Source organism: Corythoichthys intestinalis, chromosome 11, assembly GCF_030265065.1.
Source record: "Corythoichthys intestinalis isolate RoL2023-P3 chromosome 11, ASM3026506v1, whole genome shotgun sequence".
Lineage (NCBI taxonomy): Eukaryota > Metazoa > Chordata > Actinopteri > Syngnathiformes > Syngnathidae > Corythoichthys > Corythoichthys intestinalis.
The window spans coordinates 12,160,860-12,294,623 of record NC_080405.1 but is presented as its reverse complement, the minus strand read 5'-3'; the positions used below and the strand labels follow the sequence as shown (position 1 = coordinate 12,294,623).

The 133,764-nt window shown below is 40.3% G+C and overlaps 4 protein-coding genes across 7 annotated transcripts; all 4 read left to right on the top strand.

The window, feature by feature from the left end:
• Window positions 1-3,001: 3,001 nt before the first annotated feature.
• LOC130923571 (uncharacterized) lies at window positions 3,002-9,961 on the top strand. Its single transcript, XM_057849322.1, has 2 exons — window positions 3,002-3,075; window positions 3,329-9,961. Exon 2 carries the CDS (start codon window positions 4,153-4,155, stop codon window positions 9,427-9,429), a length of 5,277 nt encoding a protein of 1,758 aa, XP_057705305.1. The 5' UTR covers window positions 3,002-3,075; window positions 3,329-4,152; the 3' UTR covers window positions 9,430-9,961.
• A 21,192-nt stretch (window positions 9,962-31,153) lies between these two features.
• On the top strand, window positions 31,154-38,643 carry LOC130924405 (MAGE-like protein 2). Its single transcript, XM_057850952.1, has 4 exons — window positions 31,154-31,403; window positions 32,675-32,730; window positions 32,806-34,779; window positions 38,629-38,643. Exons 1-4 carry the CDS (start codon window positions 31,283-31,285, stop codon window positions 38,641-38,643), a joined length of 2,166 nt encoding a protein of 721 aa, XP_057706935.1. The 5' UTR covers window positions 31,154-31,282.
• Window positions 38,644-39,188: 545 nt separating this feature from the next.
• Window positions 39,189-66,664, top strand: kdm3b (lysine (K)-specific demethylase 3B). 3 transcript variants are annotated; one of them, XM_057850037.1, is made up of 25 exons: window positions 39,189-39,691; window positions 43,571-43,726; window positions 47,058-47,171; window positions 47,401-47,506; window positions 47,710-47,834; window positions 47,917-47,976; window positions 49,424-50,122; window positions 50,566-51,787; window positions 51,855-52,071; window positions 52,162-52,376; window positions 52,478-52,630; window positions 52,779-52,886; window positions 52,966-53,093; window positions 53,177-53,474; window positions 53,564-53,784; window positions 54,041-54,313; window positions 54,437-54,608; window positions 54,733-54,823; window positions 54,950-55,080; window positions 55,194-55,313; window positions 58,676-58,699; window positions 60,842-60,981; window positions 61,074-61,250; window positions 64,084-64,218; window positions 65,400-66,664. In XM_057850037.1, exons 1-25 carry the CDS (start codon window positions 39,485-39,487, stop codon window positions 65,478-65,480), a joined length of 5,373 nt encoding a protein of 1,790 aa, XP_057706020.1. In that variant the 5' UTR covers window positions 39,189-39,484; the 3' UTR covers window positions 65,481-66,664. The 3 variants fall into 3 exon arrangements, with proteins under 3 accessions (XP_057706020.1, XP_057706018.1, XP_057706019.1); XM_057850035.1 differs by having other exon boundaries at window positions 53,564-53,817; XM_057850036.1 differs by lacking the exon at window positions 58,676-58,699 and having other exon boundaries at window positions 53,564-53,817.
• An 853-nt stretch (window positions 66,665-67,517) lies between these two features.
• On the top strand, window positions 67,518-93,254 carry reep2 (receptor accessory protein 2). 2 transcript variants are annotated; one of them, XM_057850038.1, is made up of 8 exons: window positions 67,518-67,765; window positions 75,828-75,900; window positions 81,084-81,160; window positions 81,369-81,489; window positions 81,597-81,710; window positions 83,185-83,365; window positions 90,759-90,934; window positions 91,695-93,254. In XM_057850038.1, the coding sequence occupies exons 1-8, from the start codon at window positions 67,734-67,736 to the stop codon at window positions 91,761-91,763; spliced, it is 843 nt and encodes a 280-aa protein (XP_057706021.1). In that variant the 5' UTR covers window positions 67,518-67,733; the 3' UTR covers window positions 91,764-93,254. The 2 variants fall into 2 exon arrangements, with proteins under 2 accessions (XP_057706021.1, XP_057706022.1); XM_057850039.1 differs by lacking the exon at window positions 67,518-67,765 and adding an exon at window positions 68,509-68,587.
• The last annotated feature ends 40,510 nt before the right edge of the window (window positions 93,255-133,764 follow it).

Here is a 133,764-nt window from a genome sequence, read left to right as displayed (position 1 = left end):
GATCATATAAGCACAACATTATCAGCCCGAGACGTCGTGCAGCCATAATGAACTGGAAAGAAAACAAACCATGTAGCAAAGCGACCACAAGAGTTCGCTGTTGGACAGCACAAAATGTCTTGCTGTAAAACTTACCAAAAGGCAGAATATTTTCTGAGCGGGACATGTGCGTTAATTGCGTCAAATATTTTAACGTGATTAATTAAAAAAATTAATTACCGCGCGTTAACGCGATAATTTTGACAGCCCTAGTTAAAATATTTGACGCAATTAAAGCACATGCCCCGCTCAATGAGATTAAAATGACAGTACAGTGTAATGTCCGCTTGTTACTTGTTTTTTTGGTGTTTGGTGCCCTCTGCTGGCGCTTGGGTCCAACTGATTTTATGGGTTAGTACCATGAGTGAGCATGGTGTAATGATTGACATCAACAATGGCGAGCTACTAGTTTATTTTTTGTTTGAAAATTTTACAAATTTTAATAAAATGAAAACATTAAGAGGGGTTTTAATATAAAATTTCTATAGCTTGTACTAACATTTATCTTTTAAGAACTACAAGTCTTTCTATCCATGGATCGCTTTAAGAGAGTGTTAATAATGTTAATGCCATCTTGTTGATTTATTGTTATAATAAACAAATACAGTACTTATGTACCATATGTTGAATGTATATATCCGTCTTGTGTCTTATCTTTCCATTCCAATATTAATTTACAGAAAAATATAGCATATTATATAGATGGTTATAGATAGTTTGAATTGCGATTAATTACGATCAATTAATTTTTAAGCTGTAATTAACTCGATTAAAATTTGTAATGTTTGACTTCCCTAGTGATAACATAACAAAGTCCTGTTTTGAATACAGCTTAGGTTTTTTTTTGTGGTATTAAGAAACTATGATGACTTTCCAGATGGCAAGCTACCTGTGGCCTATACTACGAACCGAGTTCAACCTCCCCAGAAGTAATCCAGTTTACCATCGGGTAACCGGAGTTGACAAAACCTGGTTGTCTAGTTTGTGGTCAATCGGTGCTACGACGCTGATTATGAGGTTGATTAGTCGAACCTGTGTCAACCCAGTAAGAGTTACTGCGCGTTCACATAAAAGGGGGCGGTGACCAGAGTCAAACACTACTTGTGACGACGGCACGGGCACCTTACTTCACGGAGGAGGAATGCGCGATGATCATGCGGAATTATGAGAAATTAAAATCCACCTTCACCGCGAAATCCAACACCGCTTCGGCGAGTAGAGCGCAACGGGTCTGTTGACAGCGAATTTACAGATCGTGTGATTTGTGAATGCGTCAATATGCCAGTTTACTTATGTCCATGAAAAGAAATAAAGCCTGCTGTCAGGACAATAAAATAAGATTTGGGACATTAACAGTAATAAATAATTGTCACGCATCACCACACGAAACAGGATGATTGTATGTTTAGTCCCCTTGACTGTACGAATACGTATGTTCTTTTTTTTAGTTTGGGCCTAAAAAATCCAGCCCGACCCGAGCCGAGTCCGATCAATAAACTTGATTTGCAGGCCCGAGCCCGACAATCCCCCCCCCCCAAAAAAAATTATGTCATATTTGTGAGGACTCAGGAGAAGAAGGAAATGCGGGGATGCCATGCGTTGTTGCGTAAATAAAAGCCCGTCTTTTGTAACGATTTTTCACAGTTAAACAAGACTGTAAGATGCATATTCAATAAACATTTATATCTTTTATATTTGTGCGTCTGTCCTATCAGTGGATTTGACATTTAATTTAATCTCCTCGAGTTGGCAGAAAAAAACGCAAGTTTTCTCAATGTTTAAATAGTCTACATATTTCTATGATTATTATAAATGCATCAATTTGATGCGTTTCCATACCCCACTCCGAATCGCACGGCATACAGTGTTCTTACGCAGATATTCAGCGTCACCGATGGAATACATATATTGTCCCTGGCGAAAGAGCGCACGGACAGGCACACACAATCTGCGCGGTTGTGAGGGCCTGACTCGGCGGGTTACATTAGTGACGTCTGCCTAGATCAGTTGGCACAGGTAAAGAATTCCCTCAGCTGAAAATCTATATCTTTCATGGAGAACATCTTCCGGGTACGCCAGCGGATTCTGGCGGTCCCGAAATACCCGTGCCCTCCGGAGAGAGCCCCTCACAATCCGCGCGCCAATGTCGTATGGGTCGTCCAAGTACGCTGTCATTGTCAGGAGGACACGTCCGCGGAGGAGTGCTGTTTAAATAGAGCGTGGTTAATTGGAATCATGATGTTAAGCAAGATCTAACTCTGACACGACCAGGTTTGGCGTGTGGCGTGTGTTGCCATGGCAACACTTCTCGGTTCCAACATATCCACCTTTCGTAGTCTCGCATAGCCGCGAACTTACGTCGCACGTGATAAAGTTACTCTCGAAGTTACCCTGCTAAGCCAGAAAACCGGTTTCGTAGTATAGGCCACTGCCCAGTTAGATTCAAGGACTGAGATCTATACCGACTTTTTTCCCCAGAAGAAAAGATGTGCAGTCTGTTATGATCTGGTGCCCAAACTTCTGTGATGATAATGGACGTGCAGACAGCGACTGGGTAGAATCTGAGAATGACGATTGAGAGTTGCGGTAAATTTGAAAATGAGGCTTGCGATGTTATAATCAATGAGAATGACTGTGTGTCAGGCTTCGGCATCAATCAATCAATCAATCAATAATCAATCTATACACTTATAATGTTCAACACCTTAGAGTGCGTACGACACGAGGAAAAAAAAGTCTTAGATAGGATTATTATGTGAATTAGAATCATATTTTGAGACGATTCGACTATATACAACTGTTCTGTTATGCATAAAAGATTGATGGTTGTGTGATTGAGTGCCTGACTGTTATTGCTTTCGCGTCTTGTTGGCACCACCTTGTGGACACCTTGATTTGCTGCATCTGATGCGCATTTTGTTTGAGGGAAACTATAATACGGAAGTGACGTCAAATGGACAATCAGACGACGACGGCAGCGGTCGGTTCGTGCCGTCTCCGCGACGACTTTCCCTTGAAGTTGAGGTTGCATCGCCGGTACGTGTTATTTAAATTCGTTTGAAAACGTTAATATGTTTATTGTATATACTTTAGTGCATAAAAAGGAGAGATTCACATGGCATGAAACTTTGTGTTATGCTGGTTGCCCACGAGTTGGAGGGTCGGCAAAATGGCGTCTCGGGCGTTCTGCTAGTTTTTATTTGTATAGGTTTGCTACAGACATGGCAGTGTATATGCAATTTCTTGCATTGTGCATATTTTGACTGTGTGTTTTGTGTGTTTTCTTTAGTTTCACCCTTTTTAGTGTTAATAAACCTGCTTAGACAAAGCCACGTCTGCAGAGTCATTAATACGAGGAAGGCGTTCATAGCCACGTCCATCGTGACGGCACAGTGAAACGGCGGCATCCTCGTTGGGCGACATCCTCGTCGGGCGACATCCTCGTCGGAAGTAAAAAGGCGACATCCACGTCGGAAGACTTTAAGGTCATTTCATCCACCAGAGTGAATCTACGCTGACTACTACTACGCCTGAAGCAGTACGGCATACAGCAGTGTCCCAGCATTCGTCACCTGGTCAACGCAGCTATGACTGACAAAGCACCGTCCACCATGGCATCGTTCATCAAGAAGCCTACTTCCATCAAATCAAGTACCTACAGGACCCGATCAGAGTCGAGTTCTGTAGATTCTGCCGCAGCGAAAGCAAGAGCAAAAGCGGAAGCAGCAAAGGCTCGTTTAAGCTTTGCAGAGAAAGAAATGAGCTTAAAATTGGAGAAAGCTAAACTTGAAGCATCCATCGAGCTGCTACAACAAGAAAAGGATGTAGCATCAGCTATAGCAGAAGCAGAGGTCTACGAGGCAGCAGTTGCCTCACAGCAAGATGCACGAAGCAACGTCCCTCCTTCTGAAACTGCCGAGCGCACAAAACAGTATGTTTTAACTCAGGCCACATCAGCAACAAGGTCCTCTGAGTCATCACTAAACATTGAAAGTCAAAGACCATGTGAACGAGAACACACAAGCATGCAAGTCAACAAAGAAAATAAAAACGCACATTTTGCAACAAATATTTCTGTCCCCAATCCAAATTGTGAACAGCACAATCCAGCAAATGCCTATCAGCCTGGCAGTACCAGTTGGTCCCAGAAGAGGTCACCATCTACTAATTATAATGCAATACTTTTTCAACAAGAACCAAGAGACAATGAACACAGTAATGTACCCAGTAAATGACTTTAATAGGTATTTTGCTCGCAGAGAAATTGTTGCAACTGGGTTTGTTCAATTTAATGACAAACCTAAAAATTTTAGAGCATGGAAACGCTCATTCAGCAACGCAATCAGAGGACTTGACTTAACAACAAGTGAAGAAATGGACTTGTTGTTAAAGTGGCTTGGTAAGGAATCTTCTGAGCATGCTGAGCAAATTAGAGCCATACACATTAATAATCCTGTTGCTGGACTCGAGATGATCTGGGACAGGCTTGAACAATGCTATGTCTCAGCTGAAGTGATTGAGGATGCTCTATTTAAAAGATTAGACTCATTCTCAAAAATCACAACTAAAGACTATGTTAAACTGAGAAAGTTTAGCGACTTATTACTGGAAATGCAGTGTGCTAAGGCTGAAGGAGACCTTCCTGGACTCGCATTCCTGGACACGGCCAGGGGAGTAAATCCCATTGTCCAAAAGCTCCCATTCAATTTACAGGAAAAGTGGATATCAGTTGGAGCCAACTACAAGACCAAGCATCGTGTCTCGTATACACCATTTAGCGTGTTTGTCAAATTTGTAACACAAGAGGCAAATGCCAGGAATGACCCCAGTTTCCAGTTCTCTTCACATCCGGATGCTCCTCCCAAAGCAGAAAAGGTGCCCTGGAGAGCAAACAGGCAAAAAGAAATTTCGGTGCACAAAACTGAAGTAGTCGCAAGCTTTAACTCAGACTCTCAAACAAGCACTAGTAGAAAAGTGGACTTTGACAAACTGTGTCCTATTCACAAAAAGGACCATCCTTTAGCCAAATGTAGAACGTTTCGCTATAAGCCTCTTGAAGAGCGAAAAGCCTTTCTAAAAGAGAACAACATCTGCTACAAATGTTGTGCTTCCTCCAAGCACATAGCCAAAGACTGTAAGGTAAAGATACAATGTTCTGAGTGTAACAGTGATAAACATTGTGCTGCTCTTCACCCCAGTCCAGGCTCACAGCAAAAAGACACTGAACCAGCAGCAGAGCATGGCGGGGAGCCATCTGCCGACGATTCAGGTTCCACAGATCCAGACGAGATTAACTCCAAATGCACTCTGGTTTGTGGCGAAAGCGAAGCAGGTAGATCTTGTTCCAAAATCTGCCTTGTACAGGTGTATCCTGCTGGTTCTCCTAGTAAAGCAGTACGACTCTATGCTATTCATGATGAACAGAGTAACAGGTCATTAGTTCGTCCAGAGTTTTTTGAGTTGTTTAATGACTCTGGCCCTAGCGCTCCCTACTCGCTTAGAACATGCTCAGGTGTTAAAGAGACTATGGGTAGGAGAGCCACTGGGTATGTAGTGGAGGCTTTAGATGGTTCAGTCCACATCCCACTCCCTAGCCTCATCGAATGCCCAGATATCCCAAACGATAGGGATGAAATACCGACGCCTGATGCAGCTAGACATCACGGTCACCTAAAGTCCGTGGCTCATCTCATTCCTGATTTGGACTCTCACGCTCAAATACTAATGCTCCTGGGACGGGACGTAGTAAGAGCACACAAAGTCCGCAAGCAGATAAGTGGCCCTCACAACGCACCATACGTACAAAAATTGGACCTCGGGTGGGTCATAGTAGGAAACGTGTGTTTAGGAGATGTCCACAGAAATTTGGCCGTAAAAACTCTCTTCACAAATGCAACAGAGAAGGGCCGCCCAACAATTTTTGAGCCATGTCCAAATGTGTACAGTGTAAAAGAAAAATACTGTGAAATTCAAGTTCCTTTCAACCTCAGCACGCAGCTCATTGACAGCACCACTTGTGAATCTGACCACTTGGGATGTAATGTGTTCAAGCAAACCAAATTCGACAATTGCATCTCACCGTCAGTTCAGGACATCGCCTTTCTGAAGATTATGGAGGAAGGTCTAACAAAGGACAAAGACAATAACTGGACAGCGCCACTACCTTTCAAATCGCCTCGTCCAAAACTACCAAATAACAAGTCTCAAGCACTCAAACGCCTTATGTCACTTGTCCGCAACTTCGAAAGAAAAGCAGAGCTGAAGCAGAACTTCGTTAGTTTCATGGACAAAATATTCCAAAATGAGCATGCAGAAATTGCTCCCCCTCTAAAAGATGAAGAGGAATGTTGGTATTTGCCGCTGTTTGGCGTATACCACCCAAGAAAACCCAAGCAGATCAGAGTAGTTTTTGACAGCAGCGCCAAGCATGAAGGTGTGTCACTAAACGACGTGTTGTTAACTGGACCAGACCTTAACAACTCACTGCTTGGAGTCCTAATGCGCTTCAGAAAGGAAGATGTCGCATTCACAGCAGACATTGAACAAATGTTTTACTGTTTTAGTGTTCGAGAGAAAGACAGGAACTACTTACGCTTTTTGTGGTTTCGTGACAATGACCTTTCAAAAGACATCGTAGAATATAGAATGACTGTTCATGTCTTCGGGAATTCCCCATCTCCCGCAGTCGCCATCCACGGTTTGCATCAGTCAGTTTTGCAATGTGAGCCAGAGTGTGATCCAGATGTAATGCAGTTTGTCACACGCGACTTCTACGTGGATGACGGGCTCAAATCCCTGCCCACTGTTGAAAACGCAGTGTCACTTTTGCAAAGAACCCGTGACACACTTGCAAAATCAAATTTAAGATTACATAAAATCGCAACAAACAGAAAAGAAGTTCTGGAAGCTTTTCCAGCTCAAGACCACGCCAAAGATCTAAAAGACTTAGACTTTGAAGCGGACTCCATCCCAATGCAGCGGAGTCTTGGCATCCTTTGGGACATCAAAAGAGACTGTTTCACCTTCAAGACATCAGGTGAGACCAAACCTTTTACAAGAAGAGGCGTTTTATCAACAATAAATAGCCTTTACGACCCATTAGGCTTTGTGGCACCAGTCACTATTCAGGGAAAACATATTCTCCGAGAGCTCACTGTTGAGAATGGAGACTGGGACGTTCCATTGCCCCCAGAAATGGAAGAAACCTGGACAGTTTGGAAAGACTCTCTTGAAAAACTATCCGAGCTGTCAATCCCCAGAGCATACACGAGCATTTCTCCTTCTCACGCTCCAAAGAAAGAACTGTGCGTTTTCTCTGACGCTTCTACCAAGGCGATAGCAGCAGTAGTTTATCTAAAAGTTTCAGATGCTGAAGGAGATTGTCAGGTTGGCTTTGTTATGGGAAAAGCAAAGTTAGCGCCACGCCCAGATCAAACCATACCAAGGTTAGAACTCAGCGCTGCCGTGTTAGCAGTAGAGCTGGCAGATCTGATCTCAAGTGAACTAGATCTTGAGCTAGACAACATTACATTCTATACAGACAGTAAGGTTGTCTTAGGCTATATTTACAACGAAACACGAAGATTTTATGTCTACGTTAGCAATCGTGTCAACAGAATCCGCAAGTCATCCCAGCCGAGCCAGTGGCGGTACATAGCCAGCAGCCAGAACCCCGCAGATCACGCCACACGTTCTGTTTCTGTGTACCAGCTGCCCCTGACTAACTGGTTCACGGGCCCTGACATTCTGTTTCAGAACCATAACTCTGTTAATGACACCTTCAACCTTCTCGAGCCCAACACTGATGCAGAAGTAAGACCGCAGGTATGCACACTTAAAACAACTGCCTGCTCCAAACAACTTGGCTCTGACAGATTTTCAAAATTTTCTACCTGGAAATCTCTCACTCGCGCACTTGCTCGCCTTTTGCACATTTGTCGCAACTTCAGTGTACTTCCAAGCAAGTCAAACCAGTGTCATGGCTGGCACTACTGCAAAACAGGACTCACTGTAGCTGAACTCAACCAAGCCCAAAACGTTGTTATTCGAACAGTGCAACAAGATGTGTATGTTGAGGAAATGAAGTGTCTACAAAAGCAAGACGAACTTCACAAAGCAAGTTCTTTGAAAAACTTGGACCCGTTCTTGGATGAAAACGGACTTTTGCGAGTAGGTGGTCGCATCACCAACTCTAACGTAAATGCCAATGAAAAGAATCCAATCATTCTACCTGGCCACCATCACGTCGCAGCACTTCTGATCAAACACTACCATGAGCAAACTTCTCACCAAGGTCGCTTGTTCACTGAAGGAGCTGTCCGTGCAGCAGGATGGTGGATTGTAGGAGGCAAGAGAAAAGTCAGCACAATTATCTATCATTGCACAACATGCAAACGCCTTCGTACTCCTGTAAGCACACAGAAAATGTCTGACCTGCCTTCAGACCGTCTTTCAACAGACCCTCCATTCACAAACGTGGGCATAGATGTATTCGGCCCATGGTTTGTGTCATCAAAAAGAACAAGAAGTCATAGCATTCAAAGCAAAAGATGGGCTGTCATTTTCGCATGTTTAAGTGTAAGAGCGGTCCACATAGAAGTGATAGAATCACTTGACACATCTAGCTTAATTAATGCACTGAGGCGGTTCCTAGCAATTAGAGGACCAGTGAAGACCATTCGCTCTGATAGAGGCACAAACTTTATCAGTGCATGCAAAGAACTTAAGATCCCTTCAAACATGGACAATACAGCAGTACAAGCCTACTTGAGAGAACAAGGATGTACATGGACTTTTAATCGGCCACATGCTTCTCACTTTGGTGGATCGTGGGAAAGGATGATCGGTCTCGCACGGAGAATATTGGACACTATGTTCTTCCAGCTCAAAAACACCAAGCTCACCCATGAGGTTCTTGTCACCTTCATGGCGGAGGTTTCAGCAATCATAAATGCTCGACCCATCGTTCCCGTCTCAACTGACCCAGGTGACCCGCAGATTCTGACTCCAGCTACCCTGCTCACACAAAAGGGAACCCCACTTCAAGCACCAGCAGGCGACTTCACAGTGTCGGATCTTTACAGACATCAATGGCGCCAGGTCCAGCATCTGGCAAATACATTCTGGAACAAGTGGAAGAAAGACTTTTTGCCTACGCTGCAGCCACGCCGCAAGTGGCAATCCAACCAGCCGAACATTGTTCCAGGGAGTACAGTTGTACTCAAGGACAGTCAATTACCCAGAAACCAGTGGCCTCTTGGACTCATAACACAAGTGTATCCTTCTAAAGATGGTAAAGTTCGTACAGTAGAGGTTAAAATCGCTAAATCGGAGGGCATTAAAACCTTTACTAGGCCCATTTCTGATGTCGTTGTATTAGTTCCCACATAAGTATGTTTAAAGTTAGCTTATAGTGGCGTTAGATCACGCCAGACGGGGAGTGTTCTGTTCTGCATAAAAGATTGATGGTTGTGTGATTGAGTGCCTGACTGTTATTGCTTTTGCGTCTTGTTGGCACCACCTTGTGGACACCTTGATTTGCTGCATCTGATGCGCATTTTGTTTTAGGGAAACTATAATACGGAAGTGACGTCAAATGGACAATCAGACGACGACGGCAGCGGTCGGTTCGTGCCGTCTCCGCGACGACTTTCCCTTGAAGTTGAGGTTGCATCGCCGGTACGTGTTATTTAAATTCGTTTGAAAACGTTAATATGTATGTACTTTAGTGCATAAAAAGGAGAGATTCACATGGCATGAAACTTTGTGTTATGCTGGTTGCCCACGAGTTGGAGGGTCGGCAAAATGGCGTCTCGGGCGTTCTGCTAGTTTTTATTTGTATATGTTTGCTACAGACATGGCAGTGTATATGCAATTTCTTGCATTGTGCATATTTTGACTGTGTGTTTTGTGTGTTTTCTTTAGTTTCACCCTTTTTAGTGTTAATAAACCTGCTTAGACAATGCCACGTCTGCAGTCATTAATACGAGGAAGGCGTTCATAGCCACGTCCATCGTGACGGCAAAACAACAATGTAGCAAGGCGCAGATGACGAGAAATTACTCTTTTAATCTGCTGGTTGGCCACGCCTACCATTATAGGGCTCTAGCGTCCCCAACAGGTGGAGGACGTCAGCGGAGTCACAATTTCATCTGATTTAGTATGCAGCCCATTGAGGAGGAATTATTCACAACGAGGAAAACACTACGAAGAGAGCCGCAAAATGTCATTGTTTCAGTCTCTCTACTCCAATATTTTTACAGGATATTCTTTTTATCCAAGTATTTTCCCCACTAGCTAAATAAATGACGAGAAGGACCGGTCAGCCCGTTGAGGGGGAATTATTCAGAACAAGGAAAACTTGACGAAGAGAGACGCAAAATGTCATTGTTTCAGTCTCTCTACTCCAATATTTTTCACAGAATATTATTTTTATCCAAGTATTTTCCCCAATAGCTAAATAAATGGCTTGAGAAGGACCAGTCATCCCATTGAGGGGGAATTATTCAGAACGAGGAAAACGTGACGAAGAGAGTCGCAAAATGTCACTGTTTCAGTGTCTCTACTCCAATATTTTTACAGGATATTATTTTTTATCCATGTATTTTTCCCCAATAGCTAAATAAATGGCATGGTCATGACCAGTGTTGTTAATCTTACTGAAAAAAAGTAATTAATTATAGTTACAAATTACTTCTCCCAAAAAGTAATTGCATTAGTAACTCAATTACCTGAATGTAAGAGTAATTAGTTACTTGGCAAAGTAATTGGTGATAATTACTTTTTTTTTTCCTCAAAAAAAAACAAAAACAAAAAAAAAAACATTGGCCACACTATGTGTTAATGCTAAGTTTTTTTGTGAAGGTTTTTGGTACAATTGGCCCTAGCCCAATTCTTTACCCTAATTTACCCTTCACCCTGAATCAACTGTTAGAAGTTGTTAAAATTGCTCCCATTATTGCATTAGTTCCCTTCTCTCTACTTTTGACAAATGACAATTGAAGATAGATTCAAGTCAAGATTTTGCCGATTTAGAAGTATTTTAGATAAAAAGTTACTTAGGTTCGTTAGGAAGGTTCTCTACAACAGAGCCGTAATAAAAGGTCTACTGCTTTAAGATGGCGGCTGTTTACTAATGCATCTAGTGCCGTGTCTGTCATTTTGCATCTAGTTATATCTATATACAGTATATGCAGTGTTGTTAATTTTACTTTAAAATAGTAATTAATTACAGTTACAAATTACTTCTCCCAAAAAGTAATTGCGTTAGTAACTCAGTTACCTGAATGTAAGAGTAATTAGTTACTTGGCAAAGTAACTAGTGATATTTTTTTTTTCTCAAAAAAAACAAACAAAAACAAAAAAAACAAACAAACAAAAAAAAAAAACAGGTCACACAATGTGAAGTTTAAAGGATTTGGGGGACAAATGGCCCTAGCCCAATTCTTTACCCTCCACTTAACTAGACACAAGGGTATTGCGATAACTAGCTAGTAACCTTTGCTATGTGTGGAAGTCATTTAAAGTTGTGAATCAACCGTTAAAGTTGTTAAAATTGCTCCCGTTATTGCATTAGTTCCCTGTCATTAGTTCTGTCTACTTTAAACATGTGTAAATTTTAAAACTGTTTCATCATTTAAAGATAGATTTAAGTTAAGATTTTGCCGATTTAGAAGCATTTTAGATTTAACAAAACAAAAAACAAAAAAATACTTAGGTTCGCTAGGAAGGATCTCTACATCAGGGCCTTCCTGAGAGGTCTACTGCTTTAAGATGGCGGCTGTTTACTAACGCATGTAGTCCTTAAAACATGTTGACAATGCAGCTGTGTCAGTTTTTGCATCTAGTTCTATAATATGATATCTACCGTGTCATGTGGGCGTAGGCGTCAGGTATTATTGGAGCCACCTAGCATCGCGGTTGCAACGGCGTCTTCCCCACTGCTGCTCTGCTCTCGACCCCGTGAGTCCGTTTCTCTCTGACTTTTTTTATTCAACCAACTTAGTAACGCATAGTAACGCACGCCTTTCCCGCCTCTGTAACGGTAACGGCGTTGCCAAGATGAGAAAAGTAACTAATTAGATTACTCATTGCTGAAAAAAATAACGCCGTTAGTAACGCCGTTATATTGTAACGCCGTTATTAACAACACTGGTCATGACAGATAACAATCTTGTGCTAAATGGAATATGAAATAATAAAAATCCATTTATTCAAGACGACATGGCAAAATTATTCCATAATGGTCAAAACTGTCGACTTCACCTTTACTGTCGCACCTCCCGAACGATATTTTATGGGTTATATTTTAATCGGGTTTATGTCATTTCGTTTCCCCGGCATCGGAGAATGTAAACAATCCAAGAGGCGTGACAGCTAGCCGACATGCTAACCCGAACCGAGTGATGTTTCAAAGTCTTCAATGCGGAAAATCGCACATAACTAGCCCAGATAATTTCACATGATGACAGGGTTGTCGATTGTCTTCGCCGATTGGCAAACCGTCCGACAGAGAGCAATTTACAGCTAGTTCCTAGCTACTACGGACAGGGGAGCTCGCCGGGGAAGCAGCTGGACAATGACCGCTGCCAATCAATGACAATGACATGCCAATCCATGATCAAACGTAAGTAGTCCTTTATTTCAAGAAAGTTTGTACTGTTTACTTTGTAATCTCTGTATTCGCTGCTATTTTTAACTCAAAGTTGCAATTTCTGATCGGTCAGAAAATTTGACAGTAAGCCGAGTACACTAGTAGTGCTCTCCCGGCAGGGGGATGTGCGACAAGCCGCCGGTCGTCGGCCGAGGGGACAAGGAGCATGTCACAAAATGCAAGCCACCTACATATTAAAATAATCTCAGTATTTGACATAATTCAAAACACGATGTTAACTCACTTCCTCGTAAGTCCCATGGTCCCACAGTAGTAGGGCTTGTTTTGGCCAATATCCACAGCTGAATGGGAACCTTTTGAAACCCCAAAAAGGCGAACACGCCTCTCCCTCCAACAGCAAGATTTTTCTGCAGTCGTTTGGCTGGCGTGATGCGAATAATAAACGTATTAATCCGCAAAATCAGCTGAATCCTTGGTCCTTCTCATACAACAGTACGGCTGTATAGTGAAGAGGACTCCTTCCTCAGTACACGTCACAGCGCCCTCTTTCTGAACTCGAGACTGTTGCCGGAAGTCACTCATTTTCATGCCGCGAGATTAAAAAAACTAAATAAAAATAGCGATTGCTTTCACACACATCCAAGCGGTCCATTTCATTCAGCAGCATAAAATACCGCGTGTATTATGAAATAAACATGCTTTTTCGTGTCACAGCCTCTTTAAACTGCTAGAAATAGTCGTACTAGTTTCTGAAATATTTAGTTTTTAAACAACTTTTTATAGGGAAACCCTTTATTTTGCTATACCTGAGTGGTGCAAGATGATGGCCACTCTTCACGTCATAGCATTTTGTGTTTTGTGCGATTACACTGATATTTATAATGAGGTAAATAAACAAATACATATTGGAAAATACTATTACAACAGAAATTGCGAGGTCACTTTCAGTCACTTGCTATTAATTTTGGAGCATTTTGAGTTACTTACTTCCTAACTCACTGGTAGCCATTGACGGCACTAGATGTCCAATCCATTTAGACTGGAAGGGGTGAATGAAAAAATGGTTATTCACTGCTCCCTGTTTAAATGAATTTAACGTCTATCGTTGAAAATGGCAGGTAATTAATTAATTAGGGGTCAGTTCCTTGTTAATTTTAGGGTACTTACACTATCTGTTGACCTTGGGTCACTTTCTTCACATTTAGGGGTATTTCAGGGTCACTTCCTAAACATGTTGGATCATTTCCTTTTGATTTTGGGGAATTCAAATGTCATTTTCTGTAGATTCTGGTGATTTTTTTAAGGGGACTTCCTGTTGATATCAGGTATTTTTTTTTGCCAGACTGTTCTCCCTGTATTTTTCAAACACTGAGAGAAAAGTCTGGGAACCAGCCCATTAACGGCCTCTCGAGCAGGTACAAAATCAATCGACAAATCAGATTCGTTTATTTGCGTGACGTGTTCTTAACGAGCAACGTCACTCTTGCGCGTCGGAAGTCATCTCCACAACAACACAGATGGTGAACAGGAGAGCCGAGAATATGTTCCAATACACGGTAAAATCAGTTTTAAATTCCCAAAAACACATCGACACGAGTCACTGACAACAGTCTGTCTCGCGCTAGCCATGTTGAATAAACTCCGCTCTCCTCGTATGTTTACTTCTGCGCGCAAGTCCCTCGTCCTGCCCTCGTCGTTTTACTAACGTCGCGTCTGCCCGTCGCTGATTGGTCCACTCCGCTGTCTGTTTGCTGTGGCTTGTTCCGCCCCGGAAATTGTATCCGCTGAATGGTGGCCAGACTCTATCGACCCTACTCACCAACGTCACAGAATGACGTGTCGTTTTATCCGGCCGCCATATTGTCCGTCATTGTTTATCCGTATTCTCAATGGTTTCAATTTGTCGTGCAATTTATAGTGAAATTCATGGAAGCCCCGGTGCTTTCAGACGCTGTAAACTCATTGGATGCGTTGCATAAAAGGCGTTATGTGGAAAAGCTTCAGTCTATCCATTCGCCAGATCCATATTTGATGCCTAAATCGATATTTTTCGACATGCTGTCTTCGCCCTCTTTGCCTGACATCTGCTACCCTGATATCTACAACTATCTTGTCCACACAAAATCAGCCTATTCTCACGAAAGTTTGAAAAACTTTAAGAGCAGCACTCTAAGCAACATTACCCCGTGTGACCCTTTACTTCCAATTTTCTAAAATGGCGACAATCAATTAAAAAAAAAGTTGACTGCGATGGCCGACGCTTCAAGGATAGGTGGATATTGGACTATTTCTTCAATAAAACATGCAACAACTGTGTCTGCCTCATTTGCAAAGAGACAGTCGCTGTTTTCAAAGAGTTCGATGTGACGCGATCATGATATTACCGAACAAAACACGCTGACATGTACGACAACATTACAGGGAAGATGCGCAGCGAGAAATTATAGCAACTTGAAGCTAGTTTAATTTCACAGCAGCAGTATTTCGCAAGAGCCCGAGTGTCGAAAGAGAACGCCACAAAGACGAGACTGTTGAAATTATGAATTAAAAAATAATAATAAAGCAAATGTGACACACAGAAGGGCTTGCTAAAATTTGTTTAAATATATTGTTCTATGTAAATCAGCCAAGGTAGCCCGCCGCATTTTTACGACACCAAATCTGGCCCCCTTTGCAAAAGGTTTGGACACACCTGTTTAACTGATGATCCGTAGACGAGGCCAGCTTCTTTCACTTGGTACCAGGTAACTATTATTCAAAATGTAATGATGGTGGAAGAAATAAGCATCTTGAATTTGAAACTGTATGTTGTCGGCGATTAGCCTCGCAATGATCTTAATTGTGGTTGTCAGCCCAAAACCCTCTAAATATATATTAAATGCATCTTACCAGATATAAAATGACTACTACATAATCCGTGGTAATCGTTTGGAGCCCATTTTTCTCGTCGAATTGCAGCAGTCCACTCGCTCTCCTCTCCGGGTCTCTCGGAATACGATAGAACTTCAAGTCTCTCCGTCTATCTTCTCTGTTATTGCAACCAACCGCCACACACGCCTTCACCATTTTGATTATTAATGTTAACGAGCAGAAAAACACGCCATAATAGGAGGAATTTACGTAGCGGTAATGCGTCAACACGACGAGTTGACGGACAATATGGCGCGGAGGCGTGGTTGTGACATCATGTGAGTAGGGTCTATAGACCCTACTCACCTACGTCACAAAATGACGTGTCGCTGTATCCGGCAGCCATATTGTCCGTCATTTTTTAGCCCTATTCTCAATGGTTTCAATTAGTCGTGCAATTCATAGAGCAATTCATGGAAGCCCCGGTGTTATCTGACGCTGTAAACTCATTGGATGCGTTGCATAAAAGGCGTTATGTGGAAAAGCTTCAGTTTATCCATTCGCCAGATCCATATTTGATGCCTAAATCGATGTTTTTCGACCCGCTGTCTTCGCCGTCTCTGCCTGACATCTGCTACCCTGATATTTACAACTATCTTGTCCACACAAAATCATCCTATTCTCATGAACGTTTGAAAAACTTTAAGAGTTTGGAGGCTTATTAATACTTCGTTGCTGGTTGGGTGAAACAGGTCCTCGTCCACGAAAATTCGGCAGGAATCTATCTTGTGCTCGGGAAGGTGAGTTACGAAATTTTCAATTCAAAATCTTTTGTTCTTGCTAACATCCACTGTCAAGTCTAATGTATTTCATGTCATTTGTCAATGGAGCTAGGGCTTTTAATGTTTATATTGTTTAGCGATAGCACTCTCACTACATACATATATAATATGTAATGGGTGCGATAGAACTACTCCAGATTGTCCCTAGTTGAATTTATTTTTTGGCTTTTGACCTCAATAGTGAAATTGTAAATTAATTGTATGACAACTGTCTTATTATCCCCTTATAATTATATATTTTCAGGTAGTTCATTCACAACGTCTGAGTGTATGTTGTCGGCGATTAGCCTAGCAATGATCTTAATTGTGGTTGTCAGCCCAAAACCCTCTAAATATATATTAAATGCATCTTACCACATATAAAATGACTACTACATAATCTGTGGTAATCGTTTGGAGCCCAGTTTTCTCGTCGAATTGCAGCAGCCCATCTTGCTCTCCTCTCCGGGTCTCTCGGAATCCGGTAGAACTTCAAGTCTCTCCGTCTATCTTCTCTGTTATTGCAACCGAACCGCCACACACGCCTTCACCATTTTGATTATTAATGTTAAAGAGCAGAAAAACACGCCATAATAGGAGGAATTTACGTAGTGGTAATGCATCACAGTGACGAGTTGATGGACAATATGGCGCGGGGGCGTGGTTGTGACGTCATGTGAGTAGGGTCTATAGCTGGAACAGCAGTGAGTCTAGTGTACCAGGCAAGTATTTTTTCCCTTTGGAAATTAACACTAACAGGGCAATTAGAAATAAATGGGGATATTTTTCCCAAATTTTGATGAAATCGTACTTTTTTCGTTTTTGTGCAATTTGCATCTTGATTTCCTCAATTGTTTGATGTGCAAAGCATGTGAATTGAAAAAAAAAATAGGATGAGATACATTTTGAAATGTGGAAATTTCAACGTTTCTTTCCATTGGAAATCAATTAATGGGGCGTTTTTTTTGTTTTGTTTTTTTGCTGAGCAAAGCATCCCCATACGATAGAGGATTAGGGCCAAACCAAGGAGAGAGAAAAAAAAAAAAAAAAAAAAAAAAAAGGACGACGAGATTAAAACCGGACTGGTACTACAAGACTAAATTTATTACATAGCGTAACCGCTACGCACATTACGTATATGTACCGTAGCTGAGCGCTACGACGAAGCATCAATATAAAGCAATCTATTGATTATAATTTTTTGTAGATGAGCCAGAAGATAGTGTGTTTCTTTACTTATGAAGCAAATTATAAAATATAGGCTGAGGAGAAGCACAATATCACGCCAAATCGCTATGACGTCAGTTACGTCGTATGTAACGTAACATTGAATTGGAACAACAGCTCGCATCTCGAGAGCGGTGGTAATTCTGTACTTCTGGATTCTGTTTCATAAAGACGTTTTGGTGCATTGGCATCAAATTGCAGTCAATATCAAGAGTCATACACGTCGTGGCTCCCAGCCAAGGTAGGGTCACTTGTTATTTTAAGTACTTGATGTAATATCCGTCACACACAAAGCTTTCACTTCATTAAGTTTTCACCGTCAATGGCAGCCAATGAGAAAATACTGTGAGAGGGCCAAACGTACGTTTTGCTCTATGTATTTATATTCAAAGGTAATAGTCAAACGTACGCTTTGCTCGGTGTAATTATATTAAAAGGTAATAATTTATGTATCGTGAATCTTCACAATTCTTACACATGGTGTGTATGTATATCCATTTCTCATAGTTCTTCCCGAGCGCTTACATGTTTTGCATCTTCTCATTTTTGTCTCCCGAGTTCACTGAAATCATTTTCTTGTTTATTCAATTCCACCGATCCAAGATGGCAAAGAACTTGTTGGAAATTGTGACTTTCCTGAGACGTCGAGGTGTATCAGAGGAAACAATCAATTGGATTGAACAGCAAAATGTATTTCTTTTTTTTTTTTTTACCTTTTCATCAGTCAGTTCATGTCATTTGAAAATAACAATGTTTCAATATGCCTTTGTTTCGACTATTTCTCAGTCTCTTGTTACTTTTCTCATCCGCCTCTCCTCCTATAGACCCTACCCACGTGACGTCACAACTCCTTCCTCCTGACTGGTGCCGCCCAATTGTCCGTCAACACATCATGTTTACCTGTTACGGCTACGTACATTCCTCCTATTTACGACGTGTTTTTCTGCTGTTAACATTAATAATCAAAATGGTGAAGGCGTGTGTGGCGGTCGGTTGCAATAACAGAGAAGATAGACGGAGAAGACGGAGAGACTTGAAGTTCTACCGGATTCCGAGAGACCCGGAGAGAAGAGAGCGAGATGGGCTGCTGCAATTCGACGAGAAAACTGGGCTCCAAACGATAAACACAGATTATGTACACTGTAAAATATTATAAATGGACTTTACTAAAAAAAAAATATGCAAACTTGCTGCCTTAAAAATTTTAATTTATGTTGACTTAGATGAATTAGATTTGATTAACTTAATTATTGTGAGTTGGGAGTACTCAAATTAACTTAAAAAATGAATTATAGTCACTTGTTTATTGTGAGTTGGCAGTACTCAAATTAACTTAAAAATGTTGGATTATAGTCAATTGTTTATTTTGAGTTGGCAGTACTCAAACTAACTTAAATAACTGGATTACAGTAACTTGTTTATTTTGAGTGTACAGTACTCAAATTAACTCAAATAATTGGATTGTAGTAACTTGTTTATTTTGATTTTGCAGTATTCAAGCGATAATTGTGTATTAATTATCTTTGGTTTTCCATTTCATCCATCATATTCAGGTCAACTTAATTTTCTTGACCTAAAAGAATTCCACAATAGAAATTACAACTGCACATACTAATTTCATTAAAAACACATTATCTAACAGTAATGACCCCCAAAACACAATAAATGGAGAACACTCATTGGATTAATTCAGTGGAATTAAAATTTACTTTAAAATGCTCAAAAGTGCATTTACTGGGAGACACTTGCCACGTTTACATGGAGCCAAATATTCCAATTACAATCGGAATATTTGTTCAAACCGAATAACTGTGTTCCATATAAACACCTCATTCGGAATGAACAGGCCCAAACCGAATGGAATTTCATTCCGATTCACAGGGGTGGAATATTCCTTTTCCCAAACCGATTAGAAGTAAAATTATATCATGTAAACAGGGAAGCGGAATGGTGTCTGGTTGCGTTCTTTCTGCGCATGCTCCGTACTGACATGGTGACGTCACTTGGTGACGTAAGTAACGTCACTTGCAACATGGCTTCCAAGCACACGCACAGCGCACCCACACTACTTTTTAAATGAACGGCGTATCATTCTGAAGTTTTGTTTCCACTCGAAAAGTTAAAACAGCAGCTGATCTGACGATCGATCTCCATGTTTTGCAACGTGACGCTTTGTTTTGATTAATCTGCGCATGTCAGACGGCAGTTGTCAAACGTCCTTTCGGAATAAAGGCAGTCACATGTAAACGCTCGATCGGAATAGATGAAGTGACATGTAAACAGCTGATGTGAAATTTCCATTCGGAATGATTTGAATCGGTATGAATAAAAGTCAGCATGTAAACGTGGCTAAGTGGCTCCTGGCAGGCTGAACAGTGTTTGGTTAATGCTCAGTATCAATGAACAATCAGTGGATTAATTATAAACCCACTTTTGCAAACATTTTGCACCTCATACAAAGTATAAGTACCTAAAATAACCTTTTGCTACAGAAATAACTGAATAATACCTGAACTGCATCAATGTCCACTCCTATCCTGTGATTTCCAAAGACTAACAGGCGAGATCCTATTCTCATAATTTCAGGACATTAACTCGAGCATTGAAGACATAGCGTCAAACTAGTTTCCCATTACAACATGAGCTTGAGCTCTGGTAAAGCTAACAGTTCTGATTTCTCCAACAATATTAGTGATCAAAACTGGAACTACAATCAACATTGTGCCATGGTTTAAACTGCGCAGCAGTGATAAAATAAACATAAAAATACAGAACTCTTTTTAAAACACCCAACTCAGTTCAAATTCAAATTTCACTTTAACACCTGATACAGTAAACAAGATACCTTGTTTTTTTCACATCACTAAGAGAGTAAATGCAAAACGTGTACTGGAGTTATACACCTGAGAAACCTAAACTCTTACCAAGAATATGTGTCTTATTTTTATTCAAATTCTAATTTCATATTAAGCTTTTTCCTCTAAAAAAAAGTCTAATTTCTAGTCAAAAATGTCATTAGTATATATATATATTTTTTTTTTCAATCAAAGAAAAAGTCATGTCAATCAAAAAAATTTGTTTGAATGCAAAAATAAATTTGTAAGTCAAAAAAATATTTGAAAACTATTTTTCTTTGATTGAAATTTTTTTTAAATTTAAGTCTTTTTTTTTTAATTGAAAAAACTTTTTTGATTGATGTAATTCTGCGTTTGGACCACATTTTGGCTAGGACATTTGTGTCTTTATTATTCAATCAAAAAATAAGTTGCTTCAAACAAACAAAAAATGTATATTTTCAAAAGAAAATCACTTCAAAAAAAAAAAACAACAACAACAACAATTGGAGAAAAAAAGGGTTTGAATGTGAAAAAATATTTGAGACTCAGAAATTTACTTTATTTTTCATTGAAACTGTTTTCTTTTATCGAAGCAATCCTTTTTGTTTTTGAGCCATATTATGGGTAGGACATTTGTGTCCAAATCATTCAATCCCAATAAAAGTTGCTTCAATCAAAAAAACTATTTTTAATCAAAGACAAAAAAAACTTGCAAAAATATTTTTTTGAAAATATTTTTATTTTAAATATTTTTTTTAATTGACGTGTCACTTTTTTTTTTGAAAAGCAAAAAGTTTTAAACTTTTTTTTTTTTTTATTAAGGTGGAAAAAGTTTTGAAGGCACTTTTTTTTTTTAAGTGGAAAAAGTTTTGAAGGCACTTTTTTTTGGTTGAATCATTTAGACACGAAGATCCAACTTCAACGCTACTTCCGACATGTTTGAGTGTCCGGTGATTACGCCAATGGCATAAAAGCAGGAATCAAGAATAATGGCCACCAGGGCTCCATCCAACCATCGGACTCTGCTCGAGTCCAAGCCAAAAATAGGGCACCGGTACGGGGGTGTGACATCGGCATCTCACCGGAGTGCCGGCGATGGTACGGTGCCCTGTCGCGGCACACTGGCGGACCCCGGTATCACCCCCACCGGCGCGGAGGCCGGCTGTTGAGTGGACGGCCCGCGAGTGACACGACACTCATTCAAAGCTGAAGCGACGGGGCTCCCGACGGGGCTCCCGGCGCGGACTCGCTTACTGGGCAGGCTAGTGTCGGGCCACTCGTCGGCCACTCCCATACCGGCGCGTCGCGACACTGCGTTTGGACGGCGATTGCCAACCGTCACGTCAGGGCAGTGGGTGAAGTTCCCCTCTTGAATCACATTAAGCAGCAGCGCACCATAACATCGCGGGCACTCCGGTGAGATACCGATGTCACCCCCCCGTACCGGTGCCCTATTTTCGGCTTGGACTCAAGCAGAGTCCGATGGCTGGATGGAGCCCTGGTGGCCATTAGTCATTCTTTTATGCCATTGGTGTAGTCACCTGCCACTCAAACATGTCGGAAGTAGCGTTGAAGTCGTATCTTTGTGTCAAAATGATTCAATCGAAAAAAAGTGCCTTCAAAACTTTTTCCTTTAAAAAAAGTGACACGTCAATAAAAAATATATATATTTAAAAATATATATATTTTCAAAAAAAGATTTTTGCAAAAGGTTCTTTTTCTTTGATTAAAAATAAGTTTTTTTGATTAAAGCAACTTTTATTGGGATTGAATGATTTAGACACAAATGTCCTACCCATACTATGGCTCAAACACATTTCACATTTCTTTGCTTTTGTGTGCAGTGAAGGTAGAATAAACACTGCTATGAAAGTTAGTCTTGATATGGGCAAGTAACCATTTGCCTCAGCTAAAGATGTCTTCGCAAATGGGTAAAGAAGTCTGCTTCTGAGCAAGGCTCCACAAAGTTGCACAACTGACGGTCAAATGCAGTTTCTCCACTTTTGCCTGCATCTCTTTGAGAGTGCCATGTCGATAGGTGTACTTTGAGTGCATTAAAAGATTTAAATGTGCAGAGGCAGTCCTTATGAAGACATGTAAGTAGGGATGTCCGAGTGTGGTATCCATGTTTTAAGCGGTAATGCTTAAGCAAGTAGCCTCTTTTCAGCAGAAAATGTGCAGTACTTGCAAGTCCACTGCAGTAGAGAATACTGCTCTGGTTGACCTGAAAAGACACGATAATTTCAGCATTGAGAACTTGTTAGAAAAAAAAAAAAGTTCCATTTTTTTCTTAACAGTCACAAATTAAAATGTCCAATTATTTTTAATCACAAATTAAAATCTGCAATGAATTATTTTAATATTCACAAACTAAAATGTGTAATAATGAGTTATTTTTAAATTAACGTAATTGATTATTTTTGAACATTCAAATTGAGATGTACAATTAATTTCTTAATCCATCTGTAAATACATTAATGCATGTTTGTTATCCCAACCCATGAAACAAATACAAATATTAAATGATTCATTGATCAGTGTATGAAACATACCTGTAATTGCTGAGACTGAGGTATGTGTGGACTTTTGACCATTTGCTTCAGCCTGATTGGGGGATGGTGAAAAAGAACACAAAATTAAGGCAACAATTTCAAAATATAGGCACATAAATGACCAACCTTCAACACACCAGGTTGTTATAGCATCGAGTGTGATCTCTGCACTCTTTCTATCTGTATTCCTATATTAGATTAGAACAGTACTTCTCAAATAGTGGGGCGCGCCCCCCTGGGGGGGCGCAGAGCGATGCCAGGGGGGGCGCATGTGTCCTCGGGGAACATGCTTTTTTCTTTTTCTTTTTTTGCCGGACTGGAATAAAGTGTACTTGCACATCCACTCAGTGGGTGGCAGTGGCGCTGTCATTTTCAGAGTGCGTGCAGTATTTTTTAACTAAGGAAGAGCACTCATCACACAGAAAACAGATATGAAGAGCAGTGCACCGCCGCCGTTTTCGAAAGCCGTTTTCCGACCGGACTCATTCACGCAGCGACCCACTGTCTTGTCCTGTTCTCATGTCGCCGCCCGAGAAGTGCCATTTTCGGCTTGGGATCGTCACGACGACCGCCCTCACCTACGGTTCTACCTCGGCCGCCGAGAACGCGCTTTTTTCGTGCCGTTTGCCTTTTAGCTTTGACTTTTAATACAGTGGGGTGATGAGGAAAGACTACTGTTTACTGTGTCTGAAAATAATTATCGCGGACTGCCAGAAGCCAAATCAATTAAGACATTCGACCCCAATCTCATTGATAAGCCGCTTTATTGTTTTTCAGCGAAAACGTGCCGAATATTGCCAACAATAGTCCTGCTTTGTCAGTGTTATATCAGTAAACCAGTGAGCATTGTTAGCATGCTCATTGCAAAATGACTCCACACCATTGCAAAGGCGGTACAGTGCCTTGCAAAAGTATTCGGCCCCCTTGAACCTTGCAACCTTTCACCACATTTCAGGCTTCAAACATAAAGATATAAAATTTGAATTTTTTGTCAAGAATCAACAACAAGTGGGACACAATCGTGAAGTGGAACGAAATTTATTGGATAATTTAAACTTTTTTAACAAATAAAAAACTGAAAAGTGGGGCGTGCAATATTATTCGGCCCCCTTGCGTTAATACTTTGTAGCGCCACCTTTTGCTCCAATTACAGCTGCAAGTCGCTTGGGGTATGTTTCTATCGGTTTTGCACATCGAGAGACTGACATTCTTGCCCATTCTTCCTTGCAAAACAGCTCGAGCTCAGTGAGTTTGGATGGAGAGTGTTTGTGAAGAGCAGTCTTCAGCTCTTTCCACAGATTCTCGATTGGATTCAGGTCTGGACTTTGACCTGGCCATTCTAACACCTGGATACGTTTATTTTTGAACCATTCCATTGTAGATTTGGCTTTATGTTTTGGATCATTGTCCTGTTGGAAGATAAATCTCCGTCCCAGTCTCAGGTCTTGTGCAGATACTGAAGGAATTTAGTCCTCCCAGCCCAAACCGCACGGGGAGGCCGGCAACAGAACGGAAATGTGCTCCGCCACTCGACGCCCCCGAGCGGAGCCAGGCCAGGAGGAAGCTAAACTCCGCGCGTTCCTGTGTTAACCCTTTGCACACTGACTCCATGTTTCAAAAGCTTGAAGAACACTCGCCGAAAACAGGTTGACAATTTATTCGTCGACAATGGTAAAAAACAAGGCAAAAACAGACGACAGAGGGACAATTCTGGATCCAAAACAAGGCTACATGTTTCCGAGCAGAAGAAATCTGTCTTATCTCAGTGTCCAGTCTTTTTGAAGTCTTTGCTGACGCGGGTCTTGTCGAAGGCGTTTCTGGGCGTTGCTTTTTTATCTTCCCCTTGTTGGCCGGTTTGAGGCGGCTTAGGTTCGTGCGCGGATTGGGACGCCCGCTATCAACTTTGCTGTCCGGGCTGGTTGTGCTTGTTTTAGGACAAAGCGCTTTGTCCTTGGAGTTTGCTGGGAGAGCAGATTTGCCAGAGTTGGTGCGTCACTCCTGTGATAAGACGGCATTGTGTATCTCTTCTATTTCTTCTCATTAAACTATGGTGTGCTGTTTATTTTATATTAGTAGTGTAGTCCTACCGTAAATATGAAAATGATACTATTTCCTGATTAATTATATTACGTGTGTCAGACTAATGCAAACAGTTAGACGGTGCCTACGAAAACCTGTACCATATGTATGTGTTAGACTATATATGTGTTAGACTAATTCAGACAATTATATGGTGTGTGCGATGACGATATCGTTTCCCCTTCAATACCAACAGGTTTTCTTCCAGAACGTTCCTGTATTTGGCGGCATCCATCTTCCCGTCAATTTTAACCATCTTCCCTGTCCCTACTGAAGAAAAGCAGGCCCAAACCATGATGCTGCCACCACCATGTTTGACAGTGAGGATGGTGTGTTCAGGGTGATGAGCTTTGTTGCTTTTACGCCAAACATATCGTTTTGCATTGTGGCCAAAAAGTTCAATTTTGGTTTCATCTGACCAGAGCACCTTCTTCCACATGTTTGGTGTGTCTCCCAGGTGGCTTGTGGCAAACTTTAAACGAGACTTTTTATGGATATCTTTGAGAAATGGCTTTCTTCTTGCCACTCTTCCATAAAGGCCAGATTTGTGCAGTGTACGACTGATTGTTGTCCTATGGACAGACTCTCCCACCTCAGCTGTAGATCTCTGCAGTTCATCCAGAGTGATCATGGGCCTCTTGGCTGCATCTCTGATCAGTTTCCTCCTTGTTTGAGAAGAAAGTTTGGAAGGACGGCCGGGTCTTGGTAGATTTGCAGTGGTCTGATGCTCCTTCCATTTCGATATGATGGCTTGCACAGTGCTCCTTGAGATGTTTAAAGCTTGGGAAATCTTTTTGTATCCAAATCCGGCTTTAAACTTCTCCACAACAGTATCTCGGACCTGCCTGGTGTGTTCCTTGGTTTTCATAATGCTCTCTGCACTTTAAACAGAACCCTGAGACTATCACAGAGCAGGTGCATTTATACGGAGACTTGATTACACACAGTTGGATTCTATTTATCATCATCGGTCATTTAGGACAACATTGGATCATTCAGAGATCCTCACTGAACGTTTGAAGCCTGAAATGTGGCGAAGGTTTGCAAGATTCAAGGGGGCCGAATACTTTTGCAAGGCACTGTAATACTGAGTGTGAGCAGCAAAAATAAAAACTGTCCTTCTGTCCAAAGGCACTCTTTTTTTTCCTTTATTCATTTTTGTTTTTTCGGACAAATTTTTTGGCATATTGTCCTCATGAGTAAATGTTTCTAATCAATTTGAATTTGTTATTATTTACGGATTTTATTGCATTTTATTTTTCTGTATCATGGTCAAAAATGTACCTTGAGTGTATATTTACAGTTTGAATGTGACTTTTTTTTTTTTTTAAATTCAGGCAAATTTAGCACGTCAAGTCTTCTCTGTTACAAACAAAACAATGCTAATAAAGTTATACTTTATTATAAGTTGATCTGTTACTTTTTTTCTTTATTAGAAAAAAAGGACACAATGTTAGGCAGATGCGTATTTATAATAGTAATCTTATAGACAATACTATTTACAGTGGCAGCAGTGAGTTTGGGGGGGGCGCGAAACATTTACGTCTTGCTTGGGGGGGGCGTAACAGAAAATAATTGAGAAGCACTGGATTAGACCAATGTTAAAGTGGTGAAATAACAGGGGGAAATGTGATCTAGTCCTCTGATTTTTGCGATTAATACATTTTAAAACAATTTCAAATTATCAGTGCAGTTTGATCAAACATGGAGGGGGAGCACTGCACATGAAGAAAAGCAAATGGAAGGGCAGATGACAAACACTCTAAAGCAGGGGTCCCCAAACCTTTTTCTGTGAAGGCCACATAACTTTTCCCTTCTCTGATGAGGGGCCGGGTCAGTTTGTAACAGAAAAAGTGTGACGATTGCAGCAGTGCCTAAATGTAAAAATGTATTGTTTTTCAGAAAGCCACAATTAAATAACCCTTTCTGGATTCTTCACGGAACAAAATAAAATAAAATAAATAATAACATAATATAATATCATATAATATCAGTCCGGCCGTAGTTTGGGGACCCCTGCTCTAGCCTGGCTCTGCCAGACTATTCTCCCTGTATTTTTCAAACACTGAGAGAAATAGTCTGGGAACCATCCCATTAACGGCCTTTTCGAGCAGATACAAAATCAATCGACAAATCAGATTCGTTTATTTGCGTGACATGTTCTTCACGAGCAACGTCACTCTTGCGCGTCGAAAGTCGTCTCTTCAGCAACACAGATGGTGAACGGCAGAGCCAAGAATATGTTCCAATTCACGGTAAAATCAGTTTTAAATGACCAAAAACACATCGACACGAGTCATTGACAACAGTCTGTCTCGCGCTAGCCATGTCGAATAAACTCCGCTCTCTTCGTATGTTTACTTCCGCGCGCAAGTCCCTCGTCCTGCCGTCGCCATTTAATAACGTCACGTCTGCCCGTCGCTGATTGGTCCACTCCGCTGTCTGTTTGCTGTGGCTTGCTCCGCCCTGGAAATTGTTTCCGTGGGAATGGTGGCCAGACTCAATAGCTGGAACAGCGTTGAGTCTGGTGTACCAGGCTACCCCTGCTCCAACGCAAGAACCGATTATGTTGGCGCACATAAAGTCTGACTGTGCATTTAGCTCTTACCTGAGTCGAAATAGACAGGTTGAAGCTGACTCAATTCTAGCACTAACTCTGTAAATAAATCACTTTAACGACATTTCTAACATTTTTACGTGAGAAAGTAGCCGTTTAGATCCACAACGTGCAAATTCGGCGCTACTCAAGCTAGCCGTAGTGACTAAGGCACTTCCTGTTAGTTTCACAAAATAAAACACCCGCTAACGATAGAATTAGTGTTTTTATTTTTAAAACAGGAAGCGAACCTCCCCTCGGTCTAGCTAACTTAAAACCGCTCGGTAACACAGGAAGCGAACCTCCCCTCGGTCTAGCTAACTTAAAACCGCTCGGTAACTGTTTTAAATCGGTTTTAAAAACCTCTCCCATCGCCTAAAAACGTTACGAGCCCCGTCTGTCAACTTAATTATCAAGAATTCAAAACGCCGGCATAAAATGGTAGTCTACCATAAACTGTAGTCTACATTTGTTTCTGAAAATGATGAGGTGACTGTCACGGTCATATAGCATGCTTGCTAGCGGTGATATTTGATGTAATTGACACTTCTCCTCCCTGGCAGCACACAGGCTACTACACTACAACAAGACAAATTGACGGTTTACAAAAGAGTAAAATATTTACTTACCAAATCAGTGTGCTGAAGACAAGTAAACCCACAATGGCGAAAATAACTGAGAAAGGTGTTGGAAAGAGCGCGAAAGTGGGCAGGGCAGATCTGCGCATGTCTGATAGAACGCCCAAAGGACACTGGGTACAATAAATTATTTTTTCTAATTTGACTTAACCCTTTAACACCTAAGCCTATTTTGGCCGAATTTGTATGCATTTGATGTTGCCTTTATATTTCAAAGAAAAAAATGTTTACAATGGCCAAGTTGGGTCCCTTTTTTTTAGGACACCTTGAACTTCATGTCCAAACTGTTGTTTTCTTCACTGACCAATTATAATCCACATTTTGGACCCAAAAAGACAAAAAATTACTACTAATTAGTACTTTAAAAAATACTGACAAGTAGTTCAGTTCAATTACAATTTTTCAGGCATGCGAACCAATATTTTTTTTTTTTTTTTTTTTCCCGCACTCAATAAAGCTCCTGCTTGAACAGGTCACGGAGCTGCGTCACACGCAATGTCACACAGCCTACTCTTTTGCCGCTTGCGCGCTGCTGCTGTCACTTCTACTCGCTGAGACGGCGACTCATCCAAAGAAAACAACGACAAAAACAGCTCATCTTCTTCCTTGAGTTAATGAAATAATGCATTATCTTGCGCTAAATGTGGTTTTAGATTCATTCTGCACGTTTCAAAGGCGCTCGCTCAAACCAACCGGGCGTTGCTTGCTTCGAATGCCTCGCTTTCATTAGTTGGCACCTCGCTCGGAAATTGATTAAAAATGATCACATTCGGTTCGTCCTTCGTGACATCACAACGGCTTTCGGGATATGTAGTCTTTTGTGCTGCTTGCGATTTTGAAAAAGGACAAGAAATGATGTAAATATGGAGATAGATACATGGTCCATGCAGCGTTTTAATGCATATTTATGAGTGCAATAAAAATATAAAATTCAAATGACAATATCTCCCGTTTTTCTTGGTCGATTGACTTCAAATAAAAACTGGTGTGGATATCAACTTCCGCACTTTCAAAGGAGACCAACCAGCGGCACGTGGGTGACGTACTTACAGCGTGACGAAGCTTCAAAGACGACATGGGTAAGCCGACACGTTCGGTGTTAAAGGGTTAACTGGGATATATCAAGTTAAGCAAGTTCTCCAACCCCAAATTACTACTTACTTATTTAAAAGTAGTGTTCACAACAGGTTGATGAAAATTGAGTTTAGTTCACTTATCACATTTAATTAATTTGAAAGTTAGCATTTACAGTGTAGGCTAATCGCCGACAATATACACGTATGTATGTAGTGAGAGTGCTATCGCTAAACCATATAAACATTAAAAGCCCTAACTCCATTGACAAACGATATGAAATACATTAGACTTGACAGTGGATGTTAGCAATAACAAAAGATTTTGAATTGAAAATTTCGTAACTCACCTTTCCAAGCACAAGATAGATTCCTGCCGAATTTTCGTGGACGAGGACCTGTTTCACCCAACCAGCAACGAAGTATTTATAAGCCTCCAAGCTCTTAAAGTTTTTCAAACTTTCGTGAGAATAGGCTGATTTTGTGTGGACAAGATAGTTGTACATATCAGGCTAGCTAGCAGATGTCAGGCAAATACGGCGGAGACAGCAGGTCGAAAAACATCGATTTAGGCATCAAATATGGATCTGGCGAATGGATAAACTGAAGCTTTTCCACATAACGCCTTTTATGCAACGCATCAAGTGAGTTTACGGCATCCGAAAGCACCGGGTCTTCCATGAAATGCATTATAAATTGCTCGATCAATTGAGACCATTGATAATACAGACACAAAATGACGGACAAGGGGGCGGAACCATACACGTGATTTTGTGACGTCGGTGGGTAGGGTCTATACACTTTCCTCTTACCACCCACATCTTCTCACCTGCTCACAGGCGGTTTTTGCTATGGGCAATGTGGGCGACCGCCCAGGGCGCAATCTATTTGGGGGCGCACAAGCGCCCTCTCGGGGAGAAAAAAAAAAAAAAAATCGTGCCGTGCCGGACTAATAAATTATATATTAAAAAAAATAATAATGGAGAGCAGGCTCTCTGTATTGCGCTTCTGACAACTGTGAATTCGTTACGAAAGACACTTATTTATGCACACAAAGGCAACAGAAATGTGATCCATTTGAATCTTCTCCTGTGTGTCTGCAAAACCGCATTTTTTTTTTTAAATATTAAACTTTCCCAGCGTTATTTCGTTGTGTAAATGTTTTAATAATGATATAAAAATATGTAGACTATTTAAACATTAAGAAAACTTGCGTTTTTTTCTGCCAACTCGAAGAAATGAAAATAAATTGATGCGTTTTTTTTTCGAGTCACTCCAACAAATTAAAAAAAAAAAAAAAATCGGGGTTTTTCGGGCTCGGGCCTGCAAATCTAGTTATTTGATCGTTTCGGGCCGGGTCGGGCCTCAATACCAGCAGGCCGTGTCGGCTCGGGCTGGATTTTTTAGGCCCGAACTAAGAAAAGGCAAGGGGAGACGGGAGGGGGATCAGCTGCTCGCAATTGCAGAGTGAGTGAGCAGGACGAGTCTCACTCACTCTCAGAGGAAAAGCAAGGAGGGGGGCGGGGGATAGACTATTTTTATAAAATAACGTAAAAAACGTAACACATTCTTGTGTTTGATGTCGGCGGGGGGCGGGGGGGTGGGGTGGGCGCTGATGGGGTGCTTCGCCCAGGGCGCGAAAGTAGCCAGGACCGCCACTGCACCTGCTTCTCTACTTCACTTCTCACACAGTATCTCACAAAAGTGAGTGCACCCCTCGCATTTCTGCAGTATTTAATCTCGTCGTCCTTTTTCTTTTCTTTTTTTTTCTCTGCTTGATTTGGCCCTAATCCTCCGTCGTATCCCCACAATTAGCATAAGGGAGGGCAAAGTAATATTACCTTTTACCGCCCAACTGAAATCGATTTCAAAGAGCATGACGTCAGAACGTTCTCTTTGGTCTTTCATCTCAACTCCGCATATAAGCGGTTAACGCCGCGGATGAGAAAACTTTCAGATGCAGCACTGGAACGCACACGACTCCGCTAAAGACAGTCCACTCATCTGGACAAGAGAGTTTTCAGCCATGGAGCACCTTGCATCATCTCATATAGTTGCAAATATTGAAAAACTGGGAGGTAAGTTTGATTAACATGCATTATTTTCTCGCAACGTTTAGTCATCGTGTGATAGAGGCACGCTGCCTGTTGCCGCGTCTACAAATGCTTGTGATGAGACTCATAAATATTAAATATCATTTGTGATTATTTTATTTGCGGAGTTTCCCAAACTGTTTTTGTCCATTTTGCGTTGCGCGAAGTTTTTGTGATCTATTTGCACTTGGCTTCGGTCGGGACACTGACGGAGAATGTTGACACTTGCAACCGTCGTTCAGCATCTTTGTTAGAATGTTGTCTTTAGCTAGCTTGACAAATGTGCAGCAAAAACAACAATTAGGAAATGCTAAACCGTTTGCACTCCTCCTGGACACTTTCAACCCGCGTTCAGCATCTTTGTGAGACTTGTCTTTAACTAGCTTGACTGATGTGCAGCAAAAACAACAATTAGGAAATGCTAAACCGTTTGCACTCCTTCTGCCTTTCAAACGTTAAATTCAATTCAATTTTATTTGTATAGCCCTATATCACAACAGGGTTGTCTCAAAGGGCTAAGTGAGGCTACATTTACTGTATATTTTCTTCTTTATGTCGTCGCCAAAAGTGACACGATTGTTGTAATAATTAAATCTCACATGCACGCAGCCAGGCTTCTTCCGAGCAAGTGGAACAAGAAGTTACGAATGAATCAATAATTTAAAAGCTGTTCATTGTTGATGAAAATGAACGTGAATTCTCAAGTACTTAGCTCCACTTCGCACTTATAAATGCAAACGATTTCAGTTAGACTAATGGCAGTGATTAGTGAGATAAGTCTTGTCTAAGCAAGCCTAAACAATATTAAAAAGCTATAAATGCCAAATTTGGACAATAATACTAACAGCCCCACAGCATTGCTCGAAGCCACACCATTTAAAAACTCGCAGCAAATTCCATCCCCACTAACCCCACTTAAACACAATCTTGTTGACTGGAATTTGAATTCAACTTGAATTTGAGATGCTTGACTTGACTGGTTAAAAACTGAACCTGAATAATGTACTTTAAATTGGATTGCTTGATTTAAATTACCGGATTTAAAAGTGAATACAATTAGTATAATTTGAAAATGAATATATTAGTTTGGAACTGTACTCCAACAAACTTGAAACAAATAATTGCAATTATTCTGACATTCAATTTGGCTTCTAAGAAAATGTATTTCACCCTTGCAAAAAAAAAAAAAAATCTTTATTTTTTTCAGATTGAAATACAAAATAGTTTTCATTTTTTTCTAAATTTTGTTTTCACAGAAATTCTTGATCACCTGTTGGAGCAGTATTTGGCGTTGAAACGGCATGCAAAACAGGTAACCAAAAAAGCAAAAGATGAAACTAGCCTTGTTTGACTTTAACAAAAATATAACAAGTTTGTTTGTCTTTAGGTCATGGAAAGGATGCCTGAAGTCCCTACACCCCGGCTGCAACGGGCCCCAGTCCCTACACCCCGGCTGCGACGGGCCCCAGTCGCTGCCCCTCGGCTGTGTCAGTTCCCCGTCCCTGCACCTTTGTGGAACAAGGCTCCTGTCCCTACTCCCCAACTGCAAAAGGATCCATTCCCGATGCCCCACCTGTCTGAGGCCCCAGTTCCTCTGCCCCGCCTGCGTCAGGCCCCAGTTCCTCTGACCCGCCTGCGTCAGGCCCCAGTTCCTCTGCCCCGCCTGCGTCAGGCCCCAGTTCCTCTGCCCCGCCTGCGTCAGGCCCCAGTTCCTCTGCCCCGCCTGCGTCAGGGCCCAGTAATTCTGCCCCGCCTGCGTCAGGCCCCAGTTCCTCTGCCCCGGCTGCGTCAGGCCCTAGTTTCTGTGTCCTGGCTGCAGCAGGCCCCTGTACCTGCGCCACGGGTGCGTCAGGCCCCCGTTCCTCTGCCCAGGCTCCGTCAGGCCCCCGTTCCTCTGCCCCGGCTGCGTCAGGCCCCCGTTCCTCTGCCCAGGCTGCGTCAGGCCCTAGTTCCTCTGCCCAGGCTGCGTCAGGCCCCAGTTCCTCTGCCCCGGCTGCGTCAGGCCCTAGTTTCTGTGTCCTGGCTGCAGCAGGCCCCTGTACCTGCGCCACGGGTGCGTCAGGCCCCCGTTCCTCTGCCCAGGCTGCGTCAGGCCCCCGTTCCTCTGCCCCGGCTGCGTCAGGCCCCCGTTCCTCTGCCCAGGCTGCGTCAGGCCCCAGTTCCTCTGCCCAGGCTGCGTCAGGCCCCAGTTCCTCTGCCCAGGCTGTGCCAGACCCCAGTTCCTGCACCACGGCTGCAGCAGGCCCCTGTACCCGCGCCGCGGCTGCGCCAGGCCCCAGTTCCTCTGCCTAGGCTGCGCCAGGCCCCAGTTCCTCTGCCCAGGCTGTGCCAGGCCCCAGTTCCCCTGCCCAGGCTGCGCCAGGCCCCAGTTCCCCTGCCCAGGCTGCGTCAGGCCCCAGTTCCCCTGCCCAGGCTGCGCCAGGCCCCAGTTCCCCTGCCCAGGCTGCGCCAGGCCCCAGTTCCCCTGCCCAGGCTGCGCCAGGCCCCAGTTCCTCTGCCCAGGCTGCACCAGGCCCCAGTTCCTCTGCCCAGGCTGCGCCAGGCCCCAGTTCCTCTGCCCAGGCTGCGCCAGGCCCCAGTTCCTCTGCTCAGGCTGCGTCAGGCCCCAGTTCCTCTGCTAAGGCTGCGTCAGGCCCCAGTTCCTCTGCCCAGGCTGTGCCAGACCCCAGTTCCTGCACCACGGCTGCAGCAGGCCCCTGTACCCGCGCCGCGGCTGCGCCAGGCCCCAGTTCCTCTGCCCAGGCTGCGCCAGGCCCCAGTTCCTCTGCCCAGGCTGCGCCAGGCCCCAGTTCCTCTGCCCAGGCTGCGCCAGGCCCCAGTTTCTCTGCCCAGGCTGCGCCAGGCCCCAGTTCCCCTGCCCAGGCTGCGCCAGGCCCCAGTTCCTTTGCCCAGGCTGCGCCAGGCCCCAGTTCCTCTGCCCAGGCTGCGCCAGGCCCCAGTTCCTCTGCCCAGGCTGCGCCAGGCCCCAGTTCCTCTGCTCAGGCTGCGTCAGGCCCCAGTTCCTCTGCCCAGGCTGCGTCAGGCCCCGGTTCCTCTGCCCAGACTGTGTCAGGCCCCGGCCCCACTGCTGTGTCATGCCCTGGTTCCTGTGTCTTGGCTGCAACAGGCCCTTGTCTCTGCTCCCCGACTGCCTGAGGCCCCTGTCGTTGTGCCCTGGCTGCGACAGGCCCCCGTACCTGCGTCCCGACTGCGGCAAGCCTCTTTTACTGTGCCACAGCAGGCCTCAGTCCCTGAACCCCAGGTGTGGCAGCCCTCCGTCCAAGCGCCCAAGCTAATGCAGGCCCCCATCTCTGTGCCCCAACTGCCCATGGCCCCTGTTCCTGTACCCCGGCTTCCCAGGGTCCCTATCTCTGCACCCACTGTGTGTCAAACACATCAAAAAAGCTTTGTATTTTGTATTGTTTGAGATATATTGGAAATTATTGTGTTCAATGTGTATATAATGTATTAAATGAACTGCGACTTGTTTACGTTTTGTTTATTCTTCTTTTTCTGCATGCACCTTGATATTTACAATTCAGTAGACAGTAGGTGCCCGAGAACCGATGGAAATGGAGCGCAAGCTAACGTTTCAGTGTTGGAATCATCACTTCACGCCATGTGATGGTGGTTCTGCCTCCGGTTCGAACATGATTGGTAGAATCTCTCCAGTCATGTTCTTTTCGATTTACTTTTAAATCCTCATCTAAATCACTTTCAAATTTGTATTCCAACTCGACACATGATAAAGTCAGCAAGTCTCAACTACTGTTTTCCACTGACTCATATACCTCCTGCTGGAATCAATAGTTACAGTGGGACAAATAAGTATTTAGTCAACCACTAATTGTGCAATTTCTCCCACTTGAAAATATCAGGTCTGTAATTGTCAACATGGTTAAACCTCAACTATGAGAGACAGAATGTGGGGGGAAAAAAACAGGAAATCACATTGTTTGATTTTTAAATAATTTATATGCAAATCATGGTGGAAAATAAGTATTTGATCAATACCTAAAGTTCATCTCAATACTTTGTTATGTACCCTTTGTTGGCAATAATGGAGGCAAAACATTTTCTGTAACTCTTCACAAGCTTTTCACACACTTGCTGGTATTTTGCTTCATTCCTCCATGCAGATCTCCTCTAGAGCAGTGATGTTTTGGGGCTGTCATTGGGCAACACGGACTTTCAACTGCCTCTGCAGATTTTCTATGGGGTTGAGACCTGGAGACTGGCTAGGCCACTCCAGGACCTTGAAATGCTTCTTACGAAGCCACTCCTTTGTTGCCCTGGCTGTGTGTTTGGGATCATTGCCATGCTGAAAGACCCAGCCACGTCACATCTTCAATGCCCTTGCTGATGGAAGGAGATTTTCACTCAAAATCTCTCGATACATGGGCCCATTCATTTTTTCCTTTACACAGATCAGTCGTCCTGGTCCCTTTGCAGAAAAAAACTGCCCCAAAGCATGATGTTTCCACCCACATGCTTCACAGTAGGTATGGTGCAATTCAGTATTATTTTTCCTCCAAACAAGAGAACCTGTGTTTCTACCCCAAAAAAATCTATTTTGGTTTCATCTGACCATAACACATTCTCCCAGTCCTTTTCTGGATCATCCAAATGCTTTCTAGCAAACCACAGACGGGCAAGGACATGTACTTTCTTCAGCAGGGGTCTGGCAAGTGCAGGATTTGAGTTCCTGGCAGCGCATTGTGTTACTGATAGTAACCTTTGTTACTGTGGTCCCAGCTCTCTGTAGGTCATTCACTAGGTCCCCCCAAGTGGTTCTGGGATTTCTGCTCCCCGTTCTTGTTATCATTTTGACGCCACGGGGTGAGGAGGGAGTTGAAAGTCTGTGTTGGCCAACGACAGCCCCAAAACATCACTGCTGAGATCTGCATGGAGGAATGGGCCAAAATACCAGCAACAGTGTGTGAAAAATTTGTGAAGAGTTACAGAAAACGTTTGGCCTCCGTTATTGCCAACAAAGGGTACATAACAAAATATTGAGATGAACTTTTGGTATAGACCAAATACTTATTTTCCACCATGATTTGCAAATAAATTATTTAAAAATCAAACAATGTGATTTTCTGTTTTTTCCACATTCTGTCTCTCATGGTTGAGGTTTACCCATGTTGACAATTACAGGCCTCTTTAATATTTTCAAGTGGGAGAACTTGCACAATTAGCGGTTGACTAAATAATGATTTGCCCCACCGTATAGATCTTTCTATTGTATTTTTGAATACATTTTGACCAGTTTCAAATTTAATTTATTCATTCATTCATCTTCCATGCCGCTTATCCTCACAAGGGTATGGAAAAATAGTTACAGTTGGACTTTAAACTTCAATAATCCAAACCCATAATGAGAGTCAATTGCAAAAGCAAGATTTGGAATCTGCCATATCAGTGAGATTTGGTACATACAGTATTTCATGGATGCAATTCACTTCTTCAGCTCTGTCACTCATCCTGCAAAGGCATGTTCCTTCCAAACTTGGCACATATTTAAAGGATAATCATCTTTCCTCAGTCTGAAGATTAATTGTGAATTGATTCATGAAGCTCTATGTAGTTTTTTGTTCTCATTCGTGGATTTTGCATCTCTGACGACCAGCCAGGCTCTGCACAATCGAGATGACCGTTACAGTGAACAATTCCATGTCCATCTCTTAATCATACTTGACATGTAATTATACTTGTACATCACACCCAAATACTAAGGTGGTCACATTTCAGAATTTAAGTGCACTTGTCACTCTCCTTTTATGTACTGTATGCAGGGGCGCTGCCAGGGATTTTGGGCCCCATGAAAAAATATCACTTTGGGCCACACCACCAGTGCCGGGACACACACACACACGTTTAGAGTATCAACTACGTAATTTCCTGCATTCTGGTGAATCTTTACATACGGTGCATTTTCTGCATTAAATTAAGATGAAAATATATTCATGTAAACATACAGCGTATAGAGCAATAATGAATAGTAGGAAGTCCTACTGGCAGTAGCACTGTCTTTGTGGCTCTCTCCACTTCTCCCTGACAAAACTGAAGATGGTCCTGGCTCTGTAGTGTACATACAATGACACATATAACAATATATTCTATATTATTCTATATATTCTATGATATATTATTCTTAATATACATATTCTCTCACAGCTGTGTAGAAAAGGGGTTTACCCTTAACCACTGATATTTTATGTGTGGTGTGGCAGTGTTCGAATTAATTCCTCACCTCCTTCAGTTGGGAGTAAAGATGAGGCTGGCTCATTAGAGGGGGTCAGGAGACTGGGCTGCTGAGCCAGACACAGCAAGAGGAGTTGTGCCTGTTACAACGGGCAAGGGCAGAGACATCTGTTTTAGTATGAAGAGCTTGCTAAGGGTTTGCCTATTGTACTGATTAAATGTAAGCTAAAGGTGAAGCAAACCCTAGCTAGCAAACAATTACAGTATTTCATTATGGAGTAGGCTTAGTCCGATCTGGAAACTCGTGATCTCCACTATAGGCTACAGCTCTGAAGCGAGGTCCCTTGACAGCAAACTAAATTCAAATGATGACAAACTAAATTCAATGAATTCTTGACAAACTGGATTCAAGCCGAAATTTCCACATCAACTTTCAAAATCTGTAGGATACCAAAAAAATGTCGTCAATATTTGGAATTCATGCTTTTGAATGGGTGAATGTCGCTCATCGAGGCCGGGCAAATCCCGTATTTCTTATGGAGTGAGCTGGGACCTCGCTTCGGAGCTTTGTAATAGACATCGCGAGGCTCCAGATGGGGCTGGAGTGGGCTAAGATAACAGGTTAATTTTCAGCACTACACAAGACACCAACCTTCCATTGTGAAGTACTTTGTCACATCCTGTTGGCCTTTTCTACCACTCTCCTGTTTTGATTTCTTTTCTTTCCTCTTTTGATGACCCGATTTTTGTTTTGAAAACATTTCTGCAATACCACGCAGTCATTGACATTGGCCGCTGCTCCCAGTCTGATCGAAGGAAGGGCGGACCAAACCATTTATTGAAAATACGGGGGTTGGGCGGTGGCTGGCAATACATACAGTATATGCTCTTTGGGTGTTTACTTTTTGGCAAAAACAAAACAAGAAAAATAAACCCTTCGTTTTATTCTTATTAAAATTATAATGATTAATATTCAAATTTGCAAACGATTACCTAATGTTCTAATTTTCTTTGTGGGCCCCATCAGGCAATGGGCCCTTAGACTCAATAACACTTTTAATCCCTATACGGCGCCCCCGACTGTATGAATGTACTAAAACGTGGCCCTCAGGCAGAACAATCTGGCAGACCTGATTGGACCCCATGACGGGCCGTTTTCAGTCGGCAGGCCGTACATTTGACACCACTGACTTATGCTGTCAAAGGAAATACAAGTACTATTGACGTAAATAAATACAGAAATAAAATAAAATGCAAGCAGTGCAGCTAAGAGAAACGCTCTTAAATGAAGTGTACAAAGATTATGCGTTGATTGCATTATTCATCACGATTTTAAGTATTTTGCTTAAACGAAGATCAGTGAAGAGCGTATGTTGAGCGTTCCATTACCTTTGTATAGTGTGTATGACGATTATCTCTGACATAATGAGGAAGAAGAAGCACTTCTGAGGTAGGGCGGGTTCGTTCCCTGTGCAATAAACCAAAACCCCTCATTTTTAACGTTCGTCCGCAGTGGTTCTGTATGTAATTTTGGCTATACGTCGCTAGAGATCGCCACTCGCCTACATATGAGCGGTGTCTCCGCAGTGCTGTCTGCCTACGAGGAGTGCGTTCGATTGTTGCAGGGCTCAATGGCGGACGTAGCAGGGTAGTCGCGTACATCACCGAGGACAATAACAGCTCCGCAGTGGCAATTCCTCGTCGCCGTTGGCGGCGCCGCACGATTTCCGTTTTGCGGTCAATCTAGCTATACATTTAGCGGCAGCCATAGGTTAACCCCCCTCCCTTGCTCGTCTTTTTTCACTTTCGAGTTCGCATTCGAGCGAGGAAGTTAAAGCCGTTCATGCTGGCTCGATAAGAGGCAGCTAGCTTGCGGGCAAAATATGGGAGAGTCTCTTGAATTGATCGGGAAGCGTTTACTCTTGCTTCTGGGCGACGGCGAGACTGCCAACGGATCCGAGTGTAAGCAGACCCCGCGATCCCGAGACTGGCTGCGGGGGACAGTGCGAGCAGTGAGCGTCATTGGCCTGGCCGCTGCGGACGCTAGCAGTGGAGAAGCGACAACAACAACTCCTGCCGCGGGACTGACGGTCGGTGTTTACATATGGTGTACGATCGTATAGTCTAACATAATAACAGCCACATATGCCCAAATAACGCACAATAGTTGTTTTTCCCTCACCACATTTGAGCTGGTGTTAATGCGGGTGCGTTTGTTGACATCCAGTACTAGCTTTGCCATGCTATACCAGCGTCGCTGCTAGCCTCACTGGCGGCCGGCTGAAGCTAAACTCGAGCCCGAGGACTCTTTGGCCTGTGCGTCGTTTGCGTTCTGTCCAAAATAAGTGTCATCCATCCACCTTTTGGAACCTAAATACTTGGCCACCACACTTCAACAAGTACTGTTGCATGAATTAATTTTGGACAAAAAAAAGACCATTCGATAGTTTTTGCTCTCCTTCTGCAAAGACGAGTAGCATTAGCTTTTCGCTTGCTCGCTGTCTTAGTCCACTAAGCAGCCTTTTAATTCGCTAAACCATTGCCATAACCTGCATTTTGCGACTTGCTAAACTGCTTGAAATGACCATTTCGAGCAGTCGAACGGTTTTGGCAGAAATGGTCCATTTACGCTGTGTTAGGTTGCCAAGTAAAGACATTGATGTGGATGAAGGTGGGTGACCTACATAAATGAAACCAATTAGGCAGTTGAAGAAAGCCTGACAAGAGATAATATATTTTTAAAAGTACTGCTTTGTCTTCGTTCTTATCGACGAAACTGTAATTCTATAGTTTTATCCCATAGCGCAGTTCTTGTGACGTTAAGCAAAAACAGCGTCTAATCGAGAATACAATTTTTATAGATGTTCACAGATACATCTCAAAATGTTAGAATATCGTAGAAAAGTGTAAGTCATTTCAAAAAGTTCAGAAAAAGAAACTTGCTTTATTTAAAAAAGAAAAATGTTTTGTTTAATTTTACTGCCTATGGCTGAAGTAACAGGTATCAAAGAGCCTAGAGGTCAATGTCCCATATTATTAAAACATACAAACAAACAAATAAAACCCCAATCAAATAAGACCAGACGCTCGAAAATTATATGTTATATGTACAAGTGTCAGGCTTCTTAAAGCATGTTTACTTCAATGCCCACAGTACTTGTTTGGGCCTTCATTTGTATGAATTACAGTATTTTTCCGACTATAAGTCGCACCTGAGTATGTTGCACTAGTCCAAAAATGTGCAATGAAGAGTAAAAAAAACATATAAGTTGCACCGGAGTATAAGCTGATTCTTGGGGGAAATATACTTGATAAAATCCAACACATAGAACAGATATGTCATCTTGAAAGGCAATTTAAAATAAAAATACAATAAATAACAACATGCTGAATAAGTGTAAAGTATGATAATGTTACATGATGCATGAACAACGAAATGCGAACGTGGCCGGTATGTTAAAGTAACATAGCTATTAAGAGTTATTCAGATAACTATAGCATAAAGAACATGCTAACAAGTTTACCAAACTATCAGTACCACTCCAAAACACCAAAATAACATGTGAAATGATGTAATAATGTGTTAATAATTTTACACAGAAGTCGTTCCAGAGTGTAAGTCGCACCCCCAGACAAACTATGAAAAAAAAATTGTGACTTACAGTCCGAAAATTTCGGTATTTGATCAATACGGCTCTGCATGGAGGTAATTAACCTACATATGTAGGTGTAATAGAAGTCTAGGTTGCTGTGATAGCTTCCTTCAAATCACATGCATTTGTGGCTAAAGTGTCTTTCATCTACTTCGAGATAACACCCCATATAATTTCTATAGTGTTCAAGTCAGGGGAGTTTGCTGATAATTCCAGCACAGTAACGCCATGGCCATGAAACCAGCTTTTGATAACTTTGGCAGTGTAGGCAGGTGACAAGGTCTGCTTGAAACAACAATTAGCATCTACATAGAGCTTGTCAGTTGAGGGAAGAATGAGGTGCTTTTGAATTTTCTAATGGATGGCTGTATTGACTGTGGACTTTTTGCTAACACCAGCACATGACCTGCCTCCCAATCGTAGGAATTTAAAAATGGACTTTAAACAATGTGGATTCTGGAAACTTAATTTCCAAATGTAATACAGTATTTATTCATTGGAAAAGTATTTTATTTCTAACAAAGGTTAACTTTGGTATCAGCCCGCGGACCTCATTTTGACGCTCGTCTGGAATAGTTGCCAAATTGTAACATCAGACAGTAAGCAGCAAACAGTTGGCTGCAAAGTGTGTTTCAGGGCTGTCTGTAATAAAGGTGTCAGATTAAGTTTGTCCGGGAAGTTAAACTTGCTCTGCAGTAGGTTAGCTGCTGTGAATGAGTCACCATGGTTACTTGTCCAAAGACGTTTATGGAAACACGTTGGTTCTGTGCAACCAATTTGGGGTTTGGATCATCCGGTATGACCAATATTTATGGACTTAATCCCTTATTTCGGTTTTGTGCAATAACCCTTTGAAAAAAGACAACTGATTTTGAAATTAGCTGATAAGTGGAGGGTGGGACATCCGTTGTAAACGCAGAAACAAAACAATAACAAGTAACTCGTGCTGATTATCGACTTTAAAATGTCTGCTTAATCATTGAAAACTGTTAAAAGTACAAAGTACACGTGTTTCTTTAATGTCGATTGAAGTAATAGGGACTCTCAATGAATAATTGAAGTGCAAATCTTAAATATGGCTCATTTAAGTTTCCAATATTGAACTTTGTCACAATATTCAATTGTTTTGAGACACTGAAATTGGGGTTTAATATTGATCTGTAAACCATGATAATAATAAAAAAAGTCTTTGTGAAATGTTTCTATATAAGTTTCACTTTCCGAACCTTCTCTCAAAAAATATTTTTTTCACTGCATTCTTATTTTCTGAGATGCAACAGTATACTCTGCTCACTTTTCTTTTTTTTTTTTTTTTTTATTCGAAGTTTAGCGAACTTTTGTGTTGATGGGCTTAGAGATCTCAGTACTCTCATCAAATGAAGTCCTCTTATAAAACCAATTTGTTCAGCATTAAACTATTAATATATGCATCACAAACTTATGCTATTCTAGTTGTAATACTAGTAAATCTAATGGTTTAAAGTAAATATTTGTATGAAATGGGCTTGTCAAAAGTATTGAAGCATCAATAGTACTGAAATGTATCCAGATATACAGTATTTGATTGCAAAAGTAGCAATCTTCAGCCTTTTAATGTGTATTGCACATGTCAACTGATTGGTAACTTAGGTTATTGTCTTGTAGTTTCTACACTTCGCAACATCCCTCTCACTCTTCAAATCCTGACTTAAAACGCATATTTTCTATCTATCTTATCCCTTTTGATCCTTATCCTCTTAATTTTCTACTACTTTGATCCTGTTTTTATTCTTAATTAATTTTTAATATCTTTTATAAGGTGTTCTTGACTTTTTGAAAAGGCGATTAAAATAAAATATTGTTTTTACACTGAGACAAAAAAGGAACTGTTTTGTTAATTAAAAAAATGCAGCTAACATTTGAGTGTGTTGCCAAGTATTACAAATTATACAAGTGCTATACAAATACAGTTGATTGAAGTATTACCTCGAAATATTGTTGTAATTGTTGACATTTGTTTCATACGTTTATTTTTCCTTGCTAATAGTAAGAAAAATATTTGTTTTTTTGCCTGTGGTAGTTTTGCAAATGTAATGGAGTATCTTTTTTTGAGTATCAATATCGAGTATTTTTTAAGACAATACTAGTATGAAATAAACTTGTCAATCTTGCTAAGGCAATAGATATTTATACTGAGGTCATGCTAAGTTTGTGTTTTGAAATCAAGGCATTTAAGTTTTTAAAATTAATGCTCATCTTTTACAGAATGCAATACAAGCTGAAAGTAGTGATGTATTTGCATGGAATTGTGGGTAACTGGTAGGTTTTCCATTACAGGTGTTTGTAGAGTTTGAGAATGCGTCGCAGCGGTGTTCGTGGGTGCAGGTGTATGATGATACCGTTAAAGCTCTGTTGGTCGAGGATTCCATAGTTTGGGCCAATAGGAGCGCTACTACTGCGACTGCCGGGTCAACCACAGCCTGGCCTGCTCTGGTGAGTGTTCATTCGGTTGTGTTCAAGCTTCTTGTTTGGTACATGGTTTTGGAACCAAAGAAGGGAAAAAAAGATGCACAGTACACATACAGCATGTGTTACAGTAAGCTTAGTGTTTATCATCAGACCACAAATTGCTTATGATTAAAACAAACAAACAAACAAAAAAAGACTCCAACTAATGGCTCTGAAATTAAATACCCATTGCCATTACAATTGTTCCCATTGGGGAAGCAACATTACACTCCTTTTGGACGGCGTACAAGCACTTACGCCAGTTTTACACGAGGCGCGTCGGCGACATGCAGTAAGACATGGGCAAGTCAAGCAGCGAGTGCACACCAGTTGCAAAGCTGCTTCGTTTGAGACGCGTCCTAGAAACGGTAAAATGCAACGCACCTGAAAATAACAGCAGAGTTTTATTATTTGTTGCGAGACGCACCCCTCCTACGTCAATCTAACTATGTAGGATCGGGCTGACCGAAGTCACTCATGTAAAAATGTTGTGGATCTGGTCAATTTTCAAAATAGTATTGAATTAATTTTATTCATTTCTGCTTGGTGCTTCAACTTGAGAAAAATCATCAATAATGATTTTTAAAACCTTTTCATGAGGAAAAAAAGGTTTCATTGAGGCAATTGATTTTGAAAATACTTTTGCGTGATATTGCAATCCTCATGTGAACCAATCAAGCTGTTCCATAGACGCTCTGCTCGTAAAACACATCTTGTGTGATGGGGGTGGGGGGGGACTGTCAACTGTGCGTTGACATGTCTGCATCCTGGTGTAAAACATGTTAGATTTGATTACACATGACAGGCAGTATCAAATCTTGATCTTTATTTCTTACAATTGTTACGATAATGTGTTTAAATTTAACCAAATAGTGTTCATAAATACAAACTTGAACATGGTAGAAGCACCAGTTGTACAGGAACAATTTCTCATTACCATAGGTAATAACGCGTCACATATGGGGGCCATTTACATGGTGACTCCAAGAATATGACAAATTTCATGTTTGCATTTACATGGTTCCGTGGTTCTGTCGCCATTCAAACGGTGTCGCAATTCCGTGTGAAAACAATGTAGTATTAATGCCGGGCCCTAGTGGGCAGTGCAGTTTTACAAGGGGACAGCTAATGACGCACTTCCTTGACAACAACGTCCTCAGACCGGAAGACAACATACCTGCCCACTCAAAGCCATGGCATCCACGTGTCTTTTTTGGTTGGTCAGATGATGAAGTTGAACTTTTACTGCACGCCACACTGGACTACAAAGCTGCAAAAAGCACAGAAAATATCGACAGGGAGTCCTGCCAGTCAAAATAAAAGGACATTCGAGAATGTTTTGCCAGACAATATCCTATTGGAAAGGACGAACACAGCACTGAGAACATAACCAAGGGACCAATCACCTCCAACTTCGAAAAGAAGTGGCCACTTTTGAGTCGTGTTTTTCGAACTTAACCAGGAAATATGGGGAGGCTAACCCAACGTAAATTTTATATAGAAACTCGATGCTACCTCTGTTGTAAGAAGCAATACAATACTACCTCTATTTTAAAGTGTGCTAAAAAGCCAACACTGCCTCTGTTAAAGTATGTAAACAATAAAAGAAATTGAGTGCACATTTTTCATTTTCTTTAATACATCACACACACAATCATAAACAAAAGCACCAGCAAAATTGATGGGTCAAGGTATTGTGTCACGACGACATACAGCTTGAATGTTAATTGAGTATTTGCCTTTTCTGTTAAGGTAGTCCGAGAAATTATTGGATAGCCTTTTATTGCTACGTGGGTCCCATCTACAACTCCCAAACACTGGGGTATCATATGTGCCTGTTGAAATCCTGACACAAGTATTTGCCCTGGGTGCGGTGAAGGGCAACTTGATGTATTTTTTTTGCTAAGGTTTTCTGTTATTGCTGTACACGTCCGCCGCACCATCAACGACACAGTCCCCCCGAGCCAAACCAAATGCATTGGCGGTCTTCTGCGGTCTCCCTTCCTCGCTGAGGTAGTAGAGCGTGCACGCTACCTTTTTAAGGACCTCCACCGGGGCTCTTATATTTGTGACGTTGCCCTCCAAGTACGGACGAAGTTCATCCGAAAGGGCCACTAAAGAATCCCGAGACTTCATTACAAAATCGTCCCACCAGCGGCTACTTCTTCCCGGTCGAATTCACATGTGTCTGATGATCGTCTGGCGCCGTCGGGGTAAAGGTCGCAATATTTACTGCAAGTATTGATTGTGCCTTTGCTGGCGTGAAAAATGCTGCAATATCAGAAGTTTTTGCCGCAAAAGGCACAAAAACGCAAGCATTTGGCGCATCACACCAAGGACAAGCCAAAGTTCCACCATGTTTGTTGTTGTGAATGTTTAAGAGCTGAGACTGTGCATGCCCAAAGTGACGTGTGCGAGTGCTGACGTCATCGAAGCGAGGGGGTTCTCATTTATATGATTGCGCTGCGACCCCCGTAACTGAATCTTTGCACTTTGGAGGCTGGATTCGAAGGTTTGCGTCTTAGCCTTCCGTTTTCGCCCACACCATATAAAGGCGAGGCCATTCCACAACACAATCATTGCGTCAAATTCATCCGAAAGGGCCACCAAAGTTGAGCATCGACTAGCATGAGGCTTTTGAGTGATGTGTGTCAGTATGAACCATGCAAATGAAGTACACTGCAAATTCCCTTGTTTTTAGTGTGAGTCTACTAGAAATTTGTGAAATTATCTTCCAGTGATTCAAGTAAATTTTACTCAGATTTCTTGAAAGTAAAATGGCTAGTTGAAAATAATATTAACAGGTTTATTTTAAGCAATAGATTAGTATATGTAATCTTAAAGAAGCTTGTTTCTAAGAAATGTTCTTAATTCAAGAATATATATTGTTCAAAACATTATTTGAATGCAAATTTTTCTTGATTTAGGTGAAAAATGGCCAACTTTTAGATCTCTGGGGTTAAGGACAAATAGTAATATTTACTTTAAGTAAGCGGAATAATGTGACGTATTTATCTGTTAAGTATTCTTTAACACTCAAAACAAGATGGAGAAAATTATTTGACTAGATTTAATGAAAATAACCTGATAAAGATGTTATAAATTTGCAGTTGAAGGGACAAGATTCTAGTGGACAAATACATGACATGCTAAAATAGTTTGTTGACCACAAAATACAGTGGGTAAAAAGAAATACAAGACTGCTTCTTAAGAATATTACAAGTTATAAACTAAAACTATGACTGGAAATGAGTGATACTGTATCCCACCATTGCTTGCCTCTCATGGAATATAATTTTTTCCTCTTCTCGCTTAGGCTTTCCATTCCATTGTGGACAGAGTAGGTCTAGGACCTGTGCTTCCGGTGCAGTATTTTGGAAGCAACAACCTTGAGTTCCTACCTGACAAAAAATCTATCCACAGTTTTGAGGTGTGAATCTTTCTTCTTTTCAGTTTTTCTCTAAAGTATTTGCCTGTAACGTCACGCAACATTTTAGGCCTATACAACAATGTTGTATTAACTAAATGGACACAAGAATTAAAATGGTATAATTATAATCAAAACTATTTTTTGGTATAATTATAATCAAAACTATTTTTTGGATAAGTATCTATTGACTTCATTACAGCATTGAGGACCTTGTTTTGTTGTATTACAGTTTGAAAAAGACATAAGACATCCTCTGCTATTGGAGCAGCCCTCTGTGCAGACTGCCATCTCCAGCTGGCGAAGTGATTTTGAACTGCAGGAGATTCTCAGGAAGGGTAAAAATCAGTCAAACCTCTTTACCAATCCTTAACTCTTTTGCTCCCCTCTATGGCTTGTGAAAATAGTGTGTATGTAAATGCATTTTTAAATTGCATTTAATTCATCATAGGAATGTGAATTCTTTTGGCACTTATTGTCCAGATCCTATTTTACTCACAAAGCTCAGGTCGCTTGTGAACCCTCAATTTTGTATACGCAGGTTCATACACAATTCAAGGACGGAAGGTATGTGTGTACCAACCAGAGCTTGAGGATTGCTGGGCGCTAGGACTTGTGTCACAACATGACGTGATGTCACACATAATGGAGATTATGTTGGATAAGGTGATGATTTTAATTGACTTTAAAATAACTGAGAGATTTAGGGGCAATCATAGTTTATTAACACTACACGCTTGTGCTATAGAATAAAGAAAAGCAGCTGGTGGACCCACGTGTTATACATGTCATGCTGGGGGATGAAGAGGTAAGGCTTCTAAATCAATGCATAGCCTTTTCTATCCGTATAATATATCATTTTTCTCTACTTGCTCTTACTTGGAGATAAACTGTGTAGAATGCGGAAACACTAAAGAGGTGGGATTCATTGACATGGAAGGTTGCGTGAAAAACCTGGCACATGTACTTTTTCCCTTGTACTCGTAAATGTCATTTCCATTTATGAAGACAATAAAGCACATTTTAAATATGAAAATCCTAGGGGTATACTGAAAGCAAAATTCTTGGCCGAAACCGGACAAAGGAAACACTTTGCCGAAAGGCCGAAAAATACAGATACATGTAATTATTTTTTATATTTCATTTTTTAAAAATGTAGTTTATTTCATTAATTTCCGATTACTAATAAAATGGTAAACGGGGCACTTCAGGGGCCATTCAGATTAGATAAGGGTGCCGCCAACTTAAAACCGCCACTGCTGCAGTGAGCGCTGGCATCATAATAGCAATCCGTTCGGTGGACGTAGACACACACGTTGCGGCAAATGTGGGACACTCGAAAAATAGGTCTCACAGCTGCAATTGCTAATCTAAATGAGATGTACATGTACGTTTGTGTGGAACTGTAGTTCACAATAACAACAAAATACTATCCCAATTTCGCCGAAACTAATAAAGCTCTTTACAAGGCTAATATAATCTCTCCTACTCTTTAAAATTAGACTTGGTGTTTTATTGTGCAACAAGTGAAATCGATCTAGAGCCAAGCGAGTGGGGCGAGTCGTATTGGCGACTAAGCCGAGCGAAGTCGTTCCCGGCCGTATTCAATGGCGACTGGCAGAGTGGGTGTGTAAATCGTGAGGAAAAATAGGAAGTTGTCGTGCTATAAACGTATTGTAGTAAACCACAGCAAATGTACATATATGCATTTAAATACTACTTTAATCAAGCGAACATTATACAAATAAACTACAAAATTCTCACGCACGGGCTCAAATGCACTGTACTTGGTGTGACATCAATGGAAAGCAACTTCAGAAGCGTGTAGAAGCGATAATTTTTTTGGGCAAATTGATTTTCCTTCATTTGATAATTTCTATATTTCTTTTGATACCTCAAAATAGTTCCATGTTGGCTGTGAGCCCGTTGTGTTAACGTTGTGTTAAGTTTTGATGATGTCATCACAAAAGGAGGAAAGTTCTTCACAGTTTTTGGTTGTAAACTTTCGGCTTTTTAACCGAAAACGCAATTTTAGCCGAATTTTAGATCAGATCTCTAGAAAATATCTTATGAAGCAAGCACGGGGGAAAAAACACCTACAACCCCCCCAGTCAAAATTATTTAGACATCTATCATCAGTGAGTTAATGCTGTGGCCAGGTACATGTTTCAAGTGCAATTGCTCCTTGTAGATAAATCTGATCTTTTGCTACTGTTTGATACTTAAAGTACCTTCCTATGATTGTTTCTTTTCAGCTGGGTAAGAATGGCCGGCAAAAGATGGACAGTGAAACATTGAAGGGTGATAATAGTCGCAGACGCAGGACAGCCTCCGAGGAGGAAGACATGAACTTGAAGCGTTTTAAAGGAGCAGCAGAATTGGTAGCCAATGAGCAGAGATGTGATGATTCCAATAAAAACTTGACAGAGGGGGCTGATGTGTGGGGAGGAGACGCTGGTGAAAAAGTCAGCAGCACAACCAAAAATGGCAGCGCCTCAGAGGGAAGCTTTCTTCAGACCCAGGTGTCATCATCCGAAACAAATTGCTCCATCCAGATGGATCAGTCAAATGCTACCCCAATGCGATATTACGCCCATGTGAAAGAAAATGGTCGGATGCTCTCCACACAAGGGGCAGCGGACTCGACCACTTCAGTTTCTCATACTCCCACCCCTCCACCTCTCAAACCAGCCCCCTCTGCCTTTTCTGCCACATCTTTCCCCTCACTAGGCCAGATGCCAAGCCTGGTCCCTGGGGCCCCAGTCCACAAAGCTTCCCCATCTCCCCTGCCAGTCAGAGAAGAGGCCTCCAAATCATTTTCCAAAACTTCCGCTCTTGTGTCCCCTGGGCCCGTCACTATTTCTTGGTCTTCGGCTGATAGCAGTCCCAGTGTGGCATTGTCAGCCTCTGGAGGCTTTACTCCTAAGCCTTCCACTTGGGGAAGCCAGACAGAGGTAAGACAAATTTTGTACCTTCTGTATTGTTTGTGTCAACTTTTGTTGTGACCTATAAAGGGACATCAGTTCTATTTTGCTTAAAGTAGCTTTTTTCCCTGTTTCTGTATTGTGCTCAATAGTAGTAGCAGCGCAGAATTCAAATTAATTATGAAAATGTGCTGTCGGTACTGTTGGCCTACCTTACGTGTTTTTTTCTGAGATGTTTCTAAAATTATCATATTGCACAGTGTCCCCAGGGAAATGTTTGCAAGATGTCTTATGATTGCTTTATTGATGTGGATTTTTTTCCCTATCGATCTTATCGAAAGCAAATGATGTCATCTCAACCTAGTTGAGCATGCTTTCACATGTTAACGACTGTGCAGAACTAACGGTTGAGAAAAATTCTCTTGGCAAATATTTCTGGACCTAACTACACAATTGCTTTTTCTATGTCGCAGGGATCTACTAAGACTGCATTGGGTTATCGGCTACCATCAGCTGTGCCTTCTGCTCCTGTATTTGGAGAGGTTACCTCACAGACCAATGGATCTATGACTGGTTCTGCAACATCCAAGGACACTTCCAGACCCTTTGGATTTGGCTTTGGTAGAGATAAGAGTGAGACTCAATCCCAGCCCGACAAAAACTTGTTTTTCCAGTGCATGACACAGAATTCAGACTCCAACCAAGTCCAAACTGGTGCTCAAAGCCAATCCAAGGACACGAATTACTTTGCTGCTGTGTCTGAAACCCTGAATAAGGATCCCACAAGCCTTTTCAAATCTGTTACAGAAGTGCAGAAAAAGCCAGAGCAGACCAAAATGCCTGACATTCACCCAACAGGGAATGGTGTGCTTAGTAACTCTTCACCAGCCTTCCCAGGCATGGCTTCTTCCTCTGTTGCTAGAAAGGCCTCTGCTATTGTGGGTCCCGCAACCGCATCGGGACTACAAAATCTTTTAAAAAGTTGTAATAATGGTACATTGACAGGGGCTGTGGTGATGCCATCGAATTTTAATCCCTCAGAAAGCCATCAGAACCTTTTTCTCCAGAGCTCTAAAGAGCCAGTGAATCCAGCGAATCCATTTTTGGCCTATGGGGACAAAAATATGCCCACGTTATTTGCTGGACTCTCCAAAGTTGAGTCTGAGTCTGACAACAAGCCTAATCTTTTTATTATGTCAGAGCCACCAAAGGCCATTCTATCTTCTCCTTTCTCAGCACTCTCATCTTCTGCTTCACCCAGCTCTTCAACCTCTCCTGCACCAACCTTGTCTCAAAGGGCTCAGAATGAAGGCGCTTCTATTAAAGAAGAAAAGTTAGTTGGGGAAACGCCATCATTCAAGTCGGGTAGCTCTGTTTTTACTACAGTTGACCCTGCCAGAGCAGGCAGCTCTGTCTTTGGAACAACCGCCCCCTCTAGAATGGATCAACTGCCTCTGTCTTTTGACCACAGCCTGACTCAGAAGTTTGCCTTGGAGGAAAGAGCACAGTCAACCAAACGTGATTCCGACCTAAGCAGTAACAGTGACCTGTCAGACCTGAGTGAGAATGAGGAGGGTCCAGACAAAGGTCAACCTCATGGTGAGTCGTCACAGTCTGGAAAGGATGGAGCCATGATGCCGAAAGCTAAAATCCAAGGCGCTGCTAAAAGCCGTCCTCGTACTAAGCCTTTCAAAGGTAACCTTTTATTTAACAAAGCCCGTATTTTAGTTGATATACTTGACGTTACTTTGTTTTTTTCAAGTGGGCCAGTCTGTACTGAAAGACCTTAGTAAAGTGCGCCGTCTCAAGCAGTCTGGCGAGTCTTTCCTCCAGGATGGCTCGTGTATCAACGTTGCTCCACACTTACACAAGTGCCGAGAGTGTCGCCTGGAGCGCTATCGTAAATCTCGCAATGCAGATGACGATAGTGAGGATGACGATGATCCAAATGTGGCTTGCCGTTTCTTCCACTTCCGAAGGTACACTTCTGTAGCAAGATTTTACTATGTCCTTTGATGATGTTTAAAAACAACATGCTAATCATTTTTTATCCTTTTGACTTTGAACAGGTTGGCTTTCACTCGTAAGGGTATGTTGCGCGTTGAAGGTTTCCTAAGCCCTCAGCAGAGTGACTCAATGGCTATGGGTCTGTGGCTACCTGCACCTACTGTGCAAGAGGGGCTCGACCTTGATACATCCAAGTACATCCTGGCCAATGTAGGTGACCAGTTCTGCCAGCTGGTCATGTCCGAGAAGGAGGCTATGATGATGGTGGAACCACACCGTATGTACTAGGATGATTTAAATTCATCCTGAAGACATACAGTATTCAAAATCGCCTAAATGTATCCTGTATTAACTTGACATTTCTGTCTGCTTCATCAGAGAAAGTTGCATGGAAACGTGCCGTCCGAGGGGTGAGGGAAATGTGTGACGTGTGTGAGACCACTTTGTTCAACATCCACTGGGTGTGTCGCAAGTGTGGCTTTGGCGTGTGTCTAGACTGTTATCGGCTTCGTAGGAACAGGCCAAGAGATGGTAAGTCTTATTATTTATATTAGTGGTTCTAAAAACCCCTTTTTTAATTTAGGTTCCTTATTGTATGAGCTCTGACAGTATATGTACAATAATATTCAAACTGACCAGTTTTGGCTATAGTGTATTCTAAACAAACTACATATTTTAGATTTAGATGAAGGTCCAGTGGATGAGGTTTTCTCTTGGCTGAAGTGTGCAAAAGGCCAGCCTCATGATCCAGAGAACCTCATGCCGACACAGATTATCCCTGGGACAGGTGACAATTTTTGTTCAGTTAAATGGAACTGAAGCTTGATGTCAGGATGTTTGTTGTTAATGCTAATTGTTTCTTGTAGCTCTGTACAACATAGGTGACATGGTGCACCTAGCAAGAGGAAAATGGGGTATTAAAGCCAATTGCCCCTGTGCCAGTCGACATGCTAAATCCCTAGTCCGCCATAGTGCCCCCAATGGGATTTCACAGGTGGATTATGTTTTCGTGATTCTCGCATAGTAATTTGAATGTTTGTTCAATGTGTTCTTACTGTGGCTTGCATGTCTCACCAGGCACCGCCGAACAGTGGTGGGATCCCCGGAGCTACAGCTTCTGCTTTTGGTGCAACTCCAAAGTCAGAAAGTGAAACATCAACCATTAAAACTGAAACTACACAAACAGCTGTATCGTCTAGTAGTGGGGCAGGGGAAATTGTGAGCAGTACTAGCAACTCCACTAGCGGGACATTGCCCGTCAGTAACTTTGCACAGTTCTCTGCTAAGGAGTCGCGCGCATCAGAAGGCAACAACAGTTCTGCTCTGCACTGGCTGGCAGACTTGGCCACACAGAAATCGAAGGATGACACAAAAGGTATGGTGAACGGCAAACCACTAGAACCTGTATTAATTGGTGTTTCTGTTTCAAAGTGTTACATCAGCCACTGTCTTCTTGAAATCCAGAATCAGGTTCACTTCGTGCCATGATGAATCGGGAAATTCGGCCTCCTTTTGGCCTGGACTCATTGACTGCCCTGTCAAGGCCTTCGGCCTCCAGCCCTAAACTTTTTAACAGTCTTTTACTTGGCTCCAACGCGGCACAGTCTAAACCTGAAGGTTCCAGTCTTCGGGATCTGCTCAACTCTGGACCTGGCAAGCTTCCCCAAGGCCATGGCGAGAGTGGGGTACCATTTCCATCAGTCTTTACCTCTGGAGGCGTATGTTTAATTTTTTTAATTTTTTTTTGTCTATGTGTCTATTTGCATGCGTGTGGGAGAAAGAACTCTTGCAATTTAGTTGCCACCAACTTGTTCAGTAATGAGCCTTAAAATAATTTCTTTTGAAATTCTTAATATCCGAACAACTTAAAACGTGCCTTAATGATTAAAGTATTTTTTTGTTAATGGATGTGTTGTGAACCATATCATCCTCTTTACTCAGAATGACAAGCTGAAGAGCAGCCTTCCCAATTTCTTGGACCACATCATTGCCTCGGTTGTGGAGACTAAAAAAGCTGAAGGCCGACGCACCGGAACTTCTGAGGGAAGTGAGCTTGGTGTGTTGGGAGCCCGGAAAGATGGAATCATGGGCCTAAGTGTTCTTGAACCACACACCTCGCACTCTTGGCTCTGTGATGGGCGACTTCTTTGTCTCCAGGATCCCAGCAATAGCAACAACTGGAAGATCTTTCGAGAATGCTGGAAGCAGGGACAAGTAAGAACAACCATTCATATTCCATGTGATGTTTTGGTTTTCCATACAAATGGATCAAGAAATACATTTCAAATGGGGTATTTAACTTGTTTGACATATTTGCAATTCCTTCTTTTTGCCAAGCCTGTCTTGGTGTCCGGTATACATAAACGACTGAAATCTGAGTTGTGGCGTCCGGAGGCCTTTAGTGAGGAGTTTGGTGATCAGGATGTTGACCTGGTCAACTGCAGGAACTGTGCCATCATTTCTGATGTGAAAGTCCGAGACTTTTGGGACGGCTTCCAAATCATCTCAAGTGAGTTCCCTAATACTATTTATTCATAATTTTTTTTTTTTTTTTTTTTTTTTTGTCGAGTAGGGCAGAACTCCGTTTCATGCCTCCACTCAACATTGATATGTTTTATTTTTATCAACTGTAGAGAGACTGAAAGACAGTGAAGGCAACCCAATGGTATTGAAATTAAAGGACTGGCCTCCTGGGGAGGACTTCAGGGATATGATGCCCACCCGGTGAGTAAAGAGAAAATCATATTAAAAAAAAAAGTCTGCAACTATGATCTTTCTAAACAGGCTTGCGTTTAGATTTAGGAATCCAACAGTCATAGTTGTGGTTTTTTCCCCTCATGTTTGTCACAGATTCGACGATTTGATGGAAAACCTTCCTTTGCCTGAGTACACTAAAAGAGATGGCCGGCTAAACCTTGCTGCTCGTCTGCCTAACTTTTTTGTACGACCAGATCTCGGACCCAAGATGTACAATGCTTATGGTGAGAAGACACGACCATGTTTTTTGAATCCGCTCTTTATTTTTCCTGCACCACTCCATTGTATCGTCCTCCCTGATTCTTAAACTTTTTCCCATGGTCGTTATTTTCCTCAGGACTGATCTCAACAGAAGACAGGAAAGTTGGCACCACCAACCTTCATCTTGATGTGTCGGATGCTGTCAATGTCATGGTTTATGTTGGAATCCCTTTGGGAGAAGGAGACATGGAGAAAGGTTAGTGGAAATACACCAGTGGACTTGAACACCAAAACATTACCCACTCTCCCACATACAGTATTATAGTTCAGAAATTACACATGTTGACCCCAGTAAAACACCACTTGGAGTTTCATGCTATTAGATGTTGATACGGTCATTATTTTGGCAGAATTTAGGAGTCACACTATTTTCACATCATAAGATATACCACAAAATACACTACATTGCCAAAAGTATTTTCTCGCCTATATCCCATTCCTATTCTATAGGTTTTAGTATGACGTCAGCCCATCCTTTGTAATTATAATGACTTCAGCTATTCTGGGAAGGCTTTCGAGAGGTTTTCCTGGAGTTTTTATGAGGAACGTTTGACCAATTTTTTTAAGCAAACATTTGTTAGGTGGCACACTAATGTTGCTCTCGGTTTCTGCTGTAATTTATACCAAAGGTGCCATGTTTGGTTGAGATCAGGTTTTTGTATGCCAATTACCATAATTTCCACAATACAGAGAGCATCTTGGTATAAGCTGCATCTGTCCATTCCTCAATATGGGATATTTCTAGAGAATGATGTTACATAGAAACATTTGATTCATCAGGAATATATTTATGAACCAAATTAAAGTCAACGCACCAAGTGCTTCCTTGTTCTCCCCATGCAGCGGCCTGCAGGGGGAGCCACACACCACAAGCCCCACTCCTATTTCTATCTGAAACTATAAACACTTTAAAAAATGAAAACAAGTCCCTACATTTACAAAGACGAAAAAAAAAATATTCACTTTACCTGAATCTCTACAGTTGCAGCAGGTGAAAACCTCTTAAAAATTAGGTTATTTTTCTTGGCAAAGTTTAATTTTAGTATGTATTTTTATCAATGAGATTATCACAAAGAACAAAAAGATCTACAAAGATAAAGAAAATGTGCCATCTAGTGGGAACCCCTCCAAAAAATTGCACGTTAAGCATACCGTTTTGCACATATAGCCCGTGGTAGGCTATTTTGATTACCTTGAGGTCTATGTGTTTAACTCAGGGCTAACGGCTATCACTGCGAGCATAACAACTTAATTTTAGCACAATTTGGCTATCAGTCTTCTTTAAATCTGTCAAAACACCCACAGCTAGCCTTGAACTGTTCTTCTGTAATGGCATCAAGAATCGTGCGGAGCCTTCGTCAACAACAAAAAAGTCCTTAGTATTGGTTGAAAACCGCTAATCAATGCTAGCATAGCCTCTTCTCTTCATAGCAAACAGTGGATACCTTTCCTTTTAAAATTGTTCTTTTGTAGTGGTAAATAGCATTGGATGGAGCCCTCATTGCAATATCCTTAGTTTTTGATGTTAGTCAAATGAGAAGTAGAGCTGAAAGGATTACTCGAATAATTAGAGTAACTCGATTTAAAAAATTGATCGAGGCATTTTCTCCGTCTTGAAGAATCGTTTAATTTTGCCAGCTCTATGCATGACATTTTGCCCGGACTACTTTTAATGCGGCACAAAGCGCTGACGTCACGTGCGTACAGGAAGAAGCAATAATACATGACTGCAGCCGACAACAGTTACAAATTACGCCAATGTTGCTACAAACTACGCCCACATGATGCTACGGTGTGTAGCGTCTGAAGCGTCTCAAAGATATCCCATGTTTATAGAACTAGATGCGAAATGACACTCGGCGGTATTAGCACATGTATATAGAACTAGGTGCGAATTGACACTCGCCGGTGTTAGTAAACAGCCGCCATCTTAAAGCAGTAGACTTCTCACCGCTAATAAATACGATTAATGTTACTGTACTTTTCTAATGTAACGTTAGCCCTGCTAGGTTTCTGTTAATTATGACTACTGTCAATGTGTGGCTAACGTGTATTACATACAGGCTTTATTTAAGCTGTAAAAACACAGCGCTGTCGAGTGACGAGGGTGTAAAATAAAAACATAATAAAGCTAACTGTCAATTTTAGCTCTGTCGTCATTGCTGGATAAAACGCCAAGTAGCACTGGTGGCTAATGTGCTCCAATAGAGCGTATATCATACATTTATTTTGAACACTGCAAAAACTCAAAATCCTATTAGGACTTATAATTTAGACTAACTTAAAACTTAAGTAGAACTTACAAATAGCTTGACACAAATGGAAATTCAATTGAAACACGTGGTTAAAACACCTAACTTTTAAGTGATGTGTGTTATCAAGTGTAATGACATTTTTAGGTAAGAGATAAGATTGTTTTTATATAAGATCTTAAGTTTTCTGAGTGAAAGCAGTTAATTCGTTTTATTTTTCTAGTCACATTTGAGATGCAATTGTTAGCGGTTTTCAACAATGTACTTCTTAAGACATTAATTGTCTAAAAATGGTACAATATTAGGTGAGTTGTCTTGTTTTCTAATGTATATTTATTATTACTCTTTAGCTAAAAAAATGTTTTATCCGATTAATCGATGAAATTTTCAGTAGAATACACAATTGCACTTGTAAGACACCAGATTGGTGAAGTGTCTTCATGATGGGTTTGAACAAAACATTGCGCCCACTGTGGCCCTTTGTGGAATAGTTTGCCCACTCATGTTTTAGATGAATATTCTAATATCTTTACAAAGTCCATACCTCAATCAACTGTAACACCTTTTGAGATTAATTAGAACAAAAAAAGGAAACTCTATCCATTTCAAATTAGTGATTGACCTCACAAATATTCTTCCGAAAGAACGGTCAAACGTGCTTATAAACTAATCTTTGTAAAAAGCCTTTCCAAAAGAGTTTAAGCTGTATAAATGGGATACCACTTATACTCAATAATGCTTCCAGTGAGCGAATACTCAATGCAATTTGCTATATGTAAACTTTAGTATGAATTGCATTGTAAAATATTTACCGGTTACAGCTGAACCTATTAGTTTCCTCCTTTTCATTTCTCTAAGACGTTGTTGATGTAATAAGTTATTAGAAGTAGTTTTGGCAAGGCTGATTTCCATTTTAGTATGACTGTTCCAGCATTCAAAGCAACGACTTCAACTCTGTCAAATGCCTTTGGAGTTAATTCAAGTCAATGAAATCTGACCTCACAAATGTAAGCAGTGATGGATCAACAAACAGTTCCCTTAAGACTGTTCTTTTTAGTGCAAATTACAAAAGATCCAGGAGATGCTAATTCAAATGTTTGAATATGTTGAGATGGAGAACATTAGTTGTGATGGTAGACAACAAGAAAAGGTAATATTCAGAAGTTGTCAAAGCATCCGTGATTCTTTGACATTTTTATTCAATGCCAGTAAAGCTAATCGTCCCCATATACAGGAGCCGTAAAAGTCAATTCAGTTGGGTACTTGTATATGTCATTTTCATTATAGCAACGTTTCTCCTTCACAGAGGCAGATATCAATGGACGCCAAGGTTTGTAGAATTTCAGTTGTATCACTTGAGTAGCATGCATTTCTTCCTGACTAACTCCCCCTCTTGAGTGCACCACTCTACACTCTGCAATAGGGCTGGGTGCTATGGCCTTAAGAAAAAAAAAATCTGATTTTCAGTGCTAAGTCATAAAGGATTGAGGGTGGCCTCCATCCTTTGTGATGGATAAAAACATGGTTTTAAGCAAAGATTTCCCTGTAAAATTTGCATTATCTCATTCAGATTTCTCCCCCAAAATTGTTTAAACAGCATTCTCTCTCACCACCTTTGGTTATTATAGATGCATACATTATAGATAACATGAAACAAGGTTATTCCTCTTGGAATAGTCGTGTCTATAAATACATGTCAGAAAAAAACATTGGTTCCATCTCGACCATTAGATGGTACGGGAATAAGTCTGTCCCTATTTATTGACACAATTTCTTGGAAGTCACCAATTTAGCTGGCAACATTATTTTATAAATTAGCTCCACTGTGTTTGCAACCATTTTAGTAGAAAAAGTGTGTGCCATGAGACACCCTTTTACAGAACAACTAAAATCAAGCAAGCGGTTACCCTTATAGAATCTAGTCCAGCTTACATAAAAGCGTGCATCCAAAAATGGCCTCAAATTTAAATTACATGAACAGAAATTTGATTAACACCCTAAATTAACAATTTGTGAAAACCGCCGCTTCTTTCTCAATGCCAGGTCCTCCTTAAGCCTATACACTCCGCACCCATCCATTCACCGGCAAAAAAAGTTTTTTACACTTCTTTGCAGCTGCATTATGTCCAGATTCTAAGTCCTTGATGGTATGCTCACTGCAGAAAAAAATGAATGAAAGGCATCTACACCCTTTGTCAAAGGGTTTGAGACAATTCAGGTCACCATTTAGTCGGATGAGAAAGCGTCTCAAAACCTTTGACCGTAGTAGTAGACTTGGCCTCCTTCTCCTCTTTTGAAAGCTTCTCCTGTGTCCTCTTTCCCATCTTTAGCTGACCTACCGAGACTTTTCCCCCCTTTTCCGTTCTGCATTGAATCAAGGGGGTTAAAAAAATACATTCACTCAAAAGCAAAAAGAAATGTCCTTTGTCTGACTGAAAACTATGTATGATCGATAAACTATCACAGATTTTAAAAGTTATGGTCCTCACATAAGAGAAGTAGAGTAAAGCGCCTATACGCAAAAATCCCCTTGGTTTATTGCCGAATACGGCTCAGGCTGTCGTAGATCCTCTGTTTATTCATTCTGAGGCTAGTGATGTAAACTGTGCTAGAAAATGTAATTGTGTAGTGTAAGCCATTCATGTCTGTGCAATAGTCCTGTCATGGCTACAGTTTTACCCGTTTAATGCCTCTTGATGGAACAAAATCCGAGGTTTAGACTCTGAAAGTGCCCAAAGTGGCAACATCACCATGACGCTCCAGGTCACTAAGCAAAATGGGATGAATGAACGCGTTCACTTTGCAACAAAACATTACCTATTTCACTTGTAAAAATACATGAGTAAATTGCTTCAATAATTAAGTCACAGGTTTCAAATACCAAAAAATGAAGTAGATATGTACATACAGGGGAGTGAAATAGTAGGAATACAATGGTAGTGCAGGTGTTGTACAAAAAGGGTTATCTTTGAATTTTCATAACTGTATACTTGCATATCTAAATCTCGTGGCTCCATATCGTCACACGACTCAGTACTGAGCTTTCCTGTTCAAAAAATGCCATGCTCTCTGTGTGGCTGTTGTCAACATCATACCTCACTTGAGATAGTGTTGTTGTTATTGTCATAAAGAAACAAAATTCAGCCAGAAATAAGTCTTTACCTATTTGAAAATACCTAACATTTTACATAATTTGGTTGTGATTAATGTCTGTCGGATTAGTTCTTTTCCAGATCGAATAGTATTGCTTATAAATTGAATTGAATCATAATAAAACCGTTGTCTTCAAAGACATTTTTATTGAATAAAAACCCATATTATAAGGTATGTATCGAATCGGCCTCATGGGAAGGATTCCCAACCCAAGTTATCACACCTGAGCAATTTGTGTGTATGAAACAAAACAGAAAAGTACCCATTTATGAAGCTGTGTTAACATAATCTTTGTTTGGTGTTTTGCTTGAACACCCAGAGGTCATGACCACTATTGAGGAGGGAGATGTGGATGAAATGACAAAGAGGAGGGTGTACAAAGGAAATGAGAAACCTGGAGCTCTCTGGCACATTTATGCAGCCAAGGATGCAGAGAAGATCAGAGAACTTCTCCGCAAGGTTAGCATTGAGTGGATCCTCTCCCAGATGACCCCTTACTGGATAAATCTACCTCCGCAACCTATTTATTTGATGTGTGTTTTTCCTTTAAGGTGGGGGAGGAACAGGGTCAGGAGAACCCTCTCGACCACGACCCTATTCATGACCAGAGCTGGTACTTAGACCAGGTTCTCCGCCGTAGACTCTATGAAGAATACGGTGTGCAGGGCTGGGCTATTGTGCAGTTCTTGGGTGATGCTGTTTTTATCCCTGCTGGAGCGCCGCACCAGGTAATGATATTTCATATGGAGAGACATGGCGACACATGTGGACTTGAGTCATATGCTATGTAAATATGCATTTCTCGTACATTTTTATGCTACTAATTTAAGTTGCACTTTATCAAATTTGTTTATTCTGTGAATAGTTAAATGGAAGAATGATCTTACAGATTATGAGTTAAATGGTGCTGTTTAAAAGTGTAGTATACAGTGAGGAGCAGAAGTAATCGCACTCCTTGTGATTTTGCAAGTTAACCCACTTAGAAAAATAGGTAGAGGTCTGAAATTTCAATCATAGATGCATTTCCACATAATCTAAAAAAATCCGGAACTCACATTATATGATTTTTCAATAATTTATTTAATTTACTGGGGTTCATAACTATTTGTACCCTGAGAAAATCAGTGCTAATATTTAGTGCTGAAGCCGTTGTTTACTGTAACAGAGGTTAGATGCGTTCTGTCGTTCTTCACCAGGTTTTCACATATGGAAACCGGGATTTTTGCCCATTCCTCCACAAAAATCTTGTCTAGATCTGTCAGGTTTCGTGGCTGTCTTTGAGAAACAAGAAGTTTCAGCTCCATACAAAGATTTTCAATTGGATTGAGGTCTGGAGACTCGGTAGGCCACTCCAGAACCTTGATATGCTTTTTACGCATTTTTCGGTCAGCTTGGCTGTGTGCTTCTAATCACTTGCCACGTTTACATGGAGCCAAATATTCCAATTACAATCGGAATATTTGTTCAAACCGAATAAATGTGTTCCATATAAACACCTCATTCGGAATGAACAGGCCCAAACCGAATGGAATTTCATTCCGATTCACAGGGGTGGAATATTCCTTTTCCCAAACTGATTAGAAGTAAAATTATATCATGTAAACAGGGAAGCGGAATGGTGTCTGGTTGCGTTCTTTCTGCGCATGCTCCGTACTGACGTGGTGACGTCACTTGGTGACGTAAGTAACGTCACTTGCAACATGGCTTCCAAGCACACGCACAGCACACCCACACTACTTTTTAAATGAACGGCGTATCATTCTGAAGTTTTGTTTCCACTCGAAAAGTTAAAACAGCAGCTGATCTGACGATCGATCTCCATGTTTTGCAACGTGACGCTTTGTTTTGATTAATCTGCGCATGTCAGACGGCAGTTGTCAAACGTCCTTTCGGAATAAAGGCAGACACATGTAAACGCTGGATCGGAATAGATGAAGTGACATGTAAACAGCTGATGTGAAATTTCCATTCGGAATGATTTGAATCGGTATGAATAAAAGTCGGCATGTAAACGTGGCTATTGTCATCTTGGAAGATCCAGCCATGACTCATCTTCAAGTCTCCGAGTGGGGAAGGAGGTTGTGGCTCAAAATCTGACGATACATTTCACCATTCATCCTCTGCTTTATACAGTACAGTCGTCCTGTCCCCTTTGCCAAAAAGCAGCCCCAAAGCATAAGGTTTTCACCCCAATACTTCAAAGTGGGGAATGGTGTTCTTGGGATTGTACTCATCCTTCTTTTTCCTTCACACACGATGAGTAAAGTTTGCACCAAAAAATTATTTTTGGGTCTCATGAGTACATGGCTTTCTCCCATTACCCCTCTGCATCATGCAGATGGTCTCTGGCAAACTTCAGATGGGCCTTCACATGTACTGGCTTCAACAGGGGAACCTTATGAGCAATGCATGATTTTAAACCATTGCACCGTAGTGTTTTATTGACAGTACCCATTGAAACTGTGCAACCAGCTCTCTTCAGGTCATTGACCAGCTCCTGTCGTGTAGTTCATGGCTGACCCTCACTTTTCTCATCATGAGTGATGCCCCACAAGGAGAGATTTTACATGGAGCCCCAGTCCGAAGTAGATTATCAGTCATGTTTAGCCTTTTCCATTTTATAACAATTACTGCAACTGTTCATTTATTCTCACCAAGCTGCTTTCCAATTGTCCCACCGCCTTTTCCAGCTTTGTTGAGCTCAACAATTTTTTTCTCTGCTTTCGAATGCTCTCTGCCCATTGTAGCAATTGGATTATGACTGACTGTGGGGTGCACAGGTGACAATATTGAGCTTAAACAGGTGGTGTGTAGGTGGTTACTCATGAGGTAAAGGTGGACTTTTTTAAGGTAGACTGACAACTCTTTGAGTGTCATAATTATTGCTGATTCTCAGGGTGGCAAAAACTTATGAACCCCAGTAAATTACAAATAAATTAGAAATGGATCTATGAGTGAAATTTCAGACCTCTACCTATTTTCTGTGGGCAAACTTGCAAAATCACAAGGGGTGCAAATACTTCTGCTTCTCACTGTAAGTGCAATGTTGGCACTAGTTTTCTTGTAAATTGCACTTATTTTATCAATTTATAAATAAATGGTGTATACTTGTACAGCGCTTTTCCACCAATCAAGGTGCTCAAAGCGCTTTACAGTACATTGCCATCTACCTACTGGTGACGCAGCACCAGAGGCAATGTGGGGTTTAGTATCTTGCTCAAAGACACTTAGGCGAGTTCATCAGGGCAGAGAATCGATCCCCCAAACTCTGGGTTGGGGGACAACTACTCTACAACTGAGCCACGCCAATACAGATTGTGGACTGTTTAAATTTAATTTATTGCTACTCTTTTGTTGAAAGGACTCCAAAGAACTAGATAATCAAAGTGTAACAAGACTTTTGAAATGACTTGAGACTTAGCAGTCTTGACTTGGTACTTGACTCAGGACTTGAGGGCAGACTTGCAACACAATTACTTCTTCCCACCTCTGCCACATGAATCTCTGCCTATCTACCGTACCTTTCAATCAATAAAACATTGTTTGATCTTCTGCTCTCAGGTGCACAACTTGTACAGTTGTATAAAGGCAGCTGAGGACTTTGTGTCTCCAGAGCATGTGAGACACTGTTTCAGACTGACACAGGAGTTCAGACACCTGTCTACCACGCATACAAACCATGAAGACAAATTACAGGTAGGCGTGCCAAATATAGGAGCCTTTGTTCTACATGTGTGTTACCGCTACCAAAGGAATGTGTGCATTAGCAGTTTTATGCAATAACTACTCAATGTCCACAAAACCATGAGGTTTTTTTTTCGTCGTCTGCAAAACTTGTCAAAATATGTTTGGTACTCTGTGCCATTCCAATAGCACAAACACAGTAACAGACAAAAAGCTTTGAATTTACAAAGACTGGTCTGAATGCATACTGTGCAATATGTGTGGTAGAGGTTACAAACTTGGTCTGCGGAATGGCTATGAACTCTGCTGATGAGATACTGTATGTTAATGCTAGTTAAAGATGTCACTGTTGAGCCACAATAATGTGCACCTCCTCTAATTTACTAATACTTGACTATATGACGGCAAATAAATCTTACAAGTATTTCAATATTGAGGAGGACTTAATCATGTGAACTTAGTAGCGAAAAGACTGAACAGGAGAAAGCATACTAAAGTGTAGTGCAGAAACATAAGAACAAGTGCTTATTATGTAACAGGAGCAAAATAACAACTGTATGATATACAATGACAATAACACCATAAATGGCACTCTATTCTTTTTTGAATTAGTACAGTAAATACAATTGCAATTATGTCGACGTCTCACTGAATTGGGCTTTTGTTAGTTGGCCACTTCTTTCCCATTTCAAGTTGTGTCAGTTGTCCATCGCAGTAGATGTGCACTGTTTACATTACAGTGTAATTGTATGAAACAAGGACGTCTTGGATCTTGTGTTTAATACAAATGCTTTTAATCTTAAACAGAAATGACAGATTTTTCATTTTTATTCCCATATCGTCAAAATGATAATCGTTGCAAATTCCTTGAAATATCTTGATATAATTTTTTGGCTATATCGCCTACTTTATATATGTTCACATGCACTTTGAAATCTTGAAAAACTGTCAACGGCATTGGCCATCTTTGTGAATTAAATGATACAATGAATGGAAAATGTTGTTGTTGTCTGTGACTTTTCACTTGTCCATCGGGTCACTCTCATGATATGTTTGACAAATAATTGTATACCAGATGGCCATGCATAGCAACTGCTCATTATCTTTTGAGGCTTGGTCAGGAGTGGTATTAAAGTGCTGGCTGCATGAAAGTAAATGAGTGATTTCATAACTGTCACATTTCTTTTTTATAGGTGAAAAACATCATTTATCATGCGGTGAAGGACGCAGTTGGCACACTGAAGGCTCACGACCCCAAACTAGCCCGCCCGTAGTTGCTGCCCACGTGCTGTGACAACTAGCTTCCCAAGACCACTTCACTCCAACACACATGTGTATCCACATAACACACACACATGCACCCACACACCAGGGTTTCAGACTGCCTCTAAATGTGGACATTTTGCCCCTAAAATCTTTGAACTTGTGATTGTGTGACCAGTAAATTTGCAAAAGTTTTTTGTTTTCATCATTCAAACTTGCTCTACAATTAAGTCCATTTGTTGGCAAACATGCACAAACCCGTTAAATGTATTTATCAATAATGCATTGAAAATTGGTGAAAATGTGAATATTTACTCCAACAGTCGATTTCCAGTGTGAAGCCCCAAACAATTTACTTAAAATTTCAGGTTAGGTAAAAAAAAAAAAAAAAAAAAAAGGTTAGTCTGGAGCCCTCAAAACACACAGAGTATACAACATCAAGTGTTGTTTACCAGCTGCAGTGACAGTTTGGATATGGCAGAATATATAAAGTTAAATTTGGGGATAGGGGTTCAACCTTGTTTTGTGCTTGTCAGAGGGAGTGTCAATGAAGGAAGTCCTTTGTCACTGTCACACAGTACGCGCAAATTTGTCTAGTTCATTCTTTTCCCCCCAATTTGTTTTGATTAACTGTATTTAAGGTCAATGTGTTTGTTTTGTTGTTTCCATTGTATATGTACAATGTTCGAGTAAGGGAGGTAAAAGCTGACGTGCCTTTGGAGCAGATGTTCAGCAACCATATAAGAAACTGATGTGTGTGTTCCAGACTTATGTTTCTATTTTAATGACGTCAGTGTATTTCAATAGATGCAAGGTTAACCTGTTTTTGTAGATTTTTGTTGGTGACTTTCTTGCAGTTTTCAAACTGGGTGCTTCTACCCACAGTGGCTGAAAATGTATTTGTGAAGCAGCCAGTGAAGGAAGCAGACCAAAGTTTTGTATTTTTAGTTTTCACTTAAAGGAGTCTTTTCTTTTATACACCCCTTTATCATTGCAGAAGTAATGATCTGGAGGACTTCATAGAAGAGGTTTTTTGGTTACTTTGACAGGCTGCAAAAGTGCAGATTTCCAACAACATTGTTCTAAAATCATATTTGCAGCTGAACAGAACTACTGGCCATTGACATTGTATCAAAAATATATTGATCTTAGCAGTCTGTTTGATTTTTCACAATAAAGTTAAGAAAAATGGCAATGTGTGTGTATTTTTTTTTTTTTTTTTTATAAAGCAACTATGTGATTGACTTACACCTTGTTTAGTTGATTATCAAATTCGTTGAAATACTATATTTCTGTTACAAGCAGCATTTTATAACTTTCCATCTTAACCATTAAATACCTGCAACATGAAGCAATTATCAGAGAATCCCAAAATTTGGAAAAATAAGGTCCTAATGAAACCTTTTGTTCAAATTTGTAAAAAGAAAAGTCAAAATGAATATGTGTAATACGCACTCATATCTATAACCCTTGCTCAATCCTGTTTGTTTTTCTCATGGAACCTACAAATGCATGTGTTGACTTGCATCCATCATTTTTTTTCAAAAATTGTTAAAATTCTGAATTAGTCTCAGAATCATGAAATTTTAGGTATCAAATGTAATACGTTTGGCAATATAGGGTTAAGTTACAAACTTGAAGAGTGGAATTGCCATTAAGACTACTAAATCATTTCATATAACATCCAAAATGAGTATAATCACAAATTATTTTTTTCCTTTTATGACATTTTCAGACCCCACAGTTTATATCCACATCCAGTTGAAGATTGATCAACGGACTAATTACATACTTTATGCCTGACCTCATTTCCAGTGATTGCATCCTGAAAATAAGATCTGAAAGTGGGGCATGCTACTGAGCAGTCCCTCTCAAATTCCTACAAGTACCATGAGTATGTGAAATCACTGGATTAGATTGATGCATAAAGTGAATTTAGAAAGTTTGCGTTGTACCTAGTGATTTACGTCAAACTGATGAACAATATGGCGCCCTCTACTGTCACTGTCCACACCTCGTTTTCAGTTACTGGCCCCTTTAAGAAACACGCATTTACAACAAGCAGCCTCACGGGGCGACGCAAAGCAGCTTTTATCTTAGCCAGAGACTGCAGCACATCCTCGGCAACTGCTTCCCCGCACCTGACAGTTGGCCCACTCTCGACTAACCGCGTCCACTAGCAGTATGGGGCGCCCCTAGCCCGCTAGCTATTCAGCGGTTCAATCTCGAGGAGGAGAAGGCAACCGAGCGGAGGTCCCATCAAGATGGTGTCGTGGATGATCTCGAGGATGGTCGTGTGAGTAGCGGGGCTGTTTTTGTTATGGTGCCAGCTATGTGGCGATTCCATTCATCAGTCGTCCGCCTGATGCTGGACGTCGCCCCGCCAAATGACGAAGCCGTCTCCTCTGACAACTCTTTCTCGGCTCCTTATTCATCCCACGTAGAATGAAACACGCAAAGTTGCCATTCGGCTCACATCCACTAAAATTACATCGCATAATTTAACCGTTAATTTATCAAAATGACGCGTTGCAAACTAACATTTGCTGGTAGCTAACAGCTAGCAGCTGGCAGCGTTGACAAGTTAGCTCCTGAGCTGCTTTAAACAATTTTACATAAGATATATCGCCAGTAGATACCTTGTAGAGTTATTAAGGGTGTCTTTTTTTCCCCCAGTGAAACTCTCATCACCATGTTGTCACATTAACTGCTCAAATGTCACTCAAGGCTAAACGCAATGCACCCCCCCATCATGACTGCTGCAGCACATTTTTAATAACATTGTGAAGGATGGAAGGACATTACAGGAAGATTCCAGCGTTTTGGCCTCTACTTAGGGAATGACTCGACTAAAGTAAGCCAGATAAGGTGTATCGCAAGGTATTTGAATACCACTATTTCATTTGCCTACAATCTTCATCTGATTCCATGAGCAGAGCTTGCAAATGGTTACCATCTAATGGCAGTCATCTGGCTATGCCACATTGCTGCATCTTTCATTAGGAGCACGTTGTAAAGAAAGGTGGGGAATTCCAGGGTGGGTGAGTTCAGACGGACACGAACATTAGACTAACATCAATTTCAAGCAATAGATGGAAAAGAATGGAAAGGAATAATGGTGAGTTTTGAGAGAACTTGGTAATTTTACGTATGGGCCATTCACGACTGAAATTTGTGAGACCTGACTCACAATATCCGCATCTGGTCTGGTCTCGCTTTTAAGTTTTGAATTGTTCAGAACGTCTTTGTAACAGAACACAGGGAGAAATTCAGAGTACGCTCTTTTAAATATTGTCATTCATAAGCACCAGAAAGAAAAACCAGTTGAAATTTTATCTTAGGGCGTTTTTTTTTTTTTTTTTTTTTTTTAACATATTTCCTTTTAAATTCTTAGCAAATTATGAATATATCTTCAGTAACTTCAGAGTGTGCATGTTTTCCTTGCATGTTTGTTTAATAATGTCCATGCCTATTTTTTTCTGATTTTGCATGCCTTTTTAATGTTGGCTTGGTATTTCAAAGGCAAAAATTGTTTACAATGTCCTGGTTGGGTCCCTTTTTTTAGGACACCATAGCTTTCATGTCCAAAATTGTTTTTTTCCCACTGATTAATTATAATCAACGTTTTGGACCCAAAAAGACAAAATACAAACATTTTTTGTAAAAATTTGTAGTATTGATGTCCAGTCAACAACCAAACACACGACACAAACAGTTTTGATGCTTGATAATAATTATTGAACTTGTTAGGATAAGCATTCAACAAAAGAATAAAATAATAGTTTTTTTTTTTGTTATATTTGACGATTCAACAGAAACAACAGGTATGGTAATAGGCGTTTTTGGCCTTGATACTTATTATGGTCAAAACAGGTTATATAAAGGAGACCAACCGAAAAAATAGTCAATATATATATATATATATATGTACATACACTAGTATATACCATCTAACACAGGGTTTGGAGGATATCTCTTTGGTTAGGTATTGCACCCATCACTTTATCCAAGCTATATACCTACAATCAAGTTTCTCGAACACACACATTTATTTTCTAATTGAAAAGATTGATCGTGGGAAAAAAAATTACATTGAAATAAATAATTAGAAATACTTAAAAAAAAAAAAAAAAAAAAAATATATATATATATATATATACATATATATATATATATATATATAATTAACCAGTCAGTTCAATTTCTTCAGGCATGTCACTCAGTTTCATCCTGGAACAAGACACAGGTCTACGTCACACAGCCCACAGTTCCAGGGGGTTTCGGTCCTCCTTCCGCACTTTGCGCACTGCTGTCACTCTACTCACTCGCAGACTCATCCAAAGAAAACGATGACAAATCTGGCAAACATCTTCCTCAAGTTGATGAAATAACGCTTGCGCTAAATCTAGTTTCCGATTCATTCCTCCCTCTTCACAAAGTCGCTCGCCCAATGTAACCGTCTCTCGCTACCTCGCCTCCCTCTCGTTAGGTGGCGCCTCGCTCAGCAATATATTACAATTTTTTGCACTACGTCCTTCCTTTGTGACCTCACAATAGCTCCTGGGATATGTAGTTTTTCGTGGTAGTCTCAGTTTTGAAAAAGGACAAGAAATAATGGCAATATGGACTTAAACACCCGGTCCATACAGCGTTTTAATATTTATTTATGAGGGCTATAAAACTCAGGTGACAAATGACTCCCGTTTTACTTGGTCAATTGACTACAAATACAAATGAACATTGACCTCAAATTCCACACTTTTAAATAAGACCAACCAGGGGCACGCGGGTGACGCAGAGCCATGTAGAAAGAGAGTTGCGACACTCCCACTCGGAGGTAAGTTCATTAAAGACACGACCTCTTTTGAATTTTCAATTCTCTGTATTTTATCAGAGATGCTTTATGATGAATATGTTGAGCTTTATTTGTATGTGCATGGCGTAATTATATGTCAAACGATTAAAATTTTTAATGAAGTTAAACACAGCATAAAAATTAATTCATCGTAATTAATCGCAATTCAAGCCATCTATAAAATATGCCATATTTTTCTGTAAATTATTGTTGGAATGGAAAAATAAGACACAAGACTGATATATACATTCAACATACTGTACATAGGTACAGTATTTGTTTAAATCAATAAGATGGCATTAACATTCTGTTAAAGCGATCCATGGATAGAAAGACTTGTAGTTCTTAAAAGATAAATGTTAGTACAAGTTATAGAAATTTTATATTAAAACCCCTCTTAATGTTTTCGTTTTAATAAAATTGGTAAAATTTTCAATCAAAAAATAAACTAGTAGCTCGCCATTGAAGTCAATAATTACACAGTGCTCATGGGGCTGAAACCTATAAAATCAGTTGCATCCAAGCGCCAGCAGAGGGCGACAAAACACAAAATGACACAAGTAACAAGTCGACATGACAATGTGCTGTCATTTTAATCTGTGAGTGGGGCATGTGCGTTAAATGCGTCAAATATTTTAACGTGATTAATTTAAAAAATTAATTACCGCCTGTTTACGCGATAATTTTGACAGCCCTAATAATTATATTTTTATCTTGGTTGATGAGCGATGTTCTCCTACTTTTTAAGATGACTGCTTATTGGCAAGGGTTTAAATGGATTAATTACTTTTTTTAAATTGTCAACTCTTTCAGAAGCTCATTGATGCATACACGTATCTGTATTTGTGAGTATTGGTAGACAACCGGCTTTCACGTGCTTGTTAGTTCGATTATGTAAGCTTGGAAGGCATCGCCCTCATCCTAAAGTACTAAGTTAATGCACAACAACCTGCATTATTTACATCAAAATGTTTGACATTATTATATTTTAGAGATGTGTATAGATTGAAAAGTGATGTCAACAAATAATAGACAAAAAATTATAATAGAAAACTAATTTAATGTATGTTATTTTTCATTTAGGTCAGACGTTACATTTTCATGATGAACATCATGCTGCTGTTTGTGATGGGGAAAGCTGATGGTGGCTGTTGATGGTGACCGCTGGCTGCGAACGCTGGCTGTGGCCACTGAGCCCCCTTTTAAACAGCAAAAAGCAAAAAAAAAAACTTTCAACTTTGTTTTGATGTCTGACCATTGCCATCCGGAAACGTACGTACGACCGATGGGTGCATCCAAATGCTGTACAACCAACCATCACAGCCCAATAAAATGTTATAAAATGTTAGCTGTAAACAATGAACCATGACACATAATTTCATAATTTTTCCAATAAAAAAATGATTTTTTTCTTATCAAAGTGTACTGAGTTGTTATTGTTATACATGATCTTTAATATACTATTATAATGCAATGAAACAATCAAACAAATACAGTTGTGGTCAAAAGTTTACATACACTTGTGAAGAACATAATGTCATGGCTCTCTTGAGTTTCCAGTTATTTCTACAACTCTGATTTTTCTCTGATAGAGTGATTGGAACAGATACTTCTTTGTCACAAAAAACATTCATGAAGTTTGGTTCTTTTATGACTTTATTATGGGTTAACTGTAGAACTGTCCCGACTAGTCGACATAGTCGACGTCATCGATGACGTAAATCCGTCGACGAGCACAACATCCCGTCGACGGTTAATGAAGGGTTAAAAAAATATATGCGCGGAAAGTTCAGAATGTCGGATGCTCTGTATGCAATCGGGGAAAGCGGCACAAAGCCAAAAAAGCGCACCAGAGTGTCCAAAACATTGACTTATTTCAAAGAAACAAAGGAGGGTACACTCTTCTGTCCTGTCTCTTCAATGCCAAGCTTGGCTGCACGTCGGCCGTGAATAAACACCTCAAGCGCCGTCACCGTATGTAATTTTTTTTTTTTTTTGTACACCAGAGGGTGCTGTCGCCTTACTAAATAATAATGTTTCATTGACATTGGGCCTACAAGTGAAGTGCTATTAGTATTGTTCTTAATGCTAACTGAAAGGTTTATTTCATGTTATGGTATAGAAAATTATATAAGGTTAAAAGGTCATAAATATAAACAGTATATACAGTGATTGCACTCAAGGGAGAGATTGTCAATGATAAGGTAATAAATTAAGGTAAAGGCAATTCATATAGGCAATTCATTGATATATAAATAAGGTTTAAAAGGAAAAAGGTGAAAAGTTTTCGTTAATTTCTAATTGTGTTGTTTTATTTGTGTGCACCGTAGCTCTTACAGTGTGATTATATCAAGGATGGAATAAAAGTTGTAAACCATCAGTTTAAGAGACCATCTTTTCAATCGGGATGCTACACTAGTTAATTCTATCAGCATTTGAACTCATTGTTTATTTGTGATTTATTATTGTTATTTACGTGTTTATTTATACTTTAATAAATAATTTAAGTGTTCCAGTATGTTTTTTTGTGAATTGATAAGCGTCAACAAAAATTTCATTGCTAAATTAGTAAACAAACAAAAAAACAAAAAAACAAACAAACAAAACAAAAACAAAACAAAACAAAACAAAAATATATATATATATATTTTTTTTAATTATTAGATTAGTCGACTATTCGTAAAAATAGTCGGCTGACTAATCGGGAGAAAATTAGTCGTTTGGGACAGCCCCAGTTAACTGAAAAAGTGATCAAATCTGCTGGGTCAAAAATATACATACTTGGATCTGAAAAAGCGAATCATTGACTTGAACAAGTCAGGAAAGTCACTTGGAGCCATTTCAAAGCAGCTGCAGGTCCCAAGAGCAACAGTGCAAACAATTGTTTGTAAGTATAAAGTGCATGGCACTGTTTTGTCACTGCCACGATCAGGAGGAAAACGCAAGCTATCACCTGCTGCTGAGAGAAAATTGGACAGGAGGGTGAAGATTCAACCGAGAATCACCAAAACGCAGATCTGCCAAGAATTAGAAGCTGCTGGAACACAGGTGTCAGTGTCCACAGTCAAGCGTGTTTTGCATCTCCATGGACTGAGAGGCTGCCATGCAAGAAGGAAGCCCTTGCTCCAAAAGCGGCACATTAAGGCTCGACTGAAGTTTGCTGCTGATCACATGGACAAAGATAAGACCTTCTGGAGGAAAGTTATGCGGTCACACGAAACAAAAATCGAGCTGTTTGGCCACAATGCCCAGCAATATGTTTGGAGGAGAAAAGGTGAGGCCTTTAACCCCAAGTACACCATGCCTACTGTCAAGCACGGTGGTGGTAGTATTATGCTGTGGAGCTGTTTTGCTGCCAGTGGAACTGGTGCTTTACAAAGAGTAAATGGGATAATGAAGAAGGATTACCTTCAAATTCTTCAAGATAACCTAACGTCATCAGCCCGAAGTTTGGGTCTTGGGCGCAGTTGGGTGTTCCAACAGGACAATGACCCCAAACATACATCAAAAGTGGTAATGGAATGGCTAAATCAGGCTAGAATTAAGGTTTTCGAATGGCCTTCCCAAAGTCCTGACTTAAACCCCATTGAGAACTTGTGGACAATGCTGAAGAAACAAGTCCATGTCAGAAAGCCATCAAATTTAACTGAACTGCACCAATTCTGTCAAGAGGAGTGGTCAAAGATTCAACCAGAAGCTTGCCAGAAGCTTGTGGATGGCTACCAAAAGCGCCTAATTGAAGTGAAAATGGCCAAGGGACATGTTACCAAATATTAACGCTGCTGTATGTATATTTTTGACCCAGTAGATTTGATCACTTTTTTTCTGTTCACCCATAATAAAGTCATAAAAGAACCAAACTTCATGAATGTTTTTTGTGACAAAGAAGTATCTGTTTCAATCACTCTATCAGAGAAAAATCAGAGTTGTAGAAATAACTGGAAACTCAAGAGAGCCATGACATTATGTTCTTCACAAGTGAATGTGAACTTATGACCACAACTGTACCTAGATACGTGATTTTATCTATTTTCCCCATAAATGTCGCAATCACTGCTGTCAGTTCGATATAGAAACCATTACAGCACTGGTTGTGCTTGGAACTATTCATGCCTAAATGAACAACGTGACCACTGGCGGCGAGATCACTGTCGCAACTCTTTCTACGTGGCTCTGGGGTGACGTGCTTACAACCTGACGAGGCTTCAAAGATGTTATGCGCAGGACCTGGCAATATCGACTTAAAAGTCCCATCAATGGGAGGGTAAATATTTTGTTGTTTTTGCGTCTTTATTCCCCATTACAAAAAAAAAGTCCCCATTACTAGCGCGGAACCAGTCCAGAGCAAACTCCACCCATCAGAGAAATCATCTGCGATACGTTGCAGCTCACTTGTGTCTCTACAGACCAACTGTAGAGAATAGGTATGGGACCTGGTGGTGGTCTTTTTGTCCCTTACGAATATTACTAAAGAAAACTGTACTGTATTGAATGCATCGGTGTTCTGCCAAAATATGATACACGGTGTAACATCCTTGTGCGCTTGCGCAAACATGCACACATCAGTTAAAAGAAACGAGTTCTGTTTTCGATTTTGTTGAGTCTATTTATTTATTTATTCGTTATTATTATTTTTTACACCTTTCCATTACCTTAAAATGCTTTTGGTGTGTTTTCCTCTGGTAGCTTTAAGTATTGTGTTTTCTTGTGGTAGCTTTAAAGCAGAGCGTTTATCTGTTGACCACATTACTCATGTAGTGTATTTAAACCACCCTTATTTGATATTATAAGTATTTTTTTAAAGGCATTTTTAGTACGTTCCCTCTGTATGCATCTAAACAAAACAAGTTGAAAGTGCACGGTAGTACTTGGGGGGTCAAATTCGCCATTGGTTGGACGTTTTGCCGGAACACTGGTTCGAACGAGCCTCATGATATCATACAATAGAAAGGAACAAGGTTCTGTTAATAAAGAAGTGACTCAGAGTAATATGTTACAATACAGTTCAATAGAGCTGTGACCGCCGGCCTTTTTGGGAAAATCTACTGATTTTCTACAAAAACACACGATTCAAACGATACACAGGAGTACTTGGTTGTTCATTTATAAAAGCATAATGAGTGCAATACCGTAATTAAGCTTTTGGTTTCACTGGTCACTCTTTGCTGTAATATTACGGTTTTTGTTCAGTCAACATCAATCAGCATTCAGTAAGATCTTTGACAGCATACTAAGGAAAAAAAAACTCCCAATCACACTATAACCTTCCCGTGATAGACTTATCTTATTTCCTGACTCCGTGTATCTGTTTTTTGTGTTTTGACAAACCACTGCCCATCACATCAACACAAAGGGGCTGATAACATAGAATGCTTTGAGATAAAATGTCCGCCTTCTAAGCAGGAAGGCATTTCTTCAGGTTTTTGAGTCGACACCAAGATTTTGTGTTCACTTATTTATCTGCTTCAAACTCAAGCTATTGTTTTTTCCCCTCTTGTTTCAGCCTCGCCTTCGGCACGTTGTACCCAGCATACGCGTCATACAAGGCTGTCAAAACGAAAAATGTAAAAGAATATGTGAGTATCACCTCTGGTTACAAAATACAAGCACATCATTTTTGACCCCTCTTTGGCATTCTAATTTTGAAATGTTTAGCCTCAGGATGCTGTCAACTTTATTTACTTTTACTGATGACTTGTTTCTAGCTTGTGTAGGTCCTTCTGTCACCCGGATTCTGAACAAAAGTACAGGGATGATTTATTTTGAGTGTGCCTCTGCTTGATGACTGAGGGGCCGTCTACATGGTGACGTTCGGAGAATACGACACATTTCATGTTAGCATTTACATGGTTCCCGTCTTGGTTCCATCTCCATTCGAACGATGTCGCAATCCCATGTGAAAATGAGTAGTATTCATGCCAGACCCTAGGGGAAGTGCAGTGTAAGGCGACAGCCAATCGTGCACTTCCTTGACAACAACCTCCACAGCCCGGAAGACTACATACCCACCCACTCGAAACAATAGCGTCCACAAAGTTTTTTCTTTTGCTTCAAAAGGCACAAAAACGTGAACCCAATATATATTTAAATTAAAAACATAAAAACGGTAAATTAAAGCCAACGTTCTGCCATGTTTGCTGTTTTGAATGTTGAGTAGCAGCGAGTGCGCATGCCCAAAGTGACGTGTGCGAGTGCTGACGTCATTGGAGCGAGAGCGTTCCATTCAAATGGTTGTGGAGCAATCTCCGCAATTGAATCGTTCCGCCTTGGAGGCCGGAATCAAAAGTTTGCGTCTTTGCCTTCCGTTTTTGGAATCATGTGGCGAAGCCATTCCGCAATACAAGTTTTGCGTTTTGGTGTCGCAGCGTCACCATGTAAACGGCCCCTGATTATGATTTTTTTTACAATGCATTGATACAGTATTGTTTCTGGCTGCCATTTTAGTTTTCATCTTAATGTTAGTCTTTTAGACGAAAATACTTATCAGTCATATTTTAGTCTTTTCAAAATGTGTTCGTCTTTATCTTGTTTTCGTCAACGAAAACGCAGACAAATTTCATCTAATTTTAGCCGACAATTACTCAAAATGTCTTCGTCTGTAAACTTCCAAACGTTTTAGTCCATGAATAAAAAGTTTTCCAACAATTTCGAATGAACATTGACAGACGAGCACATAACTTTGGATTATTTTCAATTAATTAAACTCGCATGGACACAACGAACTGTATGTAAAACGTTTTCCAAGAGTTTAAGACGACACTCACCATGCTAATGCTAACGCGAACGCTATGCTAATGCTACAAGTTACATTTAGTGTGTGATGCTCACTCAGCACAGACCTTTAAGGGCTAAAGCAACATGTCATATCTAGCCAAGATAAGAAAACAAAACTTGCCAAGCAGCACCTGACACAGAAGGAGCCTGAAGTGGACACATGCTTACTCACCGGCCCGTGAATAAGCGTGTGGGGCGGGGGAGCGGCGCAGTATGTCACATGAGTGACACGGCCAAAACACTGCTACGATACATGCTAACTACACATACCATAAGAAAATGTCACACATTATAAACGTATGACGGAAGCTATGGTGAATTTTCCATCTCGTTCTCGTCAGACGAAAACTGGCATCCACATTGTTATGTTTTAGTCTCCCACGACACGTTTTTAGTTTGTCATCATCATTAAAAAATCGCTCGTTGAAGAAATATTTTCATTATCGTCATCGTTGATGAAAACAACCCTGCACTGATACCACAGAGGCTTAAGCTTTTACTAAGTATTGTGAAATAGCCTCAATGTTGCATTTGCAAACATGGTGCAATTTTAACAAAGTGCTTTTTGTTGGGGCTCTAGTTGCGTCATACTAACAGCTGTTTTTGTATTTTGCCTCAAGCTAACCAATGTTTTTGAATTTTATCTGATTAGGTGTGCAGTGTGTGCATAGTACAAAAGTATGTTTACTAATAGCAAGTACATGTTACTTATTTATTACCGTAGACAAACTCCTGTGACCGTAATAAGGACGAGCAGTGCATAGTTGTATGGTTTATTTTACATTTTTGCTTTCACTGATTTTTGAATTATATTGTTGAAGTTATATATTTGGAAACATATTACATACATTGTAAGATGTGTTTTAACCCTTTCAAGCATGACGGTCACTGCAGTAACAGCAATTAAAACGTCATTTTCAAGTATTCAAGTACAATAGGTTTTGATGGCAGTGTTGCTTATAAGCCTCTAAAGTGGACGCCTGAGAATACACCCAACACTGCTTTGTGTGTTCAACCTTTGTAACTGCAGAATAATTGTGCCAACATTCAAATTGGCTGCCGGATATGAAAACATGCCTAGCACCTCTGGGATTTCTGCTCAATCTTTCTCCAGTAGGAGACTCCTGCAGGTAAAAAAAAAATATTTTTACATCAAGTAACACCTAATAATTACCACAGTTGTGAAAATTTCCAAGTACTGATTTTAGATTGGGAGGAAATTGCAATTTTTCAGATGTCCACCAAAGTGGACTGCATGCAATTACTGAACAGTATATCACTCTTGACAATGCTTTATCTGAAGTAGTTTTCTTTTGTATAAATCAACATTTTATGCTATTTGATTGTAAGCTGCATTGTATATATCAATATGTATGTTTTGTGCATTATTCATTATGAGTAACAGGCACAATTCACATTTTACAGGCTAGTCTTGGGCATGCCAGGCCTACAGAATTGTGGAGAACCTGCCTTCTGATTCGGCAAATTCACAGTACAGTGACAGCAGTGATGACGAGTGGTTGCCAAGTAAAAAAACTCTAGATCAATATGAAAGTGCATCTGAGGAGGAAGGACTGGATTTAGAGGATGTTGAGGACGAAAGCCCTGATGAGATAGCAACAGAACCTGATTTGAAAGCAGAGAGACCTGTTGACACACCAACACCACTTGCCACAGCAAAGAAAACACAGCAAAAATGATACATCTGGAAAGTAAAGGACAATTCATATGAGGGTGTGTTACCTGACTTCTTGGGAAAGTGGAGTCTAAATGTTAACGCAACTGAGCCCCTGGAATTCTTCTTGCATCTCTTCCCAGAAGAACTCATAGATGATATGACATACCACACCAACCTCTATGCACTCCAAAAGGGAAGGGAGAACCTGAATGCGATAGCAGAAGAAATGAAGATGCTCCTCGGGATAAACTTAGTCATGTCCTACATCTGCTACCCACGGAGATAGACGTATTGGTCATCTGAACAGGGACTCTATGGCACTGGCACATGCCGCGTCAACAGGCTTCAGGGGGCACAAACGAAACGCAGGAGTGCAACAGAACTCAAAGAAGAAGGAAGAGGAGCTCTATCTGTTGTCACCAATGGTGAAGATGTCACTGTCACATGTTGGCTTGACACTTCACTTATTCACATGGCCTTGTCCTGTCTTGGCAAGCACCCGACAGATGTTGTACAGAGATGGTCCAAGAAAGATAAGAAGATCATCACCATTGACAGGCCATTTGCAGTGAAGGTCTACAACGATTATATGGGAGGGGTTGACCTGATGGACCAAATGGTGGCAATGTATCCCCACAGACGCAAGAACAAACGCTAGTACATCAGAATGTTCTTCCACTTCCTCGATGTAACCGTTGTGAATGCTTGGCATCTCCTCAGATTCTCTGGATTGGAGGAGGGTGGTCTTCTGCCTTTCAAGGCATCAGTGGCTCATTCATTGATAAATTCAGGCACTGTCCGCAAAAGGGGGCGACCAAGTGACACTTCCCCACCTCCTCTTCCTGTGAAGCGCAAACCTGCATCCAAAGTACCCTGGGAGGTCAGGGTTGGTCCTGGAAACCACTGGCCCCAGCTGAACAACATAAAAAATGGCCAAAGATGCCAAGACCCTGCATGCACACAAAAAACAAAGTACAGCTGCATGTGTTGCAATGTGGCTGTGTGCCCTGGGTGCATGGCAGATTTTCACACAAGATGGTGAACTGATTTAGTACTGGAAGTACATAAGCATGCAGCGTTGTAGCAGGGTTGTAGCACCTCACCTGTGGCCTAGCCCTAACCTTTTGAGGTTGTCAGTTGATGTACTACATACAGTTTGTGTAGTTTGTCAGTTGAAGCACTGCTGTTTGTCTCATTTTGTCAATCGAAGCACTGAAGGTTGCCTAGTTTTGCAATTAAAACACTGTGGTTCATTTTTCTGTGAAAAAGAAAAGCCCAGAATGGTGTATTGAAGGGAGCAAAATATTTTGAAAATTATTTCCAGTTTTTACATAATTCAATAAACATTGAAAGTTATATCACTTGATCTTTGTTGAATTTTTTAATATTTTAGTTAAAATCCACAAACGCATGCTGTCCAACTACGTGGACATGTTCATAACTCCTTGAAAATTTGGTGTATAAAAACAGAACCAAATCAGTTCTTATTTTTATGTCTAAAAACACAGAAAAACACTTAGTAACATTTTTTAAACTCAATATATCATGGGTCATGCATGAAAGGGTTAAGTTTTTAAATTTCCATTTCAAACTTTTAAAAAAGCATCCTACATTTTTCTATAGCAATTATATTTTTAATGTTATACGTATTTTAAAAGTTGGCTGTTGCTGTTAGATGACAGCTCTTAAGCAACAACCCTCAGTTCATGGCTGTGAGTCTTAAATGGGGTCCTCCCTGCTTACCTCATCACTGCAAAGGATGAGAGCAAGGAAGTCCGTGAGGGGGAGGAGCAGGAGCAGCAGTACGCTGGCCTGTCGCCTGGATTCACAGTCGAGAACAATCTCCTCCTTCCTGATAGGTTACCATAGCAATCCCCCCCTTTCTCTCTGTCTCTAGTAGAGCAGACGGCAACAGAAGGAGGAATCTGTGTGGGGCACCATTTTTAGAACTGTTTTGATTTGTGTTTGTTCCTGTTTGGTGTCTCTAGATAGAATATTTTCTGTCATATTCCTCTTCATGAGACTTAATTTCTCACAGATTTTTGTCAGTTGCCATTTTAAACAAATTTTGTGGTAAAGTAATCGTTGTAAAGAATACTCTATATTCCCTTTACTGGTATGTCTCTTGGGAGATGAAATCATGCATACTGATGTGAGATGGCATGACTCACATATGTTGGATCTAGCTAGCATGAGCACATCTTGTTTACCTCATGCGCATTGACACGTGATGCACTAAATACAGTGTGCTCTCAGGTGCTATTCTAATGCTTCCCCCAACCCGTGCGTGTTGTTCTACTCATTCAGGTTAAGTGGATGATGTACTGGATAGTATTCGCCTTATTCTCCACAGCAGAGACAGCCACAGACTTGTTCCTATCATGGTGAGTCTCGAGCTGCTCATATTGGTCGGATCATCATTCTTGACATGCTTTAAATAAATAAGCCCTTATATAATATCAATTGAGGCATTCAGGTGTTTCCAGTGCCTGGATATTTTTAACACTATCAAAGGACAGTTTCTTATTTAAATGAGCTCGTAGTGACTGATGCTTCTGCCCCCATTTCTCTTTATTGTGTTTAATTGGGCAGGTTTCCTTTTTACTTCGAGTTGAAGATCGCATTTGTGATCTGGCTTTTGTCCCCATACACCAAGGGCTCCAGTGTTCTTTATCGCAAGTTTGTCCACCCAACCTTGTCCAACAAGGAGAAGGTAGGACTCTGATGGTTTCATAATTCATCTATTCTACAGGATGCACTTTTATTGGCTTTTGGTTTATATTTTTACTTTTCTCTACTCTTCTTTTATGTATGCTGCAGGAGATAGACGATTACATTGCACAGGCCAAAGACAGAAGTTATGAGACGATGATGAGGTTTGGCAAGAGGGGTCTCAACTTAGCTGCTAATGCTGCAGTTACTGCAGCCACCAAGGTGAGAAAGTTTGGCTGTGTTTTGTGCCTTATGCAGATAATGTTTCAATCTACGTTTAGACTATTCATTTATTTACATTGGTATATTTGATTTTACAATTGGCATTCACTGGCTAAACTTGCAAAATCTTATGCTGTTTTATACAAGAATTTCAATAGTGTTTGGAGTTGCAGCATTGGGCTGAAACTAATTTGGTCAATGTCATATAATTTCACAAATATATACTGTTGGTAAATCCCCATGTGGATCTATTATTTTTGGGGGGTTCTTGGAAAGTTGTGCTTTTGTAGACATGATGATTCCCCCAGATTTAAAAAAAAATAAACAAAAAAGATTCCCCCAGATGCTAGCCCTATACTTAATATGTGTATACTGTAAACTACTGTATAAAGTGCGTTGGAAAAAAGTTAAGTATTTGCCTCTTTGCTTATTTTATTTTATTTTGTTTTTCACATATTTAACACACTTAAATGTTTATGATCATCAAGCCATTTAATGTCTCACAAAGATAACTCGGGTTAATTTAATCATTCTTAAATATTGATTTAAGGGAGAAAAATCCTAACCTCTCTGGAATCGTGTGAAGAAGTAATTGCCCCCAGTAACTACTGGTTAGTGTAGTTTTGCTACTCTTGGTAGCAGTAACTTAAGAGAACAGAGGGAAACCTTTAGCTAAATTTCATGATTTTATACCTACACAGTCTGTTAGGAACCTGAGCGTCACCTTTACTCTGAGCTTAGTTTTATTCGCAAAAAAACATTGCGAAGATAGGTTTCTATCGTCTGAAGAACATCGCCAGAGTCTGCCCATTTTTTTCTTAAGCCAACACAAGATACTGATTTTTGCTTTTATCTCATGTTGTATAGATTATTTGAATGCCCTGTTCTCTGGTCTTAACGAAACCTATTACTAATCTGCAGTTATTGCAAAACTGTACTGCATGCGTGTTGATGGACAGGAGCAAATTACACCAGTTTTATAATCCTGTGCATTTTAAGATTGATTTCAAAGTTCTTTTATTAGTTTTTAAGTAATGGCCTTGGTCCATCTTATTTATCCGGTGTTCTTTCATCATATCGGCCCTCATGTATCCTAAGGTCCCCTGGCCTCCGTCATTTTAACCATTCCTAGGATTAGAATGAAAACTCATGGAGAGGCTGCTATGGTCTGCGGTCTGGAACAACCTGCCAGAGGGCATCAGGAAATCAGAGACTTCTTCATACACTCTGCATGAGTGTTGGACCTGTCTACTAGGCTTAGTGTAGTTTCTGGGCTGGCACTCCCTGTGGCACCTCTAAAGTGTGTTGAATCATGCCAAAAAAGAAAAAAATAGGGAGGCGGCACAACAACTTATTTTTCATAATAATAATCATTCTATCTGTTTGATAGATGTGATTTATCCCCAAGATTTAAATAATCAAACATTGTGTTGCTGCCACATATCTGACCTGTTTTTGGTTGAATGCTGTGCAGGGACAGGGTGTGCTGTCAGACAAGCTGCGGAGTTTTAGCATGCAAGACCTAACACTCATCAATGCGGAGGATGAGCTGTCTCTGCACTCTTCAGATGGCCGTGCAAGGCGGGACTCTGTTGATGACATGAGCTCAGGAGCCAGCACGTTGCCACGGGCCAGGAGCACCGCTGCACGACAGAGTAAGACAACTTCCCTCATTGTGCAATTATCTGTGTAATAGTGATGATTCATCTTAAGCACATCACGATTAGATTATTATGAGCGCACCTTTAGTACAAAACTACTAACCCGTGCAGGACTTCTCATTGTATTGGAAGTCAGAAGCTTAGCTATAAGACGAGAGCCCGTTGGTCTTGGTGTCATGTGAGCTGTAGAATACCAATTACAATTAGGCAATGAGGGTTGGCATTGAGTTGCTAACTTCACAAACTTCACAAGCTGTGGACTGAATGCAGGGAAAAGCAGACAAACGGCAAAGAACCATCACTATTGGCCATGTCCTCCCATTAATGGCATCGTTTTTTGTTTTTTTTTTCCCCATTCACGTGGCTTGAGCATCTGTCCGGCAGTGCGGAACCATGATATGTATGCGCATACCAAGGCTTGACTCATTGGATTCTGAAGCTTACTATAAATCACGAAGCATTCAGGGTTTCCTGAGGCTTATTTATGAATGCTATAAAAATCTGTTTGGAAAATATAGCACACTTCAAATGACAGTAAAATAACCGTAGTAAATGTGTCGTGGCCACTGAGGAATTGCTCCATCAAACACACTGTACTTTGAAACTAGCATATATATTTTTTGTTTCATATAATAATTCCAATAATTAAAGTATTGTAGTTAATGTATAATTTTTGTATGTAAATTACAGACATGAATTAAAGGGAGATATGGTACAGCCATACGCGCACGCAGCTGTGTGCCTTTTCTTAGTTGGGCACACAACATGATGGGGACCTTTTCACAGGGTTAGGGCTGCACTATATTTGGAGAAAAAATACATTGCGCTTTTTAAACTCTTAGATATAAAGGATTTTTTTCCCTTTATGCAATGTTTGCTCAGATTCTAATAGCTACAAAAGAAAGAAAAAATGCTCAGTGGAGATTTACTGAGATATTTGTGGACTGGAAAGTCTCCCTGTATTGACAAACCACATTCTTCCTCCAAAAGTTGGGACAGGTAGTGATAGGAGGCTGCAATACTGAATTGCTCAAATAATGAACAGCTGAAAGAGCAATTGCCACTAACATGGTCAATTGGCAACATGATTGAGTGTAAAAGGGGCTCTGAATGGCACTGACTCTGAAGGTAAGATGGAAAGAATATCACCAACACCCCCCCCCACCCCGCCCCCAATGTTGCACCGAAATATGGTGGAGCAATATCAGAAAGGTGTTTCCCAGCAAAATATTGCTGAGTGTTTGTTGTCATCATCTACAGTGCATAAAATCATGCAAAGATTCAGAGAATTCAAAGGATTTGGATAATCTCTGTATGTAAGGGTCAAGCCCCCCCCCCCCCCCAAAAAAAACAAAAACAAAAAAACAAAACAAAAAAAAACAATTGAAGCCGATTGAAGATTCTGCTTGGGACACAACATAAAACAAGGCAGGGACACGTTTACAATTCCATACAGTTTATTTACAAAGACAACTATATATACGGTAGAAAGTAGCCTTCAGGGTAAGCCTAGGCCAAAGTAACAAAACAGATACTGTACTTAAACCCCTTCGCTAACAAAACCCTGAACATAAGAAGGAAACGACAAAAAGACGGCCACTAACCTGACTTCCTATAATAAGCAAAAACAAGAAAACGAGATTAACAGAAACTTCAGCTTACCCCTACTGCTTCGTGCTCTATATACAGTGTGTAACAAAAATTAGCAAAGCGACAAAACACAAAGAACTCACCAAAAATGGGAGTATCACAAGGTCTCCAGGACAGAATGCTAGCGTGTGTGATGAGCAAATATGCGAGCAAGGAGGAATGCTACAACTATCAAAGCAAACCTTGCCTATTGTTGACAGCCGCCGAAATTTGAAGCGCGCGTCCTCCTGGGTCGCCAATCAGCGGCGGTGTCGTAGTCTTGAAAAGAACAATCCCTGCGGTGTTGATCATCTGATGAACAGCGCACGTCACGGTGGGAGGGGAATCAATTTGGGATGCTCACCTGATGGGCGAAAGCAAGAGTTAACGGCCAGGGCTGTCACAAACGGTCAATATAAAAAGTTATATTCAGGTTCTAGAACAACATATGCTCCCATACATACATATATCGTCTGTTTCAGAGAAGACCTTACATTTTTCAACATGATTATGCCAAAACCATGCGCTGCATTGATTACAACATCATGGCTGAGTATGAAAAGGATCCGCGTATTGAATTGGCCAGCCTGCAGGCCACATCTTTCACCTCGAGAGAACAATTAGTGCATCACATAGAGGAAGGTGCGACAAAGAAGATCCAAGACAGTTGAACAATTAAGTTAGACAAGTATAGGACAACATTCCAATTTCTAAACTTGAGAACCTTGTCTCCTCGGTACCTAGTATTTTCAGACTGGTGTGAGAGAGGATGCCTCACATTGGTGAAAATGGCCTTGTCCCAATCTTTTTTTTTTTTTTTTTTTTAAAAGTCAAGGCCCCATTATTGCATTCAGTTAATTTCCCATCTTATATAGTTTCACAATTTTTTTGGAATCTGGTTTGTATAGTGGAGCAAATAAGTATTTAGTCAACCACTAATTGTGCAAGTTCTCCCACTTGAAAATATTAGAGAGGGCTTTAATTGTCAACATGGCTAAACCTCAGCCGTGAGAGAATGTGGGGGAAAAAAAACAGAAAATCACATTGTTTGATTTTTAAAGAATTCATTTGCAAATCACGGTGGAAAAAAGTATTTGGTCAAAACCAAAAGTTCATCTCAATACTTTGTTATGTACCCTTTGTTGGCAATAACAGAGGCCAAACGTTTTCTGTAACTCTTCACAAGCTTTTCACACACTGTTGCTGGTATTTTGACCCATTCCTCCATGCAGATCTCCTCTAGAGCAGTGATGTTTTGGGGCTGTCGTTGGGCAACACGGACTTTCAACTCCCTCCACAGATTTTCTATGGGGTTGAGACCTGGAGACTGGCTAGGCCACTCCAAGACCTTGAAATGCTTCTTACAAAGCCACTCCTTTGTTGCCGTGGCTGTGTGTTTGGGATCATTTTCATGCTGAAAGACCCAGACACGTCTCATCTTCAATGCCCTTGCTGATGGAAGGAGATTTTCACGCAAAATCTCTTTTCTCTCTTTTTTTCCCACATTCTGTCTCTCATGGTTGAGGTTTACCCATGTTGACAATTACAGGCCTCTCTAATCTTTTCAAGTGTGAGAACTTGCACAATTGGTGGTTGACTAAATACTTATTTGCCCCACTGTACATGCACTGTAATAATAGCATGTTTGCTTCATTCACACATCCTTAGCCTATTTAGCTTCAAATGGTTTGCAATCCAAAGTGCCACAAGAGGGTAGCAATTAGCTACTGATTTGAAAATGCTAAACCATGTTTTCACAAGACTCAATTTACATAACGATACTTTAGGACACCAGTATTCCATCAGATGTTGCCAAAGCAATACTGGCGTGAATGTTCACTCATGAATATAAGGGGTTCACTTCATATTATCTTTCCTGAAGGGTTCAAATATGCTTACCACATTAACAAAAGGTTTAACTTGTGAATCCATTTTTATGTTTAGTCTCATTCTATTGATATAAAGCACTGATACTTCCGACTGACGACCACGGTCTTGGATTTGGATGTGCTGATCTTCATCCCCACTGCTTCACACACTGCTGCGAATCGCTCCAGTGAGAGTTGGAGATCACAGCTCGATGAAGCTATCATCACAACATCATCTGCAAAAGCAGAGATGCAATGCTGAGGCCACCAAACAGGCCCCCTTCAACGCTTCCGCTGCGCCTAAAAATTCTCTCCATAAAGGTTATGAACAGAATCTGTGATAAAGGGCAACCTTAGTCTAACCCTCACTGGGAACGAATCTGACTTACTGCCGGCAATGCAGACTAGTTTGTGTATAATTTGTATCATAAAGTCACACAGCTTTAAAACTAGCAAAAACTAAATCAATTGATTTTATCCATTCGTATGTGTTGGTAGAAGTAATTATACACTGAAAAAAATTGCACTTTTATTAAGTTTACTGCTTAAAATATTAAGTTCTGTTCACAAGCAGTAAAATTTACCGTCGTTTTCAGACTATAAGCTCCTACTTTTTTCCTTCATTTTGAATCCTGCGTCTTATGCTCCAATGCGGCTTATTTGTTGATATATTTGGGTTAATAGGTGACACTTTATTTGACAGCAACATCATAAGACTGTCATTATTGTGACATGACACTATCATGGGCATTACTGAATGCTTATGACAGATGTCATTAGGTGTCATCTGGCAAATGATGTCACTAACTTAATTTGTGTCCAGCTCGGATCTTTTACATCCATTCAAAAGTGAGCTAATTTGCCGGATAACACTAAATGACATCCATTATAAGCATTTATTAATGCTCATGGTAGTGTCATGTCATAATTATGATGTTCTTATGAAAGTCATATGGCACTACTGTCTAATAAAGTGTTACTAAATACCATAACTAGCTAATAATGAAACAACTGGAACAGTGACTGAAGAAATAATTAGCACAGGACATGAATTTTGATTGTTACTTACATCTGTATGGTGAATATTGTTGACAAGCTTAGATCTTTTACATCCAATCAAAACAAAGATAATTTGCCGGATAACACTAAATGATATCTATTATAAGCATTCATTAATGCTCGGGACAGTTTCATGTCATAATTATAACAGTCTTATGGCGCCACTGTTAAATAAAATGTTACCATATTCCATAACTAGCAATTAATGAAACTACTCGAACAGTAACTGAAGAAATAATCAGCACATAACATGAATTTTGATTGTTATTTACATCTGTAGCGCTGCCGTGCATGCTAGGAGGCATGTTGGACAACATCAGTGTTGACAGCAGGTGGCAGCGGAGGTTGACTGTCTCCCCCAACGGAGCAGTGATGGCCAAATGAAGCTTCTTGAACCAATGAAGCTTTGCAGCCAATTGGTTCAAAACTTTACGTTGGTTCATTTGGTCTTATGACAGTCGTATGATGCCGCTGTCAAAGAAAGTCTTACCGGTTAATATATTTGGGTGTAAATATTAGAGGTGTGCATCGGCACTGCCCTCACGATTCGATTCGATTACGATTCGGAGGGCCACGATTTGATTCGATTTGATTCGATTCAGAGGGTCACGATTCGATTCGGTTCGATTCGGCAATGCATTGCGATGCATTAAAGCCTGGGATGCATTAAAATTCTAAAGCAAAGCATATTTTTCGTGAATCATGAGCCAACACAAGCGGACAGACATTAAACAACTTTTTATTGGCTCTTGTGTCACTCCTGGTTGAAGTCAAATGAAAATAGTATACTTTCATATATATTAAAAAAAAAAAATCAGATCACAGCATTTAATTAGTGCTTTGAATGAGACCAGGGCTTTCTCTTTTTTTTTTTTTTTTTTTTTTTTTTTACACACAGTAGCAGCCTTTCACACAGTGCAACATCTGAACTCCTGTGCAAAATCAGTAATAACAGTCACTGTGTTTTAGTCACAACGACCCATCAATAAAAATATTCAAGTAAATATTAAAGAGAACGACAAAGAAAATATTGTAGTGCAGCAGCATCTTTATCGCAATATCAATCCAGGGATCAGTTCAGTTGCAAACAAAACATCAACTAAATTGCAATGTAGAACAAAAGTAAAATGTAGGCCTAGCCTATCTTATATCTATAATATTTCTCGCTATAATATTTCTTCTTTCTCCGTTTCAGCCATTGTTATGTTATGTCCTATCTCTCTGCTCTCTCGATTACAACTGCGCTTGTCTGTGACGTTACTCCGGTGAGGAAGCGGATTTGGGTTCCTCGTACCCCCTTAATAGAGGTTAGATCTTGTGCCCGAACCCGACCCGACCCGAAATGTTAAGCATTCACGTTTCGGTGGGTCGGGTTGGGCCGCCACGCCGGACTAATAAATTATTAAAAAAAAAAAAAAAATGCGCAGAGGGCTGTGGCGCAGCCCTCTTTTTCTTCTTCTCCTCCCGTTATTTCGTTGTGTGAATGCTTTTATAATTCTCATAAAAATATGTAGACTATGTAAATATTGAGTAAACTTGCGTTTTTTGTCTGCCAACTGAGAATTTGTTAGGAAAGACACTTTTATTTATGCACACAAAGGCAAATGTGATCCTTTTGAATCTTCTCCTCTGTGTGTCTGTAAAACCGTGTTTTTTTTTTTTTTTAATTAAACTTTCCCAGCATTATTTCGTTGTGTAAATGCTTTTATAAATCTCATAAAAATATGTAGACTATTTAAATATTGAGTAAACTTGCGTTTTGTTTTTTTTCTGCCAACTGAGAATTCGTTACGAAAGACACTTTTATTTATGCACACAAAGGCAAATGTGATCCTTTTGAATCTTCTCTGTGTGTCGGTAAAACTGTTTTTTTTTTTTTTTTTATTAAACTTTCCCAGCGTTATTTCGTTGTGTAAATGCTTTTATAAATCTCATAAAAATATGTAGACTATTTAAATATTGAGTAAACTTGCGTTTTTTTTTTTTCTGCCAACTGAGAATTCGTTACGAAAGACACTTTTATTTATGCACACAAAGGCAAATGTGATCCTTTCGAATCTTCTCCCCTGTGTGTCTGTAAAACAGTTTTTTTTTTTTTAAATATTAATCTTTCCCAGCGTTATTTTGTTGTGTAAATGCTTTTATAACTCTTATAAAAATATGTAGACTATTTAAACAGTAAGAAAACTTGAAGAAATGAAAATAAATTGCTGCTGCGTTTTTTTTTTCCGCATCACTCGGCTCGGCATGCAAATCTAGTTAATTGATCTGGCCGGTCGGGCTTCAATACCAGCGGGCCGTGTCGGTTGGGCTGGAATTTTTTAGGGCCGATCTAACCTCTACGGGCTTGCTTTGAATGTAAAGTAGCTCTCTCTACAGGTAAACATGAGAATAACAATACAAATGGGGAAACCAAATCCATTGCATCACCGGAATTGCACAGGTAAGATTTTTGAACGTACTTATATATTTTAAAATGCGCTGAATCGATTCAGCGTGTTGCCCGAATCGAATCGAATCGTCCCTGCCCCGCATCGGGATGCATCGCCACATCGATTATTGTTGACACCCTTGGTAAATATCCCATAATACTGCGAGGACAGCTGCGGCTTGTAGTCCAGTGCGGCTTATCTATGAACAAATGTCGTTTTCGTCTCAAATTTGGTGGGTGGCGGGTTATAGTAAGGTATGGCTTATAGTGCAAAAACTATGGTACTTAATAGAAGTAAGTGAAAATTGTTACAATGGTTTTATCAAATAAATCCACCACTATTTTTTTTCAGTGAAAGAAAAGATCTCTGCCTCATTAGTTTTTCTATCCAAATCCACAGCTCGCTCCATGGCTGCTTCATCCCTTGCAGATGAGATATCATCTCAACACAGCTCAGACCAATCAGATACAAGAACTGAACACTCTGATGAATGGATGGATTCGGGAGAAAAGGCCCTCAAGCGGACCACCACCACCGCTGCCAAGACAACTAAGAAACCGGCTGTAAAGACAGAGGTACGCACTCACATTGCCTCTCATGCATACACAAAGTTCAGCTAACCATGTGCTGTCATAGCATTTTCAATGACCATACACTTGCATCTCGTAACGAAACATTCGACACTTGAAACATGGCTTCCATGCGATATTTGTGAACTGAACTCGAGTGTGTATACACGATGTATAAGGGGTGTTCAATATTGACAAATGAATATTCAATTTTATGTTGATAATCTGAAGGTACTCCACAAAAATGTATTCCAAATAACTGATGAAACAGTGCTTCTTTTGGAAATGAGCTCAGATTTCGCAGCCATGTCTTCAGTGTTAATGGTGGCAAACCAGCTCTTTTATGCAATGTGGCCAACAATTAGTCTGAAATATGATTTGGAGGTTTGTCAGAAAATGCTAATAGTTGATATTAATAGTTTTAAAATGTCCTTGCATTGTTTCAAAAGTAGCAGTCTTGGTTCCTGGCTCCATGTGAAACCAAGGTGTTTTCATGCTACTGATGTGCAATGGAGAATGAGGACTTTCATGCACATCCTCCTCATTTGCCATCCCTGCAACTATTCGGTTCTTTTTGTTTCGAGACTTTAAGAATACGCCATAATGTGAATCAACAATGCAATGTTCTCCATAATTTCGTAGACAATATGTATATGTTAAACATCCTGACAATGTATGTATATACTGTCTTACAACTTTGTCAAATGTTCTTTCAACTTTATTGTCTTTGTTCTCTTGTTTCCTGTACTGCTCCTCCCTTGAGAAGGCTCAAAGCAAGACGGTGAAGAAGGCACCAAAGAAAAAGACCACATCCAGTGCAGAGACACCTCCATGAGAGCCTTTATCTACCAACATACTTTCTCCACCCACAGCCTGAAAGCACCTCCTCATTCAGCTGGTCTCCACATGAAGACATACACAACATAAAGCACCAAATGCTGTCTGTATTTAATTTGAGCTTTTGGTAGTTCCCACTTTTTTTTGTTTGTGGGTCTCTTAATTTTTCTTACAGTGTAGAGTGATTTTTCCATGTTTCTTATAAACTTTTAATGCAAAGCTGTATTTGTGTTCCTTTGTTTTGGACGACATGAAAAAGTAACAATTATTCAAAGTGACATGCATTCAGAACGTGGCACAAATTAAAAAGATGATTCCTATTTTTTTTTTTTTTTAAATTATTATTATTTTATTTTAAATATTAGACATAATTTGTAGCCTGCTCAGCCATGGAAATGTCAGCTGTGGTTCTTCATCGGCAAGCTAAGGTTTACTCTGTTGCGCGCACATCCTACCTTAACAAAGTTCAATTTGTGTACTTAATTGAGGTTGCGGTCTTTTGTTGATTTTGATTCCTAATGTTGGAATAATTGTGATCATTTGTCTGCTAGACATATTTTCATGTAATACTTCAAACCTTTATATTGTACGTTCTCCTTGTGCTCGCTTGGGTTTTTCCAGGTACTATAAATTACTGGCGATTTCAAATTACCCATATGTGGCAATGTGACCACGAATGGGTGTTGTATGCACGAGTGATTGGCTGGGGACTAATCCAGTGGGTGCCCCGCTTTTTGCCAGTTCACCTGGGATAGACTCAAGTTCACACTTCACCGTAACAAGGAAATGTGCTATAGAAGGAGACATCTTAACACTCTCATTGCCCGTGTTGTTTTCTTTCTAGAAGCGGTGGTATTTCTGGTTCACAGGTGTCTACATGTGTCCCACCACTCCATTGAGTTTAATTTTACTAGGCCGCTCTTCAATTTGAATTTAAGCATGATGGTGAGAGTGTGATACTAGTTGTAACCAGTAGGGGAAGACAGTGCGCCTCTACAACTGACTGAAAATTGACAAAGACTGTAAATAGTACAATGCGAGCTTGCTTGCCTTATCTTATTCTCGAGTCTTTTATCTGCTTATTTATCTAGCATTTTCATTTCAATGTGTTAATTAAGTTTGGTTTTAAGATTGGAGGGGAGTTCAATTTAGTTGTCATGTAAATTGTGACCTCTTTTGTTTTAAAAGAACGGCCATCTCCACTATTCTACAAAGACTAATTTACACATTTGGAGTTTTGCACTCATCCACCCTCTACACCCAGCTTCACTAAAAGGTCTTGCCAGACCTAATGCTGGAGAACTCCAACAAAACTTTCCCCCCTCTTATTTATTGTTTACATTCAGTTTGAAGTAGCATTGTACACTGGGATTCTCGTGTATAGTTGTGCAAATTATCAAACTCCATGTGAATCACAAAGGTGTGTGTATGGAATGGTATCTCATGGATCAGTAATAAAACTGCTAATAAAGAATAAATGGACTTGTCATTCATTTATATTTGCATGTCACTTTTGAAATTTTAACTTAACCTGCACTGTAAGAGGAGATGTTCCACAATTTCATTGTACAACTGTATAATGACAATAAAGGGCTAATATATTCCATTCTTTAGGAAAACATTGGCTCCATGAATATTTTAAACTCCACAGATTTGCCATTTGGATATCCAAGTTGTTGTGATTAATAATAGTTGACTTAATCCTTTTAAATTCTAAATACAGTGCTGCTCGAAAGTTTGTGAACCCCACAGCGATGGTCAGATTTTTTGTAAAAAAAACTAAAATAACCTTATTAAATGTTAAGTTATACCCAAATCAACAATACTGACATTCCAAATAATGGACTGAAACAAAAGAAATAGTTATATTGTCATTCTTTATTTAACAAAAGTGGTTGATTTAAGAAAAACTCAGATATCATGTGTGCAAAAGTATGTGAACCCCTTCAGTTAATAGGATATTGCGCCTCCTTTTGCAGAGATTACCTCAACCAAACGGTTTCTGTAGTGACTAATCAGCCTCTCACATCTACTTTGGGGGATTTTTGCCCATTCTTCCTTGCAGAACGCAGTCAGTTGAGAGAGGTTTGATGGGCGTCTGGCATGAACTGCTCGCTTCAGGTCCCGCCACAGCATTTCAATGGGATTTAGGTCAGGACTTTGACTGGGCCAGTCCAGAACACGAATCTTCTTCTTTTTCAGCCATTCCTTGGTTGTATTGCTGGAATACTTTGGATCATTATCATGTTGCATGATCCACCTTCTGCCAAGCTCTAACTTCAAAACAGATGGCGTCAGGTTATGTTCTAGGATTTGACAATATTCCTCAGAATTCATGATTCCCTGGACTATGTGGAGTTGTCCAGGTCCTGAGGATGAAAAGCAAGCCCAGATCTTGACATTCCCACCTCCATGCTTCACTGTTGGGAGAAGGTTCTTTTGGTGGTATGCAGTGTTGACTTTTCGCCAGACATGGCGGTTTTGGTTGTGACCAAACAGTTCAATTTTGCACCTACATCAGTTGATGAAAACTCTTTTTAATTTAGTCTCGACAACACAACTGTTAAAAAAAACAAAAAAAAACTACTGAATTGATTGATTAGGAAATCAGGTTGAAATAATAGAAAATTCCTAAATGTTGAGGGGGTTCACAAACTTTTGAGCAGCACTGTATATTAGCGTGCGTCGGGATGGTTTTAGTATGGGCTAAGTTTTATTAGCCTAATCCAGCAAGAGTAAAATTTAGATGGGTGGGTTTAAAGACATTTTGACTATTTAGGAAATCATTACATAGCATTTGTAACTGAAGAAACTAACATGATTGTGTTATATGTTTGCTTGCTCATTAGCTGCCATTGATGGTGATAGACCTCCAAAGCACCAATCCATTTGAACTCAGAAAGGCTGACAGTGAAAGATTGCTGCTATCCCTCCCAGTTCAAATGGATTTGATTTCTACTGTTGTCACTGGCAGTCAATGATTAGTTACTGTCATGTGCTTTTGCAAAAAAACAAAAAAAAAACAAAATGTACGCACATGTGACTCCATAAATTGACTCGTCATCCAATACTTGCTATTTCAAAATTAGAAGCTGTTGTTTATTCATCTTCTGAACCGCTTATCCTCACAATGGTCGTGGGGAAGCTGTTATTATTATGATTTAGCAGTGTATGACACGGTGTGATACATTTTTTGAACACTTGGTGGCGCCGTAGACCTAATAAATCCCAGCGATACCTGCTACATCGTTCTGTGAGCTTGAAGGGGTGGCGACCATCACATTGTGGTGTGCCATTTGTTGTGCTGGAATGTCGAAGTTTATAAAGACCTAGATAAGCGAATGTGTTCCCCAAATACGAGTCTTTCCATCCGTAGTATGCCATCCGGCCCCTAAGGTCATTGCTTTTAACCCTGGCGTTGCCTTGTCATGTGACCTTTGAAGGCCCGCTGAAGTGTAAAGAGGCCCCCCACTACGTCCTTTGCCTCTGAAATACGCTGCTCAACAGCTTATATAACATGTCATCTACAATAGGGAGATGTTTGTATGTCTGTACAATACAGCAAATGGCTGCATTTGAAAGGATCTTGGTCAGAGTCGAAAGTAGTCATCTTTTTCGGCCAGGAATGTTGAGGCCAAGGGCGTAGGTTTGGTCTCATTATTGGTAAGGACGATGTAACAGCATAACCTGCATGTACACTTTTTGCTGGGGACGAGATATTAATAAGACCAAACAGACTGGGTGAACGGCGGTCAGGGTTACAGTGTATCACAAAAGTGAGCACACCCCTCGCATTTCTGCAAATGTTTAAGTATATCTTTTCATGGGACAACACTGACTAAATGACACTTTGACACAAAAGTAGTCTGTGTGCAGCTTATATAATAGAGTTGATTTATTTTCCCCTCAAAATAACTCAAAATATAGCCATTAATATCTAAGCCCCTGGCAACAAAATTGAGTACACCGCATGGGGACATCACTAAATGTCCCAATTTAATACTGCTTGTCATTTTCCCTCCAAAATGTCATTTGACTCATTACAGGAGTGCTGTCAGCATTGCTACAGAGATTGAAGAGGTGGGGGGGGTCATTCCCACCACCATGCTTGACTGTAGGCATGACACACTTATCTTTGTACTCCTCACCTGGTAGCCGCCACACATGCTTGAGACCATCGGAACCAAACAAATTAATCTTCGTCTCATCAGATCATAGGACATAGTTCCAGTAATCCGTGTGCTTTCTTGACATGCCTTCAGCAAACTATTTGCGGGCTTTCTTGTGTACTGTCTTAGGAAGAGGCTTCCTCCTGGAGAGACAGCCATGCACACCAATTTGATGTAGAGTACAAAGTATGGTCTGAGCACTAACAGGCTGACCCCCCCACCTCTTCAATCTCTGTAGCAATGCTGGCAGCACTCCTGTAACGAGTCACATGACATTTTGGAGGGAAAATGACAAGCAGTACTCAAATTGGACATTTAGGGATAAACAGTGGGGCAAATAAGTATTTAGTCAACCACTAATTGTGCAAGTTCTCCCACTTGAAAATATTACAGAGGCCTGTAATTGCCAACTTGGGTAAACCTCAACCATGAGAGACACAATGTGGAAAAAACCCCCCAGAAAATCACATTGTTTGATATTTAAAGAATTTATTTGCAAATCATAGTGGAAAATAAGTATTTGGTCTATACCAAAAGTTCATCTCAATACTTTGTTATGTACCCTTTGTTGGCAATAATGGAGGCCAAACGTTTTCTGTAACTCTTCACAAGCTTTTCACACACTGTTGCTGGTATTTTGGCCCATTACTCCATGCAGATCTCCTCTAGACCAGTGATGTTTTGGGGCTGTCGTTGGGCAACACGGACTTGCAACTCCCTCCTCATCCCATGGCGTCAAAATGATAACAAGAACGGGGAGCAAAAATCCCAGAACCACACAGGGGGACTAAGTGAATGACCAACAGAGAGCTGGGACCACAAAGGCTACTATCTGTAACACAATGCAGCGTCAGGGACTCAAATCCTGCACTGCCAGACGTGTCCCCCTGCTGAAGAAAGTACACGTCCAGGCCCGTCTGCGGTTCACTAGAGAGCATTTGGATGATCCAGAAGAGGACTGGGAGAATGTGTTATGGTCAGATGAAACCAAAATAGAACTTTATGGTAGAAACACAGGTTCTCTTGTTTGGAGGAAAAAGAATACTGAATTGCACCATACCCACTGTGAAGCATGGGGGTGGAAACTAGGGTTGGGAATCTCTGGCATGAAGCCGATTCGATATGTATCTAGATACACAGGTTACGATTCGATTAAAAAACGATACATTTTAAGGCCGAGCGATTTGATACGATTCGATACAGTGTAAGAACGATACGGTTCGATAGAGTGAAAACGATACGATAGTAAATATTTGTGATGTGTGTTTGTGCAGTATTTTAAACATATAAAAAGACCAGATTTCTAATATAGCAAAATTAAACAACAAAATTTCATACCAATGTTATGTTTTTTTTTTTTTTTTTTTTTTTTTTTTTTAAATGAAAAAAAAAATAAGGCTTGCTATATGACCGTCATTTTGTTGGATGGGATTGATAATAAAATAAAACTCCAGTGACAGACAACAATAAAGTGCAGTAATTCAATTACTGTATTTCCTGGTGTTTTTAACACAAGAGGTAAGTAATTTAAGTGCAAACTTCCAACGTAAACATCTTACAAACAAAAAATATTAATTATATGCAGCAGCTCTAGAAAAAAAAGACTTAAACCTGCTAGTGTTATCATAAATAAATAATAAATTATGCTTTATGACAGGTATAATTGGGGGAATAAAAACATGGCATTTGAGACAGACAGGTCAATAATTTTACTTTAACCTAATACACAGCAAAGTCATTCACTTATGCCTGTGCTTCCTCATTTTTTGTTCCTCATCACTGTCCATATCTTTTTTGAAGGGCAGATTTTTCTTCAGGAAGATCAACTAATACACACGTTCACGTTTAAGTAGACTGCGTTTCGTGGAAACAATATGCCGCCGTCTCCATCATTGTAGTGGGATATTTTTCAGAGGTAAAAACTCACGATCTCTGTAACTCTCCACACTTCACACAAGCTCTGTCTCATGCGAACGGATCTGGCTGCCTTCATCCCTTCAAAGTCCCGACTTTTGTTTTCCTGGGTGCGTTGAAAATCAGTCGCTGCACGTCGCTGGCGTCGGTGATCACGCTGTCCATTGTTTTAGCATGTTGCTTCGTTGCTTCTACTAGTTTCGTTTTGGGCTGTGAAGAAAATGCTACGGCGCGTGCATTACAGTGGTTTCGCTGGCTCTCGCGTTGATATGACACGCCCGTGACGATCGGGCGACTAGTAGCGGTTCTGCCGAAATGCATGGGAAGTTGAGGCAACCACGACTGTGAGTAGTGCTTGTCCATATTATATCATGCGTGCGGTCTCGATCTAAGTGCGCTGTGTGGTGAATGACACAAGCGCAGCATGTGAAGTAAAAGCTAAATTAATATCATATTAAGCAATGCATTGAACTAGGCATTAGTTGATTCTTGTGCTCGCGATAGCCGAATTCTATCTTTACTATCGGTTCATTGAGTATTTAATGGATAATTACTGTCGAATGGTAATTTTACTATCGATACATCTATATCTCTCATCTATAAAACCGGATATCCGGTCGTATCGGTTTATCGTTCTCAAGCTTAGTGGAAACATCATGCTTTGGGGCTGTTTTTCTGCAAAGGGACCAGGACGACTGATCTGTGTAAAGGAAAGAATGAATGGGCCCATCTATCGAGAGATTTTGAGTGAAAATCTCCTTCCATCAGCAAGGGCGTTGAAGATGAGACGTGGCTGGGTCTTTCAGCATGACAATGATCCCAAACACACAGCCAGGGCAACAAAGGAGTGGCTTCGTAAGAAGCATTTCAAGGCCCTGGAGTGGCCTAGCCAGTCTCCAGGTCTCAACCCCATAGAAAATCTGCGGAGGGAGTTGAAAGTCCGTGTTGCCCAACGACGGCCCCAAAACATCACTGCTCTAGAGGAGATCTGCACGGAGGAATGAGCCAAAATACCAGCAACAGTGTGTGAAAAGCTTGTGAAGAGTTACAGAAAACGTTTGGCCTCTGTTATTGCCAACAAAGGCTACATAACAAAGTATTGAGATGAACAAATACTTATTTTCCACCATGATTTGCAAATAAATTATTTAAAAATCAAACAATGTGATTTTCTTTTTTTTTTCTTCCACATTCTGTCTCTCATGGTTGAGGTGTAACCATGTTGACAATTACAGGCCTCTCTAATATTTTCAAGTGAGAGAACTTGCACAATTAGTGGTTGACTAAATACTTATTTGCCCCACTGTACGTAGTTTCCACACGGTGTACTCACTTTTGTTGCCAGGGGTTTAGATATTAATGGCTTTATTTTGAGTTATTTTGAGGGGAAAATAAATTAACTTTATTATATAAGATGCACACAGACTACTTTTCATTGTGTCAAAGTGCCATTTTGTCAGTGTTGTCCCATGAAAAGATATACTTAAATATCTGCAGAAATGCGAGGGGTATACTCACTTTTGTGATACACCTGTACATTTCTCACCAAGAACCTAACTAATTGATAAGCTAAATGATTAATGCAAAATAAATCTGTATTGATTTATACTAACTTTCATAATGCAAATTTACAGTATAATGTCTTAATCTGATAAATTTTCTTAAATCTAGTCAAATAATTTTCTTTATCTTGTTTTGAGTTTTGAAGGCTAGTTAACAGATTAATTTATCAAAATGTTCCACTTACTTTTAGTAAATAGGCTATTACCATTTGTTCTTATTAAGAAAAATTTAAAAGTCTGTTATTTTTCACCTCAATCAAGAAAAAAAAAATGCTTTCAAGTAATGTTCAGAACAATATCTATTCTTGAACAAAGAACATTTCTGACAAAGATGTTTTTTTTTAAAAGATTAAACATAGTAACTTTTTTTCTTAAAATAAATCTGTTAATCTTATTTTCAGCTACCTATTTTTCTTATTTCAAGAAATCTAAATTAGTAAAATTATTTGAAGCACTGGCAGATAATTTCACATATTTCTAGTAGATTGACACTGAAAACAAGGGAATTTATGTTTTTCTTTTTTTCAGTTTTAAGGAAATGGATTTTTGCAGTGTATAAACTTTCAGAATAAATGTCTGGATCTTATTAGCAAATTTAAATTGCAATATTTGAACACAAATTTGTGTATTAACATACAAAGAAATACAAAATTGTTAATTATCTCTTAACTACCCAGGAATGCAAAACAACAAAACAAAAAACATTTGTCTTAATACCACTCAAAATTGTCTGTCTAAATAAATCAAATATAGCAAAAAAACTTCTTAGTCAGGGAATAACAAAAATAAACACTACTGGTTTTGTCCACAAGCGCAGCCAAACAAAAAATGAAAGCTCCTTTGGGCTGCTTTAAGACTACATAAGCAAAATAAAAATGAAAACTGGGAAGAAAGGGGTAAACCTTGGTCACTACATTTCTTACAGCTGAGCAGAGTTCACTATATTTCTCAGTGTAATTAACGTTAACGTAGTAAAATAAACATACAGGAGGACATTTCTCCTGAAGCAACTTCCTACTCAGGTTAGCAGGTTCACACAGTTTAATGTAATGGTAATGGTAAACTGTGATGCAGGTCGGACTTCCAGTAGCAAAATTAGTGATGCGTTTCCAACTTTCACAACAATTACTTACAGCAGATGCTGGTCGAAGAAAAAAATTCTAATATCCCTCCTCTTCGAAGCGGGCGGAGGAGGCGGCATGTCGACATGTAACGTAATTCTGTATTGTGAGAGTGTGCATGGTGTGGTGGTGGTGGGGGGTGACGTCATCAGCCAATTAAACGTGCGTTTGAGGAAAAAAACGTACTGGCTCATTCAGCAAGTGAATGATGGGTGAATGTAAGTCTGAAACTAATTCACTTAATAATGGTGAGGTCAATTCTATCATTACAACATATGGGAAGACAATCTAAATGACCTATTTACTGAACACATTATATAATGCAAATAAGGTTGCTAAAAAGTTGGTGGGTACAATTTGAGCATCCTGAAAAGTTGGTAGCGTTTTGTCCCTACTGTCCGTATGCAAACCTACGCCCTTGGTTCATGCGTAGAAATTTGATTCGATGGTGTTGTTACTTGAGTATCATAGCGATAAGGACACTATCCAAAAACATTTTATATTTGTCTATACTAGTTCTGAGGGTCAGTAATAGCCGTATAAATTAATGCAAGATGTCTTATTGATGACTGATTGATGATTATTCCAATTTTTATTCATAATTTATTTGTTTTGCTCTGTGTAATTGCTATTTGCAATAGTACCAGCAGTATTTATTAAGGATTTAGTGTAGGTTTTCCGGCTGTGGAACGAATTTATGGAATTATAATGTATTCTTATGGGAAAAACCTGCTCAAAATACGACCATTTCGACTTACAAACTAGGTCTTGGAACGAATTAACTTTGTATGTAGAGGCACCACTCTATAATTATTATTATTTATACAGGTTCAAAAATGTATTTTAATTTAAATAAAACCTTATCTTTTGTTTTAGTGTGAGTATAAGAAAGATCTTTTGCCTTCCTCTGATATTGTACAGTATTTTAATAGATTTACTGTGAGAAGAAGCAGAATGTCACGTTGGGAGGGTGCATGAGGCTGTTCATATGTGTGTGCTTTATATGCCTATGCTTGTGGAGCAACAGGGAGACACTTTTAGAACCATCCACCAAGTCCTTTTTTCTATGGATGCAAAGTTTTGATTCTACTTTATTCGTCATTATTCTTAAAGTGTTCTGCCGTGTATTCACAAGTTCCCTAGCAATTATCTGTTATTGACTTATTACATTTTAAATTAAAGGTAATTTTTAAAAATTGTTTACTATTGGTCACTTTGACAAGAAAGAAGCGCTGGATAATAAATGTAGTAATCAAGTAAAAGTACAGCAAACCTCAATTTCCTACCCAATTTATATATATATATATTTAAAAAAACATTAAGTAGGCCTACTTTATTATATTTAATGGGCCTAATAATGTGATGTGATGTTCTGAATCTAGTCCCCCTCACATAAGGTGACACCAGTATTGTAAAGGACATTTCAGCACATTGCTCATATTTCATAACGTTGTGATTGGTTAATGTCTACAGTATTTGCAGATGCAGCTCTATATAAATCAAAGCTCAGAGGAGATAAATGTTTGCTCTAGGCTACTGCACTGGTTATACAAACACATGTGAACTTGTTGCAAACATATTGTGCATATCTGCTCTGCTCTTTTTTCTTTTTTCAAGTTTTTGTGTGCTGGAATGTTGGTGAGCTGCTGCGTTGTGCTGTTGTAGGCTAGGATTTGAGTGCTTTCCTCAGTAATGCACCTGATGACTATACCTTTTCAACTGTCATTCCTCGACAGAGTTAGTTGTTAATGCGGATGATACGCTGCCAAGCGCCCTCTCTGAACTAAACGTTGTTACTTCTTGCTTTGCCTTTGTAGCGCTTTTGTTTGCCTTCTCTGTCTCCACTTCTTGTTATTCCCCCAAACTCTTTTATCTATTTCTATCTTCAGCGCGGCAATAGATAAGATGGGGACGTATCCATGGCAACATGTTTGTGTGTGCGTGTGTAGCCTTTTGTCCCAGACACAATGTGGTAATTACCAGAGCTTACCTCTGCACTAATTAACCGTCGCTGTGGTAATTGGAAGGGTCAAGTGAGCAGGAAGGTTGGCTCACCTTTTGAGCATCATCTCCTCTATCCATCCCTCTTCCATTTCTCCTTCACTGACAACTTCACACCTCCTCTCCCCTTTTCATACCTGGCTGTCAGACCCCTTTGACTGCAAGAAGGCCACTGTTTTCCCTGCGATGCAACATCTTCCTGTTGTTGTCTAGGTTTGGAGTGTCATGAATACCACTATTCTTTGGGTATTGTCTCAGAAAAAAATGAATCCCAGCCACTCTCCCACCCGCGCCTGCGCCACTGGATTGGGCAGACAGACAACTGGCTACCAAGCAGGGGTGGAGATTTTGACCTTCACAGCCTCCAGGAGTTCCCAACACTATTTGATGAGCTTACCTTGGAAAAAAAACATTCGTTGCAACATGTGCCTTTAAATTACAACAGTAAAACGCTTGACTAATTCTTCAAAAGTAGACAAAACATGTATATTATTTTTATAATACTGTTTGCAGAGGTGGTTAGTAACGCATTACATTTACTCTGTTACATTTCTTCAGTAATATTTGGAGAAAAATGTACTTCTAAGAGTAGATTACCACCCCATTCTTTTTTTCTTTAGTAGTGAAGAAGAAACGCTTCTCTTACCGCGTACTTTGGGCTAGACTGGAGTCGTTACATTTTCCTATTTATTCTACATACAGTGTTACCTCCACTTACGAATGTCTCTACAAACGTTATTTTCAGGTTACAACACGTGTAAAGGGGAAAATATTGCTCCTTGTTGAGAAAGACATTTCAGATTACGAGAGGCAAAAATACTATTGCCTGGCATGGCCAGACTCTTCTCACTGTATTTTTCAAACACCATGAGAATAGTCTGGGACCCAGCTCCTTAATGGCCTCTCAAGCTGAACGAAATCATCCGTGCAATCAAATTCGATTTTTTGCGTGACGTGTTTTTAACGAGCAACGTCACTCTTGTGCGTCTCCACAACAACAGAGATGGCAAACGGGAGAGCCGAGAATATATTCCAATCCACAGTAAAATCAAAACAGTTTTAAATTACCAAAAACACATCAACACAAGTTATTGACAACAGTCTCCCGCGCTAGCCATTTGAATAAACTTCTCCGTTCTCCGCTCGCGCTAGAGTTTCTTGTCACTTTATCAACGCCACATCCACCTGTCGCTTATTGGTCCACTCCACTGTCTTTTTGCTGTGGCTTAGGAATTTGATCCAGGCTAAAAATACTATATAATACTAGGGTTGTTCTGATCATGTTTTTTTGCTCCCGATCCGATCCCGATCGTTTTAGTTTGAGTATCTGCCGATCCCGATATTTCCCGATCCGATTGCTTTTTTTTTTTGCTCCCGATTCAATTCCAATCATTCCCGATAATTTTTCCCGATCATATACATTTTGGCAATGCATTAAGAAAAAAATGAATAAAACTCGGACGAATATATACATTCAACATACAGTACATAAGTACTGTATTTGTTTACTATGACAATAAATCCTCAAGATGGCATTTACATTATTAACATTCTTTCTGTGAGAGGGATCCACGGATAGAAAGACTTGTGACTTTGTATATTGTGACTAAATATTGCCATCTAGTGTATTTGTTGAGCTTTCAGTAAATGATATTGTGGCCATCCCAAATGCATGATGGGAAGTGGAACCATGACTGCGCTGGGAAATAACATAAGGTGTTAAGACAATGATCAATTGCCACCTTGCTTCCCCACACTGCTTCCCATGATATTTCTAATCATAGGGAGAGGGATTGCAAGGCTTTAGCCAATTAATAAAAGGCTCCAAAGACTGCCAAAGTTCACTCTACTCATTTTGTGCTGCCTTTTATCTCTCTATATAGGTAAAACGGCGTCATTACAGATTGAGTGCGACAATGAGTGAGAGGCTCATGCAGCGCATGCATTAATTGCGTTAAATATTTTAACGTGACACATATTTAAAAAAATATTTGCCGCTGTTATCGGGATAAATTCGATAACCCTACCTTAAGCCTAAACTAAAGACGCTGAATGAGTGTAACATATTATGTCTGTGACGTTAAATACAATTAGAAAACGATTTAATTAAAATATATATCTATTAAAAAAAGGCATGGCCGATATTTTTTTGCCGATTCCGATACTTTGAAAATGACGTGATCGTGCCGATCGATCGGGACATCTCTATATAATACTGTAATACATATGTACTTCCTGCTTTTAAATGTCGTGCCATAAGATCCCCATGCCCTATTGGTCATAAACCTTCAGTATGCTTCTTTCCTATTGGCCTATTGTGGTGCGACGGTGTTATTGTTGCTACAGCGGGTCGATGTTTGAGCCATATGAGCACAAGGCTCCTCGTGTTTTTGCCTCACGAAGAGGTTTTTTAAGCCCTAAAACGGTTCATTACATTAGTAGCACATTAAAGCGTAGGTTTCCTCATGTTTTTGTATCATGAAGAGTGAGATAGGTGATAGGCACCATCGATCACGTAAAAGAGGCCATTGCCGCACTCAAAAGCTAAGATATATTTTTTCCTTTTTTATTTGCATTTTGTTCTAATATCTACTTCATTGCAGGTATTAACGGCAAAGTTAGGTACATGGAATGATTCAAATGTTTTTGGCTGTTGTTTTATTTCGGTTTTACCCCAATTATAAAATTTAATGTGCCGTGTCAGTAGTGCTTGGAATGTAGTAGAGCATTTACATGTAAAACGTGCCTCTATTTACGAAATTTTTAGGTTACGAGGCTACTTCCAGAACCAATTAATGTCGTAAGTAAAGGTACCACTGTACTAGATTTTACTTTAGTTTTGCTAAGGATGCCAAAAATGACGCTACCAGTTTCACTAATTAGACATCGCAACAATAATTACATGACTCCATTATACCAAACAGTTGTAACAATACAGTCACATGACCACCGGAAATGTAAGGGGTGTACTCAGTTGTTTATATTATTAAAAAATGTTTTCATAATCTCATACATGCAAGCACAATTTAACAGACTCACAACCTGTCGGTACTCACATTGGGTTGCAACACCCCCTTTTCACAACACTAAAATAAAATGCACACGAATATCCAACAGCGCTCTGCACGGCGGCAGCTCAACAGCAACAACAAGCAACAATATGGCAACAATGCAAGCATGTTTTACCCATGTTTTTGAAGACACCAAAGAATAATCATTTTCATTTTCGACCTCGAATTGAATTGTAGAAAATGTTGCTGTTTTTGTAAAGGAAATAAGCCCTAATTTGTTTTTGTGCCATGTTAACGCTTCCTTTATCAACAGTTTACTTTTACGTTCCAAATTCAACGTGACACGGTAGCAAGCAAGGTGTCAGGTGATGTTATAGGCAGAAAAAATCCTTTTCAACATATATACGTAGTTAATACCCAAAATTAAATACGCTATTGTTTCAATATGTTTTATTTGTTTATTTATTTATTTTCAACAAATAAACAAAATATCTTCCAAAACACTTTTTTCTCTCCCCAACACCAGGGGGTGCTGCAGCACCCTCAACACCTCACTTCCCGCGCCACTGGTTACAACTATGATCATGGAAAGAATTATAGTACTTAATTAAATAAACTTGACATGAATGATTAGTTGACTAATGTTAAGAAAACAAACAAACAAACAAACAAACATGCAAGCCCTTAAACTGAGCATCATTAAACCAGTTTCCTGGAATGTTCAATACTAAGATGCGGTTTGTCAAGTCTTCCCTTTTTTCTGAAAAAGAGTGCAACGTTATCAAGTGGCACACTACTCTCCATGCACCCCTCAATTTTGTTGCGCTACCCTTTTTATCCCTCTTTGGGGGGCTTTGGAATTCAGCTCATTTTTCTTTTTCTTCAGGCTCACGAGAAGAAATCCATCTGCCCTTAAGGGAAAGGAGTAAAAAGTAGTCTGGTGGCTTAAAGCGGACAGCAGGATGGATCGAAGTCCTTAGGAAAGACCCCAAAAATGAAGGTGGGGGAAAAAAAGTGTTTACAGGAGCAATGAGGTGAGGAAGCCTTGAAATGTTTGCTGATGGGGAGGAAGGGAGGCGCTGACATTACACGTGTGGTGAGGAAGAGGGTGTTAAAAGAGGTCAGTGGAGAGTGATAGATGTTTAAGGGTTTGCAATGAAAGAGTATAGGATGGTGAAAAACCAGAGACTGATGAGGAAAGAACAGAGTGAGTGATGGGCAGACTGTAAACCAGGGTGTGGTGTAGTTTTTTTCTTTTTTTAAATCATTACTTTTCTTCTGGCTTGTGTTCACACGCGCACAGACAGACACAGATACAGCGACGGTAGTGGTGCTCTCCTTGGTGCTGAACCCAACATGAGTGGCGCATCACAAGGCTGAACGGGGCAGACGTTTTCTTCCCGTGTCCATATGGAGAAACTCTTGTCGGAACAAGAACATTGAGGCTAAGTGGGGAGTGCTGGGGGTCTATATTTAACCACTCATAGTTTATTAATGAGCCGGTGTTTAGTCAGACCTGGGGTGCTGTTTAATGTATGATGACAACGTTGCTCTCAGGGGACCTTTCCCATCCTCCTCGCCTTGCGTTTTACATAACTGAGACAGATTGAAGGTGCTGGCGGGGGGTGGGCAGCGTTGCTATGGGTGGGGTTTTGGGGGGTGAATTCCGGGTTGGGAATTTTCTGCATTACACGCTCAGACAAGAGGATATCCTTTCCCCGGAGTACTTTCCACACAGGGAGGTTTAACAAGGGGGCACATCCAAGTTCCCATTTCTTCCTTATGCTGCGAGCGATCAGCAGTCTTCCTGTAAAGATCTTTGATATTGTATGCGTGCATACTTTCCATGAACAAAGCTAACAAAGTGTAACTTGCCTTAACATGCTGACTAGATTTCGAATCAACATAAATATTCCAATTACAGGGTTAATTCTCAAATCTAAAGGATACACAGTACTTTCGACATCTGCACACAATTCTAAAGAGGACAATACTGTGTGAAATGTGTGACATGTAACCCTTATATGCACAAATTATAATGTTTTTGGTGTTGGTTGGTGTTGGTGTTATACTTATATAGCGCTTTTCCACCTTTCAAGGCGCTCAAAGCGCTTTACGCTATCTCGCCATCTTAAACTTGAGGCCCAGGGGCCAATTGTGGCCCACAGGACAATATTTTGCGGCCCCTATTCGACATCAAATTGCAGTGTTGCCTGCATGTATGTTGCAATGGGCAATAAAAAAAAAAACTTTTAAAATATATATTTTAAAAAATATTAATGTATTAAATAGGGCTGTCAAAATTATCGCGTTAACATGCGGTAATTATTTTTTTAAATTAATCACGTTAAAATATTTGACGCAATTAAAGCACATGTCCCGCTCAGACAGTATTCTGCCTTTTGGTAAGTTTTACAGCAAGGCTTTTTGTGCTGTCTAACAGTGAACTCTTGTGGTCGCTTCGCGACATGGTTTATTGTTGTCTTGCCAGTTCAATATGGCTGCACGACGTCTCGGGCTGACGCCTACGTTATAATGTTGTGCCTATATGATCCTTGGACAAGATTTGTCCGTAAGTATGGTTGTTGTAAATAATGTACGTATTACGTTAGTAAGCGAAATGTTATATTTTTTGTATGAGACGCTTTTTGTTTATGTTTAGTGAACCTGTATAGCGTGCTAAGCTAACGTTGTTGCTAATGCAATGCTTGTGTACTTTTTTTTGTAGTTTTATGAAGGTCTGAAGAGGACAATGGTTTGAGGCCATTTTATTAATAAATCAGATGAAAAAGAAAGAAGTCTGATTATTATGGCGTCGTTCACTAGCTGTCTAGCTTTGGAAAAAGTAGACGCTTCGGAGTGAGGACAGCACAGACAGATTTAAATGACAGTAGAGTGAAATGCCCACTACAGTCCTTATGTACCGTATGTTGAATGTATATATCCATCTTGTGTCTTATCTTTCCATTCCAACAATTTATTTTACAGAATATATATATAATTTACAGAAAAATATGCCATATTTTATTGATGGTTTGAGTTGCGATTAATTGCGATTAATTACGATTAATTAATTTTTAAGCTGTAATTAACTCGATTAAAAATTTTAATCGTTTGACAGCCCTAGTATTAAAGTTTATTTCCATTTTGGAATAAAATCAATTATCTAAATAGTACTAAGTAAAAAAAAAAAAAAAAATTAAAAAAGTGCAATTTTAAAAAAGCCATGTAATAAAAAAATATATAAATAATTCTAAATAAAATAAAATGTATTATTGTACAAATAAACTTAATTAAAAAAAACAAAATTGTAATACACGGCGGCACGGTGGCTGAGTGGTTAGCACATCCGCCTCACAGTTCTGAGATCAAGGGTTCTATCCCGGGCTTCGGCCTTCCTGTGTGGAGTTTGCATGTTCTCCCCGTGCCTGCGTGGGTTTCCTCCGGGAACTCCGGTTTCCTCCCACATCCCAAAAACATGCATGGTAGGCTGATTGAACACTCTAAATTGTCCGTAGGTATGAGTGTGTGCGCGAATGGTTGTATGTCTCCTTGTGCCCTGCGATTGGCTGGCAACCAGTTCAGGGTGTCCCCTGCCTACTGCCCGTAGTTAACTGGGATAGGCTCCAGCACCTCCGCGACCCTCGTGAGGAAAAAGCGGCATGGAAAATAAATGAATGAATGAAATTGTAATACATTGGAAAAAAATGAAAAATTAAGACACAAATTGTATGTATATCTGCCAAGTTAGGATTGTTCAAAATTTGTGGTGAGACAAAATAGCAACCGTCATTTTCACTTTCCTGTTTGGACCACTCTGCTTCAATGAAACCTTAATATTTTTCATTAGGCACCTGAACATATGTCTTAAGGCTTCCCTGATGTAGGTTTCAGGTCAATGGATTTTTTCCCCCTGGAGACGGAGCCTGTCTTGTAAAAAGGGCGTTTCCTGTTCCCAGCAGGGAGTGCCAGGCCTAGTGGGTAATATTTCAATGCAGTCACATTCAGGCTGGGATATTTCTCATACATATCAGCAATGCTGTTTTTATGCAGCCATTTTAATTTTCGTCCTAGTCTTAGTCTTTTGGACGAAAATACTTATTAGTTAAATTTTAGTCATTTCAAAATGGGTTCGTCTTCGTCTCAGATCTCAGATAAATTTCGTCGTTTTAGTCGACAATTCTCAAAAAGTTTTCGTCTATGAACTTCAAAAGTTTTAGTCCATGAATAAATGAATAAATAAGAGGTTTCCAACGATTTAAAATGAACATGACAGACGAACACATACAGTAACTGTAGAGTCTACAAGGACATCAACATTTTCATAATGATACTACACACTCAGCAGGAAAACAGCACATTATCTGGAATTAATTGAACTCAACTATACGCCACGAACTGGATGTAAAATGTTTAAAGGTTAAAGCAACATGGCATATCTAGTCAAGATAAGAAAGCAAAACTTACCAAGCAGCACCTGACACATATGTTTCACAAAAGGAGCCTGGAATGGCCACAGTCTTACAAAATGTGTGTAAGCGTGTGTGTGTGTGTGTGTGTGGGGGGGGGGGGGGGTTGGGCGCATCAAGTCACATGAGTGACACGACCAAACACTGCTACATGTGTGCTAACTACACATACAATAAAAAAAAATCACACATGAATTTATGACTGAAACTATGGCGAAATTTCATCTCATTCTCGTGTCGTCAGACGACAACTGGCCTCCATCTTGTTATGTTTTAGTCTCCCAAGACACTTTTTCAGCACGTTGTCGTCATGAAAAAAATGTTCATTGACGAAAAAACACTGCATGCCAGATATGAAAAAGGCAAACCTTGAATCAGAGATGTATTAGTTATTTACTGAATTTGGCATTTTGCCCCCCCCCCCAAAATGGCCGACTTTGGCACTCTGCCCAGGCCACGCCCGTGAATGAAAACTCACCATTTTGAAAACTTTAGATTTCCTATGTCCCATGAACAGTCTTACCAATTTTGAGGAAGATCCAACTCACTCCTGGACGCCAAGGTTTAAAATGTCAACCCTGTAAACCGAATAAAATTTCACATTCAATCCAAAATACATGATTTCAATTTGGGTTTGGGATATAGGCCCTAGAGACTTTTTGGTGAAATTTTTCACAAGGTGTCGACTCCCCAATTTTCATCACTACATTGAAAAAATCTAATAGGAGAGGCCTTTTTGAAAAATTCAAGGGGGCGGCATAGAGCCATTTTGTTTTTCGCAAGATCGCAAAATTATCAAAATTTACGCCAAGCCGCATATATCTTCAGATTTTGGTGAGTTTTCAAGCATGTTAAGGCCTCCAAATTGTCCATTTTCATTTTCCCCTAAAAAAAAAAAAATATTACCACTACTACTAATATTAATAATAGTAATAATAATAATTATAATAACTTGCATAGGGCTCTCGCACCTCTTGGTGATCGGGCCCTAAGAAATGGGGCCACGTTTATGTTGCTCTAGGAATTTCATTGATTTTTTTTTCTTGTTTTTTTTTCTATAACTCTCTTGTGACCGCTGATAGCTGAGCTCTTTGGCTGCCATTAACGGCAATAGACGTCCAATTCATTTTAACTGGGAGGGGGTGGAAGTGATTGAATGGTGTTTTAAATGTCAATTTCGCTCTTGAACTACATACTACAACACATAATCTGTGACCTGGGCTGGCAATGAATGAGTTAAGCTAATGATAACATTTGAACAATAGTGACCACTGTCCCTGAAAAGGTTAATAAGGTCTCACATTCTTTTTTCTGCTTATTCCTCCACTGACGAGTTGGTTGCTGTCCATAGCTAGAGGTTACATTGTTTTAAACTCTTCTAAAAATCCTCTTTTATGAAGAGGAAAATATTTCTTTCTTTCTTTCTTTCTTTCTTTCTTTCTTTCTTTCTTTCTTTCTTTCTTTCTTTCTTTCTTTCTTTCTTTCTTTCTTTCTTTCTTTCTTTCTTTCTTTCTTTCTTTCTTTCTATTTTTTATGAAACACAGACACCACAAGACATCCATTCACCCATGGCCATGCCTGTTGAGAGCTCAGTTAGTGAATGAGGGAATCCTGCAGAGTAGCATTTGAGTAACACACTCTCGTCTCGAGCTGCCTGGACGACCTCACATGGTGTGAAGCACAAGAGTGAAAACAAGCCAATTTGTTTCCCCCATTCCAGGACAATAAACAGGCACACACATAAACACACACCCTTAAACAAGAGCGGTGAGTCACAAGAACTCTACTGAGCTATTGTGCCGACAGGGAGGCCAGAGAGAAGGTGGCTAAGAAAAAGAGGTCAACACAAAAAAACCCCCAAACAACAACATAAAGGAGTTATGATAGCTCAGGTTTTGGATCTTTATGAGTGAAACTGTCTTAATTGTAGCATAAATGCATAATAATGTAACTTACGGCAGAATTTAATTAACATTCCAATAAGTGCTTTAATAAGGCTGGGAATACAACAGGGACTTTTAATTTGCATGACAGACACAAACAGCGTGGGGCTTGCTGTAGAATCGCGCACTACCAAGCAGGAGAGCATGGGTGCCTTGAATCTGGTAGATAATGGAACAAAAGATTCACAGTGTTCCACAAAACACAGCAGACAAATGGTAGTATTAACACATTGAAGTGTTTGAGTGCGAGCATAACAAATGGGCATTAAACGGGTATAAGAATAAAATTGCTGTTACCAAGCGCGACGAAAAAGCATATCCACTGAAATAAGAATAGAGAGCTGCTCTTTGAAAATGAACTCTGACTGATTCTTCCCTCCATGTTTTTGCTACTTTTAGACTACATTTTGCATACAACTCAACTGTAATGTAATGCTATTGATTTCCATTTGGTATCCACTATCCAGTACCAAGGATGTAGACATTTGTGTAAATGAAAATAAAATACTCATCATACAGAGCAATAAAAAGGACATTGGGACAAAAGTAAATAAAACAGTGTTTCATGTACAAGTTGTTTTTTGCACTCTCTGTCACATATTTGCTCCCAAGTTGTCGTCTCCTTTTGTAATCTTTTTTTAAAGACTTGTTAAATGAAAACTTACACAAATAATTACATTTTTTGCTTTGTGTCCCTTTAGAGCTGTGGTTCCGAACTTGTTGTCAACTCAAGCCAAATCCTAGTTATGGTTGCTCCCAATGGGACAGCTGTAATGTTGAAACCATACAAATTTATCAAAACATGTAAAAATAAGCAAAAAAATAAATCACTTTGACTACTATTTTGTTTTCAGTTCACATTTGATCCACATACTGTTAGTACTGTATGGGAACAAACCGCTTACATTTTGAGTAAATAGGAAGAAAGTTAATAATGTTTGAAGGGACGCAAACTACAAGGACCAACACAAAGACTATTAAATTTGAACAAAACATGATGGGGGTGATTTAATTTCTTTTATTGTCTAATTTGTCATTATTGTGGGTTATTCAAATAAATGAACACTATAGATTTCTATTTTGCTCATTATACACACATTAAGAAATAGTGTTTGAGGGAAAGGCTTGAATAGATAAAGCAAGGCAAAGCAAACTTATTTGTACAGAACAATTTGAAACAAGGCAATTCAAAGTGCTTTACATCAGATGAAGGTCATAAAAATCACAATGAATCAAAAGGACGTTAGAACAAAGGCATTCAAAACAGGAAATGAAATTATACATGAAAATCACATTATATTGAAATCGGAAATTGAAATAAAGCAGAAAAGGAATACAGTATAAAGCAAATAGCTCTAAGTTTGAAATATGTAGACCAGCGGTCTCAAACCGACTCCACAAAGGGCCGCAGTGGGTCCTGGTTTTTGTTCCAACAGATCCAGCACAAACAGTTCAACCAATGAGGTTTCTACTAACATAAGCAGCACCTGATTGCAATCAACTGATTACACTTGTAAGAAACCAGATTGGTGAAAAGGTATTTGTCTCGTTTGGTTGGAATGAAATCCAGTACCCCCTGCGGCCCTTTGAGGACCGGTTTGAGACCACTGATGTAGACAGTTATGGATATGCTGTGGTAAACAAAAGCGTTTTTAGCCCTGATTTAAAGGCGCTAACAGTTTTAGCACACTTCAGACCTTCAGGTAATTTGTACCAGAGGTGAGGATAACTAAATGCTGCCTCAGCCTGCTTGGTTCTTGTTCTTGGAACATATAGGAGATCGGTTCCAGACGACCTTAGGGGTCTAGATGGATCAAACAAATCAAGCATGTATTTTAGTCTAAGGCCATTAAGTGTTTTGTAGACTAGCAGTTGTATTTTATAGTCTGTCCTTTGACTCACTGGAGCCAGTGTAATGATTTCAAAACCGGTGTTCGGCCATTCCTTACTACGCGGTGAAATGTCCTACACAATGCTCAGCGCACTTGTGCAAGCATCGGCACGAATGCGCACATCAGTTAGAATTGGCGAGTACTCACTATTTTTGTTTTTATTTAGTTTTTTAAAACCTTTTCATTGCTTCAAAGACACTTTTTGCATGCATTACTCTCTAATACTTTTAACCATTGTGTTTTTTTGTGTTAGCTTTGAAGCAGTTGACCACATTAGTCACGTAGCGCATTTAAACCGTCCTTATTTGATATAACTACATTTAATTATTTTCTTAAGGCATTTTTGTAGTACGTTCTGCCTGTATGCGCCTAAACAAAACAAGTTGAGAGCGCACGGTAGTACTTTGGGTGTCAAATTCGACTCATGTAGACATTTCGCCGATGTAGCAGATTTCGGCAGAACACCGGTGTAATATGGTCCAATTTCCTTGTATTTGTAAGGACTCTGGCAGCGGCATTCTGTAGTAGCTGCAGCTTCCTGACTGATTTTTTATCAAGACCTGTAAATATACCATTGCAATAGTCCAATCTACTGAAAATTAATGTGTAACGGGTACACAGAAAGTGTATCCGTTGTAGCACGTGGAAACCTCCCCGCCGATTCCTTCATGTAAGGTCGCTAACGGCTGCGCCGTTGGCTCGAGCTTTATTGGCGCAGTGGTTACCGAGCTTGCCTGCCGACTAGAATCGTCGCGGCGCGCGGGTTCGCGTCCCAGCCTAGTCAGAGGTGGGAGCGGACCGCGGGGCGGCACAGAACAGACTCGGGTTACAAATGGGGGCTCGTCCGGGATCGGCAGCGAAGGTTTCGGGGGGAGAGTGTAACGGGTACACAGAAAGTGTATCCGTTGTAGCACGTGGAAACCTCCCCGCCGATTCCTTCATGTAAGGTCGCTAACGGCTGCGCCGTTGGCTCGAGCTTTATTGGCGCAGTGGTTACCGAGCTTGCCTGCCGACTAGAATTGTCGCGGCGCGCGGGTTCGCGTCCCAGCCTAGTCAGAGGTGGGAGCGGAACGCGGGGCGGCACAGAACAGACTCGGGTTACAAATGCATGCATAACTTTTTCCATATATTGTTGACTCAGAAGCCCCTTAATTCTGGCTATATTTTTTAGGTGGTAATAAGCAGATTTAGTGACAGACTTTGGATGACGATCAAATTTTAGGTCTGAGTCAATAATTTCGCCAAGATTTCTGACTTGATTTGTAGCTGTGCAGCTTTACAAATTGTCAAAAGTGAAGGAAGTAAAAAGCTTCAAAAACCGCAATTGCCTTGTTTGCTGTCTGTCAAGCTGAACAACTTCATGTTGAATAAGGACAGAACTTGTCATATTAATAAAGTAAAGTAAAAAATAAGATACGGTGAGGTACAATAAGGTATTGTTTATGCAACAAAATTAAATTTGATTAAATGTTCCGCCTTGTGCATTCGAGTCACATTTAAAGTGACTGTTTTTCCTCCACCTCTTTTCGTCACTTTCTGAAAGCAGCACTTGACGGCTTGGACCTTTTCATATTAAAAGTCTTAAATGTCATATTACCAGCAACAGAAGAGACACATTCTTTTATCAGTAGCGCTAGCCTAGGCACTAACACAATGAGATGATGGGCAACCCCTCCCCACATCTTTCACTGTCACCAAGTGAACATGAGGATAGACAACTTTCTTGAGCAAAACATAGGCGGCGCCATCTTTGACAATTTTCTGCTACGGACTTCTGGTTTTGACAGAAGACCAAGAACTGCGGTAGACAACGTTTTAAACTGCCAAATCAAACCAGAGGAACCCACGGATTCTCCAAAAATTGATTCAACACAATGTAGATGACACTCCGGGACTTTCTGTTCTGTGCTTGGTTGTGTAAACTCCTGGAAGCACCTATTTATATGCTTGGAAGTGGAATGTTTTGAACAGCGTCCAGCTTCAAAGCGCCAGTTTGGATCCACCTCGCCAAACCAGCAGCAGATTAAGGATTTGGCTCGCAGTTTTAACCCTAAAATCCACCTAAAAGATTGCATATTTGATCTTATCATTTCGTTGATTGTTTGTGGACAAAATTCTAACAATCTGTGCAGCCTGCGTTAACATGGGGTGTAGATTGATACGTCGGCCACTTGAGTGACCAAAACGAGGCGAAATTACAAATATTACAGTTGCCCAATGCAAAAGGTCTGACACGGATTTTGTTGTTACAAGGAAATATTATAGGTAATTTTCATCTAGTTAGATTATAGTTATGGTATTATGAGGTCATCGCCCATGTACTACATATAAAAACAAATAGTATGTCTTTCTTTTTTATTGCAGAGACTGATCGCAATAAAACTTTTGGACAACATGATTCCATTTCTTGTTTTATTTAAAACAATTGGTTCATATGCAAAACAGATCATTAAATCACAATTCATAAAAGTATTAGAAAAATATTAACAAAGGTGGCACATAAATCGAGCCTTCCATCAGGGTAGAACACATGTAGTCTTGATATATGTCCATCGACGAAAGTGTTGTTGTGAGGCACATCAAGTTGTCTTCCCTTGCCTAACAGCGTTTTCCACCTGACTTGCGCTAGCTTAGTCACTCCGGAGCCCTGAAACTAACAAATACAGTTGTGGTCAAAAGTTTACACACACTTGTGAAGAACATAATGTCATGGCTCTCTTGAGTTTCCAGTTATTTCTACAACTCAGATTTTTCTCTGATAGAGTGACTGGAACAGATACTTCTTTGTCACAAAAAACATTCATGAAGTTTGGTTCTTTTATGACTTTATTATGGGTGAACAGAAAAAAGTGATCAAATCTGCTGGGTCAAAAATATACATACAGCAGCGCTAATATTTGGTAACATGTCCCTTGGCCATTTTCACTTCAATTAGGTGCTTTTGGTAGCCATCCACAAGCTTCTGGTTGAATCTTTGACCCCTCCTCTTGACAGAATTGGTGCAGTTCAGTTAAATTTGATGGCTTTCTGACATGGACTTGCTTCTTCAGCATTGTCCACAAGTTCTCAATGGGGTTTAAGTCAGGACTTTGGGAAGGCCAGTCGAAAACCTTAATTCTAGCCTGATTTAGCCATTCCATTACCACTTTTGATGTGTGTTTGGGGTCATTGTCCATTTGGAACACCCAACTGCGCCCAAGACCCAATCTTCGGCTGATGACGTTAGGTTATCTTGAAGAATTTGAAGGTAATCCTCCTTCTTCATTATTCCATTTACTCTCTGTAAAGCACCAGTTCCATTGGTAGCAAAACAGCCCCACAGCATAATACTACCACCACCGTGCTTGACGGTAGACATGGTGTGCTTGGGGTTAAAGGCCTCACATTTTCTCCTCCAAACATATTGCTGGGCATTGTGGCTAAACAGCTCGATTTTTGTTTCGTCTGACCACGGAACTTTCCTCCAGAAGGTCTTATCTTTGTCCATGTGATCAGCAGCAAACTTTAATCGAGCCTTAAGGTGCCGCTTTTGGAGCAAGGGCTTCCTTCTTGCACGGCAGCCTCTCAGTCCATGGAGATGCAAAATACGCTTGACTGTGGACACTGACACCTGTGTTCCAGCAGCTTCTAATTCTTGGCAGATCTGCTTTTTGCTGATTCTCGGTTGAATCTTCACCGTCATGACCAATTTTCTCTCAGCAGCAGGTGATAGCTTGCGTTTTCTTCCTGATCGTGGCAGTGACAAAACAGTGCCATGCACTTTATACTTACAAACAATTGTTTGCACTGTTGCTCTTGGGACCTGCAGCTGCTTTGAAATGGCTCCAAGTGACTTTCCTGACTTGTTCAAGTCAGTGATTCACTTTTTCAGATCCCTGTATGTATATTTTTGACCCAGCAGATTTGATCACTTTTTCAGTTAACCCATAATAAAATCATAAAAGAACCAAACTTCATGAATGTTTTTGTTACAAAGAAGTATCTGTTCCAATCACTCTATCGGAGAAAAATCAGAGTTGTAGAAATAACTGGAAACTCAAGAGAGCCATGACATTATGTTCTTCACAAGTGTATGTAAACTTTTGACCACAACTGTAACTGACAAACTGCACGGAATTTGTTCAAATGAACTCCAACCACTAATTAAACCCCCGCTAACTCAAAGATTAAGCCTAATGTCCAAAATTCTGAACTTCCCCTTTAACATAAAGACCTAGCCATTAAAATGTTGTCAATAAAATTTAATTAAAAAAAAAAAAAAATTAAACAAAAAACGAAAATGGATGAAATGAACAAGGATCGTACAATGTATTCCATTTTTCTAACAGATCATGTGACTAGCACCTGAGAGACTATCCTTTGCTTTGCTTAGCCAAAACTGTACCTGAGGAGGCAAGATGGATATTTAAATTCTTTAAAGCTAAGCTTTTAAACGCTTTTAACAACAACTGAGTTTGAACAGTTGATTGAACACGACAGTATAGGCCAAAAGTTTGGAGACACCTCAAAGGTGGATACTTTGAAGAATGTAGAAAACAAAACCTGTTTTCAGTTATTTCACTTTTTTGCTATTCCACATGCTCATTCATAATTTTGATGTCTTCAGTGAGAATTTTCAATTGTAATGAAAATATATAAAACGCAAAAATGATGAAGTGTGTCCAAACATTTGACTTTTGTTTCAGAGTCATCAACATGTTTTGCCCCCAGCCCCACAAAAGTAAAACTCTGCCTATGGTGACAAACTCTGAAGACTGGTTACAAACTGTATATATGCTGGCTGTATCATACCTGTAGGCTTTGTTTCGAGTTTTGTCGTGTTGTGCTGTAATTCCAAGTAGTTACTTGAATTGGATGTTGAGTTTTAGCGGTCGACAGTCTTTTTGAGCCAGCGCAAAGTTTGCAACGCATAGAGATATTTTTGTCATCTTTACTGGACAGAAATGAGAAGTAATGGCTGTATTTCCAGTGAGCAAATGCAGCTGTTTGTGGTATACTGTATCTCCTTCCTTTCACTGTTAGCATTCTGACGAGGCAGCGAGGCTATGTTGTTGACTGCTGCGGCAGACAACGCTCACGCAGCATAGTAATACCCGTTTTTTTTTTCCAATGAGAAAACGTGATATGTGATGTCACTCCCAAACTATTTTCCCTTCAAATGCTCTTCGTACATGACTACAGTGTTCTTCATTCTAAATACATTATGAGGCAACAACAAAATAGTAAAGCACAGTCACTAAAGAAACTAACTTTAATCAGATTACTGGCTTGGAAAAATTAATGCGTTAGATTGCGCGTTACTGAAAGAAAATAATCAGATTACAGTAACACTGATTAGAACACATTCAACTGGATGCTTCGGAGCTTTTCAGGTCCCTGACTGTGTCTCCATATACTGCCATAACATCAATAAAATAGAAAACAATTTTGGTCATGGCGACTATAGACATTTCTTCATGTTGTCCTTCCATGTCGTAATGATAGCAGATGGATGTGGCATTTCCAAATTGTCTTTTTTGAGGGATTTTGATGAGTAATGCCACTCCAGCTCTACTGTTGTTTTAGTTGGAGAAACTGAAAACGGAGGTCTGGAGCAGAAATGCGGAAGTAAAGTGGAAGTACCTCGAAAACTTGTCTATGAGAGGAACAAAATAAGCACAACAAGAAGATTAGTTATTTTGAAAATAATTAGTATAATATAATTTTTATATGGAGCATACTGAAATGTAGCTGATATGTCAGAAAACATTCAGGAACCATAGCATGAGTATTTTTTCCCCACACAGTATTTTTTCTCCACCAAAGCAATTTGGCGCCCCTCCACCAGATGGCGCCTTAAGCAACAGCCTAGCTTGCCTATGCTGGGGGCTAGCGCAGGTGTTGCTTAATAAAATATGTTACGTATGTTACAATGTGTGCCAGGTTTTATTTTCTATTAAGTCCTATTTGTTTATTTGATGACGATTATGTTAATTTACATTATTCATCCATGCATCTTTCATAGCGTGCATCCTCACGAGGGTCGCATGTGGGAGGAAACTGGAGTACTTGGAGAAAACCCAAGCAAGCAGGCACGGAGGAGAATATGCAAACTCCACACATGAAGGCCAGAGCCCGGGATTGCACCCTTGATCTCAGAACTGCGAGGGGAACGTGCTAACGATTCATTCACCGTGCCGCCAATTTACATAATTCAGTATTGATCATTCCATTAGTTAGCATTATATAACAGTTGTTCATTGAACGTGTGCACATGTAAATGTGCTGTAGAGAAGAGCTTTTGAACATGCGTTTACACAAGCGTTTCAGGCATTTTAACGTTCCATGTCATTGGGAAAGCCCTTTTACGCCCACATCTGGCGCTTTAGTAGGTTAGTCCATATCCACACATACACACACACACTGCAACTACTGTGTTGAATAATGAAATATGACCTTCTTGATATGGCTTCATGAATATTGCATTGTTGATCTAACTTTAATGGGTTTTTCTTCGACGTAATCTTTCCAGTCTTGTGTATTGAAAGCAGTCACACAAACAAAAGGGAGTCCTGAAATGCTTTTCCTCATTTGGAGGATTTATAACCTACTCCGTATAGCACCTCTGTGATGTAAAGGTGCTTGAAAGAGTCATGTCATTTTAATTAACCTGCTGTATATGTCTAACAATCTGCCTTTAAATATTTTCGTTACCATACAAACTCCTCACATCGTGTCCATTGAGTCATTCATGAAAGCATGGTGCACTAAATGGAGCCAGCTCTGTGAATAATACATGTTTTAGTTACTATTCCACCTAGGTGTTGTTGTTTGCTCTGATATGAGGCCTGTTATAGTATAAGGAAAGCCCTTTGTGCATGCGTGTGTAGGGTTGTTTGCTTTTGTAATGAGGTTGCTGGTTAGTTGCAGTGGGGTGCCCAAGAGCTAACTTCCTCCCACTCATCATTTCTGGATATGATTGCCTTGATTCTGTGTGTGTTTCCATCTCTAGAGGGTGCTTTAGTCACATTCACGTTTCACAGACCACATGACTACATTTAAAATGAAGGTTGCAATGGACCAGGGTGGTACAGGAGAAAGGATCACATTTCTCTTTTTCCAAGTTTCGGACATCAGTGGTGCCCAAGTGTTGGACATATATGCACTCTAATAATGTCGGTGAACTCAACTCAAGTTACTTCACAACTAGTAGCCGGTATAAATAATTATTTTAAAATAGAGGCTTGAAGCTGTTTTCACTGTATGCATGAAGTATTCTAACAAAACGAGTCTTTAAATACGACACGGCCATTATACAACAGTCAGAAAATAGTCAGACAACATGAGCTGTAAAATCAGGGCTTCTAAATAATAGCATAACAGTAAAATAACATGAAGTACGCGGCCCATTCACAAAGTCTCTGAAATGGAGGACCATGGAGCAATTGGAAGCCTGATAGTGCTTCTTTAAGTTTCAGTGTTAGCACTCACATGTGTCATTCACCACTTTCTTTTGTTATACCACTACATCTCACTGTGTCCCACTGCCTAGTTTCAATGACTATGGCTTGCACAAGAAGCTTAAATTCAGCCTACATTCTGTTGCACTTCTCAGTTTTAATACTAGATGGAGCTAGTCATTTAAACAGTGGCTCTCCATTAGCCCCGGGGTCAAATCCTGACACGGAAGCTTTGTGTTTTACATTATAAAATAGTATATTTTTGCTTGTAACCCTTAACTCATTAACTGCCATTGACAGTTAGAGACATAGAATCCATTTCATCTGGGAAGGCTGGCATGAGTGATCATATTTCACAGCCACTGATGGCAATAGATGTCCAGTACAATTTGGTTGTAGGATTGGCAGTGATCGAACGATCACTGCTACCCCTCCCTGTGGCAGCCAAAGCGTTTATAGTTATTAATGTTTTTCCCCAATTTTGAGGATTTCAAGCTGATCCTTACATCCTTTCCGGTCAATTTACCACTAAACCATGACTATGACCATGACTAAACCATTATGTATTTGAAAGGAATATCTTGTCTTTTTTTTTTTTTTAATTAAAAAAAAAAAAAAGATAAAACTAGTTATGTGAAATATTTACATTTCATTAAAGTATGTTTTTTTTTTTTTTTTAGATTATATTTTACAGAGTGGCTGGGAATGATTCAATGCTTTTATTGTGCTCTACCCAATATACCGTAACCCCTTGACCTACAGTATAATGCGTTACAGGCACAAATGATTAAATACGGTTTCATCAACTTATTTCATGTTGCATAAGAAGAAAAAACACTCAATTTAAAGAGGATAATTGCCTTCTAAACAAATCTATCTCTTCAGTGTAATATTGACTAATTCAAACTCTTAATTTATTGGTGCTGAGCCTCAGGGCCACCAAGGCCTTCTCTGTTGGCCTAACCAATATCAAAGGCACTAAACTAAATTTACAAACTAAATTTTAATATCTGGAATTGTAATTATTATTCCGGTCAGTCGGTTGTTTTCGTCACGATGACTGTAACGAAAATATTTCCTCAACGAACATTTTTTCATAATGATGACAGGGCGATAACGAGCTAAAAAAGTGTTTTGGGAGCAGTGTTGTTAATAGCAGCGTTTGAAGATAACGGTGTTACTAACAGCATTATTTTCTTCAGTAGTGAGTAATCTAATTAATTACTTTTGTCATCTTGGCAATGCCATCACTGTTACTGAGGCAGGAAAGGCATGCGTTACTATGTTGGTTGACTGACGCGAGAAAAGACTGAGAAAGACGGACTCATGGAGACGAGAGAGCAGAGCAGGAGTGGGGAGGAGGCAAGGGAGGGTGACGCCGTTGCAAACACGATGCTACTATGCTAGGTGGCTCCAATAATACCTGACTGTAACCGCACGCCTACAAACTACGCCCACATGATGCTTCGGTAGATATCACATATATACAGAATTAGATGCAAATGACAGACACGGCTGCATGAGCAACATGTATAATAAAGAACTAGATGCGTTAGTAAACAGCCGCCATCTTAAAGCAGTAGCCTTCTCATGAAGGCTCTGTTCCTGAACCTTCCTAGCGAACCTAAGTAACTTTTCATCTAAAATGCTCCTAAATCGGCAAAATCTTGACCTAAATCTATCTTTAAATGATGAAATATTTTTAAAACTTAAACATGTCAAAAGTAGACAGAAGGGAACTAATGCAATAACAGGAGCGATTTTAACAATTTTTGCAGTTGATTCACAACATTAAATGACTTCCACAAAAAGCAATGGTAACTATCTAGTTATCGCAATATCCACAATACCCCTGTGTCTAGTTAAGTTTAGGGTAAAGAATTGGGCTAGGGCCAATTGTCCCAAAAAACCTTTTAAACTTCACATCGTTAGGTTAGGGTTTTTTTTTTTTTTGTTTTTTGAGAAAAAAAAAACATGAAAATGACTGAGTCACTAAGGCAATTACTTTTTGGGAGAAGTAATTTGTAACTGTAATTAATTACTTTTTAAAATAATGATCACCAGTTACTTTGACAAGTAACTAATTACTCTTATACCATTTACCATTTACCATATTCAGGTAACTGAGTCACTAACGCAATTACTTTTTGGGAGAAGTAATTTGTAACTGTAATTAATTACTTTTTTAAAGTAAGATTAATGACACTGTTTGGGAGACTAAAATATAACGAGCCTTATGGCAGTTTTCGTCTGACATGACGAGAACGAGACAAATATGCGCTATAGTTTTTGTCACATGTTCACAATTTCTGACATATAATGTGTAGTTAGCCTGCATCTAGTAGTGTTTGGTTGTGTCAGTCATGTGACATGCTGCCCCCCCCCCCCCCCCCCAATGGTGGAGTGTCCTCTCCAGTCTCAAGGCTTGCACACACGGTAAGATTTGTTTTATGAATATGCAATGTTGCTTTAGCCTTTAAAGTTCTCTGCTGAGTGATCGTCACCCACTAAATGTAACTCGTACCATTAGCATAGCAATCGCGTTAGCATTGGGCTAATGGCGAGTGTCCTCTTAAACTGTCTGACAACTTATTTTTACATTGTTTGTGGTGGGTATAATTACTTGAAAATAATGTACTGTTTCCTGCTGAGTGCATATTATCACCAAGTTGGCGCTGTCCTTGGAGACGCTACAATATGTGCTTGTCTGTCAGTGTTCATTTGAAATAGTTGGAAACCTTTACTTATTTGTGAAATAAAGTTTTTAAAAATTTACAGACGAAAAAATCTTGAGGAAACGTTGAATAAGACTATTATTATAATTTTGAGATGACTAAAATATGACTCAGACTAATAAGTATTATCGTCCAAAAGACAAAGACGAAAATTTATAGGGCTGCCAAGAACAACACTACACTGCACTACTTATATTTTGTAGGGCCCATCTGTCCTGCATGTTATTCATGTGCTTCAGCTGCCGGAAGAAACAGAAATGCACCGTCATTCAACCAACATATTATGAGACGAGAATTAGCCTAGCAAAGTGACACCCACTCCTAATAAATGCCAGCGGAAACCCTGCAGAGGAGTCGTGACACCTCCGTGCCAAGCGCACCCAGTTCACACCATTTGCTTCTGAATTCATTTCCATCTTTATTGATGAATCAGTGTGTGCGTGTGTTTGAATGTGGGGGTAGGTGAGGTAATAGGTAGAGCCTGCAAGTAGCATAGTGGTGGGTGGAAAGGTGCTGCATGATTCTGCTGAGTAGGAGGCAAGCAGGGCTCCCCTGGCTACTGTTGCTCTGTGGGTGGCTGGTAGCAGCAGCCAGGCTCTCCGCTCTCTTCCGCAGTCACCAGGCTGAGGGGGCGAGGGACTACCTCTCTCTCTGTTTCTCTCTCTCCTCTCCCTCCTACACCACTCTCCACATCATGTGGTCCCTCCATATTTTTGTTTCCTTTTGGGTTTTCCTCTCTTGCTCTCCCACGCTGGATGGACCCCCTACACTCAGGTCTGTGTGAGAGTAACTTTGGTACAGGAAAGACCTTTCCACGGGACATAAAAACCTCAACACCCACCCGCTTGACTCCGCTGCTCCCAGACATCTTTCTTCTATATTTACTTGTTCTGCTTTTGTATCGACCTTAGAGCCACCTCAGTATGAAACATGGTCACTTTGACCTTTTCTCTCTCTCTGAGTTTTCCTTTTCTTTTTACTTGCTGCATGATAGCTGCGTGCCACTGACTTTGGTTTATTACTGCTTTCTTTTGAACTCGCATTTGTGTGTGCGAGGTCAGCTGTTGACATTACACAGTTGATGTCAGTTGGAAAGTCTCAAAGCAATAAAGCTGTAATCTCTTAAAGGCCCAGAGGCTTGTGAGTCCACAGGAGTCTTGCTGTTCCATCACATCATTTTTCTCACTGTTGAGAAAGAGATACCATGCAAAGGCGCTCTAAATAGATCTTTGGTGTGCTCCTGATGAATTCTAATGCCGAACTCTAACTACATGATTTTTCTGGTCATCCCTAACGGATGGTGTGCCAGATTACAAGAAGAGCGCGGTCCGACAACTGAAGTCGTCGCGAGGCGGGACAAGCAGCTTTCAATCAGTCATGCCTACAGAAGCACTTCATATCGTAGTTGAGGTTATCTGCTCTGCTCAGAAAAGGCAAACTAAAAAAAACAAACAACAACACACAAACAAAAAAAACTGTTCCTGGATGGCAGAGAGAAGACAATATATCCTCCAAAGATGATTTAAGGTGACAAATATGTCAACACATTCTCTATATACAGGAAGGGGTAATGGCATTTGCTGTTTATTTTGTCGCCTTGTCTTCTCATGGCGAGGTGGGTGGGATGGAGTGGAGGCAGTTAGCGGTGGTGGTGGTGCTAGCAGGACCATGTGACACAAGTGTGCGTCCCGGTCTGCAGCAACTAACATATATGTGTAATGGGTGCATGCAGGTCCGTTGTGTGCGTTGCATAGGAAACCTCCCTCAAAAACCTTCATTAGAAGCCGCTAGCAGCTAGAGCTGCTAGCATAGGCTTTTAACCTTGTGGTCAGCGCTCTCCTGCCATGCTGGACACGTCATGCAGTAAGGGTTCGAGTGCTGACCTGTGCATGATGTCACATGCTCCTGCATTGGCATGCCGGTCATGAAGTAACACTATTGGTCAATATTCGGCAACAAATTGTTGGACATATCATGCTAAGGTGACCAAATTATGATTTCCAAAAAACAGGACACTCTGCCCCGGCCACAACCGACTTATATATATATATATATATATATATATATATATATATATATATATATATATATATATATATATATATATATATATATATATATATATATATATATATATATATATATATATATATATATATATACACTGTATATTACTGCGAGTCCTACAATTTCAGCGAGCGCTACTGGAGAGGAAAAGGAAGCGCAAGCAGGACAAGGAAAAGGAGAAGGGAACTCCTTGGAGATGAGGGTGTGTTAGCTCATGTCACGACTGAGCTGTGTGGCTTTGCGAGTGCCGTTGACAGCAGCAGGGTTTCGATCTAAACTACTATAATGACTGCCTTAAAGGCAGGGGTGAAAGTGGGCCAGAACGGTCAGGAATGCAGTTCCGGAATAAGATTCAGGGCCAGAACACAGTTCCGGTATAAGATTGAGGGCCGGAATGCTGTTTCAGTACACGGTGCTTTGATTACGAAAATATGACGGCAACTGTCCAAATGCCATGTAAAAAATAAAAAAAATGCTACGCTGCCACACATGCATTTCATCTCCAAGAACAAAACAATCTACCAACATCAGATTTACATACACAAGTGTTACAGCAAGCATAATAAAGTGCTTGTGTAACGTAATCCATTTCCACCAATATTTATTATTTATTTTATTCCATGGACGGCATGGAGGTTTCCCCAGCTTCAGCAGTTATCTGAGTCTGACGATGAGTCACGTCAATGTGCGAATTGCACGCAGCAAAGCAAAATGCCTGGACTCATTTATCCGTTCAATTGGCTGACATACTGACATGTGATCAGCAGAGATGTTAGCTCGGATTGGTTCAAATGTGCATGTTTTCTGGAACAGCAAAAAAAAAAAAAAAAAAAAAAAAAAAGGTTGTTGAATTGATGCAACAAAAAAAGGGCAATGCAACATAAAATGGATCAAATCTTATCTTCTAGGCTTATTTATCATATTTAGTTTTATTTGCTCTGATGGGGAGGTTCAGAACATCTTAGCTGTCAATGTGAACTTTGGACTTATATTTGTTCATTTATGTTAGGCTACTTATTAATTTCCTTATGATTAAAAAAAAAAAGTGCGCGATCTTCAAAATATATTCCATTTAACTCTGCATAATATAAGTCATTTGTACTTATTTTTCTGAATGTATTTTACTATATCTGTATTATTTAAAAAAACAAGTAAATATTTACATTAACTTCAATTTTAATTTACATCCTATGTTCCTAAGTAGTTAAAATTGAGATTTGGCATTTAGTATGTGAGGAAATGAAGGAAAATAATAATTAGGAGATTAAGGTTGGGTTATTGCTGTTTTTGTTAACTTTTATTTTGCAAATCATTAAAAATATACAATTTTGAATGAAAATCATTTTTTGGTATGTGTTATAGAAATAACTGTGCAAAAACAGTCCCCCCCCTCCCCCATTCACACCCTTTCACGTCGGGGGGTTCCGGCAAGAAATTCTAGCCACTTTCACCCCTGCTTAAAGGTTGTATTATTTATCGCGATTAAATTTTGCTGGATACACAAGAAAAGGCCATTGACAGCAACTGCGCATGCCCAAATTGACATGGGGGTGTGTTTATGTCATCGTAGGATGAGAGCCCACAGCGGTTTCTGTTATACGTCCGTGGCGCAAGCCCTGCAATTGAATCGTTCCACTTTGGAGTCCAAAATCAAAAGCTTGCGACTTTGCGTTCTGGATTCACCGTTGCCATCAAAATGTGAGGCAGATCTGCAACACAACTGTTGCAATTGCTGTTGCAGCGCCTCCGTGTAAACAGGTCTTTAGGCCACATCTACGCTAGGATCACATCTAACATAACACCAGGCCCAACTGTTTTTTAAGGAGAGTTTATAACCCACCCCTCTGGCTGCTGCTGCTGCAAGGTAAACTTAAAAATGCATGTGTGAAAATGAAACAGCCTCAGATGTTATGTCTTCGCAGACATAAATTTCCAAAAGAATGCAGAAGCTCATTTCTTACTGAGACTTTGAGAGGAAATACACTGTAATCAATGACTGGAAAAGAAACAAGATTTTTTTTTGTGTAGAGGGACGAAGAGATGTTGTTGTTACTGAAAGTAACAAATGACTAAAGGTGCTCACAAATGCTTCCACATGTAATATAAAAAAGAAGCAAAGTCATGTCTATACTAATTACCTCCACGGTTTTCATTGCGGTAATGCCACATTAATGATGGTGATGGTGTGTTTTGCGATGCTTATGGAAGAGAAGTCAGTTGGGCGGCAACTGAGAATGGGCATGGCCGACAGCAGCTCGCTGTATTTGGAAAAAAATAAAAAGAGTGGAAGCACAGCTAAACTCCCTTTCCTTCTTGCCTTCCCCTGAGCGGGTTATAGTACTTTTGGGAATGCTCATACCACCGAACGCGGCATCTCTTTTCATGACAATATACACACAGCAGGAAAACCTATTATCTTCAATTAATAAAACCTGCTCGTACGCCAGGAAAGGGATGTAGAAAGTGGAGATGTCCGAGGTAAAGAGGACATTTGGTCACCCCATACTATGCGGCATGTCAAGCAGAAAGACCCCAATTGGCTGGGGGAAGGGCCACGGCCCTGGCGCGGCTCCCGTTGTCATTTCCACTCGTCTGCAGCACTATCGCATGTCTGATGGGAATCACGCATGACTAGGTGCAATTTGACACACTCAAGTAGTAAAACTCGGCGTCAGGATTAGCAATCAGATAGCATAGAATAGGATGCCAGCATACTCACACTCACCATGGATTCACACAAATACTGGGTTCTACACTTCACATGGCTGATTTGTGTACACTTCACCCCTCCCAATCACTCATCTTTCTGACTCGCCCCCTCTTTCTTTTTTTCTTGGTCATCAGGCCCCCCACATGGTTTCACCTGGAAATACAACTGGCCAACGACAGCACCAACATATTCATAGTTAGTGTAGGTGTTCAATGTATTTCTTGTTGTTGTTTTGACTTCTTCTGTCTCTCACTCCTTCTTTTCTTCTGTCCCCTCAGAACTCCTTCCTGTTCGCTGCTTTCTACTAATAAATTAGGCATGTTGAATATGTCATACTCCCATGTGATACATCAAAACTGTTCAGACCAATCTGACACTCAGATTTCCATTCTCTGTGTCAAGCAGCTGAACAAGACAGGTTAAAAAAAACTGCACTACAGACCCCCCCATGTTCTCCCTATTCCATCTTAAAGTGCGTATGACACCAAAAAGCACGTTTATTTAATATTTCACGCGATGTTTTATGCTCCTGAATGTGTGTGGAAATGATCGTCTTATATATTCAATTTTTGAATCCCGTGCTATGAAAATGTGACTTCCGGCTTCCGACTTCAGGTTTAGGACAAATGTGAATGTGACGTCACTCAGGTTGGCGTCTCACAATACAGCATTGCTTTATAGCATGCAGATGGACTGCGGATTCAACTGATTTTGCGGATTATTTCGCTTATTTTTTACATCACGCCAGCCAACCGGCTGCAGAAAAATGTTGCTGCACCAGAGAGAGGCCTGTGAGCCTTTTTAGGGTTTCAAAAGGTTCCCATTCACCGGCAGATTTGGCCAAAATAAGCCCTACCACTGTGGGACCAATGGGCTTATGAGGAAGTGAGTAAACATCGTGCTTTGTATTATGTCAAATACTGGGATCATTTTAATACATAGGTGGCTTGCATTTTTTGGCTGACATGTTCCATGTCCACTCGGCCAACGGCCGGCGGATTGTCGCACATCCCCCCGCCGGGAGAGCACTATACTCTGCTTATTGCCCTATTCATGTGCCCGGTGTTCTGTCAAATTTTCCACCCGATCAGAAATTGCAACTTTGTGTTAGAAATGGCCGCGAATACAGCGATTACAAAGTAAACACTACTAACTTTCTTTAAATAAAGGACTAATTTGATCATGGATGGGCACGTAGAAAAGCCCTCCTCAGACACATTCTGCCATTTTAGCTGCACAACAACTGCAGCCGCTGTCCTATGACTCTCTCGTTGTTTACGTCTTAGCTGTGTAGTAAAGCATTATTTAGCCATATTCGTGTTGACCATTTGGCAGCTATGTGCTCCTCCCACATTGGCCGGTTTGTCCGGCGGTCATTGTCCAGCTGCTTCCCCGCAAACTAGCTCTCTGCCCTCTGCAGGTAAACGACAAGCTCTAACTTGCTCGCCGCCGGGCGGTTTGCCGATCAGTATATAACAATCGACAATCCCGCCGCCGTGTGAAATAATCCGGGCAAGTTATGTGTGATAATTCGCTTCGAAGACTTTAAAACATTACTCGGTTTGGGTTAGCATGTCGGCTAGCTGTCACGCCTCTTGGTTTGTTTACATTCTGCGAAGCCGGGGCAGGGAAATGACAAAAGCTCGACTAACTACGGTGGCATAAAATATCGTTCGGGAGGTGCGACAGTAAAGGTGAAGTCAACAGTTTTGACCATTATGGAGTAATTTTGCCATGTTGTACTGAATAAATACATTTTTATTATTTCATATTCGCTAGAGCCCTTTAATGGTAGGCGTGGCTAACCGGCAAATTAAAAGACTACTTTCTCATCACCTGCGCTTTGCCAAATTGTTGTATATAGTCGAATCATCTCAAAATATGATTCTAATTCACATACTGTAATAATGCTATTTAAGACTTTTTCTTCTCCTGTCGTACGCACTTTAAGATGTCATTAACAACAGTCAACGTTTCTCCATGATGTCTGTCAGGCGAAAATCAGCCTGAAATCGTGTAGTTTATGTTCAGCATTATGCATACACGTGTCAAGCAAAAAGTGCACATACATGCATTTGCGTGCCTCGGAATGTTGGTCTTTATGAAGCTGAGAATTATCTCACCATAGGTAATCATAACTTTTAATACCTGGGACTCGTACAAATGCGCCATGGGCCCTTTTTTCTTGTAATGTCTATACAATGATCTAATATAAAGCCTGCAAGCCAGCACTTGATGGGCTTGAAACCGGTGGGAGTGACCCGATGCTCTTTTCACTCTGTTAACTGTGTCACTTTTTTATTTTTTGTAGAAGACAGGCACTCATCCTCATGTGTTTCCTCTGAAGGATAGCTTTAAAGCACCCTTGTTTTCATTGCAGCATGCACAGAAATAGAAGCATGCTGCGTCTTTCAATAGGAAATGTGCGCATTGGGGCAAAATGAAATCAGTGCGAGCTGATGTTTGAGAGTGGGAGCTGGCCCCAAGCTAGCAATTTTATTATAATATGTCTAGGATATATAGCACACAGCGGATCCATAGCGTGGTTGGTCAACAGCAGAGTCATTTAATTCGGGCCTGTCGGAACTTGATGTGCTGATGTGCAGTTGATGCGTCTACCTCAAAGTTTACAAGGAACTTCTGCTGATCGCAGTTCTAGCAAAGTTTAAAGACCTGAACTGCCTGGGCTAACGAGAGGCCTCCGATTGAATGCTTCCACTTTCTTTGGACCTGTTGCTATAGCAACCTCTGAAGGCAGTTGCTGTGGTAATCATTTATTGCTCCTGCCCCTGGCTTGGTTAAGTGTTTGAAGTCGTCTCAGAGGTGCTCCACTGAAGGGGTTAACTTCCAGCTCCCCTGATAGGTGTGTTAGCCAGCATATTCATTTGTCTCTTTGAAGTCGTCTTTACTGAACGCTTTATGTGGCGCGTGGGTCCATTTGGAGGTGTTTGGCGTGAACGAGCATCGGGCGGCTTCCTGACGTTGATGCTAAAGCCAAAAGAATAGGTCAATGTGTCTGCTGATTTGTAGACGGGCGGCACAAACGAGATGCCCACCACTCAGAGCAGCGACATGCCCGAGGTTACGTAGGTGTCGGCAGTCATTAGCTACAGAAACGGAACGGGCGCTGACACCAGTCAGAATGGCAGATGTCCACAAGACTGGGTAGGATGGCATGTGAGGGCATGGCCAGCGCTGTCCCTCCCGGTCATGGCAGGAAGTCGGCAAAAGCTCTTATATCGTGCACCTTCTACTTCTCCTTAACTTAGCGTCACATTAGTGAAAGACAGCTGTGCATCATCTAGTGCTGAAGCATTGAGTGTGTGTCTTGTGCTTCTCTTTGGCTAAAATGAGTGGTCCTTACTTTTTCTTATCTGATGGATGAGTGTTCTACAGACAGTTGATGATCATTGAAAGTGGGAGCCTGTCCGTCTCGCACATAGTGTGCTAATTGTTGTTTGTGAATTGTATAGTGCTACTGTTTCCTTTTTTTGTTTTCAAAATAATAAAATAAACCATCATAACCCACAACAACAAGCATGTAATTGCTTTCAGTTCATATTGAGTGAAACAATGATAATGAACACAACATGAAGCAAAATTGGCCTTTGTCGATGACTTGAATCTTGAAGGTTAAAGTACAAAGGGGCATAAAGATATTTTTTTACATTACAAAGCAAAATGATTCACTGCCATTAGGAGACCTGCAACCCTCCTGTTAGTCATGGTAACTTAAGAGTTGATTGGAATTGACAACCTTCTATCATGTGCATCCCAGCAGAAAGCATCTTGTTTATTAAAGTGATAAACGGAACTGATTTTTTTCTAATATGTAATAGTGGAGAAAAACATGCACAAAGCCAGTATTTCCCGGAATTAGGCAAAATAACCATTATCAGACATTCTCAAATAGCAGTGCTATTTTACAGCCTATTAAATGCAAGTATCTCAGATTGTCCCACCTATTTGTCACACATTGGCTTCTCTCTGTGCTACGGGTGTCTATGTAGGAAACAAACTTCAATGAGCGCAGGAAATAGAGTGCTTTGTGCCTCATAGACGTCGAATGACGAAAGACAGCCACAGATTGGACAGGTACACTCACTTTAAAGAGTGTGGGCCAATTCTCTTAGCTACTTTTTACATGTTCCGAGTCAACATTTTTTTTTCTTTTTTAAACCTGTCCTGTTCAGCTGTTTGAAACGGAGAATGGAAGTCTAAGTGCCCAGATGGCCTGAACAGTTTTAATGTTTCACATTGAGAGTCTGACATACTCCCATTGTGCACCATCATTCAACATACCTCGTTTATTATGACAAAGCAGCGAACAGGAAGGGGTTATGGGGGAACAAAAAAAAAGAAACACAAGAAAAGAAAGAAAAAAAACACAAACTACAACAAGAAATACATTGAACGTCTAGACTAACTACTAATATGTTGGTGCTATCGTCAGCTAGATGTATTTCCGTTTGACACCATTTGGGGGGCCTGTTGACCAGGGAAAGAGGGGGGCGGGGGTGGGGGAGTCTATAAGCTAAGTGATTGAAAGGGATAGCGTGTACACAAATCAGCTCTGTGATCGAGAACCCATTAATCGTATGAATCCCTTGTGAGTGTTAGCCCGTTGGCGACCGACCCTACGCCGCCCCATTGCCAATCCTGGGACCAGGACCCCCCACCCGAGCGCTCCCTATCACATCCAGCCGCACGCGAGCCCCACCAGCCTACCCCTCCTCCTGCAGCCCAGCAAAGGAGCCATCGTCCACCCCCCGGGATCCAGGGTGGTCTCCCGGGCCACCCGCGCACCCATCAACCGGCCTTCAGGGATGGCAAGGGGGGACGCACCACCAACCCCACGCCCACCCGGCCTACGAGCCGCAGCCCCCCAACCGGCACGGCACACCACGGGACTGAGTCGACATTTTTTGTGCCCAATGCATATCGTGACTGATATCATGTTTGTCAT

What these genes read in the sequence shown, in the direction of transcription:
- reep2 (XM_057850038.1), top strand. Translation starts at nt 67,734, where the DNA reads ATGGTGTCGTGGATGATCTCGAGGATGGTCGT. An exon ending in CGAAAAATGTAAAAGAATAT is followed by an intron (nt 75,901 to 81,083) that starts GTGAGTATCACC and finishes CTACTCATTCAG; the next exon opens with GTTAAGTGGATGATGTACTG. An exon ending in AACCGGCTGTAAAGACAGAG is followed by an intron (nt 90,935 to 91,694) that starts GTACGCACTCAC and finishes TCCCTTGAGAAG; the next exon opens with GCTCAAAGCAAGACGGTGAA.
- kdm3b (XM_057850035.1), top strand. Translation starts at nt 39,485, where the DNA reads ATGGGAGAGTCTCTTGAATTGATCGGGAAGCGTTTACTCTTGCTTCTG. An exon ending in GCAGGAGATTCTCAGGAAGG is followed by an intron (nt 47,507 to 47,709) that starts GTAAAAATCAGT and finishes TTGTATACGCAG; the next exon opens with GTTCATACACAATTCAAGGA. An exon ending in CAAGATGTACAATGCTTATG is followed by an intron (nt 55,081 to 55,193) that starts GTGAGAAGACAC and finishes TATTTTCCTCAG; the next exon opens with GACTGATCTCAACAGAAGAC.
- LOC130923571 (XM_057849322.1), top strand. Translation starts at nt 4,153, where the DNA reads ATGCCTATCAGCCTGGCAGTACCAGTTGGTCCCAGAAGAGGTCACCAT.
- LOC130924405 (XM_057850952.1), top strand. Translation starts at nt 31,283, where the DNA reads ATGCAGCACTGGAACGCACACGACTCCGCTAAAGACAGTCCACTCATC. An exon ending in AAATATTGAAAAACTGGGAG is followed by an intron (nt 31,404 to 32,674) that starts GTAAGTTTGATT and finishes TTGTTTTCACAG; the next exon opens with AAATTCTTGATCACCTGTTG. An exon ending in TGAAACGGCATGCAAAACAG is followed by an intron (nt 32,731 to 32,805) that starts GTAACCAAAAAA and finishes GTTTGTCTTTAG; the next exon opens with GTCATGGAAAGGATGCCTGA.